At 38.2% G+C, this 131,739-nt stretch overlaps 6 protein-coding genes across 10 annotated transcripts; 4 read left to right on the forward strand and 2 right to left on the reverse strand.

The window, feature by feature from the left end:
- Positions 1-6,336: 6,336 nt before the first annotated feature.
- Positions 6,337-41,290, forward strand: LOC143582746 ((E)-beta-farnesene synthase-like). The gene is made up of 6 exons (XM_077065237.1): positions 6,337-6,671; positions 38,685-39,069; positions 40,094-40,312; positions 40,411-40,549; positions 40,629-40,877; positions 40,951-41,290. The coding sequence occupies exons 1-6, from the start codon at positions 6,461-6,463 to the stop codon at positions 41,242-41,244; spliced, it is 1,497 nt and encodes a 498-aa protein (XP_076921352.1). The 5' UTR covers positions 6,337-6,460; the 3' UTR covers positions 41,245-41,290.
- Positions 41,291-54,359: 13,069 nt separating this feature from the next.
- On the reverse strand, positions 54,360-54,839 carry LOC143582749 (uncharacterized). Its single transcript, XM_077065242.1, has one exon. The coding sequence runs from the start codon at positions 54,837-54,839 to the stop codon at positions 54,360-54,362; it is 480 nt and encodes a 159-aa protein (XP_076921357.1).
- Positions 54,840-58,740: 3,901 nt separating this feature from the next.
- LOC143582739 (ATP-dependent Clp protease proteolytic subunit 4, chloroplastic-like) lies at positions 58,741-60,977 on the forward strand. The gene is made up of 2 exons (XM_077065229.1): positions 58,741-59,179; positions 60,356-60,977. Exons 1-2 carry the CDS (start codon positions 58,806-58,808, stop codon positions 60,837-60,839), a joined length of 858 nt encoding a protein of 285 aa, XP_076921344.1. The 5' UTR covers positions 58,741-58,805; the 3' UTR covers positions 60,840-60,977.
- Positions 60,978-71,565: 10,588 nt separating this feature from the next.
- On the forward strand, positions 71,566-74,220 carry LOC143582747 (F-box/LRR-repeat protein At3g26922-like). Of its 2 annotated transcripts, XM_077065240.1 has the most exons (4): positions 71,566-71,630; positions 72,373-73,309; positions 73,554-73,745; positions 73,839-74,220. In XM_077065240.1, exons 2-4 carry the CDS (start codon positions 72,383-72,385, stop codon positions 74,208-74,210), a joined length of 1,491 nt encoding a protein of 496 aa, XP_076921355.1. In that variant the 5' UTR covers positions 71,566-71,630; positions 72,373-72,382; the 3' UTR covers positions 74,211-74,220. The 2 variants fall into 2 exon arrangements, with proteins under 2 accessions (XP_076921355.1, XP_076921354.1); XM_077065239.1 differs by lacking the exon at positions 71,566-71,630 and having other exon boundaries at positions 72,221-73,309.
- Positions 74,221-77,168: 2,948 nt separating this feature from the next.
- Positions 77,169-79,737, forward strand: LOC143582740 (uncharacterized). The gene has a single exon (XM_077065230.1). The coding sequence runs from the start codon at positions 77,207-77,209 to the stop codon at positions 79,628-79,630; it is 2,424 nt and encodes an 807-aa protein (XP_076921345.1). The 5' UTR covers positions 77,169-77,206; the 3' UTR covers positions 79,631-79,737.
- Positions 79,738-80,405: 668 nt separating this feature from the next.
- LOC143582741 (N-acetylglucosaminyl-phosphatidylinositol biosynthetic protein gpi1-like) lies at positions 80,406-85,922 on the reverse strand. 4 transcript variants are annotated; one of them, XM_077065232.1, is made up of 9 exons: positions 85,688-85,922; positions 84,419-84,766; positions 84,190-84,330; positions 84,021-84,124; positions 83,351-83,572; positions 82,750-83,244; positions 82,308-82,672; positions 82,135-82,228; positions 80,406-80,743 (listed from the first exon to the last, which is right to left on the reverse strand). In XM_077065232.1, the coding sequence occupies exons 1-9, from the start codon at positions 85,889-85,891 to the stop codon at positions 80,590-80,592; spliced, it is 2,127 nt and encodes a 708-aa protein (XP_076921347.1). In that variant the 5' UTR covers positions 85,892-85,922; the 3' UTR covers positions 80,406-80,589. The 4 variants fall into 4 exon arrangements, with proteins under 4 accessions (XP_076921347.1, XP_076921348.1, XP_076921346.1 ...); XM_077065233.1 differs by having other exon boundaries at positions 82,138-82,228; positions 84,190-84,326; positions 84,415-84,766; XM_077065231.1 differs by having other exon boundaries at positions 84,190-84,326; positions 84,415-84,766.
- Between the last annotated feature and the right edge of the window lie 45,817 nt (positions 85,923-131,739).

The following is a 131,739-nucleotide window of genomic DNA, read 5'->3' on the forward strand; positions in this document are numbered from 1 at the left end:
CGTAGCGAGAAGGAATGAAGATGAACGATGATGTGGCCGGAATAATAAATGGCCGATTAATCTGCCTATACACAGTGTGTTTTAGTGAATTACGTTGGTTGTAGCAAGTTTAGGTTGAGATTATCGGTCTATATATAGGTTCAATTGGAGCATAGAGGCTTGATTGCTCGTTAATGGGTTTTTAAAATTAGTACGACGGTTTTGATGATTAATATGTGTTAATTAGGTTGTTAATGACGATATAAATCACATATTAATGTCTATCAATGATAGAGAAGACGTTTGGGAATATAAATTAACGTATCAAACGAAGGTTAGACGCGGATTTTATTACTTGCTGGCGCCTGAAACCGGCGGCCGGATTTCTGGCCGAAAAACGAACGGGACAAGGGGTTGAGGGCCGGGAATTTAAAATTATAATATTTTAATTACATTTACACATTGGTCCTTCATGTTTCAAGCTATATTAAATCATAAAAGAAAGATTTAATTACAATTTAAACCTTATGCTTTTAGGTATTATATAAAGGTGATAAAAGTTACCAAGTTGAATTATTTTCGTATTATCCCCAAATAGTTTGGAACTCGATTAAGTAACATGTTAAAACTTGAAATTTCGTTAATGAATTACACGAAATAGAACATGAGTTAATAATGACAATAAAGCGTCATAATTATTATTAAATTATCGAATGATATTTACGCCTACATTGAAACGACGAAACGGATAGGTTTAACGAATTCAATATAAAAATACATAAACAAATTTGAAATATATATATAACTTTAAATAGAACAAAACCGAAAATTTAAAATGGGTCGGGTTTTCGGGTTTGAAAAGTAACGAATGTTACAATATTTTTGCATTTTTATATTTTTAGATGGAAGATCAAAGATAAAAGTGTATCATCTTGGTTCTAACTCTTCTTAATTAACTTTGATTCAACAATGAATTAGTAAACATGTGATATGAGCTTGCTATGGTGATTAAATGTGGGAATAAGACCTTATTCCTAAGTTATGTTATTCCATGATAATTAAAGAAAGAGATATGCATAACTTCACGATCTACACTAAAACATTATTATATGTAAGCAAATGGTTTATGATAAATATTTATAAAATAACTCACTTTAAAGATGAGAATCCCTTAAATTACTAAGTGAATTGTCCTTGATACTTTAGTAAAAATTTCCTTTGTATTGTACATAAAGTATCAATTAAGATTAGTTGAGTTGTAAATGATTAACCTTGAATTACCAAGTCTTAATCCACACAACTCTTGAACTATTATAGAACTCATGTTATGTTGCACACTCACTTAACGAGTAATTAACCAATTTTAGTGAATGAATATCAACAATCCGTTTTCACAAACATTGTAGATAGTTCCCATTGTAAATGATTAATCACTACTAATATTCCACTTGGTCCATGTCAATATTAGGATTCACGTTTTTTCTCCGATCAAGCCCTTTCAAGAATGGAAATTCCTGGGCTTATCATCATGCTCGGAACTTGACAGCTCATTTAAAGATTCTTAATTTAATAACTAAGCCCTTACAAAAGTGACAGTTCTCTGTTTATCGTCAAGATCGAAACTTGGTGTCTATTTTAAGGTTCACCAAGGCCTCACAAGACTAGCAATTTCTCGCCTTATCGTAAGCTTGGCACTTGGGGTATCTTTTAAGAGTATTTTAACATTTATCATCAAGTAATAATTTCAACATAACTAGTATTTATTAAAAACCAATCACATGTTTAACTAACATTATTAAACTTTAATTAACATTCATTGTAAACCAAGATGATACTACGAAAGTTTAGCCAATAATAAACATAATGTTAACAATCAAAGTAATAGATACAAACATGATCAAGTTGAAACAATCTAACCAATTTGGATGACTAATATTTGATGCTAATGACCTCTTTCAAGAGCTTAATCTCCTTAATCTTCAAAGATTGGATAAATGGGACAAATCCCTTATTTATGGTGGTGAAAAAAGGTGGCTGAAGTGGAGTAAATGAGGTTGGAAGGTGTATTAGATGTGGGAGATGACCATAGTATTTATAGGCTGAGCTGGGCGCCAAAACATGGCCATGTTTTGGTGGGCATGGCCATGTTGAGTTTTTTGTCTGGTAGTGGTGTCAGAAAGTACATAAGGAAGTCTTATCTGAACACGGCCATCTTTTGTCTGCGCACGACCATGTTGAGGTGGGCACAACCATGTTTTACCTAGGCACAACCGTGTTAACTTCTTTTGTCTTATATTCTTAAATGCTCGTTGTCAGGTCATACAACAAGGGAAAACACAGCTGTGTTAAGCAAGACACGACCGTGGTGAGTCCAGAATATTCCAAATTTGTCATTTTCTCTTGTACTTTAAACATGGGGTGTGTTTTGGCAAAGCACGACCATGTAAAGCTTCATAACCTTCTATTTTGTCTTTTCCTCTTGTTCTTGGTAACATGGGTGTGTTGAAGTTAACATGACCATGTTTTGACCAGGTTTTTTGCTTCAAGTATGTTATAGATTTGCGTTTTTTTGTTTCAAATATGCTATGGATTATGTATTAATTAAGACTTTTAAGCTCGTTTTGAAAATTTTTGTTTCATTACACATATATTATTCATTGTCTTTAAACAGGTTCATTAACATATCTTAACAGGTTAACCTGTTACTATACATGTTCGTGTTTGGAAAATATAATACGATTAGTTATCGTGTTGTGTTTAGTACCACAGGTCATCGTGTCTTATCGTGTCGTGTCCGACATGTTATGACATCCCTACTTAGTACCATGCCTGCTTATTTCTTTTAACGTTGTGTTCCATAGTCTAATTTAACAAAAAAAAGGGGAGGGGGTGGGGAGTAAATGGAGGAAAATATGAAAAAAAAATCCATGTTTAAGTTATTTTTTAAGAAGATAAGTGGAGAGGAAAGAAGGGAAAAATGCTGGAAAATTGAAGTATTAGGAGAGAAAAAATTTGTGTCTAATAATTTCTTATTAAATCATAAATTACCCTCATATTTGACAGATTGCTTGCTTCACTTTTGTTACTCCCCAATGGTTTGCCGTGGTTCTCTTTGAAGGTATTTTTTTGAACAAATTTATTTTCATCAAATTTCTCTATGACCCAAGAATTTGAACCCATCATCTCCATTTTGAACGAGTAAGCATCATACCACTAGACCATTAGGTTAAGGCCATTGTTTTCCTATCTTTGAAGGTATTAACTCCATTTTAGTCGACTTTAATATTTTCCTCCAACCACAGTAGCTAATTTCCCCCCTCTATTGATGTGGTTGTTTTGCTTCCCCTAATTGTTGTAGGGCCCATGATTCATTTAATGAATTTTTGTTGTGATATAGCCAAATTCATAATATTAGCACTTGGTGTGGCCCTCCTGTACCAGAACTTCAAAGATTTAATTTGATAAACTACATTTAAGATTATTTTGTCATCACATATGAATTATAATAATCTTATGAATGTATATTATCCATATTTCTTTTTTTTTACCTTGTTTGCGAATCCACCGAAGAAGAAAAAAATTTGAATTATATAATAATAATAATAATAATATGTCAGGACCGTATATTTCGTGACACTGTTTGTAATAATCGGACAAGTCTCACGAAACACAATTATATTGAAGACCTCCAAGTGTAGCCAGCGGAATCAACTATAATTGGAAAGTTACTAAATATAGAAAATAAAGCAAGAGCAAAAATACACAAGATAACTCAAAAGATTTCCATTATATTGATTATCCATATGACACAATTGGAAAACTTAAGGTTTATAGGTGAAAATGTCAGATGTGTCTATCAGGTAGGTAGTTGTAAGAGGTATATTCAAGGATGTCTCATCAATATGACCTAATCATTCTATTTATATGTACATGACATACCTTCTAGAAACCCTAATCATTACATAACATTCTTAAAATAAATCTAAGTGTAAAATAGGTATTCAAGTAAACATATTCCTTATTAAGCAGACCTTCTTATCCTTAGTTTACTCGGAACATTACTTCGAGCAGACTTTACTTTGAATGTAAGGCCCCGTTACCGGTGCGTCACATTGGACGTTGGATTTACTCATAAACACAGTTCTAAATATCAGAGTTGATTAAAACTTTACGCTGAATATAAGACTTCAACCATAACATATTACATAACTTTCAAATCTTGTCTTAACAAACATCTATAGTCATTTAAAACAAAATATAGTCTTTAAAACATCATAACATTCCCTTGAGATGCCAGTATTTTCAATTCCATGCCATGTGTCCTCATCAAGCGAGTTGCCTTATCCTACTCACCTGCATGCATACTAAAAGTCAGCTATGTTGAGTGAGTTCTAGTTAATCAAATAACCTACTTTACGTACACATATACGTGCCCCGAAGGTACGCATTACATACTTAACATGTTCATCATTCTTCCATATACATTCATAACTAGCCTTACATTATAAAGAGCATATCGCCCTACATACCTCGGATATTATTAGGGTCTGGTACCCTCCATCCTCGGATATTATTAGGGTCCGGTCTCCCTTCTTCCCCGTATAATATTAGGGTCCGGTACCCTCCATCCTCGGATATTATTAGGGTTCGGTACCCTCCATCCTCGGATATTATTAGGGTCTGGTACCCTCCATCCTCGGATATTATTAGGGTCCGGTCTCCCTTTCTTCCATACCATCATGCCATACCTTTCTATATATATATATATAATTATGAGTTTCATACATACATACATCATTCATTAATCATATACAACAATCATATCATCAAACTATCACCTGTCGGTACATGCAATATCCGAAGATCATTCACGCACCGTCAAGCATTCATTCATACAATAATCATACGAGGCATACACTTACCACTTAGGGTAAGTGTATTAACTAATCACATCATGTATGCACACAGCCCCGAAAACATAACAAGGAATGGGGCTAGAAACTCACCTGAATGCGGTTACGTTCACCGTTAACGGCTATTCCTTTCTTTAGTTGTGCGCGACTAACTGTATAAAAATTACATGTATCAATTAACTATCTCTACCCATATTGCGTTTCTAGTTTAATTATAACCATCAATGAACGGGGTCCGGGGCAGCACCCCTGGCATCGGGTTTCTAGGGGCGGCAACCCCTAGCAGGGTCCAAAGGGCAGAGCCCCTGGCTGGGGTCGAGGGCTTCTTTGAAATTCTAATTTATTATTTTATTTGCTAACCCAAAAGTTCAAGGGCTTCTTTGTAATTAATCCATTTTATTATAAGTTCAGGGACCTTTCTGTCATTCTTTGAAACTCTAATTCGTTATCCAATTTCTTAACGAATTGGGGTTCATACGTCACTTCTGTCTTTCATAACGAATGGACTATTTCGTTACTTCATAACGAACTGACCTTCATAGCGAATTTGCCTTCATAACGAATTGGCCTTTAAGACGAACTGACCCTTTTATAAAGAATGGGCATTCTAACGAATGAGGGTTCATTCGTCATCCCCCCATAACGAACTGCTTACGAATGAAGCTAATTCGTTATTCTTCCTTAACGAATTACTTGCTAGTTCGTCATTTCCCCGCTAACGAATTAGGGTTAAGTCAGAATCCTTCTGATTAGTCATCCCGAATAATCCTTCTGTTTGGCCTTTTAAAACTAAAACTTGTTTTGGATATCTTTCCGACATCCGTTTATAAGTTCTAAGACTTATACTAGCTTAAAACACTTAGTATTATAACTCATGTAGCTTATCATACTTGGGGTTTGAATGCTAACAGCTTAGAAACTCACTTAAATATAATAAATATAATTTAAAAGATGCTAGAACACTATACCTTACTTCAAGTTATATCAGAATCTAGGAATGACTTGTTATAGCCTCTAGCACTGCTGGAAAGTGATCGAAGCTTCGCTACGACCTTGTACCACCCTTGCTTGACCTTTTCTTACTTAACAACTTTCAAACACTTGCTTATACTCGTTTAAAGTGTTGGGTATTAATTTTAGATGTTTTGTGATGGGAATTTTCCAGCTAGTGGCTGCATTTATATCCTTATAGACTAAGGATGAGTCACAAATCGTTTATCACACGTTATAGTCGAGTTTGTGACATATTTGCTGACAAGGGCGGTTAGACGGGCCATCACAAAATGAGGCAGTTCGTCTCATCACCCCTTCTCAAACTGTAGGCGAATGAGACACCCTGTTTCTAAAGATAACTAATTCTCAAGTTAGTGTTGTGAATGCTCTTATCTTTATAAATGAGGTTTTGTATTTCGTACATCATTACTTTGTAATCATATGATGAACCATTTTTAATGTGACCGGGTTGGTATTTTTGTAATTGTTTCACTTTTTTCGTGTAGGGAAAGGATCAAGCTTGTGATGAACAATGGGCCAAGGAGCTAAAAGAGAATGTGCGGAAAGAGCTGGTGATGGGAGGATCAATGGAGCCTACGAAGTTATTGGAACTTATTGATGCGGCCCAACACCTTGGTGTAGCATATCATTTCGAAGATGAAATAGAGGAATGCTTAAAGACTATTTATGATATGTATGGGGATGAGGGGATAAATGAGAATAGCCTCCATAGCACCTCACTTTGGTTCAGACTCCTACGACAACAAGGCTTCAACGTCTCAAGTGGTATCATATAGTTCACATCTAGTTTTGTGTGTGTGTATAGGGTAAGATGAGGGTTCAAATAAAACTAATTGTTATGTGAGAAATGTGAAAATACTTTAAAATAAATTATACCACAACAATAACGGGTAAAATTAAAATACAAAAGAAGACAAAAATAAGAAGTGGGAAAAGGATTTTTGATCACACAAAGAAACCACTTAAAAATAAATTAAAAATAATAATAAAAAAAATTATAACTCAAAATATATATAAAAAACGAAAAATATAAAAAAAAACTAAAATGTTTCCGCCATTATTCTCGTTCAAAAGAAAATGTGAAAAAATAAAAAAAAAATGATGAAAAGATACATTGGTGTGATCAAAGACACAATGACGAAAATGAACAAAAAACACAATTATATAAAAAAAGACACAATAGATCGCAAAATATAACACAATTCCAAACAAATTATAGCACAATGTTGAGTAATATAACATAATATAAAGAAAAAAAGACACAATGTCAAGGAAAAAAGACACAATTAATGACGAAAATAAGCACAAAACATAATGATAAACAAAAATACACGACGACTTTTTTCACTTACCATTGTGTTTTTTTATGAGAACGAGAAAGACGGTAGAAACATTTTGTGTTTTTTTATTAAATTTTGAGTTATGAACTTCTTATTTATTTTTTTTTAATTTTATTTTACGGGTTTTTTTATGTGGCTACAAGTTATTCTTATTTTTATTCCCCTTTGTAGAATAACTTAACCTTACTATACCACATAAATAAGACACTTTAAAGTTTTAGAAACTATTAATTACAACCGATGGATCATATATCCACGGGTCTAAATCTATTGCTATACTCTTAACAATAAACATTGTTTATTATAATAACTCTACCCTGTAGGGTAAGGTTTATTTAAAAACCCATATGAGTTCAAATAACTCTGGAAACACTTGAAATTGAGTAACAATTATTTTTTTTTTAAACAAAGTGTAATATGTTATTATTATCACATAAAAAATTAACAAAAAAGTATTAAGTTATCTATGAGATATACCAGTAACACATTGGTATAATTTATAGGTATTTTTTGTAATTTTTATTTAATAATAATATATTGTGTTAAAAAAAAGAACTTAACTGTCATACTGGGTGTTCTAAAAGTTTCTCAACTAACTGAGATTTAAACTTATATGCCTTGTAAAGAAAAGTTAGCTGGAATGTAAAAAGGCAATAATCAAATGTACATTACCGTAAAAGTTAGTTATATATATTAAAATATAACTGTTTAGGGCGCGTTCGTTTTATGAAAAAAATTTTATAAACTGGAATTGAAATTGGAATGGAATGTCTGAAAATCCTCATCATGTGTTTGGTTAGTTAATATGTTATTGGAATGAAATTTTCTCCATTCTATTCATCTTCCGTCAATCTACTAACATATAAATAATAAAATAACAAGAAAATGATAATTTAAAAAAATCTAAAAAATAAATATCAGAAAATTAATTAAAAAATCGAAAATTTATTTTAAAATCAAACAAATAATAAAAAAACAAAAAAATGTATTAAATATATATACAAAATTTAAAAAAAAAACGAATATAAAAAATCTAGAACTACTAAAAAAATTTAAGAAAATAATAAAAAACAAATACATGTGTTTTTATGCTTGTCACACAATAACACGCCATAACAACACAATAAACAAACATTTGATTCGATTAAGTCCAAAAACCCTTATCACCCATCTTCATCATACATGTCTAGACCAATAATAAATTTAGCATATTGTCATATCTACTAATTAGAACATACCATACTAAAACCAACGTTCAAACACACGTAGAAAGTTTTCAAAATACGAATAAAAGTCTTTCCAACATATGACGACGAGTTGTAAACACCACTAATAAAAGTACCAAAATACGAACATATGACATAGCTAAACTTTTACTTAGACAACAAATGCCTCACCCAATCCTCTCTTTCTTCTTCACCCAAATCCCAAAAAGTCGACACCCTATTATAGTCACTTTTGATTTCTTCAATAGCTCTAAACTTTTCCAATTGAGACAAAGTTGTCATTTTTTTAATCTCGGAAGTGATCATTGTTGTTTTCTTTTCTTTCTCAAGTTCATACTTTATCCCTTCACTCAATCCGACCGACGTTTCCTTAAGACGATCACCAAATAAAACAACTCCATCATTGAAATTTTGAAACAAAGAATTAACTTGGCATGCACGTTTCCTCTTCTTACCTCGACCACTTGAAGTGTCTCAAATTGAACACTTGCATTAATGCCTTCATTATAACTAAACTCATCAAATTCATTATCCATTTGGTCCTCTAGTTCCTCCCTGTTCGCCTCTTCTTCCATCTTGACCACACTTTTGGCTCTATTACCTTGAGCTCGATCATTTCCGAAAATAACACACATTTCTTCATAATGAGGAAGACTTTTACATTTCCATTTATCTGATGTTGGATGTTTCTATTGACAAGATAAGATTATTATAAACAAAACATCAATACATTTTATGATTAACCAAATAATAAATAATAATAAATGTTAATAACATAAAAATCTAACACATACCTCAACATAAGCTTCCCACATGGGAGCTTCGGCGGTCACACAATTATGTTCTTTATCATAACAAAATCCACTAGTGTTTAACATATCTTGAACGATTACCCAGACTTTTTCATTGTTTTGACTCTTGATTCGATGTGCGGTCTAGCCAAAAGGTCTGTTTCGGGAAGTGATTCTTTCAACGATGATTCAAGATGTTGCAAGTACCCGGTTCTAAAGCCATTGCCGGATTTAAATCCCTTCGTGTTAACCATGTCTATAAAGGCCTCAATAAGTTTTGCATCTTCTTCGGCACTCCACCCTCGATATTTTCTACTGCTCTTCATTTCTATAGAAAAAACATGAACTAAAACAAATATATATATATATTGTTTAAAATTAGCATACACAATACAAGAACACAATGACATAAGCATCACCTAAATTCATAATAAACAAACAAAATCATCACAAAAAAAGTATTTAATAATCCAACACCACCAAAATAGTATAATCAACACAAAATATCATAAGCAAGTATTTAATAAATTCAACATCACCAAATAACTTAATCAACACAAAAATAGCATAAGCAATTAGTTTCTAAGACAGTTTTAATCAATTGGTAGCACTCCAAGAGTCAAACATGCTTTGGGCAAGATTGTTTCTAAATGTTGTCTACTCATTTGAAGTTCCGATATAAGTTACATTATCTTCGTCTTCCTCGTCGTCTTCATCCGCAATCACGTTGTCTACCTCGATCTCTTCCTCGCCCTCATCCTCATCCTCGTCCTCATTACCAAATGGATCTATTGGAATTTCTCTTCTTATAAAGTTATGAAGCAAACAACATGCCATTGTGATCCTATTTTCTTGGGTAATGGTACAGTATGAGTGATCTCTCAAAATTTCCCACCTTGCCTTTAAAATACCAAAACATCTTTCTATAACATTTATTGCGAACGAATGTTTCATGTTAAACAATTCTTTTAGATTAGTGTCCATCACGCCAATCATTTAAATGATATCTTTGACCTTTATAAGGGGCAAGGAAACCTTCTCCATTTGTGTATCCTGCATCTACCAAATAATAACCTAAAAATACATTATAGTTAATAAACACCAAAACTACCTCATTTTACTATATTTATTCTATACGCCTAAATGATATGTATATATATATATATATATATATATATATATATATATATATATATATTGTTACATACCCGACCTTGAAACTTTCAATCCATGTGGCCTATCAAGAGCATATCGAAGGACTCTACCATCAGCCGCCACACCTTCCCAACCGGGTAACACAATTATAAATTTCATATCTTGTGAACACCCACCTAACACATTCATAGCAATCTCTCTTTTTCTTGTTCTATATTTAGGCTTTCTTCACTAGGCACTAAACATATTATGTATGTTCCATCCAAAGCCCTTAAACAATTCTAAAATCAAAAGTACAAAAAAAGTGTTATTATACATATCTAATCCCTAATGCAAGTTACCAAAAAAAGTATAATGATTGCATAATACCTTGAACCATTTTCACCTATGATCAGTAGAATTCTCGGGAACATGTTCAGGCTTTTTAAGAAAAGGTGAATGCAATCTAATCATTGCATTACAATCTCAAGAAACACATATACTAATTATGTCTCCCAAACAATGAAAACTACATATTATGACCAATTCTTAACATTGTGAGCTTTGATGTGAATAAAGATGGCTACTTGTTCATCAATGTCCATATTCCTATTTGATTTTAATCCTCCAAATATTTTAAGCATGTCACGCAATTTGATAAAACATGCTCGAATGATTCTAATTTGAGATATAGACATGATGTCACTCTCATAAACATACATATACAATATTGAATATCGATCTAGTTTTGCTGAAGAGTGTCGAATCAGTGGTATATCTATTTTGTATTTGACTACCAACATGTGAAGTGAAAGCATAAGCAAATAAACAGTTGTAATAAGTTGGTTCCACTATGCCAAAATCAATGTCGTGTTCCTTTAGTTACGTTTGTGAGTTTGTAAACTAAGTAGAGCCATTTCCTATTTACACGTTACCAACACAAAATGAGTTAAAATTTGTTGAAACAACAATATTATGATAATTTGTATTTAACAAATTATATCAGAGTATTTCATCAAGCACAAATCTGGTTGAAGCATTTCATCAAACAGTTGGTGTGCTATGAACATTTATTAAAAATATTTCAAAATTTCAAAAACTTTTGATAACCCTTTGAAACGTATCCAAGAGTAACCTACACCCATTTCAAAAATGGGAATAATAAGAAGGATACCCCTTTCAAAAGATGGATTTTAAAATCAACTTTGATAGAAAATCATAACACTCAACTATAGTAGACCAATGTTAATAGCTACAAAATCATACATGAGATGTAAAAGTTCAAACAAGATACATAAATTAGGCAAGTATTAAACAAGAATTATAAACACAAAACATAAATTAAAGTATAAAAACCAAGAAAACCTAACTTGTGGTGGAGGAGAACTACGATGGAGAAGAACGAAGGTGGAGGACGGGAGGTAGACAAGCAAGACTGTGGTTCACAGTGATGGAGAATGGCGGTGGGGCATGGTGGTGGAGAGAGGCGGTGGAGCACAGTGCATAGTGGTGAAGAATGATAATGTGAAAGAACGACTGTTGTTAGGGTTTAATTAAACAATTCTTAATATTCCTTTTAAAACTGGTGGGATTTTAAAATCCTATGAAGTGGGATTTGACGGGATTCTCTTTCAATTCCAATTCCAGTTAATAGTGAAACGAACACAGGAATTTGTGGGATTTATATTCCCATTTCGTCCAGTTTCATTGAATTCCGCAAAATGAACACGCCATTGTTGTTTTTTAGTTATTAACTTAATATTTTGTTAAAAAAAATAAAAAGTCGAAAAAGGTGTTTGTGGGTTAAATTAGTCACTCAAATGTCATATGGCATCTCTGTAACACCCCGACCAAAGGCGGATTATACATCGGGGCGCCACATATTGTTTCATTACTCGTGACACTATTGGGTGTCAATATTTAATAAATATATTCATTCACGCATGCGCAACGTATACATAAGATATAAATAAACCAACATAAATCAATATATTATAAATCAAAATATTCGAACAGTAATAACTTGTCTTGATACATTTTAATCTAGGTCCAAAAGTAAAAACGTCCTATGTGTCCACAAGCTCCAAAACAGCTACTGCAAACCTGAACATGTGTTAAAATAAACGTCAAACACTTGCGTGTTGGTGAGAAATCAAGTTTAATACAATACATAGATAGCAATAAATCTGCGCGCAACACGTGTATGTCTGGTGTTTAACAAGGGTGCAATCAGATTGTGATCAAGCCTAAATAGATCATAGCTCATAGTTCATAGTTCAATCCGTGCTCCCAATTGAGCACAAAAACGAGAAAACATCTGTGCAAGTGTAAACAAAGAAAACCGTAAACGATAGGTCTCCCGTGTTCATCTAATGGATCCATGAAAACTGCGGAATAGGCCGAACAAAGCGGTTAATGATACACACATACAAATAAACAGCCAAGTAAACGTCCTCAACACATGGGATACTGCGCGACTAAAGTTCATAAACAAGTTTAAGACTCTAAGTTTGTACGAACACATGAACATCCCAAAACATTAAAAATAAAAAGGGATTAGGTACGAGATTACTCACTTGATAAAGATGCGATGATAGATAACGCAAGAACCAACTTTAAGCAAGCACAAGTTAACCTATAAACAAGATTATTGTTTTAATGATTTGTTTTAAGTCTTGATTATAAGTTAGCATAATTAATAAGTTATTATATATAATATATATTACCGGAAAAGCAGGAAGAACAAGGAGGAAGACGGAGGCAGAGAGGGAGGACGACAGAGAGAGCAAGGAGCAAGAGAGAATAAGAGAGATTAAGTGTTTTGTGTGTGTAGTGTTAGGAAAAATAATGTTATTATTTATAGAGAAACCCTAGGAGACATAAATCCAGAAAAAGGGGAAAAGATTCCAAGACAAACAGAACAAGACAAAACAAAAGATAACAAAAGATATGGCAGCTGCAGGGGGCAAGATAAAGCTGACAGGGAACAGAAAAAGGCATGGGAGAGGACAGATAAAGTTACTGGTTAAAGCATGGCAAAAGCAGATCTCAAAAGATAATGTCAGTCACTTTTTCTACCAACCAATGGGGTTGGTACGCATGCTGCGCCGAAAGTAACTATTCAGACATTAGATAGGTTAGGTCAACAGCTCAGAAGAAAAGACATTTACAAAAGCAAACGGCTAGAATAAACAGAAGATACAAGGGTTAAGCGCGGGAAGGCTGAGTGCGCGAGCGCGAAGGCTGGCACAACAATCCTTAGCGCACTGCGGGAAGAATCACAAATCCTTAGCGTGCTGCGTGAAGAACTAGAATTCTAAGCGCATCGCGGGAAGAACATACATTCTTAGCGCATTGCGGGAAGAACATGCATTCTTAGCGCGCTGCGAGAAGAGTTCTCTTCACGCATCGCAGGAACAAGATGTCTTCACGCAGGCTTCCATGTAAGGAGTCTGGCGCGTGGAGCTGCAGACATCCTTAGGCGGGAAGAACCAAAGGACAAGCAAAGAGTTAGAAGAAAAAGAGGGAAACAAGGCGGAAAGAGAGAAGGAAGAGGGAGGGGACGGCGGAAAGAAAGAGAGAGAAAGAGGCGGGAAGGAAATATATATTATTATTATTAAAAATAAAATATAAGTATAAATATTAAATAATAAAAGAAAGAGATCGGGTCAGAGAAACGGGTACCTGGGTCGGGTCGGATCGGGCAGATGTCACAGTCTCCCCTACTTTAAGAAATTTCGTCCCGAAATTTATCTCGAAGTAGGTTGCGCAGAGAACAGGTGCGGGTACTTGATCTTCATTTGATCTTCCCTTTCCCATGTAAACTCGGCTCCGCGCTTGGACTCCCAGCGAACTTTCACGATAGGGATACGACTGCGCTTGGTTTGCTTAACCTCGCGATCCATAATCTCAACAGGCTTCTCAACGAAATGCATAGATTCATCAATTTGAACTTCATCAAGTGGAATGTGAAGGTTCTCGTCAGCTAAACACTTCTTGAGATTGGATACATGGAACGTTGGATGCACATTACTGAGCGCGGGCGGCAGGTCAAGTCTGTAGGCAACTTTTCCCACACGCGCGAGAATCTTGAATGGACCAACATAACGAGGAGCAAGCTTACCTTTCTTCCCAAAGCGGACAACACCTTTCCAAGGCGACACTTTGAGGAGAACAAGATCACCAACTTGAAATTCGAGAGGCTTTCGCCTACGATCTGCGTAACTCTTCTGTCGGCTTCTGGCAGTCAGCAGATGATCACGGATCTTGGCGATTTTATCGGTTGTCTCTTGAACAAGTTCGGGTCCTGTGATTTGAGCTTCTCCCACCTCGCTCCAACAAATCGGGGAGCGGCACTTACGACCGTAAAGTGCTTCAAATGGGGCCATACCGATACTGGAATGATAGCTGTTATTATAAGAGAACTCGATCAAAGGCAGGTGCGAATCCCAATTACCTCCAAAATCAAGAACACAAGATCGGAGCATATCCTCAAGAGTTTGAATAGTTCGCTCAGACTGTCCGTCAGTCTGGGGATGATATGCCGTACTCATGTCCAAGCGAGTTCCTAGCGCAAATTGGAGAGATTTCCAAAAGCGAGATATAAAACGGCCATCGCGATCGGATATGATGCTCAAAGGAGTACCATGGCGGCAGACAATTTCCTTGACATAAAGCTGCGCGAGTTGCTCAACACGGTAGTTTTCACGAATGGGCAGAAAGTGAGCAGACTTGGTCAATCGATCCACTATTACCCAAATGCTATCATGTTTGCTTGCTGTCAAAGGTAACTTGGTAATAAAGTCCATCGCTACACATTCCCATTTCCACGTAGGAATTTCTGGTTGTTCGAGCAAACCAGATGGGCGTTGGTGTTCAGCTTTTACTTTGGAACAAGTCAGGCATTTAGCTACGAACACAGCAATATCCTTTTTCATACCGGGCCACCAATAAGTTATGCGCAAATCCTTGTACATCTTATCAGCGCCAGGATGAATAGAATACCGAGATTTGTGCGCTTCACTCAGGATATCAGCGCGAAGATTCTCATCAAAGGGAATCCAAATGCGATTGAGATAGCAGAGAATTCCACTCAGATTAGGGACAAAATGCGCTTCCGCGCCACACGCTAACTCGGCGCGAAGGTTACCATTACTGATGGATGCGCGCTGCGCGTCACGAATGCGCGATTCAAGGTTGCTTTGGATCGGCGCAAAGTGAAGATGCGTGCGCGGCAAGATACAGTTAAGTTGGCAGGGTTTTCGGCTGAGCGCATCGGCTACCACATTAGCCTTACCAGGATGATACCGGATCTCACATTCGTAATCGCTGATGAGTTCGTTCCATCGGCGTTGTCTCATGTTAAGTTCCTTTTGATCAAAGATATGCTGAAGGCTTTTATGGTCAGTGTAGAGGATACACTTAGTGCCATAAAGGTAGTGTCTCCAGATCTTCAAGGCAAAAACAACTGCACCTAGTTCGAGGTCGTGAGTTGTATAATTCTTTTCATGAACCTTGAGTTGCCTTGATGCGTAAGCGATAACCTTGCCTCGTTGCATAAGAACACAACCGAGACCTTGGTTGGATGCATCGCAATACACGACAAAATCATCATTACCCTCAGGTAGCGCAAGAACAGGAGCTTCACACAACAAACGCTTGAGCGTTAGAAAGGCTTCTTCTTGCTTCGAGCCCCAAATATATGGTTTACCTTTGTGCGTTAGAGCTGTTAAAGGCAAAGCGATCTTCGAGAAGTTCGAAATGAAGCGCCGGTAATAACCAGCTAAGCCCAGAAAGGAACGGATCTCAGAAGGAGAGGATGGCGTAATCCAGTTCTTGATTGCTTCAATTTTGGATGGGTCGACATGAATACCCATCTTGTTCACAACATGGCCAAGAAACTGTACTTCATCAGACCAGAATTCACACTTGGAAAGCTTAGCATAGAGTTGCTCAGCTCTAAGCTTTTGCAACACCCACCGAAGATGTTGCTCGTGCTCGGCCTTGGTCTTAGAATACACCAGAACATCATCGATAAACACAATCACGAATTTATCCAAGAAAGGCCTACACACCCGATTCATTAGATCCATGAAAACGGCGGGTGCATTGGTTAAACCGAAGGACATGACCAAGAATTCAAAATGGCCATAACGAGTTCGAAAAGCAGTCTTCGGGACATCTTCATCGCGGATGCGCAACTGGTGATAGCCAGAGCGGAGATCAATCTTCGAGAAACAAGAGGCACCTTGGAGTTGATCAAAGAGGTCGTCAATACGCGGTAAAGGATACCGGTTTTTAATGGTGAGTTTGTTCAACTCGCGGTAATCAATACACATGCGAAACGATCCATCTTTCTTTTTAACGAACAACACCGGAGCACCCCAGGGCGAAGAGCTAGGGCGGATGAATCCTTTAGCAGTCAACTCTTGAAGTTGGCTTGCCAATTCTTGCATCTCAGCGGGCGCAAGACGGTAAGGAGATTTAGCTACGGGGGAAGCACCAGGGACAAGATCAATACGGAACTCGACTTCACGAGCGGGAGGGATACCAGGAAGATCATCAGGAAAAACTTCAGGGAAATCACGCACAACAGGGATATCGCGAAGCTTCTTCTCTTCAGCAGGTTTAACCACATGGGCTAAGAATGCAACACACTTCTTCCGCATGAGTCTTCGGGCTTCGGCGCAAGACATAAGTTTAAGACCGCGGGAGGGTTTCTCGCCGTAGATATGAAGATCACCATTTTCTCGAGGTATGCGAATAAATTTCTTGGCGCAAATAACTTCGGCGCGATTCTTCGAGAGCCAGTCCATACCAATGATAACATCAAAGCTTCCAAGAGGCATGGGGATGAGGTCGATCAGAAAATCGTTTTCGTTAAGGTTAAGCGTGCAATCTTTAATCACCGAGTTAATTAAAACAGTTTCACCGTTAGCCAATTCAACTGAAAAATTATCTTTTAAATCGTTGCGCGGTCGCGCAAGCTTCTGCTCGAAGGCGCGAGAAATAAAACTTCGATCGGCGCCAGTATCAAAAAGTACAGAAGCATAAAATCCGTTAAGCAAAAATGTACCATTAACTACGTCATTATTCGCTTGCGCTTGGTGCGCGGTTATATTAAAAGCTCGTCCACGCGTCACTTGGTTCGAAATCTGGTTCACCGGATTCGCTTGTGTGATTTGCACTTGTAGTCTCGGGCACGCGTTCCGGAAATGACTGGGATCACCGCAGTTAAAGCACGATCTGGGTCGTGGGTTAGGGTATGTTGGTTGTGGGTTCTGCGGGTAAACTGGTGGTATTGGCGCAATTGGGTTGGCGGAAGGGACTCTACAGTATTCGGCAGAGTGACCAACGCGGCCACATCGGTTACATTGTCGACACGGGGTTTGGGTTGGGTGGTGAAGTCTACAGGTTGGGCAAAAGGGTTGATTTCCTGTGTAAGATTTCTTAGGTGGCGGGGCAGGGAGTGCTGGATTGGTTAGGGCATAGTTGTGAACTACAGGAGGTGTTGGGTAGGCTGTCAGTGGGTTAGGCGCGTAAACTGGAGGTTGATAAATGGGTTGCTGGGCAATGGGCGGGTTGGTAAGCGCATAGGCCTTGCGCCTGCGCTTGAGGTTGTTACGGTTTGAGGGTTCAGGTTTGGTTTCTGTTGGTTCAGGGACAGTCTTGGTGAGTTTGGTCTTCTCAGTTCCCCGCAGGAACAGGGTTCCTGCTCTGACATGGTTGTCGCTGAGCACAGCGGCCAACTCAATGGCGTCAGAGAGGGTAACTGGGTTTCTGGCCCATACAGAATCTTGAATTTCCATGGGGAGACCCCCAAGGAATTTCTCTATGGCTCGGCGGGAAGGGGTAACAAGGTGAGGGACAAGCAAACTTAGTTCATGGAAGCGCGTCGCGTACTCGCGCGCTTCACCGCTGTACTGCTTAAGATTCCAAAATTCCTCCTCCAGGCGCTTAACTTCGTTGGGAGGGCAGAATTCTCGCGTAAGAATTTCCTTAAATTCCTCCCAGAGCATGCTGGAAGCAGCTTCTGCGCCACGCGCATGAGCTACTCCATTCCACCACGTAAGCGCTCTGGATTCCAGGACACTGGAAGCATATAGGGTTCGTCTGTCTGAGGGGCATCGGGTATGGAGGAAAGTGTTTTCAATCTTTTCGAGCCATTGGAGCATCACGGTGGCTCCTTCAAGACCTGTGAACTTTGGAGGGTTACCCGCGTTAAAGGACTTAATGTTATAACTCGAGGTATTGTTTTGGCTCAAGGCTTGGGCTATTGCGGCGGCCATTTCCTGGGAACGTTGCTGTCTACGCATGCGCGAGGCTTCTCTTCTCTGAAATCGGCGAGATAGCGGAGGCATTCTATAAAAATTTTAATTTTAGTTAATATCTTGGTTTTAGCGCAAAGTTTTAATCTTATAAAGCTTGGTTTCACGGAGTCAGTTACAGTCAAAAGTTAAAGTAAAATAAATGACCCTAAATGCAGACTTAATAAAGGTAACAAATTCGAATCAAGAATCGACAATTCATGTATCACCATGACTTTCCGAATTCCCAATTTAAAATATACGGGCAAACGAGTATTGGAGATTGGCGATTCATGTATCACCATGACTTTTCAATCTTCAATATAAAACATACAAGAAAATGAGTATTGGAGGTTGACAATTCATGTATCACCATGACTTTTCAAGTCTCCAACCTCAGAACATAATCGTAAATGGAAATTGAAAATCAACTATTCATGTATCACCATGACTTTTCGGATCTTCAAATCCCAACAAACGAATAGGCAGAAAAAAATCAATAAAAATCGAAATTCAGCAAAAATCGAAATATCGCGAAATAAAACATAAAATCATATACTGCGCAAATGCGAGCATATTCATAAATAACGAGTAATTAACAATAAGCGTGCAAACATGAGATTTCTCTCATGCGCGAGAAGGGACTCTTAGGTATTCTAGGCCGTTACGTCTAACCACCTATCCTAAAGTCAACGAGCTCTGATACCAATCTGTAACACCCCGACCAAAGGCGGATTATACATCGGGGCGCCACATATTGTTTCATTACTCGTGACACTATTGGGTGTCAATATTTAATAAATATATTCATTCACGCATGCGCAACGTATACATAAGATATAAATAAACCAACATAAATCAATATATTATAAATCAAAATATTCGAACAGTAATAACTTGTCTTGATACATTTTAATCTAGGTCCAAAAGTAAAAACGTCCTATGTGTCCACAAGCTCCAAAACAGCTACTGCAAACCTGAACATGTGTTAAAATAAACGTCAAACACTTGCGTGTTGGTGAGAAATCAAGTTTAATACAATACATAGATAGCAATAAATCTGCGCGCAACACGTGTATGTCTGGTGTTTAACAAGGGTGCAATCAGATTGTGATCAAGCCTAAATAGATCATAGCTCATAGTTCATAGTTCAATCCGTGCTCCCAATTGAGCACAAAAACGAGAAAACATCTGTGCAAGTGTAAACAAAGAAAACCGTAAACGATAGGTCTCCCGTGTTCATCTAATGGATCCATGAAAACTGCGGAATAGGCCGAACAAAGCGGTTAATGATACACACATACAAATAAACAGCCAAGTAAACGTCCTCAACACATGGGATACTGCGCGACTAAAGTTCATAAACAAGTTTAAGACTCTAAGTTTGTACGAACACATGAACATCCCAAAACATTAAAAATAAAAAGGGATTAGGTACGAGATTACTCACTTGATAAAGATGCGATGATAGATAACGCAAGAACCAACTTTAAGCAAGCACAAGTTAACCTATAAACAAGATTATTGTTTTAATGATTTGTTTTAAGTCTTGATTATAAGTTAGCATAATTAATAAGTTATTATATATAATATATATTACCGGAAAAGCAGGAAGAACAAGGAGGAAGACGGAGGCAGAGAGGGAGGACGGCAGAGAGAGCAAGGAGCAAGAGAGAATAAGAGAGATTAAGTGTTTTGTGTGTGTAGTGTTAGGAAAAATAATGTTATTATTTATAGAGAAACCCTAGGAGACATAAATCCAGAAAAAGGGGAAAAGATTCCAAGACAAACAGAACAAGACAAAACAAAAGATAACAAAAGATATGGCAGCTGCAGGGGGCAAGATAAAGCTGACAGGGAACAGAAAAAGGCATGGGAGAGGACAGATAAAGTTACTGGTTAAAGCATGGCAAAAGCAGATCTCAAAAGATAATGTCAGTCACTTTTTCTACCAACCAATGGGGTTGGTACGCATGCTGCGCCGAAAGTAACTATTCAGACATTAGATAGGTTAGGTCAACAGCTCAGAAGAAAAGACATTTACAAAAGCAAACGGCTAGAATAAACAGAAGATACAAGGGTTAAGCGCGGGAAGGCTGAGTGCGCGAGCGCGAAGGCTGGCACAACAATCCTTAGCGCACTGCGGGAAGAATCACAAATCCTTAGCGTGTTGCGTGAAGAACTAGAATTCTAAGCGCATCGCGGGAAGAACATACATTCTTAGCGCATTGCGGGAAGAACATGCATTCTTAGCGCGCTGCGAGAAGAGTTCTCTTCACGCATCGCAGGAACAAGATGTCTTCACGCAGGCTTCCATGTAAGGAGTCTGGCGCGTGGAGCTGCAGACATCCTTAGGCGGGAAGAACCAAAGGACAAGCAAAGAGTTAGAAGAAAAAGAGGGAAACAAGGCGGAAAGAGAGAAGGAAGAGGGAGGGGACGGCGGAAAGAAAGAGAGAGAAAGAGGCGGGAAGGAAATATATATTATTATTATTAAAAATAAAATATAAGTATAAATATTAAATAATAAAAGAAAGAGATCGGGTCAGAGAAACGGGTACCTGGGTCGGGTCGGATCGGGCAGATGTCACAGTCTCCCCTACTTTAAGAAATTTCGTCCCGAAATTTATCTCGAAGTAGGTTGCGCAGAGAACAGGTGCGGGTACTTGATCTTCATTTGATCTTCCCTTTCCCATGTAAACTCGGCTCCGCGCTTGGACTCCCAGCGAACTTTCACGATAGGGATACGACTGCGCTTGGTTTGCTTAACCTCGCGATCCATAATCTCAACAGGCTTCTCAACGAAATGCATAGATTCATCAATTTGAACTTCATCAAGTGGAATGTGAAGGTTCTCGTCAGCTAAACACTTCTTGAGATTGGATACATGGAACGTTGGATGCACATTACTGAGCGCGGGCGGCAGGTCAAGTCTGTAGGCAACTTTTCCCACACGCGCGAGAATCTTGAATGGACCAACATAACGAGGAGCAAGCTTACCTTTCTTCCCAAAGCGGACAACACCTTTCCAAGGCGACACTTTGAGGAGAACAAGATCACCAACTTGAAATTCGAGAGGCTTTCGCCTACGATCTGCGTAACTCTTCTGTCGGCTTCTGGCAGTCAGCAGATGATCACGGATCTTGGCGATTTTATCGGTTGTCTCTTGAACAAGTTCGGGTCCTGTGATTTGAGCTTCTCCCACCTCGCTCCAACAAATCGGGGAGCGGCACTTACGACCGTAAAGTGCTTCAAATGGGGCCATACCGATACTGGAATGATAGCTGTTATTATAAGAGAACTCGATCAAAGGCAGGTGCGAATCCCAATTACCTCCAAAATCAAGAACACAAGATCGGAGCATATCCTCAAGAGTTTGAATAGTTCGCTCAGACTGTCCGTCAGTCTGGGGATGATATGCCGTACTCATGTCCAAGCGAGTTCCTAGCGCAAATTGGAGAGATTTCCAAAAGCGAGATATAAAACGGCCATCGCGATCGGATATGATGCTCAAAGGAGTACCATGGCGGCAGACAATTTCCTTGACATAAAGCTGCGCGAGTTGCTCAACACGGTAGTTTTCACGAATGGGCAGAAAGTGAGCAGACTTGGTCAATCGATCCACTATTACCCAAATGCTATCATGTTTGCTTGCTGTCAAAGGTAACTTGGTAATAAAGTCCATCGCTACACATTCCCATTTCCACGTAGGAATTTCTGGTTGTTCGAGCAAACCAGATGGGCGTTGGTGTTCAGCTTTTACTTTGGAACAAGTCAGGCATTTAGCTACGAACACAACAATATCCTTTTTCATACCGGGCCACCAATAAGTTATGCGCAAATCCTTGTACATCTTATCAGCGCCAGGATGAATAGAATACCGAGATTTGTGCGCTTCACTCAGGATATCAGCGCGAAGATTCTCATCAAAGGGAATCCAAATGCGATTGAGATAGCAGAGAATTCCACTCAGATTAGGGACAAAATGCGCTTCCGCGCCACACGCTAACTCGGCGCGAAGGTTACCATTACTGATGGATGCGCGCTGCGCGTCACGAATGCGCGATTCAAGGTTGCTTTGGATCGGCGCAAAGTGAAGATGCGTGCGCGGCAAGATACAGTTAAGTTGGCAGGGTTTTCGGCTGAGCGCATCGGCTACCACATTAGCCTTACCAGGATGATACCGGATCTCACATTCGTAATCGCTGATGAGTTCGTTCCATCGGCGTTGTCTCATGTTAAGTTCCTTTTGTTGGAATTACGTATGCCCGAGACACATACTTATACTAATGTGGCTAACTGTGTTTGATCCAAGTCGGGTCATACCCAATAACAAGCTAGACAACACCAAATGTATTCTTTAATGATTTGATCATTTAAACGAATACCGAACACTACGCGTTTAGAAAATTGGTTTTCTAAACAAACACACTTGAGGATTTAAATAAATTATCTGGATAATTTGTTTATATAAATTAATTATTTAATTGGTTAAATAATTATGTAAATGCATGTACATTTTATAAAATGGTTTTATAAAATGAAAGGAGATAGTTTTAATTGTTAAAACAAAACAACAAAAAAAAAAATAAATAATAATAATAATAACAATAACAAAACCGGCCACCCCATGTGGGTGGTGGTTTTTGGTCCAATCAAAACTTCCTTGGTTGGTTGACCACTTTATTATTTTACTCCATCCTCCAAGACATGCATTCATGCCTTTCAATTTTGAATTTCCAAGTGCAAAAATATCAAACTCTCTCTCTCTTTTCCCTCTCAAAACTCACGGCCAAATAGGGGCTGTTTTGGGAGTGAATTTTGAGCTTGACCAAGTGTTCATAAATCCTAGCAATCACTTGGTGTTGTTGCAAAAGCTTGGGGTATCAAAAGCTTGAGGTTTTCTTCTTTGGAGGCTAGCCATTCAAAGACATCATCATCTTCATCCATCTACATCTTCTTCTAAAGGTAAAAGAGGTACATTTACATTATGTGAGCATTTTTGTTCTTGTAATATTGATCCTTGGCTTTGGGTTTTAGTTTTAACATAATGGTATGTTCATTAACAAGTTTTAAGATATAAGCTTCCGTTGCGTTTTTCATGTTAAATGGTTAACTTGAACTTTGATAAACTTGTATAAAACCCAACAATGGCATCAAGAGCCGGTTACAAGGACTTATGCTCCTTGCATGTTCATAAATTTCGGGTTTTTTTTTCATGGGTGAAAAAGGGGTCCGAAATTTTGGTGGATTTAACCCCCATGGTTTTGTAAGATCTTGACATGCATGGAAAGATCTTAGGAAACCATTATTAACATTTGCATGTTGAAAATTGTAAAATTTTGGGGGGGGGTTTGGGCCGTAGCCTCTTGGGGGGGGGGGCCGATTCCTTTGATGTTTTTGGGCAATGGTTGCTTAGGTTGCATGCTTAGAACATTTGGTATGTTTGGATGTGTCATAACCGAAACCGAGACCTTGGATGTGTTGATTGTTGTTATGTGTATGTTGGTTATATTTATTATTCAATATGGTTGTAATAATTCATATTTTAGGCTTGTGTAATTTATTTATTCATAAGTTGGTATGTAATAAATAGATTAGTTGCATTTTCTTTGTTTTAGAAAAATATGTATTAGGATACATTTTGTAAAAATTGAAGATGCAAGAATTGGTGGATTTGGGCCTTGGACCAAATTTTGGGCTTGTTGGGCCTCACCGGCCCATCATGGGATTCAAGCCCATTAGGCCCATAAATTTCACTCTTGGGCCCAAGAAGACTTTTGGAAGTTTGGAGCCCATTTACAAGCCCAACAAGAACACAACAACTTGGAAAGGATACTTGAAGCATTTGGATGCAAGATCAAGTGGGAGTCAACATTCCATCCTTGTGTCATGTTTTGTCCCTTAGGTGAGACTTATGACCTATACTTGTTTCGGCTAACAAGTATGGTCAAACTTAGCGGTTCTCGGTTATGACTATATTTTGCATGTATGCTTGGTTGTTTGTTTTACTTTATGTAATGTGTGGTTGATAGATATTAGGATATCCAAACCGTCACATAGGAACGACAACTAGCATAAAACGGTTTCTATATATATTTGGTAATATCGCGTCAATTAGTTAATAAAATGGGTTTATTAAAACTAAGCGATTACTCACATATAATAAAATTGGTTTTATTATAACTTGAACCTTGAAAATTGGTTTTCAAAATCGCCATATTACTAAATGCATGTTAGGATATGGCATAATGTTTTTCAAACTAGAATATTGGAAAACTTAAAATCCCTTTTTCATAATAACCAAGGAAACAAGTCTAACACCATCCTTTTGTATAAACACTTAACGTATTAGGAAACTTTTAATGGGATATAGGTCACCTAACCATTTTAAGCAAACTAATATACTTAGGGTAATATTAACATATTTGTGGGATAAAGGTCACCTAACCACTTATATGTTAATCTTACATGTTTTTACAAGTAGGACGACTTGAATTGGAAACCATGTGATAAAGATCACCTAAGCATGGGGTCCAATGGTGTTGATGGGATAAACATGCCAACACGAAATAAGGATTTCGAATGGTCCCATACCTCTAGAAGTTGCAAAGGGTTGCAATTGTCAAGGTTGACTACCTTGTTAAATCAAATAACGGGATAAAGGTCACCTAACCGAAATTTGATTTATCGTTGGATTCTAGAATTTAATTATTATTTTAAAATTTGGAATAAAAGGGTATTAATAATTAAATTGTTTATAATACTAAAATAAAACTTTGTTAAATTTTGTAGATGGCCGCTAACAATGCAAACACCTCTACCCATAACACCCGTAACCTATCCTTAAGAACCATCCTTGAAAAGGATCGTCTAAACCATAATAACTTTATGGATTGGTATCGCAACTTGAGAATAGTTCTCAAGCAAGAAGAGATATCATATGTCTTAGACGATCCCATTCCCGACGAGCCTAACGTGGAAGATGAGGAGGCTTATAATGATTGGGTTAACTACACCAAAGATTCGGTACAAGCCTCTTGCCTCATGTTAGCAACTATGATTCCCGAAATCCAAAAGGATTTCGAGCATCATGGGGCATACGACATGATAACTCAATTGAAGGAAATGTTCCTTCAACAAGCTAGAGCGGAACGTTTCGAAACGGTTCGAGCGTTTCATGCATGTCGTATGGAGGAAACCCAAAGCGTCTCATCTTATGTCCTAAAAATGAAAAGCTACATTGAAAAGCTTCGTAGGTTGAATTGTCCCGTCTCTAATGAGTTGGCTACGGATTTGATTCTCAACTCTTTGACCAAAAGGTTTGAAACCTTTGTCATGAACTATAACATGAACGGGTGGGACAAAAGCATTGGTGAGCTTCACGCAATGCTAAGAACGGCCGAAGCGGGAATGGGTAAAAAAGTTTTACCCGTTCTAACTATCAATGAAGGCAAAAGGGGACATAACTCCAACCCCAAAGCAAATGTTGCTAAGGGCAAGGGCCACGTTCAAGGAAAGGGAAAGAGGAAAGCCATCACGCCCTACAAACCGAAGGAAAAGAAGCAAAAGGTTGCGACGCAAGATCCATGCTTTGAGTGTGGAGAGATAGGTCATTGGAAAAGAAATTGTCCGACCTATCTCAAAGCGTTAAAAGATAAGAGGGATGCGGAGCATACCTCAGGTATTATCTTTACTATATATGTTGAACTAAATGTTATTTCTTCAAATACATGGGTACTTGATACCGGATGTGGAACTCACATTTGCAATTTGTTGCAGGGGTTCAAAAGAAGTAAGCAACTCAACAAAGGGGACATTAGTCTCTTTATGGGCAATGGAGCAAGAGTTGAAGTCCAAGCTCAAGGAGACTACATGTTAAAGCTTCCAAGTGGTTTGGAAGTAATTTTGAAAAATGTTTTGTATGCTCCTAAGTTAAGGAGAAACATTATTTCCGTGTCCCTTTTAAAACAATGTGGCTTTGATTTTAAATTTATGGATTATGATATTCATGTTTTGATGAATGGCATATTTTATTTTAAAGCTATACCCATGAATGGTATATATGAAATAGATCAAAGTGGTATGTCACATAGTAGTTCAATATATAATGTCAACACCAAGAAACTCAAGAAGGACTTGGGTGATCCCTATCTTTGGCATTGTCGCCTTGGACATATAAACAAGAATCGCATGCAAACTCTTCGCAAGAGTGGTATTCTAGAAACCAATGAGTTTGATTCATTTGATGTATGTGAATCTTGTTTACAAGGCAAAATGACAAAGCAACCCTTTAATAAAACTTTTGAAAGGTCAAAAGAATTATTGGGTATCATACATTCGGATGTATGTGGTCCTTTTAGACCAATGACTAGGAATGGTGAAAGATACTTCATTACCTTTATTGACGATTATAGTCGATATGGTTATGTGTACTTAATGAAACACAAAGATGAAGCTTTTGAAATGTTCAAAGACTTCAAAGCTGAAGTAGAAAGACAACTCAAAACCACAATCAAAGTACTTCGTAGTGATAGAGGAGGTGAATACCTAAGTGGTATTTTTCAAGATCATCTTAAGAGTTGTGGAATTATTTCACAACTTACTCCACCTGGAACACCACAACATAATGGTGTGTCTGAAAGGAGAAATCGTACCCTATTAGATATGGTTCGATCAATGATGGCTAGAAGCACTTTACCTCTATCATTTTGGGGCTATGCTTTACTTTCCGCTGTTCGCATATTGAATATGGCTCCAACCAAGAAAGTGGAGAAGACACCTTTTGAAGTATGGCATGGAAAGGCTCCATCGCTATCATTCTTAAAAGTTTGGGGTTGTGAAGCTTATGTAAAGCAATACACCCCAAACAAATTAGAAGTCCGATCCACTAAGTGTATCTTTATAGGTTATCCTAAAGATGATTTAGGATATTACTTTTACGATCCTAGTGAGCAAAATGTTATTATTGCTCGAAAGGGTAAGTTCTTGGAAACTAAGTTCCTTGAGGAAGGAACTAATAGTAGAACAGTGAAATTTGATGAGGATCAAGAATCACAAGATGATACACAATTGGTTGATACTAGCACTCAACAAGAGGTTGTTGAAAGTGATCAAGTGGTTGATCAAAACACACAAAACGTTCGCAGATTTGGTAGAGTTAGCAATCCACCCGAAAGATATGGATTTTTTGTAGAAGGTTGCTACGTGGTAGATTCGGATGAACCAACCACATACCGTGATGCAATGTCCAAGAATGATTGTGACAAATGGCTTGAAGCCATGAACGTTGAGATGCAATCCATGTATGACAACCAAGTTTGGGAATTGGTTGAACCACCACTCAACTCCAAAGCTGTTGGAAGTAAGTGGGTTTTCAAAAGAAAAACGGATATGCATGGAAACTTGGATACTTATAAAGCAAGACTTGTAGCTAAAGGTTTCACTCAAACTCAAGGGGTTGATTATGATGAAACTTTTTCGCCTGTGGCAATGCTAAAGTCTATTAGGATATTATTTGCCATAGCCGCACATTATGATTATGAAATTTGGCAAATGGATGTCAAGACCGCTTTCCTAAATGGATATCTTGAGGAAGATGTCTATATGGTTCAGCCTGAGGGTTTTGTCGATCCGAAACATCCTAAAAAGGTATGCAAGTTAAAGAAATCAATCTATGGATTGAAACAAGCATCTAGAACTTGGAATCATCGTTTTGATGAAGAAATCAAAAATTTTGGGTTCATCAAGAACGCTGATGAAGCTTGTGTGTATAAGAAAGCTAGTGGGAGTGTAATTACCTTCTTAGTATTGTATGTCGATGACATTCTACTATTTGGAAATGACATTCCAACCATGGAAAGCGTTAAAGCTTGGCTTGGAAGTAAATTTTCTATCAAGGATCTTGGTGAAGCAGCCTATATTTTGGGAATAAAGATCTATAGGGATAGGTCAAGGCGCTTGATAGGTTTGAACCAAAGTACATACATTGATAAAATCTTGAAAAGGTTCAAGATGGAAAACTCCAAGAAAGGTTTTGTACCTATTCAAAGAGGGACCATATTGAGTTCAGCTCAATGTCCAAGCTCAAAGGATGAGCAAGACATGATGAAACAAATCCCATATGCTTCTGCTATAGGATCCATCATGTATGCGATGATATGTACTAGACCGGATGTGTCATGCGCTTTGAGCATAACAAGCAGATACCAACAGAATCCAGGAGACAGTCATTGGATGGCTGTTAAGAACATATTGAAATACCTTAGGAGAACTAAGGATATGTTTCTGATATATGGATCTGGTGAGGAGGAACTCGCTATAAAAGGTTACACGGATGCGAGCTTCCAAACTGATCGAGATGATTCTCGATCACAATCTGGGTATGTGTTCACTCTTAATGGAGGAGCTGTCTCTTGGAAGAGCTCAAAACAGGAAGTGGTAGCATTGTCCACTACAGAATCAGAATACATCGCCGCTTCATTGGCAGCTCAGGAAGCTGCATGGTTGAAGAAATTCATTACTGATCTAGGGGTGGTCTCTTCCATTCAAGACCCCCTAGAAATCTTTTGTGACAACGAGGGTGCGATTGCACAAATCAAGGAACCTCGTTCGCACCAAAAGACAAGGCACATAGAGCGGAGATTCAACTACATAAGGGATGAAGTTGAAAAGGGAAAGATATGTATTCGCAAAGTTGGAACTGATCAAAATCTTGCGGATCCATTCACGAAGCTCCTAGAAAGACCTAAACATGAGCGTCATGCGAGTGGCTTAGGACTTCGATATTCTAGTAATTGGATTTGATCTATTTTGTATTAAAGTTTAAAAGACTTTTGTAATTTAACTCTTTTATATGATTATGGAATCTTGAGTTAAATTCTAATTTTGCATGTTTAATCCATGAATAAGTTATCTTATTCTAAAAGTCCGTAGTCGATCACATTTGTGGGAACAAATATGAAGCAAGACTATTATGAACTAGGTTTGGTGGATATTCATAAGAAATGAATATGGAGCATAGGTTTGCTGCCAAAGTTCATAGATATTTGTGGGATACAAATATTGGACTGACCCGCTCTCAATATTACTACATGGAATCGATTGACCTGATCATTAGTAATTTTGAGTAAAGGAGAATTTCATATTATCCTTAGACCTGAGATGTATATTGGGTCTTGATTTTCACCGAGTATTACACTTTGACTCTCCCCTTCGCTATTCGTAAAAGATGGTACATAAGGATGAGCTCAGGTGGAGTATAAAGTGATAGTGAGAGGCGTATACAGTCAAGATGGAATTTGTTCCTCTTATGTGTTGAGAGTTTAGATGTCTAAGGCCTGATAAAGTTGAATTGAAAAGAGAATGATCACCTATGTCTCTTAGATTCAACATGACATCTAGTAACAAAGGGATATAATGATAGATTCACCTAAATCATATCAAGTAAGGGACTTGAAGGCATGATGTTATTGAATGGCACTTCGTCAAACACATTAGGGGTGGTGAACTGTTGTTAGGCGGTATTCACCACTTGCATTAATTTTCTATGTATCTCGTGCAAGTGGGAGATTGTTGGAATTACGTATGCCCGAGACACATACTTATACTAATGTGGCTAACTGTGTTTGATCCAAGTCGGGTCATACCCAATAACAAGCTAGACAACACCAAATGTATTCTTTAATGATTTGATCATTTAAACGAATACCGAACACTACGCGTTTAGAAAATTGGTTTTCTAAACAAACACACTTGAGGATTTAAATAAATTATCTGGATAATTTGTTTATATAAATTAATTATTTAATTGGTTAAATAATTATGTAAATGCATGTACATTTTATAAAATGGTTTTATAAAATGAAAGGAGATAGTTTTAATTGTTAAAACAAAACAACAAAAAAAAAAATAAATAATAATAATAATAACAATAACAAAACCGGCCACCCCATGTGGGTGGTGGTTTTTGGTCCAATCAAAACTTCCTTGGTTGGTTGACCACTTTATTATTTTACTCCATCCTCCAAGACATGCATTCATGCCTTTCAATTTTGAATTTCCAAGTGCAAAAATATCAAACTCTCTCTCTCTTTTCCCTCTCAAAACTCACGGCCAAATAGGGGCTGTTTTGGGAGTGAATTTTGAGCTTGACCAAGTGTTCATAAATCCTAGCAATCACTTGGTGTTGTTGCAAAAGCTTGGGGTATCAAAAGCTTGAGGTTTTCTTCTTTGGAGGCTAGCCATTCAAAGACATCATCATCTTCATCCATCTACATCTTCTTCTAAAGGTAAAAGAGGTACATTTACATTATGTGAGCATTTTTGTTCTTGTAATATTGATCCTTGGCTTTGGGTTTTAGTTTTAACATAATGGTATGTTCATTAACAAGTTTTAAGATATAAGCTTCCGTTGCGTTTTTCATGTTAAATGGTTAACTTGAACTTTGATAAACTTGTATAAAACCCAACACCTTTTGATCAAAGATATGCTGAAGGCTTTTATGGTCAGTGTAGAGGATACACTTAGTGCCATAAAGGTAGTGTCTCCAGATCTTCAAGGCAAAAACAACTGCACCTAGTTCGAGGTCGTGAGTTGTATAATTCTTTTCATGAACCTTGAGTTGCCTTGATGCGTAAGCGATAACCTTGCCTCGTTGCATAAGAACACAACCGAGACCTTGGTTGGATGCATCGCAATACACGACAAAATCATCATTACCCTCAGGTAGCGCAAGAACAGGAGCTTCACACAACAAACGCTTGAGCGTTAGAAAGGCTTCTTCTTGCTTCGAGCCCCAAATATATGGTTTACCTTTGTGCGTTAGAGCTGTTAAAGGCAAAGCGATCTTCGAGAAGTTCGAAATGAAGCGCCGGTAATAACCAGCTAAGCCCAGAAAGGAACGGATCTCAGAAGGAGAGGATGGCGTAATCCAGTTCTTGATTGCTTCAATTTTGGATGGGTCGACATGAATACCCATCTTGTTCACAACATGGCCAAGAAACTGTACTTCATCAGACCAGAATTCACACTTGGAAAGCTTAGCATAGAGTTGCTCAGCTCTAAGCTTTTGCAACACCCACCGAAGATGTTGCTCGTGCTCGGCCTTGGTCTTAGAATACACCAGAACATCATCGATAAACACAATCACGAATTTATCCAAGAAAGGCCTACACACCCGATTCATTAGATCCATGAAAACGGCGGGTGCATTGGTTAAACCGAAGGACATGACCAAGAATTCAAAATGGCCATAACGAGTTCGAAAAGCAGTCTTCGGGACATCTTCATCGCGGATGCGCAACTGGTGATAGCCAGAGCGGAGATCAATCTTCGAGAAACAAGAGGCACCTTGGAGTTGATCAAAGAGGTCGTCAATACGCGGTAAAGGATACCGGTTTTTAATGGTGAGTTTGTTCAACTCGCGGTAATCAATACACATGCGAAACGATCCATCTTTCTTTTTAACGAACAACACCGGAGCACCCCAGGGTGAAGAGCTAGGGCGGATGAATCCTTTAGCAGTCAACTCTTGAAGTTGGCTTGCCAATTCTTGCATCTCAGCGGGCGCAAGACGGTAAGGAGATTTAGCTACGGGGGAAGCACCAGGGACAAGATCAATACGGAACTCGACTTCACGAGCGGGAGGGATACCAGGAAGATCATCAGGAAAAACTTCAGGGAAATCACGCACAACAGGGATATCGCGAAGCTTCTTCTCTTCAGCAGGTTTAACCACATGGGCTAAGAATGCAACACACTTCTTCCGCATGAGTCTTCGGGCTTCGGCGCAAGACATAAGTTTAAGACCGCGGGAGGGTTTCTCGCCGTAGATATGAAGATCACCATTTTCTCGAGGTATGCGAATAAATTTCTTGGCGCAAATAACTTCGGCGCGATTCTTCGAGAGCCAGTCCATACCAATGATAACATCAAAGCTTCCAAGAGGCATGGGGATGAGGTCGATCAGAAAATCGTTTTCGTTAAGGTTAAGCGTGCAATCTTTAATCACCGAGTTAATTAAAACAGTTTCACCGTTAGCCAATTCAACTGAAAAATTATCTTTTAAATCGTTGCGCGGTCGCGCAAGCTTCTGCTCGAAGGCGCGAGAAATAAAACTTCGATCGGCGCCAGTATCAAAAAGTACAGAAGCATAAAATCCGTTAAGCAAAAATGTACCATTAACTACGTCATTATTCGCTTGCGCTTGGTGCGCGGTTATATTAAAAGCTCGTCCACGCGTCACTTGGTTCGAAATCTGGTTCACCGGATTCGCTTGTGTGATTTGCACTTGTAGTCTCGGGCACGCGTTCCGGAAATGACTGGGATCACCGCAGTTAAAGCACGATCTGGGTCGTGGGTTAGGGTATGTTGGTTGTGGGTTCTGCGGGTAAACTGGTGGTATTGGCGCAATTGGGTTGGCGGAAGGGACTCTACAGTATTCGGCAGAGTGACCAACGCGGCCACATCGGTTACATTGTCGACACGGGGTTTGGGTTGGGTGGTGAAGTCTACAGGTTGGGCAAAAGGGTTGATTTCCTGTGTAAGATTTCTTAGGTGGCGGGGCAGGGAGTGCTGGATTGGTTAGGGCATAGTTGTGAACTACAGGAGGTGTTGGGTAGGCTGTCAGTGGGTTAGGCGCGTAAACTGGAGGTTGATAAATGGGTTGCTGGGCAATGGGCGGGTTGGTAAGCGCATAGGCCTTGCGCCTGCGCTTGAGGTTGTTACGGTTTGAGGGTTCAGGTTTGGTTTCTGTTGGTTCAGGGACAGTCTTGGTGAGTTTGGTCTTCTCAGTTCCCCGCAGGAACAGGGTTCCTGCTCTGACATGGTTGTCGCTGAGCACAGCGGCCAACTCAATGGCGTCAGAGAGGGTAACTGGGTTTCTGGCCCATACAGAATCTTGAATTTCCATGGGGAGACCCCCAAGGAATTTCTCTATGGCTCGGCGGGAAGGGGTAACAAGGTGAGGGACAAGCAAACTTAGTTCATGGAAGCGCGTCGCGTACTCGCGCGCTTCACCGCTGTACTGCTTAAGATTCCAAAATTCCTCCTCCAGGCGCTTAACTTCGTTGGGAGGGCAGAATTCTCGCGTAAGAATTTCCTTAAATTCCTCCCAGAGCATGCTGGAAGCAGCTTCTGCGCCACGCGCATGAGCTACTCCATTCCACCACGTAAGCGCTCTGGATTCCAGGACACTGGAAGCATATAGGGTTCGTCTGTCTGAGGGGCATCGGGTATGGAGGAAAGTGTTTTCAATCTTTTCGAGCCATTGGAGCATCACGGTGGCTCCTTCAAGACCTGTGAACTTTGGAGGGTTACCCGCGTTAAAGGACTTAATGTTATAACTCGAGGTATTGTTTTGGCTCAAGGCTTGGGCTATTGCGGCGGCCATTTCCTGGGAACGTTGCTGTCTACGCATGCGCGAGGCTTCTCTTCTCTGAAATCGGCGAGATAGCGGAGGCATTCTATAAAAATTTTAATTTTAGTTAATATCTTGGTTTTAGCGCAAAGTTTTAATCTTATAAAGCTTGGTTTCACGGAGTCAGTTACAGTCAAAAGTTAAAGTAAAATAAATGACCCTAAATGCAGACTTAATAAAGGTAACAAATTCGAATCAAGAATCGACAATTCATGTATCACCATGACTTTCCGAATTCCCAATTTAAAATATACGGGCAAACGAGTATTGGAGATTGGCGATTCATGTATCACCATGACTTTTCAATCTTCAATATAAAACATACAAGAAAATGAGTATTGGAGGTTGACAATTCATGTATCACCATGACTTTTCAAGTCTCCAACCTCAGAACATAATCGTAAATGGAAATTGAAAATCAACTATTCATGTATCACCATGACTTTTCGGATCTTCAAATCCCAACAAACGAATAGGCAGAAAAAAATCAATAAAAATCGAAATTCAGCAAAAATCGAAATATCGCGAAATAAAACATAAAATCATATACTGCGCAAATGCGAGCATATTCATAAATAACGAGTAATTAACAATAAGCGTGCAAACATGAGATTTCTCTCATGCGCGAGAAGGGACTCTTAGGTATTCTAGGCCGTTACGTCTAACCACCTATCCTAAAGTCAACGAGCTCTGATACCAATCTGTAACACCCCGACCAAAGGCGGATTATACATCGGGGCGCCACATATTGTTTCATTACTCGTGACACTATTGGGTGTCAATATTTAATAAATATATTCATTCACGCATGCGCAACGTATACATAAGATATAAATAAACCAACATAAATCAATATATTATAAATCAAAATATTCGAACAGTAATAACTTGTCTTGATACATTTTAATCTAGGTCCAAAAGTAAAAACGTCCTATGTGTCCACAAGCTCCAAAACAGCTACTGCAAACCTGAACATGTGTTAAAATAAACGTCAAACACTTGCGTGTTGGTGAGAAATCAAGTTTAATACAATACATAGATAGCAATAAATCTGCGCGCAACACGTGTATGTCTGGTGTTTAACAAGGGTGCAATCAGATTGTGATCAAGCCTAAATAGATCATAGCTCATAGTTCATAGTTCAATCCGTGCTCCCAATTGAGCACAAAAACGAGAAAACATCTGTGCAAGTGTAAACAAAGAAAACCGTAAACGATAGGTCTCCCGTGTTCATCTAATGGATCCATGAAAACTGCGGAATAGGCCGAACAAAGCGGTTAATGATACACACATACAAATAAACAGCCAAGTAAACGTCCTCAACACATGGGATACTGCGCGACTAAAGTTCATAAACAAGTTTAAGACTCTAAGTTTGTACGAACACATGAACATCCCAAAACATTAAAAATAAAAAGGGATTAGGTACGAGATTACTCACTTGATAAAGATGCGATGATAGATAACGCAAGAACCAACTTTAAGCAAGCACAAGTTAACCTATAAACAAGATTATTGTTTTAATGATTTGTTTTAAGTCTTGATTATAAGTTAGCATAATTAATAAGTTATTATATATAATATATATTACCGGAAAAGCAGGAAGAACAAGGAGGAAGACGGAGGCAGAGAGGGAGGACGGCAGAGAGAGCAAGGAGCAAGAGAGAATAAGAGAGATTAAGTGTTTTGTGTGTGTAGTGTTAGGAAAAATAATGTTATTATTTATAGAGAAACCCTAGGAGACATAAATCCAGAAAAAGGGGAAAAGATTCCAAGACAAACAGAACAAGACAAAACAAAAGATAACAAAAGATATGGCAGCTGCAGGGGGCAAGATAAAGCTGACAGGGAACAGAAAAAGGCATGGGAGAGGACAGATAAAGTTACTGGTTAAAGCATGGCAAAAGCAGATCTCAAAAGATAATGTCAGTCACTTTTTCTACCAACCAATGGGGTTGGTACGCATGCTGCGCCGAAAGTAACTATTCAGACATTAGATAGGTTAGGTCAACAGCTCAGAAGAAAAGACATTTACAAAAGCAAACGGCTAGAATAAACAGAAGATACAAGGGTTAAGCGCGGGAAGGCTGAGTGCGCGAGCGCGAAGGCTGGCACAACAATCCTTAGCGCACTGCGGGAAGAATCACAAATCCTTAGCGTGCTGCGTGAAGAACTAGAATTCTAAGCGCATCGCGGGAAGAACATACATTCTTAGCGCATTGCGGGAAGAACATGCATTCTTAGCGCGCTGCGAGAAGAGTTCTCTTCACGCATCGCAGGAACAAGATGTCTTCACGCAGGCTTCCATGTAAGGAGTCTGGCGCGTGGAGCTGCAGACATCCTTAGGCGGGAAGAACCAAAGGACAAGCAAAGAGTTAGAAGAAAAAGAGGGAAACAAGGCGGAAAGAGAGAAGGAAGAGGGAGGGGACGGCGGAAAGAAAGAGAGAGAAAGAGGCGGGAAGGAAATATATATTATTATTATTAAAAATAAAATATAAGTATAAATATTAAATAATAAAAGAAAGAGATCGGGTCAGAGAAACGGGTACCTGGGTCGGGTCGGATCGGGCAGATGTCACAATCTCCATCTGACGGTTTGAGGGTTTAAATCATGTCAGATTGAGATTCTTCAACCCTAACCCGACCCATATATTTATTCATGCATGTCGTGTCAACCTATTAAAGTTCATGTCGTATTCGGGTATACCCATTTTACGTTTATTTACGAATACGAGTAAAAACTTAATGACTTAATAACAATTTAAACAATTAATAATTCAATTCGTAAGAAACTTTTTTGTAAGTGGTGATATCTTTAATTGTTTTTGTATATTTATGTTTCATTCCCGATTTACAAACATGGGTTTACCTACTTAGCTCATGATTTGTATAATGTATAGAAATAATCAGATACTAGACTACTAGAACTAATAAAATAAAAATCCTTGAAGTGAAGAGTACATGAAAAAATATTACTAAGAAAACTAGTTTGAGACCCGTGTATTACACGGGTAATTGATGAAAATTGTAAACATTAACCATTAAGTGAAATACAGTTAACAAAATGATTATATATTGTTAATACAGTTACAATTTAGATTTAAATTGTAGAAATTACATAACTAAGATTACACAAATATGCTACAAATAAGTAAAACATTCTTGTACACTACATTTGTGATTTTATTGGTTGATATATATTGTTTATCACAAATCAAAATCTTTAGTTCATGTCCGCTTGTAAGTCTTTATAAGGTAGCATATAAGTCTGTTTATAACTCTTGTTATAGCCACACATAGTTGGACGTGTGACGAACGGTTCTTCAAGTACATACCAACCTTAGATAAATGATAAGATATCCATGAAACTAACAAAAAAAATATTCATACACATAAAATATCATACTTTTTAATCAATTAATATAATGTCATCTGAGATCATCTGCTAATGTTTATCCAAAAAAAAATTATTATGGAAGCACGGTAAATGACTTTTAACCAAATTAACTATTTTTTTAAATTATTATGAAATATAAGTTTCTGAAGTATTTTGGTCTGAGTTATAGAAGAAAATTTTGAAAACTAAATATTAATCTTCTTATTGCTAAAACCCTTTATACTACACAAAAAAGTCATATATTTAAATGGCATATAGTTCATATAGTAAATCGGTATACATATGGATTATAATTATAATATTCAACTTCAATGATTTAATTCTAAACACAAAGATATATATAATAGGTATTCTTCATGTTTGCAATATTTATACAAAATGTTTGCAGAAAATTAAGAAAATACACATTTTCCCGAGTTCAAATGCATTGAGAAATTTTAAATTCAATTTTAAAACCAATCTTATATAAAAAAATTATGCACTTTTGCTCGAATCCTAGTTTAAAAACAATTTGCAGTTTGCCATACAAATCCAAATTTTTCTACAATGATGCACATTTATTTTCTTAATTTGTAATTACATGTGACTTTAAAATCTTATTTTAACAAACCCGCAACTTTAATTTCACCATTTTCTTATTTCATCATTAATGTTAATGAACGAATCAGTTATGGTTTACATTTAATAAAAATAAACTTGAATTCATATATTGAAATAACTTAAAAGATAAGAACCATATACTGAAATGAGTTGAAAAAAAGATGAGGATGATTATGAGATTGACAAGTGTCAAAATATATAGTCTTTTATTATAATAGATATTTGAATTTATTTATAAAAGTTAAAAGTTATATGAAATATTAATAATAACTCACAAAATTTTACATTTCTCATCTCTAAAAGCAAAATATTAATTTTTAAAAAACTCTTAAACGAGTTAACAGGTAAAATGACTTTTTAACAAATCAAGTTCGGGTTGACCCACTTTTAATTGGGTCATGTTCGGGTTAATTTGTTTAAAAAACAGATCATGTCAACCGACCTAAATCCTGTTTCTTTTCACGGTTCATGTTAAGAATTGTCCCCATACTCCGACACATTCATTTGCTACCTCTACTATAGAATATGATATTCTTGTTACAACAAAGTTTCCTCTTTTCGTGTATAGGAATATTCAAGAAGTACACGAATGAAAATGGTAACTTTTGGGAGTCTATGACAATGGATTTTCAAGGTATGCTTTCTTTGTATGAAGCATCACACATGAGGGTGGAAGGCGAAGGACTTCTAGACGAAGTCCTCGAGTTTACGAAACATCATCTTGAAAATATAATCGAGAAAAGCATTTGTAGTAATGATGCTTCCCTTAAAACACAAATACATCAAGCACTACAACAACCTCTTCGAAGAAGATTGGCACTGCTAGAGGCCTTGCATTATATACCAATCTACCAACAACAAGACTCCCGTGATGATGAGTTACTAACACTTGCTAAGTTAGATTTCAATTTGCTTCAAGAACTGCATCGAAAGGAGCTTAGCCAAATTACCAAGTACGCATATAATAAACAAAAACAATTATTTAACTTGTTACTTCTAGATAGACATGCACAAATCGGGTTTTATCCTAAACCGGTCTGGGTTGGTCAAGTAACGGGTTAGAATAAACCGGATCGGGTTGAAAACAGGTTTGGAATGTTCAGCCCTTTGGAACCGGGTTGGGACAAAAACCGGTTTTTGGCATGTATTATTGTATCAAGTCAGGTCCAAATAGGTTTCAGGGAACGAGATTACGAACTGGTTGCGAGCCGCCGTGTTGTGTAGGGTTCAAACCGGTTCTAGTCAAATCAACATTTTCGAATAACTGGTTCGGGTTAAAAACGAGTTCGTGAGCCCAAACAGTTACTTTTTACACCTCTACTTTTAATTGCCCAATATCGTATATGAGCCCGATGGAGAGATCCATAATCAATCGTATATGGGCCCAAATGGTCAGTAAATTATCATTTATTAGTCCAGTTTTGGTTCAAAGTTCAAACCGTAAATGAACACCCGTTTTTACAGGGCAATTATCTAATTTGTTACAAAAGTCAAATATTGTGTATTATGTTAATCCTTGTTTTTATGGTTAATATCAGAACTTACCTTTATTTTAAGGGAAAATTCCTAAAATAGACGTATTTTGAGAAGAGGTTCTATAAATGTCCCCTAAATTTTAGAATTCCAAAAATGTCCCTCTCTAACTCATCTCCGACGATGCGTTAGGAAGTCTATCTTTAACACATCGTCAAAGATGTGTTAGACTTCGTAACGCATCGTCGGAGATGAGATAGACTTCCTAACACATCGGCAAAGATGCGTTAGACTTATTAACGCATCATCAACGACGTGTTAGCCTCATGTTTGTTATTTTTAATATTATATTAGTATAACTATTTATATTTATACTAATATTTGGGGGATATTTTTGGAACCTCTTCCAAAAATAGGTCTATTTTAGGTATTTTCCCTTATTTTAATCTAGCATATGGAATTATGGGTTACCCTCACGAGTCTACATTTTGTGTATGTGTCTAGATGGTGGAAGAGTTCAGATCTTTCGAATAAACTACCTTATATCCGCGACAGAATAGTTGAAGGTTACTTTTGGATATTGGCAGTCTACTTCACGCCTGAACATTCTGAATCAAGGAATTTTCTGACGAAAGCGGGCATGCTTACACTCATTTTGGACGACACGTACGATAATTATGGTACTTATGAAGAACTCGAGATTTTTACTAAAGCAATTCAAATGTAAGCAATAACTAAAGTTATAGTTATAGTTATATAAATAATACGTGCTACAGTTCCAAAATTTATCGTCCGACGCTCATTGTAATTGATTTACATAGGTGGTCTATAAGTTGCTTGGATATGCTTCCTGAATACATGAAATTTATATATCAAGAACTTCTCAATGTTTACAAAGAAGCTGAAGATTTGCTAGGGAAGAAGGGAAACACATATCGTATCTATTATACAAAAGAGATGGTACGTTTGACCTAACTCGATTATATGATCTTTATTTTTGTTTATTCTATAAAGTAAAATATGTTCATTTGTTAATTAGGTTAAAGAGTATGCTCGGAATCTCTTAAATGAAGCCAAATGGGCAAATGAGAGGTATATTCCAACCGTTGAGGAATATATGTGTGTTTCCATGGTAACGGTTGGCTACCCAATGTTAATCATGAACTGTTATGTTCACGAAGATGATTTGGTAACCGAGGAAACTTTTAAATGGCTGTCCAAATATCCTCCAATAGTTAAAGCTTCATCTTATATTGCAAGGCTCATGGATGATGTTTCCACACATAAGGTATTTGTTATCTGGTTATTTAAAAAGAATATAACTATGTGAAAAGTAACTTGTGATAACAATAAATTTGTAGGAAGAACAAGAAAGAAACCATGTGGCTTCTAGTGTCGAATGCTACGTGAAGCAGTACGGGGTCTCAGAGGAGCGTGCACATGAGTTGTTCTCAAAAATAGTCGAAGATAATTGGAAAGTTATAAATCAGGAGTCCTTAAGGCCAACAGACGTTCCCAGGCTTTTACTCATGCCTGTTATTAATCTTACTCGTGTTTGTGATATCCTTTATTCGCATGGTGACAATTACACCCATGCTGGGAAAGAAATGATTGATTACATTGAAGCACTTCTTGTTAGTCCCATAAGTGTTTAATAATTGTTGCATGTTTTATAAATAATCATACGTAATAATCAACATGTGTTATACGTTCAGTTTTATGGAGTAGTAATTTTCAAAATCATAAGTAAAATCAACCACTGTTATAAATATGGTTTGATTTAGTATTGTAGTTCATGGATGCATAATATTTAATGCATATACTTTAGACATATTATACTTTTTGTGTAGGTATTTAAGGAATTCGACATGTTGACATTAACCGGCCTTCATCAATTACATTTTTTTTCGAACGTCCCTTCATGAATTGCATAAATCATCCTTTACGTTTAGAGTTTGTCACATTCGTTCTTTTAATAGACAGACTCTAGATTACATGTTAAGTCCAATCATATGCAATACACATGATAATAGTTTGATCTTTTTAACATCCATTTATGTTGTGATGAATTTGCGATGAAATCTTAATCCATTGCTAGTATTTTGATGGTCGGGTGAGATACGTCAAAAAACTAAAAATTGAACAAAGATTGTACATTTATGGTTTTCTATAATTGTTGGTAGTGCCCTGCAATGGATCACACCCAAACCTCGAACTCGAAACCAAATGAAATAATTAAATAAAATTAAAACTGAGGACTGGCCTAGAAGAAAGTTAGCTAACCTCTTCCGGGCCAAGCTGCATAGGGTGTGATGGAATTCATGTTCGGAAAGTACCTGCTTTGTATTAATTTCACTTGATTTTCGGGTATTCAGTGCGCTAAATGTCAAATACCAAATGTTAGGAAAATAGCCGCGTGATGGAATACTAATGAAAACCCAACATACGGAGCGAACAGATGGACTAGAAACGAGTAAAGGCACAAGTTAGTTAAACATAGTTTCATACCAACCGTCTGAACATTAGACAAATTTGTCTCATCATAGCACCCCATCTGAAGTAGGGTTGCATACTGAAGGAAGTAATGTTTTTGTGAATGATCCTTTACCCTTTCTCATTCATCCAATTTATAACGATACATATGCAATCTCTTATTAGGAGAGAAGATCCTATACATCAATTACTATAATAATCACAATATATTCTATATATAATTCTAAGTCTATTACACCCCCGCATTCGAAACGGGAGGAGACCAAATGTTGAGATTGGACCAAAAATCTTCAAACAGAGCGCGAGGCAGACCCTTGGTGAATATATCCGCAATTTGATAAGAAGATGGAACATGATGTATACGAACCTGTCCCCGTTGAACTTGTTCGCGAACGAAGTGAATGTCGAGCTCAATATGCTTTGTACGTTGATGATTAACAGGATTCCCCGAGAGATATATCGCACTTAAGTTGTCACAGTACACGAGTGTGGCACGTAATAAAGGGCGATGAAGTTCCAAAAGAAAATTACGAAGCCAACAAATTTCGGCGACCCCCACATTGGCTACCCCGCGGTATTCAGCCTCGGCACTCGACCTAGAGATAGTTGGTTGGCGCTTAGAAGACCACGAGATCAGATTGGACCCATAATAAACACAATATCCAGATGTCGATCTGCGAGTATCCGGACAGCCCGCTCAATCAGTATCGGTGTACGCAAGTAATGAAGGGTCAACCGATTTGGTAAGAGTGAGTCCGAAGTTCACTATACCCTGAATATACCGAAGAATCCGTTTTAGAGCCTCCCAATGTGAGGACCGTGATGCATGCATATGCATGCAAACTTGCTGAACGGCATAACTAATGTCAGGTCTAGTAAACGTGAGGTATTGAAGCGTGCCAGCCATGCTTCGATACAGTGTGGGATATTCAAAAAGAGTACCCGAATTAGCACTTATTTTACCATAAGAGTCGACAGGGGTGGGTGCGGGTTTGCACGTTTGCATTCCAACACGTCTGATAATTTCATGAGCATAAGAACTTTGGTTGAGAAACATTGTGTCATTTGTTCGTGTAACAGAGATCCCTAGAAAGAAACTAAGTTGTCCCAAGTCTTTCATGGAAAACTCGTTTGCCAAGCTAGTCATCAATTGTTGCCGAATAATTTCAGAGGATGATGTGAGAAGAATATCATCCGCATAAAGTAGTAAATAAGCTGTGAGACCTGCGATGTAAGATAAATAGAGAGTTATCACACTGACTCTGCCGAAACCCCATGTGTAGAACAAAATCCGTGAATCTTCGGTACCATGCTTGCGGTGCTTGTTTTAGACCGTATAATCTGGACGAGTTTTGCTACGAAACCCCATGGGTTGATACATGTATACCGTTTCGTTAAGTGTGCCATGTAGAAACGCGTTGGTTACATCCAATTGGTGTACCGGCCATGACGTGCATAAGGCAATAGATAATACAGTACGAATCGTTTCCGGTTTAACAACCGGACTAAAAGATGGGCAACGATTATAGAGAAGTTCAGTAGGGGTTTTAAAGTGATGGGTTTTACATGGAAGAATGTTGAGAATATAAGTGGCCATCTCAAGGGCATGGTGCCAAAAAGATGGTGGAAGGGAGGCATGAGCGAGAAGAGTGCGAATGATATTATTAATGGAGCGGATTTTTCGTTCCGCCTTCCCATTTTGTGAAGATGTGTGCGGGCATGATAGTCGAAAAATCATACCATTTTGGTCACAATATTGTTTGAACGAATGGACGTATTCTGTTCCATTATCACATTGAAACATTTTGATTTTTCTTTCAAATTGGGTTTCTATGTGTTTGGAAAGGTTACAGAATATGGAGTAAACTAGTGACTTTTTAGCTAATGGATATGTCCACAGAAAATTGGTGTGATCATCTAGAAAAAGTATGTAATAACGATGACCTCTCGTACTAACAATTGGGGACGTCCAAAGGTCGCTATGAATAATATCAAATGGTAAAGACGAACGAGTATATGAAGGCATAAATGGTAATTTAACACTCTTCCCAAATACACAAGATTGACAAATAGTCTTATTTAACTTAGTAAAGGAAATAACATTCGAATGTGTTAAAAATTGAAGTAAAGTTGGTCCGGGGTGCCCAAGTCGTTGATGCCATAATTGGTTGGAAATAGCGGCAAAGGTAGAAGGAGGTCTGTATTGGGTAGACTCCGGCGGAAGAAGATAATATAAATCACCGCTGCTGTTGCATCGGAGGATAGGGATCCGGGTCTTGAAATCCTTCACAAGAAAACCAAAAGAATCAAATTCGATAGAAATTCAATTATCAATAGTTAGGCGACGGACAAGTATAAGGTTTTTAATTAGTTTTGGGGCATATAGGACATTATTTAATTTTAGGGGTTGGTAAGGAGGTGGTAGGTATTGATATCCTTGTCCATTTACCGGAATGGTAGTGCCATTGCCAACAATTATATTATGTAAAACGCCATTATTAAAATAAGAGTGGAAATTACTCGAATTGTCCGTCATGTGAGAAGTGGCACCGATATCCATGTTCCACTGATCTGGTGGGTTGAGAGACATGGTGTATAATGCCTGTTCAATATTAGTAGGCGAATAAGCCGCAGTGTAAGCCTGATTGGGTCGTGGCCCTAGAAGTCCAGCAGCCGAATCTCTACTCCCAGGAGTTGTGGTGGGTCGGGGGTGGTTGGATATGGGCATGGTGTAACACCCCGACCAAAGGCGGATTATACATCGGGGCGCCACATATTGTTTCATTACTCGTGACACTATTGGGTGTCAATATTTAATAAATACATTCATTCGCGCACGCGCAGGGTAAACAAGAGAACATAAAACATCATAAATCAATATATTATAAATCATAATATTCGAACAGCAATAACTTGTCTTGATACATTTTAATCTAGGTCCAAAATAAAGAAAACTTCCTATGTGTCCACAAGCTCCAAAACAGCTACTGCAAACCTGAACATGTGTTAAAATAAACGTCAAACACTTGCGTGTTGGTGAGAAATCAAGTTTAATACAATACATAGATAGCAATAAATCTGCGCGCAACACGTGTATGTCTGGTGTTTAACAAGGGTGCAATCAGATTGTGATCAAGCCTAGATAGATCATAGCTCATAGTTCATAGTTCAATCCGTGCTCCCAATTGAGCACAAAAACGAGAAAACATCTGTGCAAGTGTAAACAAAGAAAACCGTAAACGATAGGTCTCCCGTGTTCATCTAATGGATCCATGAAAACTGCGGAATAGGCCGAACAAAGCGGTTAATGATACACACATACAAATAACAGCCAAGTAAACGTCCTCAACACATGGGATACTGCGCGACTAAAGTTCATAAACAAGTTTAAGACTCTAAGTTTGTACGAACACATGAACATCCCAAAACATTAAAAGCAAAAAGGGATTAGGTACGAGATTACTCACTTGATAAAGATGCGATGATAGATAAAGCAAGAACCAACTTTAAACAAGCACAAGTTAACCTATAAACAAGATTATTGTTTTAACGATCTGTTTTAAGTCTTGATTATAAGTTAGCATAATTAATAAGTTATTATATATAATATATTACCGGAAAACAGGGAAGAGGAGATGAGAAAACGGAGGCAAGAGAGGAGGGAGGCGGCTGAAGAACAACGGCAGAGAGCAAAAAGGGAGGAAGAGAATAAGTGTAGTGTGTGAAGTGTTAAGAAAATAGTACTATATATAGGCAAACCCTAGGGGACACAAACCCTAGAAAAGATCTCCAAAAGTAAAAGAAAAGATATCAACAGTAAAAAGTTCTGAAAAGTAAAGATATCAAAAGATATGGTAGCAGGGAAAAAGAGAAAAAGGCATGGGCGGTTCAGATAAAGTTACTGGTCAAGCATGGCAAAAGCAGATCTCAAAAGATAATGTCAGTCACTTTTTCTACCAACCAATGGGGTTGGTACGCATGCTGCGCCGGAAGTAACTATTCAGACATTAGATAGGTTAGGTCAACAGCTCAGAAGAAAAGACAACTCAAAAGCAACGGCTAGAATAAACAGAAGATACAAGGGTTAAGCGCGGGAAGGCTGAGTGCGCGAGCGCGAAGGCTGGCACAACAATCCTTAGCGCACTGCGGGAAGAATCACAAATCCTTAGCGTGCTGCGTGAAGAACTAGAATTCTAAGCGCATCGCGGGAAGAACATACATTCTTAGCGCATTGCGGGAAGAACATGCATTCTTAGCGCGCTGCGAGAAGAGTTCTCTTCACGCATCGCAGGAACAAGATGTCTTCACGCAGGCTTCCATGTAAGGAGTCTGGCGCGTGGAGCTGCAGACATCCTTAGGCGGGAAGAACCAAAGGACAAGCAAAGAGTTAGAAGAAAAAGAGGGAAACAAGGCGGAAAGAGAGAAGGAAGAGGGAGGGGACGGCGGAAAGAAAGAGAGAGAAAGAGGCGGGAAGGAAATATATATTATTATTATTAAAAATAAAATATAAGTATAAATATATATTAAATAATAAAAGAAAGAGATCGGGTCAGAGAAACGGGTACCTGGGTCGGGTCGGATTCGGGCAGATGTCACAGTCTCCCCTACTTTAAGAAATTTCGTCCCGAAATTTATCTCGAAGTAGGTTGCGCAGAGAACAGGTGCGGGTACTTGATCTTCATTTGATCTTCCCTTTCCCATGTAAACTCGGCTCCGCGCTTGGACTCCCAGCGAACTTTCACGATAGGGATACGACTGCGCTTGGTTTGCTTAACCTCGCGATCCATAATCTCAACAGGCTTCTCAACGAAATGCATAGATTCATCAATTTGAACTTCATCAAGTGGAATGTGAAGGTTCTCGTCAGCTAAACACTTCTTGAGATTGGATACATGGAACGTTGGATGCACATTACTGAGCGCGGGCGGCAGGTCAAGTCTGTAGGCAACTTTTCCCACACGCGCGAGAATCTTGAATGGTCCAACATATCGAGGAGCAAGCTTACCTTTCTTCCCAAAGCGGACAACACCTTTCCAAGGCGACACTTTGAGGAGAACAAGATCACCAACTTGAAATTCGAGAGGCTTCCGCCTACGATCTGCGTAACTCTTCTGTCGGCTTCTGGCAGTCAGCAGATGATCACGGATCTTGGCGATTTTATCGGTTGTCTCTTGAACAAGTTCGGGTCCTGTGATTTGAGTTTCACCCACTTCGCTCCAACAGATCGGGGAGCGGCACTTACGACCGTAAAGTGCTTCAAATGGGGCCATACCAATACTGGAATGATAGCTGTTATTATAAGAGAACTCGATCAAAGGCAGGTGCGAATCCCAATTACCTCCAAAATCAAGAACACAAGATCGGAGCATATCCTCAAGAGTTTGAATAGTTCGCTCAGACTGACCGTCAGTCTGAGGATGATATGCCGTACTCATGTCCAAGCGAGTTCCTAGCGCAAATTGGAGAGATTTCCAAAAGCGAGATATAAAACGGCCATCGCGATCGGATATGATGCTCAAAGGAGTACCATGGCGGCAGACAATTTCCTTGACATAAAGCTGCGCGAGTTGCTCAACACGGTAGTTTTCACGAATGGGCAGAAAGTGAGAAGACTTAGTCAAACGATCCACTATTACCCAAATGCTATCATGTTTGCTTGCTGTCAAAGGTAACTTGGTAATAAAGTCCATCGCTACACATTCCCATTTCCACGTAGGAATTTCTGGTTGTTCGAGCAAACCAGATGGGCGTTGGTGTTCAGCTTTTACTTTAGAACAAGTCAGGCATTTAGCTACGAACACAGCAATATCCTTTTTCATACCGGGCCACCAATAAGTTATGCGCAAATCCTTGTACATCTTATCAGTGCCAGGATGAATAGAATACCGAGATTTATGCGCTTCACTCAGGATATCAGCGCGAAGATTCTCATCAAAGGGAATCCAGATGCGATTGAGATAGCAGAGAATTCCACTCAGATTAGGGACAAAGAGTGCTTCCGCGCCACACGCTAACTCGGCGCGAAGGTTACCATTACTGATGGATGCGCGCTGCGCGTCACGAATACGCGATTCAAGGTTGCTTTGAATCGGCGCGAAGTGAAGCTGCGTGCGCGGCAAAATACAGTTAAGCTGGCAGGGTTTTCGGCTGAGCGCATCGGCTACCACATTAGCCTTACCAGGATGATACCGGATCTCACAATCGTAATCGCTGATGAGTTCGTTCCATCGGCGTTGCCTCATGTTAAGTTCCTTTTGATCAAAGATATGCTGAAGGCTTTTATGGTCAGTGTAGAGGATACACTTAGTGCCATAAAGGTAGTGTCTCCAGATCTTCAAGGCAAAAACAACTGCACCTAGTTCGAGATCGTGAGTTGTATAATTCTTTTCATGAACCTTGAGTTGCCTTGATGCGTAAGCGATAACCTTGCCTCGTTGCATAAGAACACAACCGAGACCTTGGTTGGATGCATCGCAATACACGACAAAATCATCATTACCCTCAGGTAGCGCAAGAACAGGAGCTTCACACAACAAACGCTTGAGCGTTAGAAAGGCTTCTTCTTGCTTCGAGCCCCAAATATATGGTTTACCTTTGTGCGTTAGAGCTGTTAAAGGCAAAGCGATCTTCGAGAAGTTCGAAATGAAGCGCCGGTAATAACCAGCTAAGCCCAGAAAGGAACGGATCTCAGAAGGAGTGGTCGGCGTAATCCAGTTCTTGATTGCTTCAATCTTGGATGGGTCGACATGAATACCCATCTTGTTTACAACATGACCAAGAAACTGTACTTCATCAGACCAGAATTCACACTTGGAAAGCTTAGCATAGAGTTGCTCAGCTCTAAGCTTTTGCAACACCAACCGAAGATGTTGCTCGTGCTCGGCCTTAGTCTTAGAATACACCAGAACATCATCGATAAACACAATCACGAATTTATCCAAGAAAGGCCTACACACCCGATTCATTAGATCCATGAAAACGGCGGGTGCGTTGGTTAAACCGAAGGACATGACCAAGAATTCAAAATGGCCATAACGAGTTCGAAAAGCAGTCTTCGGAACATCTTCATCGCGGATGCGCAACTGGTGATAGCCAGAGCGGAGATCAATCTTCGAGAAACAAGAGGCACCTTGGAGTTGATCAAAGAGGTCGTCAATACGCGGTAAGGGATACCGGTTCTTAATGGTGAGTTTGTTCAACTCGCGGTAATCAATACACATGCGAAACGATCCATCTTTCTTTTTAACGAACAACACCGGAGCACCCCAGGGCGAAGAGCTAGGGCGAATGAATCCTTTAGCAGTCAACTCTTGAAGTTGGCTGGCCAATTCTTGCATCTCAGCGGGTGCAAGACGATAAGGAGATTTAGCTACGGGTGAAGCACCAGGGACAAGATCAATACGGAACTCGACTTCACGAGCGGGAGGGATACCAGGAAGATCATCAGGAAAAACTTCAGGGAAATCACGCACAACAGGGATATCACGAAGCTTCTTCTCTTCAGCAGGTTTGACCACATGGGCTAAGAATGCAATACACTTCTTCCGCATAAGCTTTTGGGCTTCGGCGCAAGACATAAGCTTAAGACCACTGGAGGGTTTTTCGCCGTAAATATGAAGATCACCATTTTCTCGAGGTATGCGAATCACCTTCTTGGCGCAAATAACTTCGGCGCGATTATGCGAAAGCCAGTCCATACCAATAATAACATCAAAGCTTCCAAGAGGCATAGGGATGAGGTCAATCAGAAAATCGTTTTCGTTAAGGTTAAGCGTGCAATCTTTAATCACCGAGTTAATTAAAACAGTTTCACCGTTAGCCAATTCAACTGAAAAATTTTCTTTTAAATCGTTGCGCGGTCGCGCAAGCTTCTGCTCAAAGGCGCGAGAGATAAAACTTCGATCGGCGCCAGTATCAAAAAGTATTGAAGCATAAAATCCGTTAAGCAAAAATGTACCATTAACTACGTCATTATTCGCTTGCGCTTGGTGCGCGGTTATATTAAAAGCTCGTCCACGCGTCACTTGGTTTGAAATCTGGTTCACCGGATTCGCTTGCGTAATCTGAACTTGTAGTCTTGGGCACGCGTTCCGGAAATGACTGGGATCACCGCAGTTATAGCACGACCTGGGTCGTGGGTTTTGGTATGTTGGTTGTGGATTCTGCGGGTAGACTGGTGGTGTTGGCGCAATTGGATTGGCGGGAGGGACTCTACAGAACTCAGCAGAGTGACCAACGCGGCCACATCGGTTACATTGACGACACGGGGTTTGGGTTGGGTGATGAAGTCTACAGGTTGGGCAAAAGGGTTGATTTCCTGTGTAAGGTTTCTTAGGTGGCGGGGCAGGGAGTGCGGGATTGGTTAAGGCATAGTTGTGAACTACAGGGGGAGTTGGGTAGGCTGACAGAGGGTTAGGCGTGTAAACTGGAGGTTGGTAAATGGGTTGTTGGGTAATGGGCGGGTTGGTAAGCGCATAGGCCTTGCGCCTGCGCTTGAGGTTGTTACGGTTTGAGGGTTCAGGTTTGGTTTCTGTTGGTTCAGGGGCAGTCTTGGTGAGTTTGGTCTTCTCAGTTCCCCGCAGGAACAGGGTTCCTGCTCTGACATGGTTGTCGCTGAGCACAGCGGCCAACTCGATGGCGTCAGAGAGGGTTACTAGGTTTCTGGCCCATACAGAATCTTGAATTTCCATGGGGAGACCCCCAAGGAATTTCTCGATTGCTCGGCGTGAAGGGGTAACAAGGTGAGGGACAAGCAGGCTTAGTTCATGGAAGCGCGTCGCGTACTCGCGCGCTTCACCGCTGTACTGCTTAAGATTCCAAAATTCTTCCTCCAGGCGCTTAACTTCGTTGGGAGGGCAGAATTCTCGCGTCAGAATTTCCTTAAATTCCTCCCAGAGCATGTTGGAAGCAGCTTCTGCGCCACGCGCATGAGCTACTCCATTCCACCATGTAAGCGCTCTAGATTCCAGGACACTGGAAGCATACAGGGTTCGTCTGTCTGAGGGGCATTGGGTGTGGAGGAAAGTGTTTTCTATTTTCTCAAGCCACTGGAGCATCACGGTGGCTCCTTCAAGACCTGTGAACTTTGGAGGGTTACCCGCGTTAAAGGACTTAATGTTATAACTCGAGGTATTGTTTTGGCTCAAGGCTTGGGCTATCGCGGCGGCCATTTCCTGGGAACGTTGCTGTCTACGCATGCGCGAGGCTTCTCTTCTCTGAAATCGGCGAGATAGCGGATGCATTCTATAAAAATTTTAATTTTAGTTAATATCTTGGTTTTAGCGCAAAGTTTTAATCTTATAAAGCTTGGTTTCACGGAGTCAGTTACAGTCAAAAGTTAAAGTAAAATAAATGACCCTAAATGCAGACTTAATAAAGGTAACAAATTCGAATCAAGAGTCGACAATTCATGTATCACCATGACTTTCCGAATTCCCAATTTAAAATATACGGGCAAACGAGTATTGGAGATTGGCGATTCATGTATCACCATGACTTTTCAATCTTCAATATGAAATACACAAGAAAATGAGTATTGGAGGTTGACAATTCATGTATCACCATGACTTTTCAAGTCTCCAACCTCAGAACATAATCGTAAATGGAAATTGAAAATCAACTATTCATGTATCACCATGACTTTTCGGATCTTCAAATCCCAACAAACGAATAGGCAGAAAAAAAATCAATAAAAATCGAAATTCAATCAAAAATCGAAATATCGCGGAATAAAACATAAAATCATATACTGCGCAAGCGCGAGCATATTCATAAATAACGAGTAATTAACAATAAGCGCGCAAACATGAGATTTCTCTCATGCGCAAGAAGGGACTCTTAGGTATTCTAGGCCGTTACGTCTAACCACCTATCCTAAAGTCAACGAGCTCTGATACCAATCTGTAACACCCCGACCAAAGGCGGATTATACATCGGGGCGCCACATATTGTTTCATTACTCGTGACACTATTGGGTGTCAATATTTAATAAATACATTCATTCGCGCACGCGCAGGGTAAACAAGAGAACATAAAACATCATAAATCAATATATTATAAATCATAATATTCGAACAGCAATAACTTGTCTTGATACATTTTAATCTAGGTCCAAAATAAAGAAAACTTCCTATGTGTCCACAAGCTCCAAAACAGCTACTGCAAACCTGAACATGTGTTAAAATAAACGTCAAACACTTGCGTGTTGGTGAGAAATCAAGTTTAATACAATACATAGATAGCAATAAATCTGCGCGCAACACGTGTATGTCTGGTGTTTAACAAGGGTGCAATCAGATTGTGATCAAGCCTAGATAGATCATAGCTCATAGTTCATAGTTCAATCCGTGCTCCCAATTGAGCACAAAAACGAGAAAACATCTGTGCAAGTGTAAACAAAGAAAACCGTAAACGATAGGTCTCCCGTGTTCATCTAATGGATCCATGAAAACTGCGGAATAGGCCGAACAAAGCGGTTAATGATACACACATACAAATAACAGCCAAGTAAACGTCCTCAACACATGGGATACTGCGCGACTAAAGTTCATAAACAAGTTTAAGACTCTAAGTTTGTACGAACACATGAACATCCCAAAACATTAAAAGCAAAAAGGGATTAGGTACGAGATTACTCACTTGATAAAGATGCGATGATAGATAAAGCAAGAACCAACTTTAAACAAGCACAAGTTAACCTATAAACAAGATTATTGTTTTAACGATCTGTTTTAAGTCTTGATTATAAGTTAGCATAATTAATAAGTTATTATATATAATATATTACCGGAAAACAGGGCAGAGGAGAGGAGAAAACGGAGGCAAGAGAGGAGGGAGGCGGCTGAAGAACAACGGCAGAGAGCAAAAAGGGAGGAAGAGAATAAGTGTAGTGTGTGAAGTGTTAAGAAAATAGTACTATATATAGGCAAACCCTAGGGGACACAAACCCTAGAAAAGATCTCCAAAAGTAAAAGAAAAGATATCAACAGTAAAAAGTTCTGAAAAGTAAAGATATCAAAAGATATGGTAGCAGGGAAAAAGAGAAAAAGGCATGGGCGGTTCAGATAAAGTTACTGGTCAAGCATGGCAAAAGCAGATCTCAAAAGATAATGTCAGTCACTTTTTCTACCAACCAATGGGGTTGGTACGCATGCTGCGCCGGAAGTAACTATTCAGACATTAGATAGGTTAGGTCAACAGCTCAGAAGAAAAGACAACTCAAAAGCAACGGCTAGAATAAACAGAAGATACAAGGGTTAAGCGCGGGAAGGCTGAGTGCGCGAGCGCGAAGGCTGGCACAACAATCCTTAGCGCACTGCGGGAAGAATCACAAATCCTTAGCGTGCTGCGTGAAGAACTAGAATTCTAAGTGCATCGCGGGAAGAACATACATTCTTAGCGCATTGCGGGAAGAACATGCATTCTTAGCGCGCTGCGAGAAGAGTTCTCTTCACGCATCGCAGGAACAAGATGTCTTCACGCAGGCTTCCATGTAAGGAGTCTGGCGCGTGGAGCTGCAGACATCCTTAGGCGGGAAGAACCAAAGGACAAGCAAAGAGTTAGAAGAAAAAGAGGGAAACAAGGCGGAAAGAGAGAAGGAAGAGGGAGGGGACGGCGGAAAGAAAGAGAGAGAAAGAGGCGGGAAGGAAATATATATTATTATTATTAAAAATAAAATATAAGTATAAATATATATTAAATAATAAAAGAAAGAGATCGGGTCAGAGAAACGGGTACCTGGGTCGGGTCGGATTCGGGCAGATGTCACACATGGGGGGTTGGGCCAGAACGGTGGTCCGAACTGGGCGTGCTATGGTGTCAAAATGGGGTTGTGAGGGGTCTAATTATTTGGAGAAAAAATGTGAGCCGGGTTCTGATTGTTTCCATAGCTATTCACACCATAGGAATTATGTGAGTTGTGACCATAACCTGCTGGCGTGTTATAGCCAGACCCGCGACCACGACCCCAACCATTCCGTCCACGACCACGGCCACGCCCCCTTTCGGATGTTGTCTCAGATCGGTATTCCGATTGACCCTCGTGAATTGGTTTTTGGCTTGTCGCGTATAGGGCAGTTCCAGGGGTAGTTGCGGTGAATGAGGCTTGATGGGATTTCTTTTGCTCTTCCATGGTGACCTTTGATCGAGCCAAGTGGAAGGAACGAAGATGTTCAATGTTCTGAAGAATCGAGCCAATGCCCTCATATTGTTCATTAAGACCGGTGATTAGTTGTATTACCATATCATTATTGGAGACGGGTGCATCCACATTAGCTAATTAATCGGCTATAACTTTTAACTCCTGACAATAAGCTTGCATGTTTGGGAAGTTGTCCAAGCGAGTATTAGCAAACTTTGTTTTTAAGTATACGACGCGGGTGGCCTTGTTATCATTGAACAGATCTTCAAGGGCCTTCCATGCATCATGAGCCGTTGTGTCTTTCTTGAGAATGGTATTGAGCAAGCTGTAACAGATGGTTCCATAGATCCATTGAAGGACTACATCATCGATGCGTTCCCAAGAATCTAGAACCGGTGGAGTTGGCGGATCAGCAACTTTGGGATCTTTCTGAGGAGATAAAGAGGAAGAGGGTGGCGGTGTGGAGGAGATTAAGTGATCATACACCAGAAAAGCTTTGCAGTGTATCTTGACCAATTCCGACCATGAAGTGTATTTACCGGATTCCAAATCGAGAGTAATGGGGATAAAGTATTTGATATTTGTGACGGTGACCGCGGGATGGAGTTTGGATTCCATGAGAGAAAGGGTGAAGGTTGATTATGGCAGAAGCATGGTGGGATCGAAAAGAACCGTCAATTTGATGGAGGCTAGGGTTTTTAGGACTATGATACCATGAAGTAATGTTTTTGTGAATGATCCTTTACCCTTTCTCATTCATCCAATATATAACGATACATATGCAATCTCTTATTAGGAGAGAAGATCCTACACATCAATTACTAAAATAATCACGATATATTCTATATATAATTCTAAGTCTATTACATACCTTCTGATCAAAATGTAGTCATACGGACCGTCTAATGTGTTAACTGGTTCGTCTAACCTCAACCTTGTACAGCTTTATGATTGTGTCGGTTTGACCATTGACTTGGCCTTCATGCGGACCGTCTTACTGTTTTGACGGGCCCGTCTAATCAAAAGCGCTACTGACCTAACTTTTGTTATAAAATCATTGCGTTTGAGTCGTTTTTGGACCTTCTTTCGACATAATAGATATTGGGGACAATATTGGCAAGGCATTGGAGCATATTGGAGGATATGGATCGTTCTTGAGCGCTAGAATCGAAGACCGAAACGTGTTTAACGAGTTTGCTTTAGTTCGGTTTCCGTTTTTAGTTGTGTTCACATATCGTTTTGAATAATCATGATAAATGGTATTGATTATTGTTTATTTATGTGTTCTTTATCACATGAGTAGCTAAAAAATTCAAACTACGTAGGTTCTAATTGATTTTTGACGTGTTAACGAGTTTTCAGGCGTTAAATGAATGTATGCCTGATTTTTGTTGAAAAGCTCATTTCTTTATCATTATATTATATGCTTATGGGTATGTTTGGCAAAGAGCTTTTAGCGGCTTTTAGGAGCTTTTAGCTACAAGCTTTTAGGAAAAAGCTCCTATTTAATAAAAAGTTCTGTTTGGTTAGAGTAGCTTGAAGCTTTTAGGCTTGGAGAAAAAGATCCAAATTGAAACGCTCATGATAGTAGCGTTTAGACAAGCTACAAGCTTTTAAGGTTTTAAATTTTACAATTTTAGTACTTGAACTTTCATTACATTTTGTTAATTCATATAATAATTACATATTTAACCCATATTCAATACCAACTATCCCCTTGACTTTTTAAAAGACCATAACTTTTTAACACGCTAATAGTTTTTTAAAAAAATTTCATCATAAAAACGAATATTTTATTCTCTTTACTTTGAGTATTATATTGTTATACTTCTTTAACTTTAAAAAATTAACATATTATGTGATTATTGGTTAGGATCGGCAACAAGTCGAGTCAGACTAGCCCCATGCATGTGTACGACCAAATTAAGGTCGGAACGAGTCGATGAAAAAGGGCTAATTCAGTTCGATTTATGTTGGTACAGTTTTGAGTCGAAAGGGGTCAAGTCGGAATAGGTTTTGGATTAAAACAGTGCACCGCGCGAGCACCCAGCTAGTTTTATTGAAAGCTCCAGCTACTCTACCAAACACCTAAATATTTCTAAAAAGCTGCAGCTAACAGCTACCAGCTACAGCTTCTAGCCACCAGCTTCCAGCTACCGGCTAGCAGCTTCCAGCTAGTTTTGCCAAACATACCTTATACTTTTTTTTATTATTAAATTGAATCCCGTGTGATCTTATTTGCCTGATTTAGTATATATAGTATCTTTAGGATTATGTGTTTAACCGATTACTTTGTGTTTTTAGGTTATTTTATGCTCATAGCTTGTGATACGATCCTATTATATTAATAAGTATATTATTATTATTATTATTATTATTTAACTTTATCTATTATTTAGTTTCCTTATTATAGTCAAATTATGTTTCCTTATTGTTTAACTTTTCCAATTATTATGTCTTTGATTTTCCTATATATTGTAATCTTTGTTTGAGAAAAAAATAAGAAATAATTATTATTTTGGGTTTATTTTCTCTTCTTCTCTTGTGTTCTTGGAAGATTGACGGTTGTCTCGAATAAACCGTAACAATTGGTGCTTTCATTGAGCCTTAGCCTATATGGCTTTGGAAGAACTCTTGTGGGAGCATCCACTATTACCTCGTTTCACTGGATCTAATCCCACTCCATGAATCTCTCAAGCCGAACGATATTTTATTTTTTAAGCGATCTATGGCGACGAGCGGTTTCCCTATGTCGTTGAATCCTTCGCTGATGAACCATTATGGTGGTTCAATGGTTGGCATCGGAGTTCAGACGTCATCACATGGGATACTTTTACTACTACTATGTTTAATCAATTTCGTCTTGATGCCGTAAATAACCTTGATTTCACAAATGACACCACCGTCCATTCCGAGCCACCACCTTCCCCTACCAAAACTGTTGTGACGGCACCCATGACTGCGACATGGTCAACAAATTCAAAAGCTATGCAAGTTCAATCATATAAAGTTGAAACTACTATCATGCAACTCGCTGCCCAATTGGATCATACTAACAACATACTCACCAACTTCCTTCAAGCTTCTTACTCTTCAACCAGATCGCCACCGTTCATGCTACCGGCGCCACCACCAACTCCGCCTCCACTGCTTCCATTAACTCCAACAACCACATCGCTGCCCAACCCCGTTGTTCCTATCCAAACCGGTGGATTGAAGACCATAAATAAATTCCTATAAAAAATTGTGAATTTTAATATCATCAAAAGGAGTATCACATCACCACCACCAACTCCAAATATTGTTCCATTTATCAATAATAGTTACATGCTTCCAATGACAAAAACTCCAACATATAATGCTTTTGCGAAGTCAAAACGTTCTGAGACAAAGATCACATATAGCACGGCAAGACACGGGTGGTGCTACGTTGAGACCGCCCCACTTGTCGTTGTACGACTCGAGTGGCGATCTCCATGGCAACGACATTCCGTCCTTGAGGACAAGGACGTTTTCAAGGGGTCGGGAATTGATACGATCCTATTATATTAATAAGTATATTATTATTATTTTAATTTAAGTTTATCTATTATTTAGTTTCCTTATTATAGTCAAATTATGTTTCTTTATTGTTTATCTTTTCTAATTATTATGTCTTTGGTTTTCCTATATATTGTAATCTTTGTTTGAGAAAAAAAATAAGAAAGAATTATTATTTTGGGTTTATTTTATCTTCTTCTCTTGTGTTCTTGGGAGATTGACGGTTGTCTCGAATAAACCGTAACAGCTTGCCACATAATATTTGATTGATCAGTTGTATTGATATAAGTAGTTTGCCTTCTCTTAGTCTGACAAGATAATAAGAGTCGATTTGTCTTGACTCTTGTTTCCTAGTCGGTTTTTTAACAACTACGAGATCATCGATCAATTTATATCCCATTTTAGTTGACCTATGAGTTCGAGTTATATGGTGTTTAAAGTGAGTTTCCCTTTCTTCCCTAAATTTGTCTTACTCGAGTCTATGTCGATTTTGTGACGTTGAGTCTGACTTAGAGATTTATCATTAGGAATCCTTAACCTGATGATTACATAATTAGTTAGGAATTGACCAGTGAGACCGATCAAAGATCTGATTAGTTATTTCTTAGTTTAGCGTACATATAGAACCCTGTATCATACAGTTATAAAAACAACATGGGCGGCTAGATTTATCCGACGATGTTAAAGATGACGGTGTCAGCTAATATAGGGGGAGATAGAGAGTGATGTTTTAAATGAAATAAAGAGAAATAAAATTTTATTTATTTAAGTATTATTTAATTATCATTTTCACTCGCTTAACAAACAACAACTAACAGTGTTAGTAACTTAGTGTTAGTAAGTTGAACCGAAATTACAGAATAAAAAAAGTTGAATAAAAGTAACAAAATCACAAAACTAAAACTAAAAGTCTAAACCATTATTTAACAACAACAAATGATAATTAAAAATTGTACAAGTTTATATGTTTCAAACTTTCAATCCAGTAACACAACAATACCTCATCAACACATCAATTCAATCCCATCATCACCACTATCCACAATGGAGTCACTCACCTTCTCTATCTCTACACCCGCCATCAATCTCCGCCACTCTCTTCCCGTCAAACCCATCTCTCTCCGCCGTCAACAACAACCCATCAAATGCTCAATCCACTCAACCACTCAAACCCTAAGCTCCAACTTCACCCCAAGTTTCAATCTTTCAGCCTCCTCACCGCAAACACCCGCCACGGCGATGAGAGGCGCCGAATCGGACGCCATGGGGTTATTATTAAGGGAACGGATTGTGTTCTTGGGGACCCAGATTGATGATTTCGTTGCCGATGCGATTATTAGTCAGTTGCTGCTGTTGGATGCTCAAGATTCTACTAAGGATATCCGGCTGTTTATTAATTCGACTGGGGGGTCTCTCAGGTAATGTATATTTGTTCCAATTGAATGGGTTTTTGGTTTTGTTTGTGGATTTTGAATGCCCTTTTAGTTGGGGTTGAAATCGGGTTAATTTCGGGTTATTATTAGGTTTAAAGTTTGATGCTTTCTGTGGTTTTTTTACTTGGATTTGAACTATAGTTAGTTAAGGATGTTTAAGGAATTATTATTAGGGCTTTTAACGAGCTGAAATGTTTGACGAACTGTTCAGAGCTAGGAACAGTAAGGTACACGAAGGATTCGTAATAGAGATTATGTAAGTATATTTCTGTTTATGAAAAGACTTAGGCGCTTTAAATTGGTAGAAATGATCAAGGAGTACTTCCCAGTTTCTGATCCAGTGTATACTTCTATTCACCGATTAAGTAAATAACTATCAAGAACGAAGTAATCCTTTATCTTTATTAAGAGTCCCCTGTTTTTGATATAGGAGAATAGGAACGGGAAAAAATAGGAAGACTGACTGGAATTGACCGAATTGCACCAGAACAAATAGATTTGTTTCTTTCTCGAGGGAAGTTTGTTTGTTAAATAAATGAACAAACGTGAGCAAGGAATTTCGTTCAATTAACTAAATGAAAGAACATGAACAGAGTTCATGTTTGTGTCAGATAATGTTTGTTTGTTTATGTTTATTCATAAAAGGTTTTAAGTACTTTATATTTTTATAATGACTATTCTAGGATTAGCATACAGATTTAAGCAAAATTATTAACTATAAAGTAAAAATATGAATGAGTATTACGTGATTTGTTTTGTATGTAAAATTAAGATATAAATAATGTAACAAAAAACACCAACACAAACTTGTTAGCTGGACACCGAACCACTGTCAATGACCATTCTCGGGTACCCAAAACAAATAAAATATTGTTGTGTTCATTTGTGTTTGTTCGCTTATGTATGTGAACCGTTCATGAACAAGTTTGTTTTCTTATTGAACGAACACAACCAAGAAGTTTTGTTCAGTTGGCTGTTTGTGAACCGTTCTCTTGTCCGATAAAAGCTTAATGGACGAACATGCATAAGGCCTTGCTCAGTTCCTAGTTATTATCATATGATTATAAGCAGTTAACATATTATCTGTTCTTATATATTACATACAAAACAAGGTTCTTTTGATTCAAATTACATATTTTTGTTTTTGTTTTGTCAAAACAGCGCTTCGATGGCAATTTATGATATTTTAAAGCTATTAAGAGCTGACGTGTCAACAATAGCACTTGGCATATCAGCATCAACCGCCTCCATAATTCTTGGTGGTGGAACGAAAGGCAAACGTCTGGCAATGCCAAATACAAGAATTATGATCCACCAACCACTCGGTGGTGCAAGTGGGCAGGCGTTAGATGTTGAAATTCAGGCTAGAGAAATGATGCATAACAAGGAAAACGTGACAAGAATTATAGGTGAGTCTACTGGGCGTATGTATGAACAAGTTCAAAAAGATATTGATAGAGATCGGTATATGTCTCCTATTGAAGCAGTGGAATATGGGATAATTGATGGGGTTATAGATGAAGATTCCATAATCCCGCTTGAGCCTGTACCAGATCGCGTGAAACCGACTCTTAGCTATGACGCAATCAGCAAAGACCCTGAGAAGTTCTTGAATCCTGATATACCTGATGATGAGATTTACTAGTGACTGTTTGAAGGCAATTTTTACAGTTTTGAATTTACTTGCTTGTTGTTTGTTCTTTAGTGATAAGAATTGTTAGTAAGTTTGTCAAAAACTGTTGTATTCTTAAGTCAAATGATTGCAGTGGGACTGTTTTCATAATATTGGGGAGAATCTATGCTCATTAGCTGAACCCCTTACGAATGTGACTGATGTAACGCTTATACGGGCATATATGTATGTTTTACATACTCAACACACCCGGTTTACAATGAACTGACGTGGGGTTAAATACACGTTTGTCTGGTTACATGGCATTGTCAAAATCTAAACGCTTGTTTAAAAGGTGAAATGATTGGTGTGAAGAGGAAAGGTGAACGTGTAGCGGACACCCTCTTGCAGGTGGTGTACATCGTCCATATTATTGCCCGCTTCATTTTTAACAGTTTTTAAAAAATCTCCTCGTACAATTATTTTCAAAATAACCTTTTTGTTTGTAAATATATTTGGTCCCTAAGCTGAATATAAAGATTTGACGTCATTTATACTTTATACTTTTCTTTATAGGAATGACATGTAAACTAAAAACAACGTAATGTAAACTATCATTTATATAATTGTCAATGTACTAAGTAAATCTTTTATAATTATATGATTTTTAATTAGCATTACACTAGCTTTCCTTTCGTATTTCACGGTAGCCTATTACTAATTAGTATAAAACAAGAGTTTGGTGCCACAAATAGTTAATTTGCTTGACTTTTGTATATATGATTATTATTTCGTGTTTTAGCAATAACATTTCATTTGGCCTGGTGGTGTTGCCTTAGGCTGTGCTTTGTGTAGCGGTTGACAACTCAGGTTCGATCTTGCTTTTCTCAAACATTGTTTTTTTTTTGGTTAATATTTTGGTGGGCCCCGGGTATGTGAGTGGGTTTTTTACCTGTGGGGTTTTCTTAACATGACACCTGGATGCCAGGTGCTGCTATTTTTACTTAACATAAGTTTCTCATTCACTTTTTTCATTCAACTGTGTTGCATGTTTCTGTGGGTGCTTCAGGTTAGAATCGACATTAATATTATTTCGTTTTCTTTGCATTTGTTGTTAGTATGCTGTTATTGGTTTTATTCAGGGACTGAATTTAAGTTTTTTTGGGTCTGCTGCTGGTTCTTGGAATTGAGTTTTAGGTTTTTAGGGTTTGTGTTTCTAAAACTATTTGGGTGGTTTTTGTTGTGGCTTTGGTGTTTTGATAGTTACATTTAGTTGTATGGTTTTTTAGGATGATTAATTGTAATTTTTTTTGCCAATTGTAGAGTTTATGGTTCTTGAGTTGGTATGGTTGGCATGATTGAGGGTTTTTGATTGTGTTTTTTTCCTACCATTTTTTTGGTTGATTCGTTTGAAATCAAATTCGGTTTACTGTTCAGTGTTAACTTTATACTTGTGTTACGCGAGTTTATTTTAAGAGTTAAAATTGATGTGATTATGAATCCCTTTTTCGATTCAGTTTTTGTAAATCGAATCAGTTTAAGTTTAGTTTTTTTTTATAATTGAGTGTCTATTTATCAGTGGGGTCCGGGCCAGTTCATGTTAAAAGTAGGTACACCTTGAAAATTTGAACCGACTTATTACCAGTAAACATATCCTTACGTGAATCAGACTTGCTGCTGGTAATTTGTCAAAGTCAGTTTTGCTGCTGGTAATTTGTCAAAGTCAGTTTGGCTGTCACTGCCAACAACAAAACCTTTGACCTGTACTCTAATAAAAACCTTACGCGAGTTTATTTTAAGAGTTAAAATCGATGTGATTATGAATCCTTTTTCGGTTCAGTTTTTAAACGTAAATCGAATCAGTTTAAGTTTAGTTTTTTTTTTATAATTGAGTGTCTATTTATCAGTGTCAAGTCAGTAAAACAAAAAAACTGACCTGGTCCAGGCCAGTTCATGTTAAACGTAGGTACACCTTGAAAATTTGACCCGACTTATTACCCGTAAACATATCCTTACGTGAATCAGACCTGCTGCTGGTAATTTGTCAAAGTCAGTTTGACTGTCACTACCAACAACAAAAACTTTTTAACATTTAACTGGAAGTTGATATTAATAATGTTTTTTTTTCAGTTTGTATCTTCGTGGATATCTTGCATCGTTTTGTTCAGCTTAATCTAAGGTACGTTTATTTCAATTTATTGTTCGTGTCATATTTATTTCTATATGGTCTTTGTTTGTGTATTTCGTTGGATTTTTAGAGTGTTGGGCCCTTTAGTTTATTAGATATCATAGCTGTATAGGTATTCCTAAGTTGTTATCTAAAGTTGTAACGTTTAATTAACTCAATAATGTCTAGGCCATCGAAAGACGACGGTGAATGTCAGGCCTCCCGGAAAAGGCCACGATCCACGTTAGGATCTGATGTATTGTCGGTTAACGTTGTGCCCTGTGATGGCGACAACCAGATTATTGTTAGTCGTAAAAATGTTGTTTTAGGTTTGTCTGCGTATAAGTTTTCTGAGTCTATGTTTACACGTTCGCGGAACACACTCTTGAATCGTAGTAATCCTTCTGTCTCTGTGGTTGGAACGTCTTCGGTTACCACGTCTGTCAATGATCTTGGTGACTGCACTTTGGTGTGCGAGTTTTGTGGCGCCTTTTTTTGGAACGCAGAACGATTAGCTTCATTTCCAGCAACTAGGAGACCACGATATACCCAGTGTTGTAAGAATGGTTCTGTGCGCTTGTGTCTTCCTCTTGATCCACCTGATCAACTTAATCAGCTTCTAGAGCGTCAAGATTATCTTGAAGGCATCTGTTACAACTCTATGTTCGCCATGACTTCTTTTGGTGCGAAGCTATCAGGTCCTTACGTTTTTAAAGTTGAGGGTCAAATTTCCCACTGGATTGGGAGTTTATGTCCTAGTGATGGTGAACCTCCAAGGTTTTTGCAGATGTACATTTACGACACCGAAAACGAGATTCGCAACAGAATGCAACAATTTAGTGATTCTCAGGAGGTTAAGTTGTCTGAAAGTATTGTACGTATAATTAAAGATCTCTTGGACATCAACAATGAGTTGGTAAAGCTTTTTCGTACGGCTCGCGATATTTGCTCTTCTAACAATATTGTTTCCTTTAATGTGTGTCTGTATAAGTCTGCTAGACAAGTCTCACACGATGCGCCGGCTCCAAACACTATTGGTGCAATTGTTCATGAAGGTGTGTCTGGTGCAGAAGATTTTGATATCGTTGTTCACCATAAAGAGGGCCGACCTCAGCGCATAAATAAGCTTCATAGTCTTTACATGGCGCTTCAATATCCATTGTTACATATTTATGGTGAACATGGTTGGTCTCCTGATATGTGTCTTGCTTCTAATAGTAATCGTAAAAACACTCGCCTGACCCTCAACATGTACTATAGCTTTATGATGCATGATAGGCGTGATCATTACTCTTTGACCTTAAGAAGTGCTCGTCTTTCCAGCAGTATTTTGTAGACGCTTATATCTGTATTGAGCAGAATCGTCTCGATTACGTCTGGTTAAATCAAAATCTCTTTAGGATAGAATTCCTTCAATGGGTGAATGATGCCATTTCTATAGGAGACACCGAAGGTCATAGTGTTGGAAAGCGTATTATTCTTCCGTCGTCATTTACCGGAGGCCCAAGATATATGTATAAACATTATCACGATGCTTTGGCAATCTGTCGTGTATACGGCAATCCACAGTTCTTCATAACATTAACTTGTAATGTAAAGTGGCAAGAAATTGTTCGATACATGACTCAGTTCCCATCTCTTAAGGCTCAAGACAGGCCTGATATAATTAGCAGGATATTCAACTTGAAGGTGGAGGCGTTCCGTAATTTCATTAAGACCGAGAAGCTATTTGGGACCATCATTGCTGGTGAGATATGTTTATGTTATTTATCATGTTATTTATCCTAACATATTAGCATCTCATATAAGAGTGTTAATATAAAATCTAACATAATTTTTAACAATTGTTCAGATATGTATACGATCGAATTTCAGAAAAGAGGTCTCCCTCATTGTCACATGTTGTTTTGGGTGTCACCAGTTGACAAAATAATCACGCCTGCTGATGTTGATTGTCACATATCTGCTGAGATTCCTAATCCTAATATTGACCCTGAGTTGCACAGATTTGTTAGTGAATGCATGATTCATGGCCATGTGGGCTTGCGAAACCTAATGCACCATGTATGGAGGGTGGCGTATGTTCAAAAGGATTTCCAAAACCTTATTAGACATCTACAACATTCGACAAAAATGGTTACATTGGCTGACGGGTTTTCTGTTAAAAAGAACAACATAGAGGTCGACAATGCTTATGTGGTTCCTTATAATAAGACTTTGTCACTACGTTTCAATGCCCACATAAATGTTGAATATTGCAGGTGGAATATGATGATTAAGTACTTATTCAAGTATGTGTCTAAGGGTTCAGATCGTTTTCATTTTAAAGTAACTCGGAGCACACATGCTATTGATGCGGATCAGAACTCTTCTTCAGTAAGTTGTAATGAAATTGAAATTTTGTTGACGGTAGATTCATATGCCCTCATGAAGCAGCTTGGCAAATCTTCAATTTCCCTATACACCATCGGTATCCAGTCGTTCAAGTATTGCCGTGCATCTTGAAAACATGCAACATGTAAGTCTTAGAGACAATCAAAAGCTGTTGCATATAGTGAACAACTCAGCTGTTGGTCTCACTACACTTACCGGGTGGTTTACGACTAATGCACGTGACCCTAGTGGTCGTCATCTTAATTACATCGACTTCCTGTCAGAGTACAAATGGGAAGCCAATGGCAAATGTTGGATAAGACGCTCTTACAAATCAATAAACATGATTGGTAGGCTTGCGTACGTTCATCCTTCGTGTGGTGAAAGATTTTTCCTACGTATGTTACTGAATCATCAGACTGGATGTCAATCGTTTGCTGATGTTCGTACCATCGATGGAATTATATACGATACCTATCATTTGGCATGCGAGAAGTTAGGGTTGCTGGTTGACGACAATGAGTGGTCGCTTGCGTTGGATGAAGCGAAAGCTTGGGCTATACCTACAGAACTGCGAGCTTTGTTTGCACACATATTGTTACATTGTGAAGTCGCAAACCCATTAAAGTTGTGGGAAAATCACTGGAGATCAATGTCTGATGATATTACTAGGAACACGGAAATATTTGGCGGGAATGTAGGAGACAATGTCCCGGATGAGACATTATGCCAGTATTTACTTTACGAGAATGAATTTCTATTGAACTTACATTCAACAGATTCATCTCTAAAAAAGTTCGGACTTCCGATGCCTAACACAGAATTGATTCGTTGCTTGAAAAATAGGCTACTGATGGAAGAGAAAAACTATAACCGTGAACATCTACTCCAGCAACACCATGAGTATTTACAGCAATTAAACCCACAACAACGTGTTGTATACGACTACGTGGTTTCAGCTTCAAAATCCAACACTCAAGTTTTAGTTTTCGTGTATGGTCATGGGGTACAGGCAAGACATTCCTATGGACAACAATTACCAGCTATATACGTTCTCAAGGAAAGATAGTGTTGACCGTAGCAGCCTCCGGCATCGCATCGTTACTTCTCCCGAATGGCAGGACTGCACACTCACGTTTCAAAATCCCTATTGACCTAACTGATGAATCAAACTGTAATATCAGTAAAAACTCCTATTTATCAGAGCTTTTAATCGAAACAGAGTTAATTATATGGGATGAAGCACCGATGAGTGATCGTAAATGTTTTGAGGCTTTAGACAGAACGCTAAAAGATATTCTTAACAACGGTCAACATTCATTTGGCGGGAAGTCAATTCTGTTAGGTGGCGACTTTAGACAGACCTTACCTGTTAAAAAAAAGCTACAAAATCTCAAATAATCTCTTCGTCATTACCTCGGTCGTACTTGTGGCCAAGATTTAGAATTTTCAAGCTTTCACAAAATATGCGTGTGCTTAGGTCTAATACGACATCAGACATTGCAGCAGAAATTCAGAATTTCTCAAATTGGCTTCTATGCATAGGCGTAGGCAATGGCTCATCTGGTGTCCCTGATGCGCAAGAAAATGAAAACTCACGAGTTATCGAAATTCCAAGCAAGTTCATCATTCCAAATAATGCTAGTCTATTTCTAAACTTATACATTTCATATATGATGAAAATTCTCTAATCCATCCAACACCATCATACCATCAGAACTTGCACAAAAGGCAATCGTACGTCCAAAAGACATGGCTGACCATATTAATCAGATAATTCTCAACATGCTCCCAGGTGAGGCCACCACTTATAGTAGCACAGATGTTGCAGTACCGCATGCGAATGACAACACTGATATTGAGACAATCTATCCTGTCGAATATCTAAACACCATTAAGTATTCTGGCTTCCCCGCACATAATTTACAACTTAAAATTAATGTGCCAATCATGTTGCTAAGAAATATAAATCAAACGTCAGGATTATGTAATGGAACAAGACTTTTAGTAACGCAGCTGTTGCCAAGACTAATACAGGCCAGAGTTATCACGGGAACAGCTGTAGGTAACAAAGTCTATATACCTAGAATTTGCCTGTGCCACGACAATAAGGAACAACCGTTCATTTTTAAAAGAATACAGTTCCCTGTCAAAGTGTGTTATGCGATGACTATCAATAAGAGTCAAGGGCAATCACTAAACAAAATAGGCGTGTATTTACCACATCCGGTATTTAGTCATGGTCAATTGTACGTGGCGCTCTCGAGAGCTACATCACCAGATTCTCTTAAAATACTCATCGAATCTGACACTAATAATGATAACAACCAAACAAAAAATATAGTCTACTCTGATTTCCTTCAAGAATTAGACATCAGTTAGCTTAATGTCACACGGTTTAAATGCATTATATTAGATAGCCAATAAATAAAGGTTTGTAGTTAGTTATTGTTTTATACATATTAATAATAATTAGGTAGTCAATAAAGAAAGGTTTGTGGTTAATTATTTTTTAAGCATTATGGGAAGTATTTACTTATTTTACTTGACAAGGTAAATATAACTACACAAAAAATCGCGGCGATCAAAGATGGAACTAATGGTCAACCGCTGGAAGTTCGGGTTGTTAAGAAATGGCAACCCTTTAAACGACCCGAGACATGCTACTTATTGATTGACATCAATGTAAGCAAACCTTTCTACTTCAAAAAAAAAATTTGTTACGGTTTACTCAGTTTTGCTACTCATATAAACTAATAACTACCATAATTTTTCATTTCGATTCGATTTCAGTTACCGTTTTTTTGGTTCTTTAGAAAATATAAAACCAAAAAAAAAAACTATTTCTTAGTTGTTTTGTTTTCTTCGTTTCGGTTTTTTTGGTTTTGGTTCAATTTCTTTGGTTTTTTACACACTTTACCTACTGAACTAACCTTTACAACCAATATTATGAAACACTTTCAGGGGGATGCAATCGAAGCCGTAGCTTCATCAAAAAACGCGCAGCATATGATTGACATTCTAGACATCAACCACTGCTACTCAATCAGAAAGTACAGATGCACCAACAAACGATACATGATGCGCACTATTGAACACGAAGCGTCCATAATCTTGACAAAATACACCCAAGCCGTCCCATAGACAAAGACAACATTCCAGCATATCATTTCAATTTCCTTCCATACGATCAACTGGACACTCGAATTGGCTCAAAAGATCTCCTAACAGGTTTTGCACATCTATTACCCTAAGATATCTGAACACAACCCAATTTAATTAAACGGGTCAAACAATCAGCCAAAACCCGATGGGTATATTAAATAGCATGAACAACCATATTACTTACAAAACAAAAATTTACTAAAAGAAAACCGAAATAATATATGCAACCTAACATCCTTTGTTTACAACTGCTTATTACAGATTATATTGGATGTCTGGTGGCTATAAATCTGTCTGACGACCAGAAGAAAACAAAAGAGCATATCTGACTCTAAAAGACGACAGGTACAAACTTACATTATACACACCATGTTTAACTCGATTCTTATCGTTACTTATAGCAACCCCAAAATATTTTTTTCATATATAAACATCGAAAATTTAGTAAGAGTCACCCTATGGCCAGAAATACGAAAGAAATTTGATCAGTCATAAGTCGAAAACATTGATGCACCAGTTATTGTTGCTGTAACATCAACGAAAGTTACCAACTTCGTTCGTAATGGTACACACAACAACCCTAACTTCAATTCAATTCTCTACAACCAAAATAACTAACTATGTACTAGCAGATAACAACGAAATGCAACTCAGCTCAACAAGCGCCACCTCAGTCTTTGTGAATCCTCTGCCACACCTGACACATAGGTAAAACCATTTTAACCACCACTTTTGTAGCATAAATAAATAAATCTTTTACTTGCTAACAAGCAACACCATACAAAAACATAAATTGTAGATACAAGCAGCTTAACTACCCCGCGCCATCAATACCATCAGCCACCGTATACCCCGCAATGACAATTGCTGAAACAATCAATCTCTTTAACAATCAAACAACTGTAACTCATATTCCCTTACATCAACCGACCATAAAGAAACACATAAAACAATACTAACAAATATTTATATTCTAATGTAGAGACAGCAGGTCGAATGTGTTGCCATCATTAAAGACATCCTTGCAGGCAACAACAAAACTTGGTACTACAAATCGTGTAACTTATGCAAAAACAGAGCCTTCAAAACAAAGGCAACTACATCAGCCAAAGGAAAGGAGGTAGCAGAATCAAAAGACTTTTACAGCTGCGAAACTCATGAAATTGTTACCGGATACATCTTCAGGTAATGATACATAAAAAACTAATAATTGATCTAAAGCATACCATCTAACTGTTGGTATATATTCGGCGGAATGTGTTTTCGGTCATATTACTTACACCTATGCTTGCTAGATGCAACTTCAAATTCCCTTGCTTCTTTGTTTAAGCTATCGTTTTATCATCTGTAACACATGTGCGATCACTCAAACGTTGCACACAATTATAGATAATATTTTTTTACTGGTGTCGGTCAACATAAAATAACTATCCATGGTAAACGGGTCTTATTAACACACAAAGACGAAATCTAAAGAAATGTATATATCGTTAACAAATAAACGAAACACAAAGTTTTTATGGTAACGGCATTAGTTAATACCCTAAACATATATCTTTTACTTACATTATAAACTGACAACAAAATCAGACAAGAGTTGATACCATTAAAGTTAGTATCTTTCATATTTATGTAATCTAAAATTATGACAGGTACTTGAAGATGCAACAGGCAGAATAACCGCCACTTTCTTTGACGAGCCCATGGCTGCCTTGATAGGCGAGAGTTGTGACCAAATGATCAAGAAGGAAAGCTATCCAACAGCTAAAAAATGCCCAGCAACGTTTCAGAAACTCATAGGCAAAGAAATGAAATTCCGACTCCAACAACACCGTGAAGATAACAGGCAGCTAGACACATGCGTCATCAAATTACATATGAGCCAACGTATCATACTACACCTATTACACCTATTACGATTACCTAATGCTAACTTATCACCACTTTCTGATAAACACAGGAACTCACTCACCTCCAATGAAGGAGGCGAAAAATTAGTTGAAGTAAAACAAACCTGCTCTTTTTTGGAAACTGCAAGTAAGTTACATGCAATACTTTCATAATAAAGAAACGAATTAAAGATAATTCAAAAATACTAACAATATTCTTCATGCCAGATTATAGTAAACAACACAGTTTCCGTAAACTACATCTGAAGACTAAAACAGATGTCCCTGCAATGGCAATAAATAAAAAGCTGGAAATCACATCAATGCAAATCATGTTTTGGCAAATGATGACTTTTTGGAAACAACATCAGAAGAAAGATCCCAAAACATAACTGATGCAAATGCCAGCTCTTGAAAATAATAGTCAGCCACAACTTTAGACTATTAATATGTATACCCAAAAAGTATTGTAATGATGTTTTATATCTTATGGATGTAATATTTTGCAATCAACCAAGCCCGGCGCAACGCGCCGGGTCAACATCTAGTTAACTAATGATTCTATTAAGAGACAACCTCTGAATCAGTTAGAAATAAAGTGTGTTTGGTTCACTTAAAAAACACATTTTAATGATTTATGAAACTTCTTAATATGTTAGTTTTTAAAACATGCCGACCGATTCGAAGACTGCATCTTAATTGGCCATACTTCTTAATGACTCAACTTAACGTAAGGTTGCCAAAATGCCAAAAGAATACATAAACAATGTATAAATTTTTAATTACAAACTAAAGATGAGTGTCAATCATTGGCGGACCTACACTATAAGTAAAGGGGCCGGCTATAAAAAAGAAAATCTTAAAAGGCGTATACACATGTTAAAATTTTGTTCATGTCGTATGATATACTGATACTGACCCTCTTATGAACTAACTAAAAATTCAGTCCATGATAAGTTATATGTTAGAGTTAACGTAACGCAAAAAGTAAATTATAGATTGTAGTCCATGCATAAATTATACCCTACCACGTGACTTAGAACTTTTAGTTATTGAGGAAAAAAAAAGAAAATCTTATCCAAAGTTTAAATGAAGACTTTATATCTAAATTTTATTGAAAGAATAAAGAGTAAGGAATTTGGTAAAGTTACATTACATATATTTTAGACTTTTAAATTTTAATTAAAGCATCTCCATCGGACCACCGTCGGCTCCTCTCTCCAGCACGGCGTAAGCTCCGTCTCTCCTAAACTATATTTATATTTGGTTTGATTTTGATTTTAATTATACGTTTTATTTTCACCTTAAAACCTCAACTTACTTTATATATGTTACCAAATTCTTTACCTTCTAGTTTTGGTAATATAAAGTATAGTTAGTTAGCTAGTTAGTTATAAGGCAGATACCATAGAAGAAAACCAACATAAATTCTCTCCCTCTGCATGTTAAATTCCAAGTGAATTTAAACAACTTGAAAGAGATTTAGTTATCTACTAGCTTGTTCAGTTGATTTTTTTTTTTCTTTTTACTAATGTTATTGTACAAATAATTTTAATTCAGTAAGTCAAATAAAAAATGTAGTTCTGATTCGTGAATCACATCGAGATCTTATAGTCTAAACAACTTTTATGTGAGATCGATATATGTAGATTTATAAGATCGATATCGGAATCTTGTTACACTGTTTTTGTACCAAACTTTTAAATCAAACTAGGAAACTCGATATTGTAAAAATTACTTGCATCCCCTCATTTGTAATTTTAAGATGATCACTGTTATATTATGTTCAGTATTATCATGCACATGGACTTTAATGCGCAAAAAATGTGAAGGAACTTTTATGGGAAAACACAGAAAATATATTGGTTTTTTATGCTATTGCCCTTAGTTGTATTGTTTAGATATATCAGTCCTTTCAACATTCGTTTCACCAATGTAAGATGAAAATTGCAGCTGTGTATCACGAAAAGAGTGGGACGAGAATGAATGTAGAAGACGACCGACTTAGCAGCTTGCCTGATGATCTTATCTATAACATTCTCTCCTTTGTTGACATCAAACAAGCAATCCGAATGAGTGTTTTGTTGTCTAGATGGAGGTATACCTGGACTTCAATGCCTTGTCTCAGTTTCTCAAGCCGGGTTTTGTCATCCAGCTTTGTTACATGTGTTCTGTCTAGCTTAAATAATCAAACACACGTGCAATCTGTCAATCTTGCTTTCCGTGGAAAGGCTAGCCAAGTGATTGCCAAAAGAATTTTGAAGTATGCATTCTCGCGCAATGTCCAACGACTGAATATTGCGTGCATGAATGGAACGTGTGAATCCCTTCTTTCTCTCTTTAGTTCTCAGTCTCTAAAACATCTTACTTTGACCGGGTGTACTTACGGACAAATTATCATTTACCCACCTGCATGGGAGCTGCCAAATTTAACAACAGCGAATCTTCATCGTGTCATATTTTATGATGATGATGATGATGATGATGATGATGATGATGATGATGATACTGACAAGTCTGTTGATCTTTTCTCCAACTGTACAAACTTGAAGAATCTCACTTTAAATAGTTGTCGACTGGCGGGCTTGAATATATGTCATTCTGGACTATTTAATCTAACACTTGAAGATGGTTATAACGGTGTCAACGTTGTTACACCTCAACTCAAGAACCTCACTATAAATAATTGGCGAGGGGTAAATCTTTTCTCTGCACCGAACCTTTCTTCCTTGCGGTATAAAGACTCTTTCTATCCTTTGGAGCTTTATGCAGACCTTCCTCATTTGGAGAAGGCGGATATATGTATTCCCTATCTCTCTGGTGATAAGGAAAACGATCATAAAATTATGCCTCTCCTTCAACGGGTCTATAGTGTCAAATTCCTTACACTTAACTTGGAAATTATTGAGGTACGCTGATATTAATTTTTAATCTTATCATTCGCATCTAAGTATCTAACGAAGATTTTCAATATAATCAATGGGCATGTGACAAAAGAGGTATATTGAGAGTGCTTGCATTAGTCTTACCGGTTACCGCTTTTATTTGACCGCTCTACTTACATGACTATTAAGAATAACATAATCAGGAAGATGTTTTCAAAATCTTTACTTATGATTACGAGATTGCTTTGTTTTTTGGTATATTTTTCAGTTTCTTTCTTCATCTGTGGAACTAACCTCACATCAACCGTCTCCATTTGCCAACCTAAAGAGTTTAAAGATTTATCCAGCTGATCTTTCCGATGAGGAGCAAACACAACCAAATGTTACTATGTTTACTGAAGTAAAAAACTATTTGCTACATAGTTCTCCAAGTGCCATCTTCACAATGGTTTCACATGAGGTATACATGCATACTTTATGCTTATTGGAGTTTATGATGATAAATGTTGAGTCCACTGATAAATGTTTTATGTTAACTAAATGATTAATGCAGGAGATGAGAGCTCTGATAAATGTTGTACTAGCGAAAAAGCTTATGAGAGAATTTCAAGTGGTATTAGAACAGTTGAAAGAAAACTGCAAAACAAACACGACTGATATGGCACAACCAGACATGGAACTGAAATGGCAATTTGAGGAAAGGATGGCATGTATCGAGAGCTATTTGGAAGATCTGAATAGGCGGTTGGGGAAAGGGTATAAAGATGTTGGTCGTGCAATTTTAATGTTGCGGAGGATTGAAAGAGTACTGACAAGGTTGCCTACGTCACATCGGGATATGTTGCAAGCAAGGTTTGCTGGTTTGTGTTCGGAGGCCGACACTTTTATGATTAATATTAGATCATTTGAAGACCCAATGTTATAGAAAACCGACGTTCAAAATTTCTGGTTTCTGTTTAGTTTTTGGTAGTGCTACAAATGACGCAATATCATGATAATGATACATTTTGATTAGTTGGATGTGTGGTTCGGGCTCTTTTGATGATCTGACGGAACTGATGATCTCTAAATTAGAAATTTCTTTATTTAGTTGCAGTTAATTAGTCAGCTGCTTTTGTTGGATGCTCAAGACCCTACGAAACATATCTGGCTTTTTATCAGTTATATCGATGGCTCTCTCAGGTACGGCCTTAACATCATTCATTTCTAACTTCGAATCGAATAAATTTTTGATTTCATGTGCAAATTTGGTTACAAACTGATTGAATGTGATGCAGGAGCATCTGGTCTATTAAGTCGGCCCGGCCCGGCCCAATTATTTATTTTATTTATAAATATGGTTGTTAGGGTTTCTTGCTTAATTAGTTTTTGATATTAAGAATATTGTAAAGAACGTTTGTTCTTGAACCTTTTGGTTCGTCCCTAACCATTCGGTTAGATGAAGTCTATGAATAAACTATGAGTTTCTTGAGCCATTTGAGTAAAGCCTTGGATTCGGCATCAGAATGCTTCTATATCATGTGCCTTGGTGTTTATTTTCGCTGAAATCTTGAATTGGAGACTTTGAATTTAGGTTAATTAAGGGTCAGATAATCTGTTGTTGTTGATAAGCATTAGGGATGAGTGCTGTAGCAATTTGATATTCATTTGCATAATCATGTGACTGAAGCAGTTAACAAGTATTCGGTCCATATTGCAATGAACTAAAGTTGTTTTTAAGTTGCATATTGTAAACAAAACAAGCTTCTTTTAATTCAAGTTTTTATTTTTAACTTTTTTGTCGAACAGCTCTTCGATGGCGAGAAATGATGCAAAACAAGGAGAATGTGACAAGAATTATAGCTGAGTCCACTGGGCGGACGTATGAACAAGTTCAAAAAGATATTGATAATGGGATAATTTATGGGGTTATAGATGGAGATTCTATTATCCCGCTTGAGCCTGTACCGCATTGGGGATGCCATCAGCAAAGATCCTGAGAAGTTCTTGAATTCTGAGATAACTAATGATGAGCTTTACTAGTTATTGTGTGAAGACAGTTTTTACAGTTTTGATTTTCTTTGTTTGTTTGTTTTTTAGTGATAAGAAGTTGTTAGTTTTGGGAATGAACTTTGTCAAAACTGTTGTATTCTTAAGTCAAATGATGATATTGACTGTTTCCATAGTATTGTTTCATTTTACTCTCTTGAAACTTTAAATGAATTTTAAAAGAATCTTATATCATAACTTTTGAAAGTAATATTTTGTTCAAAATAATCTTTGGTTTTTGAGTTTAACATAATGAATTATTATCATTAGTTAATAGCATGGTTGGGTCCATGTTATTTACTGATATTATATTGTTGGTCCTTAACGTTTAATAATTATACATCAGAACTTAAAAGCGGTAAACTTATTACTGTTACTAAGGTGGTCCAAAGATATGAATTTTATAACAATGATTGTCCATACCTACTAATGTCGTTAAAATTTTCAGTTAAATCAGTGTAAAATAACCAAATTACCCCTAATAACAACAACAACAATAATAATAATAATAAACTTTAAGTGGGCGCCAACCCCACCCACACCCCATCCTCGTTCTTCCTCTACCACCGCCATCTCTCTCGGTCACCTTATGTGTGATGTTTTTTTTCTTGTGTGTGTGTGGCCACGTAGGAGGTGGGCACTTGTTAATGTGGGCTCAAAAGGGTGGAGTCCACTCCATTTCAACCAATCATATTCTTTTGTTATTTTATTTTAGTTATCTAGTAATCACAATACGCTTGTCAAATGATGAGTTAGTTAAATGCTAGTGATAATGACGTGACGCTTTAACTAGCCAGTACTACTTAAATCATAACAGATAGTCTTACTATGAGGTGCCCTTGGGGACTAATTTGATTGTTAATAGAGCTCTAAAAAATTAATTTATAAGAACATAACAAAACACGCGCGATATCAAACTTGTTTGGTTGCTGGGTTGACGAGTTAAATCGTTCAAACTTCAAACCGAATACGACCCATAGTTCATAGGTAAAAACATCACCCTTATTACCCCCCTTCACACTATATAAAATGCATTACTCTAAAAACTTGTTCCTTGTGATTTGTTATTCAAGAAACCCCAAAAGTGTGTTTGTGACACCAGGCCGGTTCGGCCGGTCCAGTCGGGATTGGGTACCTGACCAGTCCGGTTTTATGTAGTTTGCTCGGTTCTCAGAAAACCGGTCGGATTGAAACGATTTACCAGTCTGATTGGAAAACCGGACCGGTTTACTATAAAAAAGATTAAGGCCCCGTTTGTTTTTTTAGAGATTTAAGTCTGAATCTGAATACCACATCTGAATGTTAAGAGGTGGTTCAAATGTCTGAAATCTGAATCATTAAGAGGTGGAGGCTAGAGACGAACCTCTAGTCGTCGGAGATGGAGCCTAGTCTCCTGGTTAGAAGTTAATGGAGGCCGGAGACAAACGTATGTTTTTTTTGGGTTAAGAGGTTTTCAGACCCACTAAAAGCTCTTACTGGTTCAGATGCTATTAAGACGCTGAACCTCTTAATGCCAGAAAAAAAACAAACAGCCCCACGTCTGATTACGTCTGACCGAATCAGACGTTTTCCTCTATTCAGAGAAAAGAGGCAAAAACAAACAGGGCCTAACTTTTTGAATTTTAACATTTTTCTCGACCTTAACCGTCATTTTTAAGACAAAAGTTCTTTAGCTGGTCCAACCGATGAACCAATAGCTCGTCCAGTTTACCGTCCGATCCGGTTACGAAAACATTGCCCCTGTAACAACATTTGTGCGGAGGAGCAATAGTTAACAAAACCCTGGTTCATGACCCTAAACCCCTGGGTTTCGTTTCATTCTCACTGTATGGAACCATCTTCTTCTTCTTCTTCTTCTTCTTCTTCTTCTTCTTCACAGGTTTCAACCATATAATGCACTTTTGCAGGTCTTCACTCTCTTCACCAGCAAGGTTAAATCTTCTCAAATTCATCTCATCCTTAAACCCCCTTACACATTTATACTCCACATCAAAAACACACTTAATTCACCACACAAACCATTCCAATATCACCAATTCAAAATCCCATCAAGCAGACCCTATAATTCACAGTCCACGATCAAAACCCAGTTCACCAATTAGGTTTTTTAGCTGCTCTGTGCATCAATCGCATCACAATCTTGAATCTTTCTGTGGTCTGATTCATTTGCTGTTAAAAAAGCGGATGTTTGATCATGCACGCAAGGTGTTCGATAAAATGTCTGAACGGTTTCCGGGTTTTGATTCGTTTGATGCCTTCCACGCGGGTGTTGACAGTTACGGGTCGAATCCCACGACTGTTTACAGCTTCTTGATTGATAACTATTGTCGGGTTGGGAATGTTAATCAGGCGGTTGAGGTGTTTTTCAAGATGTCGATAACGGGTGTTTCGGTCTCGCCGTATGCGTTAATGAGAATGCTGAATTGTTTGGTTGAGTCGAACAAGATTGAAGTTATGGCGGACGTCTATACGGAAATAAGTAGTGATAAAGATTTGTGTTCGAATGCTTACGGGTATGTGATGGGCGGGTTGTTTAATAAGGGTGAGGCAAGTTTGGGATTTGAGTTTCACAAATCTGTTATCGAAAGAGGGTTTGTGCCTGATGTAGTGACTTGTAATAAGGTCATGAAAGGTCTTTGCAATGACAGACGTTTAGACACCGCGAATGAATTCTTATCGTTGATAATATCATTAGGACCACGACCCACAGTAGTAACGTTTAGCACATTGATTAAAGCGTATTGTCAAGAATCGAAACTAGAAGAGGCATTTCAACTTTATGATCAGATGCTGGTAATAGGAATCGTTCCTGATTTAGTTGTGTATAGTATTTTGGTTGACGGTCTTTTTCGAGCAGGCAAGTTAGAAGAAGGGAATCAAGTTATTTTAATCGCATTAGATAAAGGTATCGTTTTAGATGTGGTGGTTCTTAGCTCCATGATAGACGCGTATGTGAAAAAGGGAAGTTTAGAAAATGGTTTTGAAGTTTATAAAAATATGATTAAAGGAGGGATTAAACCGAGCGTGGTTACGTATGGGATTCTTGTAAATGGATTGTGTCAAAACGGGTGGGTTCGTGAGGCTACTGGCGTTTTCGGTCAGCTTTTAAAAGAGGGTCTTGACCCGTCTGTGTTAGTTTATACCAGTCTTATAGATGGGATGTGTAAATGTGGGAATTTGAGATATGGTTTTCGGTTATATAATGAATCGGTAGCTTATGGCTATACTCCAGATGAAACCGCATTTGGTGTGCTTATAAATGGTCTTACAAAGCAAGGTATGATTCGTGATGCGATTCGACTGTTTTATAAGTCTATGAATAGTGATTTGAAACCGAGTATTATTGCTTACAACACGTTGATTGATGGTTTGTGTAAATTGAAGCAAATGAAGGATGCTGTGAAATTGTATGTTAATATGGGTACATATAATCTAAAACCAGATATAGCCACTTACACGATTCTGATCAAAGCGATTATTGAGTCGGGAAGGCTTCCGGAAGCTTTGATTTTGTTCTTTCAAGCATTGAAGAGCGGTTTGTTTCCTGATCGTGTTACATATTGCACACTTATACACGGATTTTGTAAAGAAAATAATGTTAATATCGGGTTATGGATTCTGGATTTAATGATTGGAAACAAGGTTGAACCTGATATTGACATTTATAACGTTTTGATAAACGGGTTTTCTAAAAGTGGTCAATGGGAAAAGGCGGTTGACCTTTTTAAACACGTTAAGAAGTATGGACTGGAATGTGATATTGTGACATATAACACGATGATAAGTGGTTATTGTTCTTTCAAAATGTTGAAGGAAGCTGTTCGACTTTACAAAGAGGCGAAACCTAATGCGATTACTTACACTATCTTGATTGATGCGTATTGCAAAGAAGGTAAACTCGAAGATGCAATGTCGGTTTTTTCACATATGTTAAAAAGTGGTTCAAAACCTAACGTGGTTACTTACAGTGGTTTAATTGATGGTCATTTTAAAATGTTGAAAATGGAAACCGCTCTCGAGTTGCACGAAAAGATGGTTAGGGATGATGTTTCTCCTAATATTGTGAGTTGCAGCATCTTGATTGATGGTCTTTGCAAACACGGGTTAATCGAGGAAGCATCAATGGTGTTTCATGGTGCTTTAGAAAGGAATTTGATGCCAGATGTTATAATATATGGGATTATGATTCATGGTTATTGTAAGGTTGGGAGATTAGGTGACGCCACGTCATTGTATAGACGAATGATTGAAGAAGGTATTGTTCCTGATAGATTGTTAGAAAGAATCATTAAAGAGTATGATCTTGCAGATGTTTAAGGTAGGATTTTTAAGGTATTGGTGTATTGTTACTGTAAAGATTTAAAGGGGATCCTATACTGACACATTTTTGCTATATAATGTGCATTTTTTAAAAGTTAAGGAATGAATTTTAAGCAGCAGCTACTCTAATTAATATTCCAAAATAGGTGCTGCTCGTGAGCTACTCGGGCGTGGCTCACTAAAAGCCTGATTTGAGTCAAGCTTAAACGATTGAGCCTTAAAATGAACTTGTTTAATAAACAGACATGAGCCCGAGCTTCACTTGTCGAGCTCAAGCTGACTCGGAAGCCTAAGCAAGAATGCTTATTAATTTTGATTTAATGTATCAACTATATATTTATATAATGTAAATTTTTTTCATAAAATTTAAATAAAGTTAACAAAATAATATATATAATGTTGTATATAAAAACCATAACTAAAATATATATAAACAATAATTATAAATGTATATAATTTAATTAACAAATGAAAACGAGTCAAGCTTGAAAAAATTCATGAGTTGAGCTCAAGCTCTGGAAAAAGGGCTCAAAAGAAGCCAGAGTCGGCTTTTGTCGTTTATTGCGCAGCCTTAATTATGATAGGTAAAGTGGGTAAACTGAAGCAGGTTACTCATAAGTTGTCTTTAACTAGTGTTGTAATGTAAGGCTTCGGATGACCAAAATGTTTTGATTTATAAAAAAATTATCTTGTTTTAGTATAAAAATAGCATTTAGTAATCAATACTATTACGCAAATTATTTACCAAAAAATATATATATATAAAATATAGACAAAATCTAACAACCAAAATTTCATCAAAATTACACACAAGAAAAGCATTAGTGAGCAATATCACTCATGTTAAAACTAAGCAGTAAAGGATGTCTAGCTCTAATCCTCAATGGTTACCCAAAAATCCTAAGTATATACAACTCGGGATGATAACGGGTACCCAGATGAACAAAATTTCCATATCAACATTTAGAGGGCGTTTGAAGCGGGTTACAAGCTAAAACAGCTTCATAACAAAGGATCCAATATTCCTTGAATGGGATGGAGATCCATGGCAACTTTGGAGGGAGACCCGCACCAGGAACAAAAGGAAGGTTGTATAGTGGAGAAGGCAAACTGTACAGATAACAAAACACGGTTAGTTTAAAGGAATAAAGGTGGTAGTTACTGATACAACTTACAACATACTTGTATAAGAAAATGCATCAAACAGGTCAAAAGGCACAAAAGTGTATTTAAATGCATAAAACTTCATAAATCACTATAAACATATAATGTAAGATAATCATTTACATACAACAAATTAATGGTAATATATTTAGCACACCAAGTAATTAGAGTTTATATCTCTTCATAACTCTAAAAAATATAAGAACTTTGTGCGTTTGGTTCGTGGAATTGTTTTATAAAGGAAATGGAATTAGAATTGTAATTGGAATTGGAATGGAATCCTTTGAAATTTTATCAAGTGTTTGGTTGGTAAATTTGTTATTGGAATTGGAATGTTAAAAAAAATATAAAAGACAAAACTACCCTTAAAAAAACCCAGGGCCATTGTCTACAAACCTACCGCCATGCTTCATCGTCTTCGCCTATATCTGAAAACCCTACATTTATTTATCTAACCAGAAACGATCCAAACGACTAATTCTCTACAGCCACGACTGTCATCTAAAATTTCTTTATGAGTTCTCAATCGTTCAGTTTTAATGGTGGGCCATTAATTTAACTTCTTAAGAGTTCAAGAAACCAAATTGCTTAAATGGTGAGTGTGACTGTGTTAATATAACTAAAACAAATTGTTTTGGTTTATATATTTAAAAAGGGGGAAGCCGAGAAACCAAAGCAGGTGAAGAAAGCCACTAGGATTGAATTAGATATATAAAAAAGGTATGTAACGATGAATGTAATGGAAAATTAAAAAAAATGGAGGGGGCTTTTAGTAATATATAAACTTTCCAATAGAAAGTTTAGAATTCCATATTGTGAAGGAATGTGAATTCCCGTAAATGAAGGAAAATTTTCCAATTCTAATTCCCACCATAACCAACCAAACACATTTTTATGGAATTCATTTAAATTTCAATTCCAATTCCATTCAATTCGGTAGACCAAACAGGCCCCAAGAAATCCTAACAACCAATCATTTTATTAATTTAACACTATTTGAGGCCAATTTTGTCATTTATTATACATAACAAGTTTACATGTGTAATAACCAATTTACAAATGTGCAATCATAAAATTACATAAAATAAATGACAAAACCACCCTCAAATAATATTAAATATATAAAATCAATAAAATGATTAGTTGTTTAAAATTCTTAAAGTTCTTATACTATTTGAAAGTTCTGAATGATCCTGAACCTAAGTAAAATTTTATAAATAATATATTTGGACAAAAGATCTGTACCAAAAAGTTATCTGTTTTGACCTGTTGACCGTTGCACCTAGTTTGACATCTTTAGTAAAACTGTAAGCAAGAGTGAGAGAGAACAAACTCACCTTCTTCCACTGAAAACTCGGTAAACTAATGAGCTAACTGATGATCTTGATACAGCAGAATGTAGGTATCTAAAGTCTGGTCCCACCAGGTCTCCTGAGTAATGAAATCCATAAATGAATATGCGAAATTTAAAAATGAAAACGAATCAAAGATGACATAGTTCAGATATTACCTATACTATAACTATAACTATGAAGACATGACACAAGAATATCTGATCCACTAGCCCTTGAATCCATGTCATTATTCTCACCCGAAAATATCTCAAACCAAATCCCACAAGGAATTCTGCTTGGCTTCATCAACCAAAGCAAAATTTTGGTGTAGGGTGTTGCATGGATAACAGAAATAACAACCTCAACAAGCATGCATATAAACCCGATCGTCATATTAATAATGGTAAATGACGTATAAAAGGCTGAGGTTGTTGGTAGCAGAAGCAAAAGTGGAGTAAACAAGAGAGACCCAACAATATGTTGTTCCACTGTGTAATCATAGCTATCAAACCTCTCACGAAGCGGGTTCCATTTTTGACCCCTGAAAATAATTAATTTTAAAAACGTATCAATTACCCACATACAATTGCTTCATACAAAAGTAAAAACTTTAATTACCTGAAAAGACGCCACAATGCAGTTGTTGCTTGTATCTGTCTAGAATAAAGAAGAGAAATTAGCCAATGCAGAGTTGACACGTGTGTTGTTGAAACAGTAATCAAGTCAACTGTCAATGAAGCAGGTGTCGTGAACCCAAAAATAACTCCAGATAAAGCTAGACCTTTAATGAAAATAGTAAAAATAAACCGCAACGAGCCCCATAATGTAGACCAAATTTGAATTGTATTAAGGGATAACGTGCCAAGAACGCCTGCAAGCTCGGTGTTTAGCTTAAAACCAGCAGGGTTTTTCATTAATCGTGCACAACTTATTAGCCACCAGTTGTTTGTAACATCACTTGTAATGGTCAAAATCGATAAGCAAACGGAATCTGCATGAGTCAGCAATGCAAGGCCAAATAGGTTCCCAAATAGCATGTCGATAACTACACTAAACCACATGGAATGTTTGTGTAGTGAAGCTTTTTCTGCATACTCCACACTTGATTCAGACCTTACAAAATAATTATATAAAAGTAACGAGCACATAAATTATAGATCCAAAAACTATTTTAATCAAGAACCATTTACACTTCAAAATTCATAAACTATTTTTTTACCTGGAATCATTGTTGTGAAGATTTACTGGCCAGTAAAAGATTTGACCACATCGAACACGAATATTCTTCCAGGTGTGAACGAATAGATTTTCAATTGTGGTGTATATGCACGAATCTGATCCATGTGTTAATAGAAAATGAAGTAGTTGGAGAATTATGTATACGGATGTAGAAAGTGTAGCAACACACCCAGCCAAAAGTTGCCATATTGTAGTGATACACCTGAAAAATAGAACATTAATGACTAACAAGTATACCGATAATAAAGAAAAAATTACACGAAGGGTCCATGTGGTATGTTTAGATTTCACTTTTGGTCCTCAATTATGAGAAAGTACACAACTGGTTCCATCTTATGAAAAAAAAAATAACACTAATGGTCACTAACATGAATGGAGGTTAATTTTTTCTATTAAATATTTTGGTCATTTTAGTTATTTTCTATTTTTAATAGAAAGGAGTTTTTGGTCAAATCACACCCACTTAACAGAAACAGTTTAACCTCCATCCATATGAGGGACCATTCGTGTTTTTTTACATAAGTTTGGACCAATGGTGTACTTTCCCAAACTCAAGAACCAAAAGTGAAATCTGAACATACCAGAAGAACCATCCGTGTAATTTTTTCAAAAGCAAATTGAAATGGGTGACACCAGAGTAAAGAGATTACATGTACACACAATGAAACCAATGTGCACGTCTTTTAGGTGACACTCGTTCTTCAAAGAATGAGGTGGCAGCAGCAGCACAATTGATGGCAAGAATGACAGCATCCTAAAAACTAGGCAAAATGAGAAGTGTATAGATGAAAACAACATATGAATAAACGCAATATTTACCAAGTCAAGAACAGGTTTCTTTTGGCTGAGGTCTTCCACCCATTTAGGCTTTCTAGAAATAGGTTTAGTATTCTCAGAAGGATGTTGGGAAGCTACATAGAAATGATGACCGCCAAATCTAGGAGTTCCATAGATTACTATCTGATTCAAAACAATAAATAATAATTAAGATATCAACACATGACTTGCATATGACCATATGCAGTTTAGGATTCCATGACTTACATACGTGGAGATCAAGATTGTAAGAAACTTCAATATCCCAATGTATGTGATGTAATTTAGGAATCCATCCCAAATTTCGATTAATGTAGACATAAGAACCATATACAAGTCGGGCAGGGTTGCTTTTTGTACACGTTTTATACTGTTCTAAGAATCCATCAACTTTATGGCATCCACATATCAAGTTTCCACTTAGATCTTTTGACAGATTTTGTTCAGTGTGTGAACCTGAATGATGATTCGTGTCATTGATTTGGTTAGAGGAATCTGCAGAGCAATAGCCTAACATAGAGAGCCCGCATCGGTTATGTAAAGATGTTGGCATTCTTTTGTTTATCTTGTGCAGGATCCCCTGTATATAGTGGATAATATTATTCATTCATCTGAAATTAAATCTAAATGAGAATTAAATCAGTGCAATTGATTCTAAGTCGAGTTCGTAATTTTATTATCATTTTCACAATGTACTAGGTAAACATTAAATTATACACCAAGAAGTTGGAAACCTGGTTCTGATTACTAAAAATGCATGCTACATGAGTATATCGAAGATTTGATAGGGACAGAGCAAATCCTTGCATTTAATGTTCAGTTGCAAATAAATTTCATAATGTAGCTTCACCTACACTTTTGGTAACATGACAACACTGGCTAAACTTATATGGCTTTATGATATAATTTTAACAACTATCAACATTTAAACAAAAGAATATCCTACTACTGTAGATAATAAACAGTTTTCTAACCTAAATTGTCTTTCTCAACATCTATATCATTCACCAACGAAATCCCTTGCATCACGCAGCATTAACCAAAGATACAAACTCATCATATATCCCTTAAGACATCTATTACCAATTCATGTCAATCAAGAAATGATGAAACAATGATAATAAACTATTAAAGTCTTCCAATATCACAACTCACAAGACAATAGACATAAATCCATAATGTATGTTTTCATGATCTGCACCTGGAGTCACAACAAATTTTGGCAACAGAATTAGCAAAAGCATGACCTAATATTGACAACACAACAACTCTAGAACTCTGAACTAAATCCATTTCCCTCAACTCAATAATTCACACCACAAGTTAAATAATAAACCAATATTAAAGTAAGTATTATTAGTCCACAGGTTTTAAACTATTACTCTGTTTCAAGTAATAATAATTAATTAATTAATTAATAGACGTATGTATAAATGTAAACCTAGCGGTGTAATGCAGAAGCCAAAACATAAAAAGGTAAAAAAGTGATGAATAATAATACCTGAAGATCAGATCCAATTGAGGAGAAGACAGCTTCATCGATGGAGAAAGCAACCACAATTTCGATCGGAAGAGATGCAGATGCAGAGGAAGAAGATGATGACGAAATGAACCAGCCGAATAAGACGGATGAAGAGCGAGGTTCGGTTGCGGATGACAGATGACTAGGCCACCAAATCCTGCACTTTCTGTTTATCATTTTCATAATAATAATAATAATAATAATAATAATAATAATAATAATAATAATAGTGGTGGCTGAGACATCTCCGACTGACTGACTGACGGTGATTCCTATGGTAAGGAGGAGATGAGCTGCAGAGAGTGTAAATGAAATGGTATAGGTATAGGTATAGGTATATGTATAGGTATAGGTATAGGTATAGGGCTTGGGCCGAGGCACCTTTTTTGGTTAACAGTCTTGAAACATATTTTCGCAAATGTTTAAAATGAAGAAATTTTACGGTGATAGAAACTCGGAAGTTGCCGTTACCAACCGTTGGTTTTAAGACTATGTTTTTTATACTTTTATTGTTAACTTTAATGTTGTTTAAAAAAGTTAGCTTATATGTTATATATTTTGTTACTTGTTAGGGCTTACGGGCCTTTTGATTTCGGTTCGGCCGGGTATATAAATTCTCGAAGACGACCCTGCTCAACTTATTAGTTCACTATGTTTTAGCCCACTAAACTTTTCAACTTAACATACATACATACATACATATATAATGACGGTGTTCAAAAAAATCCGAATCCAAATCCAGGGCCGTATCCGAGAATTTATATGCCTCGGTCGAGCCGAAATAAAAGGCTCGTTGATTCTAAAGTAACGAAATATTATTAGAAAAAAAAATATTAGGCCTTATGTAAATGGGTTTTTTGTTTGGTTTAAATAATTAAATTTTTAAATGAGCTTACTGGTTATGATTTAGGTTGTGTATAAAATAAACTAAAAAAATGCTTCAAGTGAGACTAGAACTTGCAACATTTTGATTGGAAATCATACCCATTTCTCACTAGACCAACCTAGCTATTGTATAATTAGAGTAAAACATTAAATATACATATTTCTTTTTCATATATATATATATATATATATATATATATATATATATATTTGTGCCTCGACTGGTCACCCACATCGCCCTATGTCTGAGCCGCCCCTGCCGAATCCATATCTGAATTATCAGATTAACCGTATCCGAACTATCCAAAAATTTCGGATATCCGAACTCCGGATATCCGAAAGTTTCGAATTCAGATAACATTTTTGGGTTTTTTCAGTATCCGAAATATTAAATTTATATTTATTTTAATTATGATATATATCAACTAATATTAGATGTAATCCTAATTTTTTAACACTAGCCATGTGCCCGCGCAATGCAACGGGATACACACGTTTAAACTGCATCCAATCGCGCGGGATACACACGTAAAAACTGCATCCAACACGTAGCATCCTCGCTATGGTATGCACGCAACACGACATTGAACGATTAACCAGTGTCGATATGCGTGTCACACAATGCGCGTACGTGCACAATCCGGTGTCGGTACGCACCATAACGCTGCATTGAACGTGTAACCGATGTCGGTACGCACGCAACCCGATGCCCGTACACACATAACCCGATATTGGACGCTTAACTGTTAACAGTAACAAAGCCAATACACGTGAAATGACTATTGAACACGTGTAACCGGTATTGGAATGCAAGTGACTGGCATAAACATGCATAACCGGAACAGTGCGCGTAACGTACATCGATTACTCGTGTGGGACGTTTACTTGAGCGCTTACCAAAGTTGTGTTATGCGCGTTACGTGGTTTTTGATATGCGTAACTGGCGGTTTAAATCAAAAAGCAAATCTAAAATGTACAGTAATTTAAGAAAAAAAATCTTTTAAATAAACCCGTTCCGACCCGACACCATTCTAAACCGAAACATATTCTAACCAGACCTCTTTCAATTTGAACCATCCGGACTTGACCCGAACCAAATTAGCCCTTTTTTGTGTCGACCCATTTCGTCGTTAAACCGTGGACCCATGACCCGAACCTGCATGATTCGACATGTTTCAGTCTAACCAACTATCATGTAACATGTTATTTCTAAAAAACTTATAAAACTATACTAATACTATACTCAAATTAAAGGGAATAAAATACTCATTTCTACGGTGGAATGTTTTTTTTAAATATTAACGTGTGAAAAAGTGATGGTCGTTTAAATGTCGTTGGAGTAGTTGATTTAAAATAAAGGGGTAATATGCAACTATTTATCAAATTAACAAAATTTGATTTAAGTTGAAGGACCAAATAATATTTACCGTACATAAGATAATCAAATGATTACATTGCCCCTGAAATCTCAAAATTTTATGCAATGTGGAATGTATATAAAGCAATCAAGGTTGTACCTCTTAAATTTTATGAAGTCCCTTGAATTTGCTTTATATATAGTATAGATATAGATACAAAGCCTCCATTCCCTTCTCTTCTAGAGTTTTGGTCTCTAATCTCCATATTTACTCTCTTTTTCCTGTCTCCACCAGGACCAAGAGATCGATTAATCAACCACCCCCGTCGTCATGTCTCCACTCCATGACCGTCGCCACTCACCACCTCCAGCGGGCTCCAACACTCATCTTTCACCAGCACATCTACATCCCCACCATCGTTCTCCATACTCTATCTCGACACCACTCACCACCTGCAGATTCCTCTCTTGAAGCAATGGATTGTTTCTTGTTGTTTATCACCACCTGCAGATTCCTATTTTGAAGCAATGAATTGTTTATTGTTGCTTGTTTGTGTTGTATTTTAAACAATTTGTTTAGTTTGTTGAATTGCAAAACCTGGATAAGGATAAAGATGTTGCAAATTTATATTTAAAACAAGATTTTTTTTCTTTAGATTTTCGGATATCCGAAATTTCAGATATCCAAACTTCGGATATTTGAAATTTCAGATTCTAATAGTGAAATCCACTATCCCAAAGGTTCGGATATCCGAAACTTCATATATTAGGTTTTGAACACCCCTAATACACACGTCCCTCCCTTATTAGAGATGGGCGAGAAAAACCGCAACTACAGACCAAGTTTTAGTTCCTCAGAAAAATTATACCCAGAATCAGTTCCACCTCTACCCGGCCAAAACCCAAAACCCGATATAAACTCAGCAAACCCGGTCTAATACCCAGTCATATACGGAATCGGTTCCTATCTTGACTTTCGCTGACCATACCCCGGTTCTGGTTATTGATGTGACAATCGTCAATTTCAGGTTAACTCCGTTAACTCAATTCCGTCAATTCAAAACTTAAGATCACTGAATCTATAACACACACTTCATTACATTTAAACTAGGGTTTAAATGACGCTTAACACTTACTACATGGGTAGTCTTTCGGGATTTGCACCGAAACGCAAACGAGTTGACGCAAACGATTGATGAATAAACGAAAAACGTCAAAACAGTAATTATGTGATAATTATGTGTTAGACTTATGTGTTATGTGATAACATGATTATAAACGTTAACTCAAGATGTAAACAAGTTAGTTAGGCTAGAAAAGTAATACTTAGAAGTGGAGGGACTTGAATGTAACATGTTATGTTTATAAATACATCATTAACTAAACCCTAACTATTCTTTTCTTTCCCCACTCAAAACCGATCAGCCCCCATTCCCTTTGCTCCCTTGGCTGCCGTCGACATACACACACAAATACACCATCAATTTCAAGCTTTGATTGAAGAATTAGGTGCTAGGAAGGTATAATTGATTATCCTATACATTCTTATTACTTGATTTTGATGTTTGTTGGGTTAATTGTAAACCCTAGCTGCCGATTCTATATGTATATGTAGTTAATATGATTGTTGTTGATTAATTGATGATTTGATAACTAGTTTGGATGTTGTTACATGTTGATGGTTGTGTCTATGATTTGAGTTCAAACAAAAACCCTAATCATGTATGTAATGGGTAATTGATGTGCATGGATGGTGTTTGTGGAGTCTAAAGTGATATGAATGCATGATAGTTCATAGGTTGTTAATATATTGAGTTTGGATGCAAACAGTTCCTGGACAGAATGTGTATATGATGTTTAAGTGACTGTAACGAAGTGTAAACGTGAAAATTGGTTGAGATTATTGGTACTACAGTAAACTAGGTTGAGTCTAGTTTCTATAAAGTATAAATTTGTAATTTTTGGACAAGTAGAAGTTAACTTTTATGATTTTACAAAAACGTTGTGCAAAGCTGAGCTGTTAGACCTGCTGTTAGGTTGTTTTGTAAATGTTATATCTCATGAACTACGAGACCAATTGGGTTGGTTCCACTTCTGGAAGTTGACTTATTGAGTTAGGAACCTAACCCAAGTGGTCTTGCATTTATTGGATTTTTCGTTTAACGGGAATTGCAAATAACATTCTGTTGCGCATGAATTTAACTGTTATGAGTTTGCTGTAATGATTTGATGATTGTGAGAAAACTATGTGGAATAAAAATATAATAAAATATGTTCTGGAAACCTAAGACATATATTCTTCTGTGATGATTTTTGGTAAATTAATTGAGATGCTATGATCGGTGGAATAGTACAATCTTGTAAGTAGAATTTCTGTCTCGGTGAAACTAGCTGCTGAGTTTTGTGAAATTGCATGAAATATGATACTTGCTAATTTATTATCGTGTTTTGACCAAATTGCTCTTGAGGGGAATGATTGCAAGATAATTGTCGTGTTTTGACTAAAATGCCCTTGCGGGGAATAACTGCTAATTGATTGTCATAATTTGACCAAATTGCCCTTATGGAGAATAATGGCTAATTAATTGTCATGATTTGACCAAAATGCCCTTACGGGGAATAATTGCTAGTAATGTACGTTATGAATACATGACACGTATATGATTGCTTACACATGTAATGTGTCACAAAAACACTTGTTAAAGTCACACACGATTCACAAACGAAACACGAAACATGTTATGTGCATAGGTATTATGTGTCGGGTCTAGAGACTCGATAATATTCTGACACTTAGAAAAATCTTTTTATTGTTTTAGAACGCTAGAGAGAGTTTTCCGGTGACGCGCATCTTGGTGACTTAATTTAGGAAATTCTTCGCAAACAGTGAGTTTCACTTTCCCCGTTTTAAACTGTTTTAAACGTTTTTCACTTGGGGGAGATAACATACTCCACAACGCATTTAAGATTTTGTTATAAATTATATATCACTTGTAAATGCTAAGTGGCAAACGAAATATTTGAAGTCCTACACATCGAACCGGTTAATATTTTGAATAGCGAGTCACTGTTGAGTAGTACTACTGGGTTTGACAAACCCCACCCAACGCTAAACTCGACTGGAGGTCGAGCGGGTGTAATTTTGGCTAACACGTACCATGGTCTGGAGGACCTGGTGACAAGGCACTTAATAAACGAGTCAGCTTCGGTGTCGAACACTTAGTAATACTTGTTGTATAGACTAGCTACCTATCGATATATAATTGACATAACACTATCTGTAACGCAAAACGCTGTAACGCAAAACGCTGTAACGCAAAACGCTGTGACGCTGTAACGCTGTAACGCAAAACGCTGAACGCAAACGCTAAACGATTTATTTTTATATAACTTGTGAACTCACCAACCTTGTGTTGATACTTTTAGTATGTTATTCTCAGGTAGCCGAGGCGGGCGCGCGGTTTAGGAACATGCATTGCTTGACACATTCTAATTATGCAAAACTTATTTTTAACGGTTATCATTGGTTTTAAGTCGTCCTGCGTGACGTAACATTGTTTCTATGGTTTTACGCTTCCGCACTTATTTTCATTTAAACGTTTTTATGGTTTGATTATAACTGATGATTCCGATCCTGTTAGTTCGCACCCTCTGACGGTAAAACTCCGTTAGTGGATTTTGAGGGTGTGACAGATTGGTATCAGAGCCATTGGTTATAGCGAACTAGAAGCTGCATGCATACTAGACTATAACCGCGACGACCCATTAGTTATAATGATACGCACTGCATAGATTTGTGTAGTCTTTGTTATCCTATCTCTTTACCTCTTTCACTCATACGCGCGCGCATACACGGCTTACCTGTAGGAATGTCGACGCCACCCTCATCATCATCCGATTCGATGACGCATGCCCACGAGAAGGAACCGCAGTTACCTATCGCATCGCCACCCCGAGTAGTCCCGGAACTCGAAGCTCCCACGCCGAAGAAATACCGCCTATCCGGAGGCATATACGAAAACGACGTTAGCTGGGAATGGTACCCTAACATGATCAGACGTATGGTCTATCGCGAACAAGTTCCCCCGTTGCCTCACCCGAACCACCTTGCTTATCCCAACACCCTACCACCCATAACCGAACCTGTAGAGAGAGTTCTCGCAGCTGTTGTTTCATGCTTGGAGCGTGACGTGGGTTACATGCGCTATACGAGAGCGAACGTTTCCGGACTGTTAAAAGATGGAACCGAGACTAAGGAGGAGATTGCCCGCATGGCAGCGGCAATGAAGGAAATGGAAGAGGCTAGTGATCAACAGATGAAGATTATGAGAAAGATGCAAGCCGAGATGATAGACTTGCAAGAGAAACTCCAGGTAGCAAGGACCCGAACCGAGATAGCTTTAGAGCGTTGCGATGTCATACAAATGCAACTTGCTCAGAACGCAGCCGAGCCTGAGGCGGAGCCTGAGGCCGAACCTGAAGAAGATCCCGAAGAGGAGCCTGAAGAAGATCCCGAGGAAGATCCCGAGGAGGAACCCGAAGAGGAACCGGAGGAAGAACCGGCTGAGCCAGAGGCACACTCAGAGGTGTCCACAGACGATGTACAAATGTGCAGATCCTTGGATTGGAACTGGCTAACACGATGAACTGGGAGGAGTTCAAAAGCATGATGCGAGAGGGGTACTGTCCGAGAGAAGAGATTTCAAAGTTAGAGTCAGAATTCTGGTCACTGAAGATGGTGGGCTCGGAAATTGAAGCCTACACTACTCGTTCTCACGAGTTGGCTGTGATGTGTCCGCGGATGGTGGATCCGCCGAGCAAGAGGATCGAAATGTACATTGATGGGTTAGCACCGCAGATTCAGGGCATGGTGACGTCTTCCAGACCAGCCACGATACAACAAGCGATCCGTTTAGCTCACAAACTGACGGATCAGGCTGTGACCCAAGGTGCGTTACCACCTAGGGGTTCGACCACTAAAGCCCGCGACAACCCGAGTAACGACAACAACAGCAACAACAACCTGAGCAGCGGGAAGAGGAAGTTTGACAACACCAGATTTTCATCCTCGAACCTCCCACCGCAACAACACTACCGTAAGCCCGAATCCACTCGGAGCTTTAACACTCAGAATCACAACAACAACAACAACGGTAGCGGGCAGGTTTCGAGCGGATATGCTGGGAAATATCCAAAGTGCAACAGGTGCAACTATCATCATGTTGGCCAGTGTGACCGTGTCAAATGTCAGAGATGCGGAAAGATGGATCACCAAGCAAAAGAATGTAGAGGAGACCTTGTGGCAAAGGGTGCTCCTAAACCACTTACGACGACGAAAGGATGTTACGAATGTGGGCAGGAAGGTCATTTCAGGAAAGATTGTCCCAAGCTGAAACAGAACGACAACAATGGGGGTAATGGAAGTGGCAGTAATGGTGGAAGCAATGGCAAGGGAAGAGCTTTTGTGATTGGGTCGGGTCAAGCCCGCAATGATCCGCACGTGGTGACTGGTAAGTTCCCTGTGAACGATTGTTTTGCTTCTGTATTGTTTTGACACTGGAGCTGATAGGAGTTTTGTGTCGAAAGCCTTTAGCCAACTCTTAGTCTTAACTCCAACTCCGTTAGATGCTAAGTTTCCTGTTGAATTAGCTGACGGTAAGACTATAGTAACGACTCATGTACTTGCGGGATGTAAGTTAAAACTGTCAGGTCATGTCTTTGATATCGACCTTTTTCCTTTTACGCTTAGTAGTTTCGATGTCGTGGTCGGCATGGACTGGTTATCCGAGAACCGAGCGGAGATTATATGTCACGACAAGATAGTTCACATTTCTACCCCTTCCGGCGAGATCATTTCGGTCCGAGGTGAGAGAAGCGGCATGACCACCAGCGTCATTACCCTTATGAAGGCGCAGAAGTATCTACGAAAGGGTCATCCGGCGATTTTGGCGCAGATTGTTGAGAAACCCGCAGAGGAGAAACGAATTGAAGATATTCCGGTTGTGCGAGATTTTTCGGAAGTTTTCCCGGAGGATTTTCCCGGACTCCCTTCTATTCGTCAAGTCGAATTCCAAATCGAGTTGACACCCGGTGCAGCACCCATAGCACGAGCCCCGTATCGGCTCGCACCGGCGGAACTTCAGGAGTTGTTCACTCAGTTGCAAGATTTGTTGGATAAGGGTTTTATCCGACCTAGCTCATCGCCATGGGGAGCCCCTGTCTTGTTTGTCCGAAAGAAAGACGGGACTTTCCGCATGTGTATCGACTACCGGGAGTTGAACAAGGTGACGGTCAAGAACCGTTATCCTTTACCCCGAATTGACGATTTGTTTGACCAGCTTCGAGGATCGAGTTACTACTCGAAGATCGATTTGCGATCCGGTTACCACCAACTGAGAGTGCGCGAAGAAGATATTTCAAAGACGGCCTTCAGAACACGGTATGGTCACTACGAGTTTTCGGTTATGCCTTTTGGCCTAACCAACGCACCAGCCGTATTTATGGATCTCATGAATCGAGTATGCAAGGCGTACCTCGACAAGTTTGTGATTGTATTCATCGATGATATTCTCGTCTACTCCAAGAACGAAGCTGACCATGAAGAGCACATAAGGGAAATTCTGGAATTATTGAAGAAGGAACAACTGTATGCTAAACTCTCGAAATGTGAATTTTGGCTTCGCGAGGTTCACTTTTTAGGACATGTGATCAACGAGAATGGTATCCATGTCGATCCCGGTAAGGTAGAAGCCATCAAAAACTGGGAAGCACCTAAGACTCCGACTGAGGTGCGGCAATTCCTAGGACTGGCCGGCTACTACCGGCGTTTCATCGAGGGATTTTCAAAGATTGCTCAACCCCTCACCGCTTTGACTCACAAAGGCACTAAGTACAATTGGGGTGACGCGCAAGAATCCGCTTTTCAATTGTTGAAAACCAAACTTTGTAGCGCCCCTATTCTAGCCCTCCCCGAGGGAACGGAAAATTTTGAGGTACACTGTGACGCATCTATACAAGGTCTCGGTTGTGTGCTGATGCAACTCGAGAAGGTTTTAGCCTACGCCTCTCGACAACTACGGGTTCACGAGAAGAACTACATGACCCATGATTTGGAACTCGGAGCTGTGGTGTTTGCTCTTAAGATATGGAGGCATTACTTGTACGGTACCAAGTTTACCATTTACACCGACCACAAGAGTCTCCAACATATCTACGATCAGAAGGAGCTGAACATGCGACAGCGTCGTTGGGTCGAGCTGCTTAAAGATTATGATTGTGCCATCAAGTACCACCCTGGCAAGGCCAATGTGGTGGCCGACGCCCTCAGCAGAAAAGAAACAGATAAACCCAGACGGGTGAGAGCATTGCAACTCACGATTCATGCCAGCTTACCCGATCAGATTCGCGATGCGCAATTTGAAGCTTTGAAAGATGATAATCTCCCATCAGAACTCATGCGGGGCATGAACAAGCAACTTGAAACCAGATCGGACGTGGTCCGATATTTTGAGAACCGGATTTGGGTTCCACGCTGCGGAGAGTTGAGAACTCTAGTGATGGACGAAGCTCATAAGTCCCGATATTCTATCCACCCTGGCTTAGATAAAATGTATCATGATTTAAAGGCACTTTACCGGTGGCCGAACATGAAAGCCGACATTGCCACCTATGTGAGCAAATGCTTGACTTGTGCCAGAGTCAAGATAGAATACCAGAAACCATCTGGTCTACTACAACAACCGGAACTCCCAATGTGGAAATGGGAACACATCTCAATGGATTTTATCACGGGTTTACCTAAGACACCGACGGGATGCGATACCATCTGGGTGATCGTTGACCGGTTGACTAAGTCTGCACACTTCTTAGCGATTAAGGAATCGGACAAAATGGAAAGACTAACTCGTGTTTACATGAAAGAAGTGGTGTCTAGACACGGAGTGCCTGTCTCGATCATTTCCGATCGAGATTCTCGTTTCACGTCGCACTTTTGGAAGTCGCTGCAAAGCGCGCTAGGCACCCGTCTTGATATGAGCACAGCATACCATCCTCAGACGGATGGGCAAAGTGAACGAACTATTCAGACCCTGGAGGATATGTTGCGTGCCTGCGTATTGGATTTCGGAAAAAGTTGGGAACCTCACTTACCTTTGGTAGAGTTTTCGTATAATAACAGCTACCACGCAAGTATTAAAGCAGCGCCGTTTGAAGCGCTGTACGGACGGAAGTGTCGATCACCACTCTACTGGGCAGAGGTGGGTGACAGCCAAATCACTGGTCCGGAACTGGTACTCGAAACTTCGGAAAAGATTGTCCAAATCCGAAATCGCATGGCAGCAGCACGAGATTGCCAAAAGAGTTACGCCGACAAGCGCCGAAAACCTCTCGAATTTCAAGTGAACGATCGAGTGTTACTCAAAGTCTCACCTTGGAAAGGTGTGGTTCGCTTTGGTAAGCGAAACAAACTCAACCCACGATATGTTGGTCCTTACCGGATAACTGAGCGCATTGGTCCGGTGGCGTACCGACTGGACCTACCAACGGAACTCGGTGGCGTACACAATGTATTCCACGTGTCCAATTTGAAGAAATGCCTATTTGATGAAACCCAAGTAGTCCCTTTGGAGGAACTGCAAGTTGATGAACAGTTACGTTTCATTGAGGAACCAGTCGAGGTTTTGGATTGGGAAACCAAGACGCTCAAGCACAGCAAAATTCCAATCGTTAAGGTTCGTTGGAACTCGAGACGTGGACCGGAGTTCACGTGGGAACGCGAGGATCAAATGATGAAAAAGTATCCTCACCTTTTTGAAGGGCTAACCAAACACCGAAAACCGCGAAACCCTGCAAACCGTCAGACATCACCGGAGGTATGAATTAAATTTCGGGACGAAATTTCTTTCTACTAGGGGATGATATGACAAACTGAAAATTTTTCTTACTTTTTCAGACACTCATCACGACTTGACTCAAATTTTCGGGACGAAAATTCTTTAACATGGGAATGATGTGACAATCGTCAATTTCAGGTTAACTCCGTTAACTCAATTCCGTCAATTCAAAACTTAAGATCACTGAATCTATAACACACACTTCATTACATTTAAACTAGGGTTTAAATGACGCTTAACACTTACTACATGGGTAGTCTTTCGGGATTTGCACCGAAACGCAAACGAGTTGACGCAAACGATTGATGAATAAACGAAAAACGTCAAAACAGTAATTATGTGATAATTATGTGTTAGACTTATGTGTTATGTGATAACATGATTATAAACGTTAACTCAAGATGTAAACAAGTTAGTTAGGCTAGAAAAGTAATACTTAGAAGTGGAGGGACTTGAATGTAACATGTTATGTTTATAATACATCATTAACTAAACCCTAACTATTCTTTTCTTTCCCCACTCAAAACCGATCAGCCCCCATTCCCTTTGCTCCCTTGGCTGCTGTCGACATACACACACAAATACACCATCAATTTCAAGCTTTGATTGAAGAATTAGGTGCTAGGAAGGTATAATTGATTATCCTATACATTCTTATTACTTGATTTTGATGTTTGTTGGGTTAATTGTAAACCCTAGCTGCCGATTCTATATGTATATGTAGTTAATATGATTGTTGTTGATTAATTGATGATTTGATAACTAGTTTGGATGTAAATGAAATGGTATAGGTATAGGTATAGGTATAGGTATAGGTTTAGGGCTTGGGCCGAGGCACCTTTTTTCCGGCGGTCGCTGTGTGGCTGTCCAGCACTGTGAGATGACGAGAGAACAATAACTAATTCTATTATATAACGTGGGCCTTTTGTCAAACAAAACCCACTAACTTCGTGGTTATTAAAAACCCAAATTCGGTCGGCTCATGCTCTTGCTTTTGTTTTTCACCCTTTTATTGATAAAAATATAAAAATATATTATTTTTAATCAAATAGATGATTTCTTAGTTAATATATGCTCTTTGTTTTTGTTTGTTAAAGAATAGTTATTCGTATCACATTAGAAACACTTTATTGCGTACAGATGCAATGGTAAAACTCTCAAATAATAACTATAAAAAAAGCTGACAAGAAGTTGAACTCTCAGAAGACGATAATGTTGATGAGCTGGTATTTCTTAAACCAATTAAGAGATTTTTTGGTTAACAGTCTTGAAACATATTTTCGCAAATGTTTAAAATGAAGAAATTTTACGGTGATAGAAACTCGGAAGTTGCCGTTACCAACCGTTGGTTTTAAGACTATGTTTTTTATACTTTTATTGTTAACTTTAATGTTGTTTAAAAAAGTTAGCTTATATGTTATATATTTTGTTACTTGTTAGGGCTTACGGGCCTTTTGATTTCGGTTCGGCCGGGTATATAAATTCTCGAAGACGACCCTGCTCAACTTATTAGTTCACTATGTTTTAGCCCACTAAACTTTTCAACTTAACATACATACATACATACATACATACATACATACATACATACATACATACATACATATATAATGACGGTGTTCAAAAAAATCCGAATCCGAATCCAGGGCCGTATCCGAGAATTTATATGCCTCGGCCGAGCCGAAATAAAAAGGCTCGTTGATTCTAAAGTAACGAAATATTATTAGAAAAAAAAATATTAGGCCTTATGTAAATGGGTTTTTTGTTTGGTTTAAATAATTAAATTTTTAAATAAGCTTACTGGTTATGATTTAGGTTGTGTATAAAATAAACTAAAAAATGCTTCAAGTGAGACTAGAACTTGCAACATTTTGATTGGAAATCATACCCATTTCTCACTAGACCAACCTAGCTATTGTATAATTAGAGTAAAACATTAAATATACATATTTCTTTTTCATATATATATATATATATATATATATATATATATATATATATATATATATATATATATATATTTGTGCCTCGACTGGTCACCCACATCGCCCTATGTCTGAGCCGCCCCTGCCGAATCCATATCTGAATTATCAGATTAACCGTATCCGAACTATCCAAAAATTTCGGATATCCGAACTCCGGATATCCGAAAGTTTCGAATTCAGATAACATTTTTGGGTTTTCTCAGTATCCGAAATATTAAATTTAATTTTATTTTAATTATGATATATATCAACTAATATTAGATGTAATCCTAATTTTTTAACACTAGCCATGTGCCCGCGCAATGCAACGGGATACACACGTTTAAACTGCATCCAATCGCGCGGGATACACACGTAAAAACTGCATCCAACACGTAGCATCCTCGCTATGGTATGCACGCAACACGACATTGAACGATTAACCAGTGTCGATATGCGTGTCACACAATGCGCGTACGTGCACAATCCGGTGTCGGTACGCACCATAACGCTGCATTGAACGTGTAACCGATGTCGGTACGCACGCAACCCGATGCCCGTACACACATAACCCGATATTGGACGCTTAACTGTTAACAGTAACAAAGCCAATACACGTGAAATGACTATTGAACACGTGTAACCGGTATTGGAATGCAAGTGACTGGCATAAACATGCATAACCGGAACAGTGCGCGTAACGTACATCGATTACTCGTGTGGGACGTTTACTTGAGCGCTTACCAAAGTTGTGTTATGCGCGTTACGTGGTTTTTGATATGCGTAACTGGCGGTTTAAATCAAAAAGCAAATCTAAAATGTACAGTAATTTAAGAAAAAAAATCTTTTAAATAAACCCGTTCCGACCCGACACCATTCTAAACCGAAACATATTCTAACCAGACCTCTTTCAATTTGAACCATCCGGACTTGACCCGAACCAAATTAGCCCTTTTTTGTGTCGACCCATTTCGTCGTTAAACCGTGGACCCATGACCCGAACCTGCATGATTCGACATGTTTCAGTCTAACCAACTATCATGTAACATGTTATTTCTAAAAAACTTATAAAACTATACTAATACTATACTCAAATTAAAGGGAATAAAATACTCATTTCTACGGTGGAATGTTTTTTTTAAATATTAACGTGTGAAAAAGTGATGGTCGTTTAAATGTCGTTGGAGTAGTTGATTTAAAATAAAGGGGTAATATGCAACTATTTATCAAATTAACAAAATTTGATTTAAGTTGAAGGACCAAATAATATTTACCGTACATAAGATAATCAAATGATTACATTGCCCCTGAAATCTCAAAATTTTATGCAATGTGGAATGTATATAAAGCAATCAAGGTTGTACCTCTTAAATTTTATGAAGTCCCTTGAATTTGCTTTATATATAGTATAGATATAGATACAAAGCCTCCATTCCCTTCTCTTCTAGAGTTTTGGTCTCTAATCTCCATATTTACTCTCTTTTTCCTGTCTCCACCAGGACCAAGAGATCGATTAATCAACCACCCCCGTCGTCATGTCTCCACTCCATGACCGTCGCCACTCACCACCTCCAGCGGGCTCCAACACTCATCTTTCACCAGCACATCTACATCCCCACCATCGTTCTCCATACTCTATCTCGACACCACTCACCACCTGCAGATTCCTCTCTTGAAGCAATGGATTGTTTCTTGTTGTTTATCACCACCTGCAGATTCCTATTTTGAAGCAATGAATTGTTTATTGTTGCTTGTTTGTGTTGTATTTTAAACAATTTGTTTAGTTTGTTGAATTGCAAAACCTGGATAAGGATAAAGATGTTGCAAATTTATATTTAAAGCAAGATTTTTTTTCTTTAGATTTTCGGATATCCGAAATTTCAGATATCCAAACTTCGGATATTTGAAATTTCAGATTCTAATAGTGAAATCCACTATCCCAAAGGTTCGGATATCCGAAACTTCATATATTAGGTTTTGAACACCCCTAATACACACGTCCCTCCCTTATTAGAGATGGGCGAGAAAAACCGCAACTACAGACCAAGTTTTAGTTCCTCAGAAAAATTATACCCAGAATCGGTTCCACCTCTACCCGGCCAAAACCCAAAACCCGATATAAACTCAGCAAACCCGGTCTAATACCCAGTCATATACGGAATCGGTTCCTATCTTGACTTTCGCTGACCATACCCCGGTTCTGGTTATTGATGTGACAATCGTCAATTTCAGGTTAACTCCGTTGACTCAATTCCGTCAATTCAAAACTTAAGATCACTGAATCTATAACACACACTTCATTACATTTAAACTAGGGTTTAAATGACGCTTAACACTTACTACATGGGTAGTCTTTCGGGATTTGCACCGAAACGCAAACGAGTTGACGCAAACGATTGATGAATAAACGAAAAACGTCAAAACAGTAATTATGTGATAATTATGTGTTAGACTTATGTGTTATGTGATAACATGATTATAAACGTTAACTCAAGATGTAAACAAGTTAGTTAGGCTAGAAAAGTAATACTTAGAAGTGGAGGGACTTGAATGTAACATGTTATGTTTATAAATACATCATTAACTAAACCCTAACTATTCTTTTCTTTCCCCACTCAAAACCGATCAGCCCCCATTCCCTTTGCTCCCTTGGCTGCCGTCGACATACACACACAAATACACCATCAATTTCAAGCTTTGATTGAAGAATTAGGTGCTAGGAAGGTATAATTGATTATCCTATACATTCTTATTACTTGATTTTGATGTTTGTTGGGTTAATTGTAAACCCTAGCTGCCGATTCTATATGTATATGTAGTTAATATGATTGTTGTTGATTAATTGATGATTTGATAACTAGTTTGGATGTTGTTACATGTTGATGGTTGTGTCTATGATTTGAGTTCAAACAAAAACCCTAATCATGTATGTAATGGGTAATTGATGTGCATGGATGGTGTTTGTGGAGTCTAGAGTGTTATATGAATGCATGATAGTTCATAGGTTGTTAATATATTGAGTTTGGATGCAAACAGTTCCTGGACAGAATGTGTATATGATGTTTAAGTGACTGTATCGAAGTGTAAACGTGAAAATTGGTTGAGATTATTGGTACTACAGTAAACTAGGTTGAGTCTAGTTTCTATAAAGTATAAATTTGTAATTTTTGGACAAGTAGAAGTTAACTTTTATGATTTTACAAAAACGTTGTGCAAAGCTGAGCTGTTAGACCTGCTGTTAGGTTGTTTTGTAAATGTTATATCTCATGAACTACGAGACCAATTGGGTTGGTTCCACTACTGGAAGTTGACTTATTGAGTTAGGAACCTAACCCAAGTGGTCTTGCATTTATTGGATTTTTCGTTTAACGGGAATTGCAAATAACATTCTGTTGCGCATGAATTTAACTGTTATGAGTTTGCTGTAATGATTTGATGATTGTGAGAAAACTATGTGGAATAAAAATATAATAAAATATGTTCTGGAAACCTAAGACATATATTCTTCTGTGATGATTTTTGGTAAATTAATTGAGATGCTATGATCGGTGGAATAGTACAATCTTGTAAGTAGAATTTCTGTCTCGGTGAAACTAGCTGCTGAGTTTTGTGAAAATGCATGAAATATGATACTTGCTAATTTATTATCGTGTTTTGACCAAATTGCTCTTGAGGGGAATGATTGCAAGATAATTGTCGTGTTTTGACTAAAATGCCCTTGCGGGGAATAACTGCTAATTGATTGTCATAATTTGACCAAATTGCCCTTATGGAGAATAATGGTTAATTAATTGTCATGATTTGACCAAAATGCCCTTACGGGGAATAATTGCTAGTAATGTACGTTATGAATACATGACACGTATATGATTGCTTACACATGTAATGTGTCACAAAAACACTTGTTAAAGTCACACACGATTCACAAACGAAACACGAAACATGTTATGTGCATAGGTATTATGTGCCGGGTCTAGAGACTCGATAATATTCCGACACTTAGAAAAATCTCTTTATTGTTTTAGAACGCTAGAGAGAGTTTTCCGGTGACGCGCATCTGGTGATTTAATTTGGGAAATTCTTCGCAAACAGTGAGTTTCACTTTCCCCTTTTTAAACTGTTTTAAACGCTTTTCACTTGGGAGAGATAACATACTCCACAACGCATTTAAGATTTTGTTATAAATTATATATCACTTGTAAAGGCTAAGTGGCAAACGAAACATTTGAAGTCCTACACATCGAACCGGTTAATATTTTGAATAGCGAGTCACTGTTGAGTAGTACTACTGGGTTTGACAAACCCCACCCTACGCTAAACTCGACTGGAGGTCGAGCGGGTGTAATTTTGGCTAACACGTACCATGGTCTGGAGGACCTGGTGACAAGGCACTTAATAAACGAGTCAGCTTCGGTGTCGAACACTTAGTAATACTTGTTGTATAGACTAGCTACCTATCGATATATAATTGACATAACACTATCTGTAACGCAAAACGCTGTAACGCAAAACGCTGTGACGCTGTAACGCTGTAACGCAAAACGCTGAACGCAAACGCTAAACGATTTATTTTTATATAACTTGTGAACTCACCAACCTTGTGTTGACACTTTTAGTATGTTATTCTCAGGTAGCCGAGGCGGGCGCGCGGTTTAGGAACATGCATTGCTTGACACATTCTAATTATGCAAAACTTATTTTTAACGGTTATCATTGGTTTTAAGTCGTCCTGCGTGACGTAACATTGTTTCTATGGTTTTACGCTTCCGCACTTATTTTCATTTAAACGTTTTTATGGTTTGATTATAACTGATGATTCTGATCCTGTTAGTTCGCACCCTCTGACGGTAAAACTCCGTTAGTGAATTTTGAGGGTGTGACAATTGAAAATAATATTGTTCCAGCTATCAGTTCAAAACTAAGTTCACAAACCTTTAACAATATTGCTTTTTTAACAAGATGTGAAATCTATGTTATGGTTATATATAAACATAAAAGTAAATTAGGGGTGTCAATTTATAATAGGATCTGAAACCGCCACAAACCCGACACGAAAAAAATTATAGGTCTTGTGTCTGCCGACATGACTCGTTTTCTTAAAAAGGTCAACTACCAACACGTTTAAAAAAATGGGTCAACCCGAACCTAACCCGTTATAAAGTGCGTTAACCTGTTAACCCGTTTAAGAACTTTAGAGAATTTAATATTTTGATTTTAGAGATAAGATGTTTTCAATTTTGAAGTCAAATACTTAAACTTCTAAATGTAAAAACTATTTATTTTAAACAACTTTTATCTACTTTTTTACTTCCAACATGTTATTAATTTTAACCGTCCATTCTCTAGTTATTATCATTTACTTGTTTTTATATTGATCTAAATATGTGAACATAAATATGTTAATTGGGAATGAGAAATAAATACACAAACAATAAGGTCGATCACAAATTAATAGAGGTTCTTTAGAAATACGGGGCCGTGCAGACAACTTATAAATAGAGGTGCATGTTGCATTTGCTTGGTGTGCTTGGAGAGAATTTTATACGGGTTTCACTTATAAAACACCCACTTTACACTCATTTTGAAGATCTTGTGGAGAGTTTGAAGGCTTGGAGGTCATCATCATCATCATCCATCACTATTAAAGTAGAAAGATTCATTCATATTTGGTTAAATTGTTCTAGTTTAATCATGTGTTTGTTATCTTCATCTCCTTTGATATTCATAACTATGCTCATCATGAGCTAAAACTCCCTTTACCATCTAATTTCTATGAAGAAACGTTGTTTTACTTGATGATTATATTAAACATGTGATTTAGTTTTAGTAAAGTACATAATTATTTTGCAATTATCCTTTGATGAGAAATGTTTTGTCACTTTAACTCAACAAATCAAGATTAATGATTAACACTCATTCATGATTCACTCATGTTCATGAAAACCATAAATGGTAAAAAGAATATCTTGATAACTTATCTAAGATAAAACATGGATCCTTATATTGTACTTAGAAATTATGAGATAAGCTATGATTTATTTTTCTAGTTTTGATATTTCTGAAATAACATTGTTAACACGATTGATTTGGTTATCATACTAGTTAAAGAAATCATATGTTAAATGAATGTGCAATTATAATCTACTTAAATCAAGTAGGAGAGGTTGTGTGACTAAACTATAACCACCCGAAGTTATTAGAATTGGTATTTGAGAAAAAGAAGTCAATCATTATCATTTTACTTTACTAAAACTAATTGCTTACTTAAATTTACATTCTCGTGGTAGACATGAAGTTATGCATGCTACTTTCTTTTATGTCACACGGTAGGTCACTTAGAAATGATGAGCTATTCTATCATATACTATTAAAACAACTTTACCACATATTTACTTTATAATCATCATGGATGAATGGAGTGGATTCTTGATTTTAGATGATAACCTCCATATAATTGATTTACTCATTTAGAATTTCTCTTATTGTTCACCTATATTATATATATATATATATATATATTGTTCTTAAAAAGTTTAAAAATCACCTTAAAATGATTGTCTTCTTCGATTAAATTAAAATGAAGATTTATTATTAGAAATATTTGTGTCCACGGATCGATACTTGGTTTTTACCAATACTAGTCTACATATACGATAGGTACGCTTGCCTATTTTGAGTGTGGTTAGTCTTAGTAGAAATCACTTTTATTAATTTAAAACATGATCTTGTGCGAAAACTAAATACATCATATTTTACGACACGATCACCACACATCAACATCTTGCATTTCCTTTACATGTTAGCATGTAGGGATGAACACGGTTCGGCTCGGTTATTGTGTGAAACCCAAACCGAAATCGAAGCTATCGATTTTAGAATAGCAACCGATCGGTTTTCGGTTATTTGGCTTTCAGTTATTTTCGGTTTCGGTAATTTCGTTTTTTTATTGTGAGTGGAAATTACAAAAATAAGAAAAAGAATTCAAAAATATAGAGTACCTCATATATATTGAATTCAAAATATAAAAAAACGCACGTGCTACGTGGAACCAGACAAATACAAAGTTGTCTGAGTAGTATAGTTTAAGGGGGCGTTTGGGTTTCCTTATTTTTACCTCCTTATAACTTATTCATTTTTATAGATTAAAATAGTGTTTGGATAATATAACTTATTAAACCTTTTAAAGAAGGAAAAAAGAGTTTTCATAAGTTAGGATTTTGTAACTTATGAAAAACTCCTTATATAAGGTATAAGGAGGTGTAAATAAGGAATCCCAAACATGCCCTAAAATTCAACAAATTTCTTAATAAAAAAACACTAAAAGTTTGGCCCGAATATTTATTCATTATCTTATTCATCTTTAAAGTTTAGACCCAATATTCATCACCAGTTATAGCATTTTTAAAAAAACTCGTAGAAAACATTGGTTCCATTAATCTGTTCGGTTCGGTTTTTTTCGGTTTTATAAAATGGATAACCGAACCAAAACCCAAAAATCGGTTTTTCGAAAAACTAAAAAATAAACCGTCGATTAATGCTTCGCTCTACTTTTTTTCGGTTATTCGGTTTTGATTAGTTAATTCGATTTCGGTTCAGTTAATTCGGTTTTCTGATCACGCCTATGGGGCATATTTAATAGAAGACACTATTTTGGGGTACTTAATGAATTGTATGAACGCCTTTTCTTAATGATAAGCTTTTAGACGTTGACTCCAATAACTTTTTTAAAATCCCAATTTTCAAACACGTATGTTATAACCCCAATTCCCATTAGACAATGCGTAGTGAGCTACAAACTTGGGCAATATTGGACGCAAGGCTTGCCATAAGGGGTAACAGGGTGGTCGACAGCTAGAGGTGCACAAACCGGTTTTTTTAAAAAAACCGGTTCGGTTATTAACCGGACCGGTTTTTTTTGCCCGGAAAAAAACCGGTTCGGTTAATAACCGGACCGGTTAATAACCGGTTTTTTTCTGTCAAAACCCTAACCGGTTAGGACCGGTTTAGAAACCGGTTAATAAACCGGTTTTTTTATTAACCGGTTTTTTTTATTAACCGGTTTTTTTTATTAACCGGTTTTTTTTTTTTTTTTTTTTTTTTTAATTTCGCGGTTTCAAATACGAATATTTGTTTTTTATATTTTGTACTTAATGAAGACCATTATTTTTTAACAGTATAAACAAACCGGTAACTACAAGGCAAACCGGTAACTACAAGGCAAAACGGACTGACCGAAGCCATTCTTTGCTTTCGTTGTTAGGGTTCTTTGCTTGGAAGATGAGTATGAGTGTGTGTTGGTGAATGTGTTTTCAACAAACCAAAGATTAAAAACACATAACTTTCATTTATAGTTTTTACATTAAAAATACAAGCATTAAATCGTTATCGCATATTCGTAACTCAAAAATACAAACATTAAATCATTAACACTGAAGAAATTTTTGCCAAGAACTGTTGTTCATGATTTAACTCAAAAATACAAACATTAAATCGTGAACTAGCAGATGCTCCTGTTGTTCCCAATCGCAGTTTGTTCATGATTTGCCTCCATGTTTGCTGTTTCTTTAACTAAATTAGAAAAATCCAAATCAACAAGTAAATAAGAGCACATATTAGGAAAAAGAATGCTTAGACACGATTACATGAACAACTTGCTGTTTCTTACTCATGATTTGCCTCCATGTTTGCTGTTTCTTTAACTAATTTTCTTCGCTACCCGATCCCGAGCTATTTCTTAGGTAATCGTCGTACGCGGCTCTTCATCGGTCATTGGTTGAGTGTGTCCTTCATTGACCTCATTTTCATACAAGCCCGCTTCATACTCCGTTTCCCCCTCGAGTGAGCGTTGATGTTGTGCCCTATCTAAAGAGTCCAAGTAATCCTTGTAGCAAATCGACATCTCTATAGCTGGTGCAGTGAGTCGAGTCCTCCTAATCGATATAACCTTGCCAGAAACAGAAAAAGCAGACTCCGAAGCTACCGTGGAAGCTTGGACCGTTAGTAAATCTTTGGCCATGGCGGCGAGGATCGGAAACTCATCCTCCTTACCTCTCCACCAAGCCAGCAAATCAAGACTTCTAAATTCATCCGGAGTCATGTGTTTCACAAAGTTGGTACCACCATACCTTCCAAGTTCACTGCCTGGGGTATTTACCCTTTGACGTTTACCGGCGTCTTCCCAAATCATGTAGTACATCCCCATTTCAAGGTCGGTTTGGGATTGGGATTGGGATTGGGCAACAGCTCTTAACGAGTCATGAATTTGGGAAGACGACCCGTATTTTGTAAGGTAGACATCATACATGTTTGACAAGGTGGTGTTGAAAGCATTCTTTAAAGTTTGGCTATAATAGGGGTTTTGATCGTCATTTAACCCAAGCTCATCACAAATTTTTTCTATTAAAGCTTCAACACCACCAACATTGATGCAAGGGTTTAACGCAGCAGCACATGTCAAAACAGCGGGTAGTTGTTGAAAATATTTTCTAAATTTTTCTTTCATTTTTACACCCATATCAAAATAAGGTGCACCCCTACAATCAAGTTCACTCAACTTTGTGCACATGACAGCAATTTTTGGTAAAGCAATGGGGCTTGTTGGATAGTAAACCCCGGATAAAATAGTTGTGCAAGATTTAAAAATTTGAAGGACCTCTGTAACGATCTCAATCAATAACCAGTTTCTAGGATCATATGGTGCACATTTACCCCTACTTGACAAAATTTGATGAAACGCAATTAATGATTCTTTTTGTTGGATGGCTTTCTCAAACATATTACAAGTCGAGTTCCATCTTGTTGGACAATCCCAATTTGGCCCCAACCATTGACAATTAGCTTCTACACAAAATTTTTTGTATCTTGAAAATGTTTTATTGTTGCTAAAAACATCTCGTAACATTCTTTTAAAACTGTTTCTTTGCGTTTCGATCACGTTTAACCCATCTTGCACGGCCAAGTTGATAATATGTGCAATGCATCGGCTATGAAAAAACGCTCCATCACAAATAGGTTTATACTTTAATTTTAAATGGCCAACCGCGGCCGTATTGTTGGACGCGTTATCAAACGAAATTGAAAAGATTTTATCTTCAATTTTGTATTGTCGAATGACTTTATCCAAGATTTGAAAAATATTTCTACCCGTGTGCGGGTAATCAAACAATTGAAACGCAACGGTTCGTTTCATCATTTGCCACGACTCGGGGTCAACCCAATGAGCCGTCACACAAATGTATGAGTCGGGCGAACCATGAGGTACCGACCAAACATCCGTTGTTAAGTTTACACCAGTTTGTAAGTTTGAAAAGTATGAAATTAGTTCGGATTTAGCGTTTTTCCATGCTTTAAGACAATCTCTTCTAAGGGTCGAACGACTTACGTGTTGGTAGCGTGGTTGAACATAGTTTTGCATCATCTCCGTGAATTGAGGGTTGTCGAAGTGGTTGAAAGGAAGTGTTTGTTGAATCACAAAGTTTGAAAACTGTTGACGTACCGCTTCAACGTCGTACGTAAACACCCCTCCTTGATTCGTCATCACCGGCTGCGAACTACTTCCCGCTTCGTCCTTCAAGGCCTTGCAAAAGCGCTGTTGTATATGCGCTTTTAAAGTGGAGTTTGCATCTTTGGCATAGAACTTCAAACAGTGCTTGCATCGAGCTTTTTGGCGACCGTTAGACAGTTCGCATAGGTCGAAATGTTGCCACACATCTTGGTTTCGTTTCGTGGGGATGATCCGAACGACCGTTATGTCTGTGTTCGAGGCACCCATGTTGACGGATGAAGCAGCACTTTGGGAGGCCATGATAATAAGAGCGTATAATCGAGTATGAAATAAACGAGTACGAGTATGAAATAAACGACTACGAAATAAGAGCGTATGGAGTGGTAATGTGGTATAATTGAGTGTGAGATAACAAAATAATCGCGTATGAAATAAACGTTTAGAGCTAGTAGAGTTGTATAATCGAGTGTGAGCTAACCTACCCAACCTAAACTATATATAGTTGTTTGTGGGGGTAAAATGTTAAAAAAAACGGCTAGAAATCAAGAAAAAACGGGCAAAAAAGGACCCAAACGGTCATATGGCCGTTTTATAACGGTCAAAAACCGGTTAACCTAAAAACCGGTTAACCGGTTTTTAGGTTAACCGGTTTTTTAATAACCGGTTTTTAAATTTAACCGGTTTTTTTACTAACCGGTTCAATAACCGGTTTTTGTCCACGAATGAGTAACCGAAGTACTAACCGGCGGTTCAATAACCGGTCTAACCGGTTTTTTAATAACCGGTTTTTCTATTAACCAGTTTTCGGTTAAACCGACCAAACCGGTTCTATAACCGGTTTTTTTGAACACCTCTATCGACAGCCACATGACCGACACCCCGCTAGTTTTTTAAAATTAAATGTATTCTTATTAAAACAATATGTATATTTAGTGTTTAAACTCAATTACATAACCACTAGCTTGATCTAGTTGCAAAGAGGTATTACTCGATCCTAACCCAAAGGTTATGGGTTCAAGTTTCATTTGAGACATGTTTAATCATGCTTTTATACAAAAATTTTTTACACAACCTAAATTATAACCAAGTAAGCTCATATAAAAATTAAATTGTTTAAACCCAACAAAATACTCCTTATACTTAAGGCTCAAAAAAAGTTTTCGCATTCGGCCCAATTTTTTTTTTTTTTTTGCATTCTCGGAGCCGCCCTTGATTGGACGACATGGGGCGAGAACACCGTCCCCCAGCGATAAGTGTGAGGGGAGTGGGGGGGGGGTACGTGTGTGATGTGTGTGTCTATATATATATATATATAGGGCTACAACACCTCATTTGCTGACACTCCTAAAACAAAAATCCTCTATTTGCTGACGAGGCGCCACATGACACTTGCCCCCTTAAATTTGTAGCCCTCACTACACATAGTCTTAAACGACCATGCTCTCATTGAACACTTATACCTTATTAGACCATGTGTAGTAGAGTACTTATACCTTATTACACCGCCCCAGGGCACTTGGGGTGTTATGAGGGTGGGGGGGGGGGGGGTGATTCCCACAAAGTGTTGGGTCTTGTCTCCTCCTTGTTCAATATAGCCATTGAATGAATATAAATTTATAAAAAAACTATTTTATTTAGTAACTTCATCCTCTATATAAACCAAACATATCATTATTTTAAAAACACCACAACTCATTTTTTCATTCTCTATCAAAATCAAAACAAAAAATCTTCCATTCTCTACTCACCATGAATCCATTTAACTATTCCATGTTCGGTTTTGGACAATTTGCAACAAACCAACGCCCGAAGACCATTTAACCGAACACTACACAACTGACTCATCCGAACATCACCCAAGCGAGTCAACCAACACTCACCTTCTCGGTTGGTTTGAATTTAAACCCTAACATTTGTCATAAACGCAATATTTAAGGATGCCCACCAACATACCACCCGGTGTTTTTAACCCATCGACGCATCCGAACTTCCCCGCGACATAAGACGAGACGATACTGGGGACGCAACTCAATTCAGTGTTTCAAGACAATTCGGAGACACAACCCCGTTCGAGCAAATAAAAAAAGCCAGATGAGGACGGTCACACAAAAAGAAAGACGTGACCGAGCCTCGTACTAAAAAAACAACTCAACTATGACCCCAAGAAGTATGTATTTGACCCTTTCACGGTCATGGTGCGCGGTCTCGGAAGATCCCGAATGTTGTAAGTATTGTTTAATAATTTTTTAATTTATGTATTAATTTTTCTTACACAAAATATTAATGGTTACTAATATGTTTTCCAATTTTTTCGTAGCCAACTATAAAAAGTTAGGCATTGCATTTTTGGGGAATTGTTCGGGAACTTTTTTTCAAGGAAATGGGCAAAAGTGATGACTACCAAAAGCCCGATTCTATATCGGGAAAATGGTCCAATATAAATAGCAAATGCCTACTCTTTTAAGGGGTTTACAACCAGATTTTAAAATCGTGGGGTAGGGGTATTGGTGATGCTAAGATCGTTGCGGCGACGCTGAGTACCAAAGTGGTGGGGGAACTCTCTCTCTCTCTCTATATATATAGAGAGAGAGAGAGATTTGTTGGAGTTTTATTCGCTATCACACTAAGTGGTACACCGTACCCCCGCCGGTCTGGAAGTAGGCGATGGGGAAAAAATGTCCAAAACCCGTCCTCAATTTGTCCGATAAATGTCGCAGCCCGATACTCGAAACACCTACTTAAACGATGACGAAGTCGATGATGACGAGGATGAGTATGCAGAGTTGTCTCGACTAGGTGGTAGAAGAAGTCATGGAATGGAGAAATCGACAGAGTCGTCTATGAAATACGTTTGTTGGATTAAGATGACAAATGGGCTTGGCTTATAATGATTAATATGGAAAATACATGATCTCCTCTATGGAAAAGATCTTATTCAATGCATCAGATACAAACTCTTCTTTTGTTATAAGTTGGAGTAATAGGTCGACAAAAAGGTGAATATTTTCATGTGGAAAGCGGAAATGGAAAGCATTTTAACTCGGGTTAGGCCTTTTCCTAAAATATTCTAGTTGAGACTATGAGCTGCCCTTTTTGTGATGAATCTGTTGAAACTGCTGCACACTTGTTTACATCATGTGGGATGCAAATCGGATTTGGAAGTTCGTTAGCTATGGTGTAACGTCCCCTATCTTCGTTTTTTTTGGTTCATGATTTACTCGTTATTCATAAAACGCACCTTTATGCAATAAAAAGAAAAAGATTTTCAAGGGATTATTATGACAACTTGTTGGTGTATTTAAAAAGTGATAAACGAAGCTGTTTTTTTAAGGAAATGAGATTTTGACCGGCAAGGTGCTTGAAGACGTTAAATCTTTGACGCTTTTATGGATAAAAAATCGATCCTTGTTTAAGTATTTAAATCGGAAAGATTGATGTAATTTCTCTTTTTGAACTTCTTTGTTGTTTTCTTTTGTTGGCCTAACATCTTGCTAGCTTGCCTCGTTTAATGAATGTTTGTCGTTCGAAAAAAAAAAACCTTTTTTTTCTTATTATTAGGATATTCAAATTAACACATGCACTGCCAAAACATAATATTAAGGGATAATTCCCAAAATAGTCCAAATGAAGAGAGAGAATGCCATAATAGTCAAAAAGTGATTCAAATTCCCTAAGTACGTTGTCCATACAAACTTATCGGCAATGTGACATTGGTACTCGTGACGTGAGTTTTGTGAACCACTCACAGATTAACACGTGTAAAAGAACGTGAAAGTTTCAACAAAATCTGTCTTCGTCGAGAGTTTTCCAACCCAAAATCATTTTCTTATAAATTCATCTCCTCCGACGCATTTGAGGTGAATTTCATCTTTTTTTTTACATAAAAAGAAGAGTTGTAAGAAAAAATGGATTTTATTACAAATTATTTAAATTCGATGGTTTTTAGATGAAAATTATCTTTTTTTGCATAAAAAAAATAGTTGTATATAAAACTTTTTTGAAAATCATATCCACCACCCACCACCACCATTCACCATCACCACCCACCGCCCGCCGCCATCATCAACCACCACCACCCACCGCCTTCATCCACCACCACCACCACCACCCACCGCCATCATCAACCACCACCACCCACCGCCACCATCCACCACCACCCACCGCCATCATCAACCACCACCACCACCGACCGCCATCATCCACCACCACCACCACCCACCGCCATCATCCACCATCACCACCCACCACCGTCATCGACCACCACCACCCACCACCATCATCCACCGCCATCATTGGGAAATTATCGTTTTTTTTTAACTTTTTCGAAAATCATCTAACAAGACTAAATTTATTGGAAAAGTATCGTTTTTTTTGCAACTTTTTTTGAAATTTCTCGTAGGAGACGAAATTCACCTGAAATGCGTCGGAGAAGATGAATTATGAGAAAATAATTTTGGGTTGAAAACTCTCGGCGAAGACAGATTTTGTTGAAACTTTCACGTTCCTTTACACGTGTCGGCTACTCAAATCTCACATCACAAATACTAATGTCACGATGCAGATAATTTTGTATAGACTACTTTAAGAATTTTAATCACTTTTTGACTATTATGGTTTTCTCTCTTTTCATTTAGACTATTTTGGGAATTATCCCTAGTATTAACTGTGATGTTAATCATATTAACCTATAAAAAATGTACTAACCTATAACTACACTTTTAAAAATACCTCCATAATTCGTAATAAAGCTTATATACGGAGAAAAGTAAACGTCAGATATTTCTTCTAGTATGTATTTTTTAAAGATAAAATAATCTATTCATGTGATAATAATCTTAACCAACACTGCTACTATGTACAAACCTACACTACACTTATATGAAAATGAGTTCATGCTAAACTTATGATGATATAATAAATTATCCACTCAAATTAAAACCGACATGTCCGGCACATAATAAAATATTTACTTACACATATAATCATATTAACGTTCATATAACATGCTATTAACCTACATTTGTAAATAATCCCAATACAGGAAAAATATTCACGTCTCAATCATAAAACACATGCATGCATTGAAAAAGAAGTTTTTACTAAAAAAACATTTTACCGAACACATGTATCTTTTTTATTTTTTATTTTAAGAGATAATGAATCCCTTAGATAAGCTTCTAGCTAAATTCACCACATATGAATGCATATTAATAAACAACATTAATACCTTAATTGATTTAGGAGTGGAAGTCATAACAAAACATATAAGAAAAATTTAAAGATATAACAAAACATTAATTAAATGTAAATGTTAGTGTAAGAAAGACATTCAACACACATTAATAAACAACATTAATGACCTTACTTGATTTTAGGAGTAAAAAATTAGGAATTTAATTATGAGACAATTCTTACCAACTATCATTTTACTATTAAAAATTAATTAAATGTAATTACTACAACTTTATCATTTTAAACATAGACAACTGATTAGACATAAATGGGCAGGATTGATTTTTCATAGTTCTCGCACTAAGATCATTTCTCACATGATCAACGTCATATACATATATGTTATATAGTCAACTTTAGATGTTAGTGTTATAATTAAGTTTAGTAATACTTTGGTCGCTTAGATTTTTCCTTGCGGAGTCTATTTAGTTTTTTTTTAATCTATTTTTGTAATTATATTGTTTAATAAATGCTTTTAACCAATTTAATTTTTTTAATAATTATATTCACTTGTGAGGTATTGATATATTTCCTTTTTATGTAATACCATAGGTTGTTGGGTATTTTTGTCATTTTCTTGTAAGGAATTCTTTGCATAGAGGCAAATTAATCCCGCCTTGGAGTTTTAAGTAATAATTATAAAATTAATTTGAAAAACTAGTATAAATATATCCGTTGTTTGTAACACATATGCCATCACCAGAGAAAACTAATAGTAATAGAAGGTGTTCATTTCAATTCGAACTTGATTCAAGATACTTAAAATGGAACCTTTTAAGAAGAGGGATCGATTTTTGAGTTGCGATGTTCTAAATTAGTTGGGAAATCATATTCCTGATGCTACTATTGATGATAACATCATTGCTGCCGAAGAGGACGCACCAGCAGATATGTTGGGAAATCCTCCTGATGCTACTTTTGGTGATCGGGAGAATGCGCCTAACGTCACAGAGGCCGAAGAAGAAAGCAAAACAGATGCACCTGCAGATCTGGCTATGAGGTTAATTTGTGTGTTTAAATAAGTATTAGATTTTAATTACGCTAACTGAGTATTTTTAATCAATTATATATATATATATAGGGTTTTTTCTTGTTTTTTTTTGATAAGTTCGTTGCTGTGCAGCCAAACTGGCAATGCTAAGACCATGTGTAGTAATAAAGCTCCACTATCAGGGGTTATGCGTCACGTGGCGCCCAGTCAGAGTTATGGTTTTGTACAAAAACATGCTGTAGTCATAACTCTCCACTACCAGGGGTTATGCGCCACGTGACGCACAGTCATTATTAATTTTATTTGTTTTTTTTTTAAATAATAATTCATTTAAATAATTAAATATATAATTAAAAAAGAAAAAACTAAATTAACTTATTAATCTCCAACATCCTAACCCTAAAACCCCTTTTACATCGCAGCCTCTTCTTCTTCTTCCATAACCTTGAAACAACAAACTCAACCATGAGTTTAGTTGCAGGTTCTTATGAACGCTTAATCTGGGGCTTCAAGCTCAAAACCTTAAAACACTCATCCGAAACCCTAACCTTATCCCCCCTCTTCTCCCATCAAATCCCTCGCCATCGCCGGCTCCGTCGCAGCCTCCGGCGGCTCCGACGACACCATCAAAATCTACGACCTCTCCACATCCTCCGAAATCGGTTCCTTAAGCGACCCATCATCCACAGTCACATCCCTCAACCTCTCCGAAATCGGTTCCTTAAGCGACCCATCAACCTCTCCAACATCCTAATTTTATTTGCTCCAAGACCCACCCACCCAACGGCTATTTTTTTTTATTTGTGTGCCAATCCCCGCGTTTTGTATACAACGCAGCCAAAAATCAATTTCATATAACGCAGGGGGGGCGGTGTACCCCCTGCGTTTTCGTCCTCAACGTTGGTGGCAACGTTGCCACTACGGGTGGTCTAAGCAAACAAAGGAGGCCACGGAACATGAGGCTGGTGGTGGTACTATTGAGGATGGAAAGCAGGTTATCAAAACAAAGGAGCTGATAAAAGATGGTGATACTAACTTGGGTACAGTTGTGGCCGTAATTGGTGATGGAAACGAATCAGATGAAACAAAGGTGATTGAACAAGCTGGTGACGGTGGCGTTGCATCCGATGCTGTTGATGATGGAGAAACACCAGATGAAACAATGGCCATAGAACTTGCAGTTGGTGAGGGAGAAAAACCGGATGAAACAATAGTTATTGAACAAGCTGGTAGCGGTGGGGGTGCATCTGATGCTGTTGTTGATGGAGAAAAACCGGATGACAGTGCACCCGATGCTGTTGGTGGTGAAAAACAAAAAGATAAAACTAAAGAGGCAATAGGCATCAGCAGCAATACACTGGATATTGTTGATGTTGGCTGTAAACAAACTGAAGGCAATAACACTGAAGTTGCACCAGTATTGCCTATTGATGATAATATTCGAAACAAACAAACACACCCGAAACGAAAAAGCCAAGAGCCCGGGACTTTTCTCCGGATGCAGAAAACAGTGGTCATCATGCACCAAGACCCAAGAGAACTAAAAATGGTGATGCTTGCACGGATGGAACTGGTACTGGAAGTAGCATCAACATACCATTTGCTGCTGGTAATCGTAGATTTTTAAGATTGTTTGGAACAAACATTCCACGTGATCAAGAAGAGCATGAGTTACCAGCAATGAATCAGCCTATGCGTACGCTCAGGTTATTTGGTGTTGATATCAATGACCCAGCTGCAGCAGATACTAGAAGCGGATCCAGTCCTACCGACCAAGAATCAGGTGGTCATGGTTTGTAAGGGTCGAAAGCCTGAACTTGATTGCTTTTGATCCATCTTTAGAGTTGTTACTACAAATGTCGTGTGAGTTCGGATGTATAAGCGGTGGCCATTTTCTATTTTTAATTACAAAACCGATCGGTCTTCTAGATTTTAATTTCTGCTTTTGGTATTTGTCATGATATGCAATTAATCATGTATAACAAACTTATTGCTATGCATGTGGCCGGGTGAGACTATGAAAGATAAATATTTACATACATGCATCAGTTCTCAACTTCTCATGTTATTAGCAAAAATTCGTTTATGAAAGGTGTAAGAAATATTTATGATATTTTTCTATCTTGGTATGATCTGATATGATTACCTGCTAGCTTTAATTTTGATTTGATAATGTTCTTACACTTTTACATATCTTATACGAGAAAAGATAACACAATAAGTACAATGCAATCACAACGTACATTGTAGAATCCTTCGCCTGTAACGAATCAATGCCATAGAATACAAACTAACTCTACCCAATGCTTTAAGAAGTTTCCGATTAAATTATGCTTTTGTGTTTTCAATCTTCCTTAATGCTAGAAAATAGAAGTATAACCTAGGCTTTATTAGTAATATTTTGTGTATTTATAATATATATGTCACAATGTAGTGAACTAATTGAAGAAGTGAACATCAACTGAAGCAGCTAGCAAAGAACCATTCGCTGCTTCCGTTTATCAATCTGACTTGACTGATTCACAAATTAGATTGAATTTGGCATAATTTATTTACTAAATGAATTCGTAGAATTAAGAATTTGATATTCAAATATGCAAATCAAAGAAGGCATAATATAAGGTTGAATTTCAGGAAGAAGAACACCAATCAAGATTAAGAACCCAAGTTTGAATATCGATATTCAAGAATATATACCATCAAGAACATGTAAATTCATCAAAGTGATCGAGAAGGACGAAGACCATAAATCAAACCGCAGTGAGCGATTATCAGAAATTGAACCAGGAGGAATGAAACCTAGGAGTGATCGAACTATATGGTCAATAAGTCACGCAACATGATCACTAAATTTTCAGTACCCCATGTTAAATTCTACAAACTATGCCATATGGGTAGTGAATATCAAAATCTATATTAGAAGCAAACAGATTATGGGATGCAGTTGCACCCACTACCTGAACTGAAACCGATATAAAAAAGGAAATTAAAGATGGCCACTGCATATTTTTTTTTCCAATCAACACCAGAAGATCAGGTCTTACAGGTTGCTAAATATACACGTGCAAACAGATATGGGATACATTGAAGATCAGACACGTTGGCATGGACCGAGTATAAATGGGAAGACTACAAACCTCAATGTCAGAATTTGCACTAATGCAAATGAAAGAAGAAGATTCAATAGATATAATTTGTTGGAAAGAAGACAAGTATTGTCACTAGAGAAACAAGCCTGATGCCAACATTTAGAGATGCAACCTTGTAACGTAAATGACTAAATTCAGTCCCTATTAGATTCATTCAAATAGTCACATCAATAGAACAATATTATCTGGACTTGGATACCATGACACTAGATGATGCATGCAATTAGATTGAAAACCTCAAAGGAAAGTATACGTCTTAAACTGTAAAAATGTAAGGACCAAATATAACTTACCATATTAGGAGACGAAAACCTTAATATATATTTTGGTCAAGCGATTGGTTAAAGTTAGCGAGATATTCGTATATGAGATGAGATCACGAGAACTTTGCTGCATGCATATATCTTCAATGGGGTTAAGTAGATGTTTCCCACGAGGGTTAAGTCCGGCAAAGATGGTTGTTCTTCTCGACCTGCAAAACAGACACCGTGAGCTCGTCACTGAGAAGGGGGGGGGGGGGGGGGTTCCTCCTTGTGACCACCCTCCGGTGTGAGAATCAGACTAGATTGCTCTGAATATAAGTGTATATTGAGAGAAATAGCTAGAGAGAAGATAAGATGATATAAGATAATGATACCGTTCCAAGGTGTTTGAGTATTTATAGCCGAAGGTAGGTTTCCAAGCAGGTACGGCCAGCTGTATAATATTCCTTTTCCACCAACTACGGGCTATGTTCGTGCCACGATGGGAGTTGGTGGGTAGGCAGCGGCTGATAGTGACATTTTGTACTGGAGCGTGCTCCTCCTGGTACTATTGTCTGTGAGCTGTCACCCTGTGATTGGTTCATGGGTCGCTTTAGTCAGATTCTTGTCTATTTGTCCATATCCTGGTAGGTATAGTACAAAAGATCTTCTGGAAGCGTACGGACTGGCTCTTTTGGGCGGGAATATTCCCGCCTTGCTCATTCCTTCTTCAGGTGACATTACTGAAGTATAAGAGTTAGTGCCTTATGCGTGTAGCTTTACTGTTAGTGCGGGTAGCCTTCCCTCATGGCTTGTATCCGCAGCTGTGGGAACAGGCGGGGTACTGTACCACTGGAAGGCTTTCCTGCGGGAACAGCTGGCTTACTGCGTGTAAGTTCTTCATCTCTCTGAGCATGGTGGGTCCTGCGGAACCAGTTGATCTTTGCGCAGACGTACCTCTAAGGTGTGTCTTGCAGGTCCAACTGGGCTTTGCGGGGACCTACCTCTTCAAGTCCCCCCATTTCATTGTTCTTCTCATGAATTGTTAATTAGTGAGGTGAACTTTTGGACTTTAAGCAAGGGGTTTTAAAGAGGGGTTTTTGTTTTTTAAGGTTTTCCGTGGGGATTCTTCCCGCAGTTTTCCTAATGTCACTTGCAGAAATTCCCGACTTTTCTGCCTGATCTTTGGTTATGATGCGGGTAGGTGTTTAACCTCTTCGCAAGTCGGGAGCGTTGAGTTTCATTTGTATAGATTCTTCACGAGGTTTTGGTAGTTTTGGACATAGTGATCAGTTATGTTAAACCACCAATTCCACCTTGAAGCTTCAATCTAGTTCTCAACGTTCCCGCCCTGCGGAGGTGTTATTTCTCTTTCTGCAAGCATGGCCCATAAGATCCTTCTTGGGTTCAATTCCCTGCAAATGCTGAGTATGTGAAGGGTTTCGCCTTGACACTGTACCCGCACTTGTCTTACGGTTCCTTGTTTTCCAAAGTATCTTGGCTTCAATTCCCTGCAAGTGCTAAGTATGTGAAGGGTTTCGCCTTGACACTGTACCCGCACTTGTCTTATGGTTTCTTGTTCTCCAAGGTAAGGGGGTATATTCCCTCTTATTTTTGAATCTTTTTGAATCTTTTTGAATCTTTCTGAAATTCGAAGAGTTGGTGGAAGGATAAGGACAGTCCAAACAGCTGAAGAGACGTTGGCGTCTTCTGACGGTTTCAGGACGTGCAGGAAGTTATGACGACGTGACAGCATGTGGTCAATCAGGACGCTTTTTCAGGCGCGTGGGCGCGAGTTTCATGTCACGCGTCATTCTGACACCTGTTGCCAGCTTGCTTTATCCACACGTGTCGCCGTTTCATTGCACCTGCGCTCTCTCTTTCCTCAGCATTAAATTCATCGCATTCATTGCGATGAGTATATAAGGGGGTAGAGGGTGCATCTCATCCCATACCTTCACTTCACTCTTCTTTCCCTTTTAAGCGATTTCCGGCGAATACTCATCTTTTCCGGTGAGCATTCTTCTGAAACCGCTTTCTTTAACACTTACACAATGTCTTCTTCTACTCATGATCCCGAGGTAAACGTCGAGGAGTCCGATGTATACCTCGAGAACCCGACGTCCACGTCTGATAAGGACGATAAGAGTACTGCTGGCGAGTGCCAATGTACTCTTTCTGTCGATTTATACCACTATATCGTCAAGAAGTTCATGCTCGAGCCTTATGAGCCTGAGTTTCCGGAGCCCCACCAGACGGTGTATGATGCCCCTAAGGGCAAGATAGGGGTTTACGCCTCGTTCTTCATATATGGGAATCTCAGATTCCCATTAACGAAGTTCGTATACCGTGTTTTTGAGAAACACGGTGTACACTTGACGGAGGTGCACCCGATGGCGATTGCTAAGGTTCGCCATTTTGAATGGGTGTGCTGCATTCTGGGCATCGAGCCCCGTGTCGACCGCCTGATGACCTTCTACTCCTGGAGGTGCATCCAGGGTTGGTATACCCTGGTCACTCGGATCAAGGGGTTGAAGATCTGCGCTACCGAGCGCAGTCTTCGTTCTTGGAAGCGGGAGTTTTTCTATATCTCCGCTCGCGTCGTCCCCCTCGCGATGACGTTCAAGAACGGGAGGGCACTCCCCAACCTTCACGCCTCCAATTACCAGGAGACGGAATGGTTCGCTAAGATCTCCCAGATCCAGACTCCGGTTTATCGCTTCGCGGAGTCTGGGATGATGATGCTCGGGATGAGCCGCGTATGGAAGGATGCCGGGTCCGGGACGCCGCAAATACCCATCGTCCTTGAATACGGTTTGAGCTCTATTCCTTACGGTATGCTCCATTTTTTGTGTTGGTTTAGGGTTTTTCTTCTAACATTGTTATCTTTTTTATTTCAGAGGGGAACGGCTTACAATCGCTCCTGCATCCGCTGGAGACTGGTGGTCCCGCACGGTTGGGTACTCGTGACCTCGATGAGAACGAGTTGCCCATTCTGGAGCAAACGACGGATAGATTCGTAGAAGTCTACCCGCCGGGCCATGAAATTTTGAGTGCCACCCGGCCAGGTAAGGAGTTTTTTAATCCTCGTCCTCTTCATGCTCAAACTTCTGCTGGAATTCCTCTGATTTTGTCATCTTCTGATGAGGAATCCGCAGATGGGCCTTTCTTTGTGAGGAAGAAGAAGGCTGCTGGCGGGAAGGGCAAGGCGAAGGTTACCTCCGTCGTCGACCTGGGAAATCAGTCTGATTCCGAGACTGAAAGCGAGGAGGCGGCGGGGAACCTTGGTGGTGGCGAGACCATTGCCTCGGAGGTTGAGACGACTGTCACCTCCGAGCAACCAAGTGTTACGACGGTGACTGGCGTGAAGAGGCCAGTTCCATCGGGCTCGTCTCCGCCCGTCAGGTCTTTCAAGATTAAGAAAACCCTAAGTATATTTTGTGTACCTTTTCCGCATTTCTTTCCGCCATTGTTTTTAATGTTTTGTTCTTTATGCAGGAGTGGACGTATCCGCTTTCCAGAGCGGTGCGGGAGGAAGCAGTTCTGGACCCACGACGATAGGTTTGGTCAACCTATCCGAGGCGATGACCCAGGCTCCTGTGCCTGTTTCCGGTGCTGGTTCAGTTGCTCATACTGTTGAGTCAACTGTTCCGGTTATGACTTCATCTCTGCCGGCCATGCTATCTTTACCACATCCTTCACTGGGCCGGCGGTGACTTTTTCTGCAAGCTCATCCGCAGCGCCGACCACGGTTGTGAGTTCATCTCCAATGAGTTCACCTCGAATGGTCTCTACCACGGTGGCTTCTACCATGCCCCCTCCGGCGTCAGCGACTACCTCGTCCATGGTAGATTCTTCAGGTATGTTTGGGGTTGGGACCTCTAGCCAATCTTTGCCTCCTTCCCATCTCCTTGACCTCTTGGATGGATATCCCTTAGGTTCGGGTGACGGGTTCGGTGGCTACCGGCCTGTTATCGACCCTACAGGTGCGTGGGGTTATTTGGGCCTCTTATCCATTTTTGTCATTTTTTTCCTAACTGTTTTTTTGTTTTTGCAGTTTCGGATTCCAATGAGGTTTACGCTTCACGGTGGAATATCTGCCGGGGAACGACCCTCCAAACGGCTGCGGACTGCGTCGACTGGGCGCGCCATTCCGCCCCAAGCGGTGCGTTGGGGGAGGCAATGGCCAGCTACCAGGAGGGTAGGCTGTCCAATGAGCTCCGAATCCTCCTTGCCCGGATGCAGCCGCGCGTCGAACTACTTTGTCGTGAAAACGACAAGTTAAAGACTGCGCGTAGCCTGGAAGTGGCTCAGGCGCGAGCATTGCGGGAGGAGAACAAGAGGCTTGCTGCCACCGCCGCGGAGAAGGAGAAGGCCTTCAAGGACCTTGAGGTCGAGATTCAGGCCAGGCATGAGGCCCGTTCCAAGGCTACCCAAGCTGTTAACGAACAGCTTTGGTTGGCCAAGGAAACTGCGCGTAATGCGACCGGGAGGGCCACCAAAGCTGAATCCGTTGCTGAGCCTCTGTACACTGAGAACGAAGAGCTCAAAGCCAAACTAGAGAAGCTTCAGCAGGCTCATGATGCTTTGGCTTTAAAAGATGCCAAGAAGCTCCAAGAGCTCCTGGATCAGAAGGGTATGCTTGATCGCACTAAGCGCAAGCTCAAGGGCGTTGAAGAGGCTGCTGCTAAGGATGTGTTGCTTGCCAACCTCAACAAGAATGAAGCCTAACGCGCCCGTGATCAAGCTCAAGCTACTGAAGCCCTGATCACTAAGGAATGGCTTCTACGAGAAGCGTTGCCGCAGGTACGCGTAGCTCCATAATTTCTTTACGCTTTTCTTTATACTTAGAAAAGTTCCTTTATATATATATTTTTTTTGTAGGTTGTGCATCGGATTTTCGCATACACGTCTTATGACGATACCATGAGTGCAACCCTCAACGCTTCTCATGAGGATGGGGAGAAGGCTGGTTTCCTGCTTGGTCTAGGATTTGCAGAGAAGGGCATCCCGCCTTCCAACTTTCCTTTACACGATGCAGACCCTGAAGCTGCCTACGACCAAGCTGTGAACCAGTATGCTGCCTTCCCGCATCCGGTTGTGGAGAAGGTGAACGAAATTGGGGCTGCTGATGACGGGCTAGCTGTTCTCAAAGCTTTCCTTGAACCGCCCCAGCCAACTGATGGTGCAGGTTCAAGTGGGTTTGGAGGGAGTGGTCCCGAAGCTTGAACCTTGAGATCCCTTCCAACCGTTAGGATAGATTTGTATTTTTGTAGGCGGGTAGATACCTAGCCCTTCTTGTAATGTTTGAATTTTTATTGTGAATATAAATATTTTGTTAATGCATTGCCTTGTAAACATTATATGATTTGCTCATGCATATTTTAGTTTAACTTAGCAATTTTTTAAGTGTTTCGAATAAGTTAACTTTTCGATGCGCGATTGATAGTAGGTAAATGTTCAGTTTCCTCTATCATGATTGTGCGGGTAGGACCGTCACTTTCACTTAGTAGGATGACCAAATTTCACACATATCTGACCAGCGTGAAGGTTTTCCTCATCTTTTCTTTAGAAATTTTCTAAGTGTTCTGAATAAGTTAACCTTTCGACGCGTGATTGATAATAGGTTAATGTTCAATTTCCTCTATCATGATTGTGCGGGTAGGACCGTCACTTTCACTTAGTAGGATGACCAAACTTCACCTATATCTGACCTGCGTGAAGGTTTTCCTCATCTTTTTAGAAATTTTCTACCGTTTGTGTTTATGCGGGTTTTGCCGCTTTCCACACGCAACGACTTACTTCCTCCCTCACTTATTTATGCGGTGAATACCGGCATATCAGTGTGGTCAGTTCATAAGTATAAATGTAAGGCTATCAACATCAACGTGATAAGGAGAATCATTTCCATTAGAAGTGGCTCTAGGCCTTTTCTTTACAAGTTTGGAATTGATCTACATGTGGCATCTGCGTAATTGAGCTCCATTCCAAGTTCTTGGGATGGCGGTGCCATCGAGCCTTTCGGGCCGGTATGCGCCTGGTTCGGAACCTCGTTGTTACGTAGTATGTAGTCTCCGACATTGAAGTTGCAGTTTCACCCATGTTTTCCCCAACTGGGGTTCTACACGCGTTTGCCTGCTCAGCATCCATTACGCCACGAGGTGTGTGAGTTTCCCATCTCTGACGAATGCTTCGACGACGTCCTTCAAGGATATGCATTCCTCCGTGGTGTGGCCTTTTGTCCCGTGGAAGTCACAGGATTTGCTTTGATCAGCGTTTAGACGCTGTCGGATTATTGGAGCCTCTGGCCATGGGAGCCTTTCGGTGGCAAATATCTCGGTGACGCTTTTGGTGAGTGGCGTCCATCTGGGATTCCGGTTCGACTGCATGTTGTCCCTTCCGCCTAACCGAGGGTGAGAGCCGGATGAGGTGTCAAAGTTTACCATTGACTGCCAAATACCAAGCTTCCTCTTTTTGTTTTGTCGGGCGGTAAGGACGTTATTTTCTCTTGTTTTCTGGGTGTAGAGGTTTGTGCTCTGGGGAAGATCTCTACCCAGTTGCTTCTCCGTTTCCGCAAAGCGTTTAGCTGCCGTCATGATGGCATCCCACGTGGATGGCATGCCGTCTTTACCCGTCAAGGTGCGGATGAGCTCTGGGTCTTCAGCGCCCTAGATGAAAGCAGCGCGAACAAGATCTTCGCTAATAGTGCCCAGACTTAGCTTCTTTGAGTTGAAATGCGTGATGAAGTCTAGCAAAGACTCATCTTCCTCTCGGATGCAGTTGAGGATCGTCCATTGCTCTTCAGTATATTTTCTTTGTTGACTGAAGTGCTGGCTGAACTTGTGCTGGAAGTCTGCCCAATCGTAGATGTGGTGGACCGGTAGACGATCAAACCACGCTCTGGCTACCCCGACGAGCGTCATTTGGAACATGTAACACAATGTGGGTTCCGTCCAATTACTGACGGTTGCCCCCGCTATGAATCTGTTCAAGTGATCGTCCGGGTCAGATACGCCGTCATAAGTGCCTATGTTGGACATCTGTTTGGCACTTTTTGGAGCGATTGCTTCCGTAATGTCCCTTGCAAATTTGGACGTTCCCGCATTCGTAACAGTTGGTCTGAAAGTCTTGGTGAAGTCACGTGGGTTTCCCCCCGTGTTCTTTGGTTTGAAAGTTTCTTCAAAATTTCTTCTTGAGTGGAAGTCTGCTTCTTTACACTTCCCTTTCGCCCTATGGCGTGGGTTTGCGTCACTGTCAGATTCTTCCCTATCTTTATCATACTCGCACTCATTGCTCATGTTGAGCTGTTGAGTACCGAATTCGTCATTGGCCTGTTGGAGTGAACGTAAACGTTCGTCCAACTCGGCTTGGAATTCTTTTTGACGTGCTTCCGCCCAAGCTTTAACTTGTTCTAGTGCTTGGCGGGGAAGTCTCGTCTGTTGTCTTCCCACCTGGGTATCAATGAATCCCAGGAGAGGGTTGTTTACTACACTTGCCCCGGCTTGGGTAACCTGGGTAGTGTTCGTAACATTCGTGTATTCGCCGGTGTTCCTCCCAGTGGCTGGGGTTGTGGTTACCGGAGCTTTTTGGTTACCCGGTGGCTTTGGCATCGGAGTAACGTTAACCATCTTTCCAGAAGTTTTGAAAAAACTGAAAAGAAGAATTAGTTCTAGCTTAATGCACGGATGGCGCCAATGAAGAAACACTAAATGTCCCCGGCAGATTAAGGATAATCTTAGGGTTAAGTAGATGTTTCCCACGAGGGTTAGGTCCGGCAAAGATGGTTGTTCTTCTCGACCTGCAAAACAGACACCGTGAGCTTGTCACTGAGAAGGGGGGGGGGGGGTTCCTCCTTGTGACCACCCTCCGGTGTGAGAATCAGACTAGATTGCTCTGAATATAAGTGTATATTGAGAGAAATAGCTAGAGAGAAGATAAGATGATATAAGATAATGATACCGTTCCAAGGTGTTGGAGTATTTATAGCCGAAGGTAGGTTTCCAAGCAGGTACGGCCAGCTGTATAATATTCCTTTTCCACCAACTACGGGCTATGTTCGTGCCACGATGGGAGTTGGTGGGTAGGCAGCGGCTGATAGTGACATTTTGTACTGGAGCGTGCTCCTCCTGGTACTATTGTCTGTGAGCTGTCACCCTGTGATTGGTTCATGGGTTGCTTTAGTCAGATCTTGTCTATTTGTCCATATCCTGGTAGGTATAGTACAAAAGATCTTCTGGAAGCGTACGGACTGGCTCTTTTGGGCGGGAATATTCCCGCCTTGCTCATTCCTTCTTCAGGTGACATTACTGAAGTATAAGAGTTAGTGCCTTATGCGTGTAGCTTTACTGTTAGTGCGGGTAGCCTTCCCTCATGGCTTGTATCCGCAGCTGCGGGAACAGGCGGGGTACTGTACCACTGGGAGGCTTTCCTGCGGGAACAGCTGGCTTACTGCGTGTAAGGTCTTCATCTCTCTGAGCATGGTGGGTCCTGCGGAACCAGTTGATCTTTGCGCAGACGTACCTCTAAAGTGTGTCTTGCGGGTCCAACTGGGCTTTGCGGGGACCTACCTCTTCACTTGGATACCATGACACTAGATGATGCATGCAATTAGATTGAAAACCTCAAAGGAAAGTATACGTCTTAAACTGTAAAAATGTAAGGACCAAATATAACTTACCATATTAGGAGACGAAAACCTTAATATATATTTTGGTCAAGCGATTGGTTAAAGTTAGCGAGATATTCGTATATGAGACGAGATCACGAGAACTTTGCTGCATGCATATATCTTCAACGGGGAGAGAGCTTCTAGAAATATTATTTGTTTAGCTATAGATAGGGCATTCGCAATCATGTTTATGTGTGTGTTTTTGGTCTAAATCACCTTCCCATGGGGACCTACAAAAAACATATAGACAATCATGAAAACTTTTGTTTACCCGACAAGAAGGAAGTTTGGGTTGAGGAAGATACTTTGGAGCATACCGTGGTCAAGAACGAGGTCAAGACATGATCAATTATCAACATTGTGGGGAAGGACTTACCTCTTATGAGTCTGGAGAGAAACGAAGGCGTGAAACCCACAAGTATAAAAGACAAATCGTAAATATTTACGTGCTACAGAAGTGACTAGTGAGAAACTTAGGCAATATTCTTATGAATGTCAAAATTCTCTCTTTTGTAGTCTCTGCTACTCTTTTGTAGTCTCTACAACTGTTTTGCTGGCATGCACCCTAAAATACATGACACCAAACGTCGTGAGAAGCAAATATATAGAGTATACACCCTAGTTAGTTTTGATATCATTTGACGTCTTGACATATGATGACAGACTAGTTTTCGAGCAAAAACATGACTTGGATATTTTATAATGAGATTTTAAAACTTAACAGTTTTGATATAACAATCTTTAATCATATTTTAGTACCTACCTTTATAATACCAAAATTCAGTTGCTAAATCGGTCAAATTATGACTGAGGTTGCAGAAATGTTTTAAAAATGGATTTGTGATGTAGGGATGACAATGAAATCCTAACCCGATAGGAAAACTGAAACCCGAAATATTTGGGACAGGCAATGCCCATTCCATTAGAGTATGAGACGGGTTTGAGATTAATTTTGAAATTTTTTGCGGGTTTGGGATAGTACGGGATTTGTTATATGCCCGATTACCTGACCCAATTAAATGAATTATAAACATAACTAGATTTAGAGCCTGTGTAACACCCGGGATTATATAAATTATAAAATTACAAGTAAAACAAATAATTAGATAACGTATATGAAAAAATGCATTACATTTATGCGTGTATCCATTAAATGTGCATATAAATTGATTTTATATATATCACAAAATGATTTTTTATAAATGAACTTAATAAAAAAATGCACGTGCAAAACGTACCCGAGAACGCTCATTTTATTGAAACTTTTATTGCTACTATAATATATGTATAATTGAAATAATTTAGGAAGCAAACTTCTCATTTAATAGTAGTTTTGACCACTCAGCCTAAATACCGAAGGAGTATTACCTTTGTTGAAATATATATATATATATATATATATATATATATATATATATATATATCAATTTACAACACATAGAAGGAATGAGAACATTAAATTATAACGACGGATGTTCTTCAAGAACTCTGTTTTTTTAAGCTACACTATGATTTTTTTTTAAGTTTCATGGGCTTCTTGACTTTGCCATAATGACAAAATAAAAAATAATACGTTAACCCATTCAATTTTGTGAATATTTTGCTTCATTTGAGCATAGTTTTGCATGACATGCTTCCCGTACAACGTTCTGATCACCATTAAAGGAAAAGTTAATGCTGACACAAATGTTTCAAATTTGATAAAAGTTAGAATCTTGATAGGCATGAGGGTGGCATGTCGGAAGTGCTCACCATCTTTTCTTAAATTTTAATAATCGAGAGAAAAATAGTCAATTTGTCAAATCCCGAACCTTTTGATTATTTCCAATATGTCATTTAAAGTAAATTTGAAACCCGAACCATGTTTAAAATTTTAACTTTCATTCGTTTGACATTTTCAAGTCAACACTGTGAACCCGTAACAAATTTGACGATAAATCTATTAGTATTCTTAAACTTTTAAAAATACTTAGATTTACCAACTTTTGACTGTAAAAATCAAATTTAGGTTCCACAAAACCCGAATCAATCCTTGATAAAAAATATCAACAATTTAAATGTAATACTTTGTTATATATGAAAGTGATTGGTATATATTTACTAAATAACCGAAAAAATATATAGTTTACTAAATTAATCAAAAAAAATAAATTGATAGATTTAAAGAACATATTTATAATTTATAAATTTATATAACATTTAATATAATAATAATAATAACAACAACAGATAAATGGATTGATTTTAAAAAAATGGATAAACTTTTAAGCATAGATTTATAATTTAATGATTAAAAAAATTTGCGTTGTAAAATGAAAACATATTCGAGTTTTATTTTTCTATATAATCTTCAATAGTATGTATAGTACAATATGTTAATGATAACATTTGAAATTATATTCTTTTCAATCTTTAACAAACATGGTTTGTTGTTAATTTTTAGATTTCACCAAGTATTTTTATGTTAATATTTATTTTAGAATTGAACGTAAAAAGAAAGTGAATATGACATATATTATGATCAATTAAGATCTTGGTTTTGGAGGGAAAAAAGTCGTGAGGTTGAACCACAAACTGACATGTGTCACAATTATTTTCTTTTATTAGAATAGGTAGATATATTAAAATGACAAAGAGTCTGGCCGTTGAGAAAGGTCATGTAAAGAAAAGAAAAAAGTGAATTGATAAGTATGTATAGAGTGAATTATAATACCGGCAACAACTCAATGAATTAATCTAAATTGGATGTGGCTCAATGGTAGAGCACTCACATTACTAGTGAGAGGTAGGAGGTTCAAACCTCACTATCACCAATTTATATGTGAGATATGAGAGATGACCTTGCCAGGGTTTGAGTCCTGATCTCACCCGGTTTTACCGGCTCCAAGCTGTCGTGCTGTTTGGCGGGCGTGGGGTCGGGTTTTATTCGGGGAATCCCTCAATAGGTGGACCGTTAGGGCTTCGTCCGTCCGGACTCGTGGCCGGCTCGGGCTACCTTTAGCCAATGGGGCCGCATACGAAGTACCCGGCGTTACTTAGTTGGTCGTTCCAAAAATATATATATAAATACGTCAGTATCAAAATATAAACTTGGCAATATTCGGTTATGTATATTTTGTATATTCGATTAGTTAAATTTCGCAAAAACCCGATAGATACCCAACTAGTTTTGGGACAGGAATACCTACGAAACCCACATGTTTACCCTATACCCGACGATTAATTACCCGATGGAAATCCGACAGGATTTGGGACAGGTTTGGGGACATGGTCTTGTAATTGGGTATGGGGTTGGGATTACCTAAACCCATCCCAAACCCAACTCATTGCCATCCCTAACGTGATGAGGGTTTTGTTTACGGCTAAATACAGTAAACATATTTCAAGGACGTGAGTTCGTTTCAGTTTGCACATACATAATCTACACATCTCCTTGTATTGGTGAATAATTTTCAGACTTTTCTATATTTGAAATTTCAACTACAATAAGATGCAGTTTGGTTTTGAAAGGTAAAATATATGCAATCTGCATACCACATCTAAAGATCTCTGTAGAATAAGAGGTGGACCAAAGTTCTGCAAGTCTGTAATAAGAAAGTTGTTTTTTTTTTAATTCTGCAGACTGCTAAAATAAAATAAAATTTAAATAAATCAATTTTTTTAAATCTAAAATAGTTTTTCAACATTGAACTTTTAATAATCGTTATACAACATTGAAATAATAATTCATTACACCACAATAGCATAATTTCAATCTCATCACTAGCTTGAAAATTTTAGCAAACAAAAAATTTCAAAGGTTGTTGTTAGGGCATGGAAATTTGACACTTTGGATACGTTATCCTAACATATGATCTTGGATCAGTTATCCTTAGACAGATCCTGTCAGGATCAGGGGTCCTCAGTAATTGGTATTATTAACAATTGTTTCTTGTGTGCATATTGTTATTTAATAAGTATAACGACTCCAAGACTTATTCCACTCGATATCTCGCTATTGGACTTGTCAAACACGTGGTCAAAGTCGTGGATGAAGATAGTGGGAAGGTGGCGGATTTATAGGACTTCTTGTTGTGTCACAAATAACTGAGTACTGAGGATATGTTATTCTTGAAGACGTGTCTGGATCAATTATCCTTCCGAAGAGT

Source organism: Bidens hawaiensis, unplaced genomic scaffold (assembly GCF_021521415.1).
Source record: "Bidens hawaiensis isolate Kalapana, Puna unplaced genomic scaffold, B.hawaiensis_p1.1 tig00031915_1, whole genome shotgun sequence".
Lineage (NCBI taxonomy): Eukaryota > Viridiplantae > Streptophyta > Magnoliopsida > Asterales > Asteraceae > Bidens > Bidens hawaiensis.

Excerpts from the sequence above, each read along its gene's own strand:
- LOC143582746 (XM_077065237.1), top strand. The coding sequence starts at position 6,461 with ATGGGAGGATCAATGGAGCCTACGAAGTTATTGGAACTTATTGATGCG. Across the intron at positions 39,070-40,093 it reads GAGCTTAGCCAAATTACCAA|ATGGTGGAAGAGTTCAGATC; the intron begins GTACGCATATAA and ends GTATGTGTCTAG. Across the intron at positions 40,878-40,950 it reads ATGATGTTTCCACACATAAG|GAAGAACAAGAAAGAAACCA; the intron begins GTATTTGTTATC and ends ATAAATTTGTAG.
- LOC143582749 (XM_077065242.1), bottom strand. The coding sequence starts at position 54,839 with ATGGAATCCAAACTCCATCCCGCGGTCACCGTCACAAATATCAAATAC.
- LOC143582739 (XM_077065229.1), top strand. The coding sequence starts at position 58,806 with ATGGAGTCACTCACCTTCTCTATCTCTACACCCGCCATCAATCTCCGC. Across the intron at positions 59,180-60,355 it reads TCGACTGGGGGGTCTCTCAG|CGCTTCGATGGCAATTTATG; the intron begins GTAATGTATATT and ends TTGTCAAAACAG.
- LOC143582747 (XM_077065239.1), top strand. The coding sequence starts at position 72,341 with ATGAAAATTGCAGCTGTGTATCACGAAAAGAGTGGGACGAGAATGAAT. Across the intron at positions 73,310-73,553 it reads TTAACTTGGAAATTATTGAG|TTTCTTTCTTCATCTGTGGA; the intron begins GTACGCTGATAT and ends TATATTTTTCAG. Across the intron at positions 73,746-73,838 it reads TCACAATGGTTTCACATGAG|GAGATGAGAGCTCTGATAAA; the intron begins GTATACATGCAT and ends TGATTAATGCAG.
- LOC143582740 (XM_077065230.1), top strand. The coding sequence starts at position 77,207 with ATGCACTTTTGCAGGTCTTCACTCTCTTCACCAGCAAGGTTAAATCTT.
- LOC143582741 (XM_077065232.1), bottom strand. The coding sequence starts at position 85,891 with ATGAAAATGATAAACAGAAAGTGCAGGATTTGGTGGCCTAGTCATCTG. Across the intron at positions 84,767-85,687 it reads CAATTGGATCTGATCTTCAG|GGGATCCTGCACAAGATAAA; the intron begins GTATTATTATTC and ends CACTATATACAG. Across the intron at positions 83,573-84,020 it reads TGGTTTCATTGTGTGTACAT|GTGTATCACTACAATATGGC; the intron begins GTAATCTCTTTA and ends TCTATTTTTCAG.